At 43.0% G+C, this 144,179-nt stretch overlaps 1 non-coding gene and 1 pseudogene across 1 annotated transcript; both read right to left on the bottom strand.

Moving 5' to 3' along the window:
- Positions 1–6,875: 6,875 nt before the first annotated feature.
- LOC118989041 (U1 spliceosomal RNA) lies at positions 6,876–7,035 on the bottom strand. Its single transcript, XR_005066935.1, has one exon. It is a non-coding gene; the product is annotated as a U1 spliceosomal RNA (small nuclear RNA).
- Positions 7,036–24,613: 17,578 nt separating this feature from the next.
- LOC118988353 (peroxisomal coenzyme A diphosphatase NUDT7-like) lies at positions 24,614–129,795 on the bottom strand (annotated as a pseudogene).
- Positions 129,796–144,179: the final 14,384 nt, after the last annotated feature.

The raw sequence follows: 144,179 nt of genomic DNA, 5'->3' as shown, positions 1-144,179 counted from the left end.
GGGATTTTTCTGTTTCTAACGTGAGCATTGTTTAGGATGTCCATTTTGGAACTCAGTAAGGTTCTCTCATGCTAGTAACCAGGCTACTAGCATTTATATAGCTGTCTGTGGTTCCGTGGGAACAAGTGTGAAGGATACATGTGAAGGATACATGTGAAGGGTGTTGTGGAAGGCTACATTTCCATCTTTCTCATAGTAAGGAGTGGCCAAAGAGTTGGAAATGGACCCGTAAAGTGGGAATTCTGGGTCATTTTCTTATAGGGAATAGATTCAGCTAGAATGTAGATTCTTTTGTCCATCCCTTTCTCTGCTTATTTGGGACACAGATGTAATTGCTGGAGCTCCAGCAGCTGTATTGCATCATGAGACAACTTGGAGGAAGAAAACCTGCTAAGAATGATGGGGAACAGAAAGATAGAGGAAGCTAGGTCTCAGATGACCTTGGAGCCACCAGGTCAACCTCTTGACTCCTTTTACGTAGGAGAAATGAAACCTTAATTTTGTTTAAGCCCATAATTGGGTTTTCTGTTACCTGCAGCTGAACCAAATGCTAACTGATACACTGACATTTTGCTGTTTTTTTTTTTCAGGGACTTGACAGTCAACAATTTCTTTCCTCCAGTCTCCTTTCACAGCTTTCCCCGCCACAACCCTATCCTTAAATCCAGGGGTCTGGAAACTTTTCCTTTAAGGGTCACAGTAAATATCTTAGGCTTTGCAAGTCATACAGTCTCTGTTGCACACTCAGAGCAAACTCAGCCTTGCCTTCATGGTGCGAAACCAGCCACACACATTATGGAAACCAGTGTGTGTGGCTGTGTTCTATTAAAACTTTATAAGAATGCGCAACTGACCTGCAAGCCCTAGTTTGCTGACCCCTTCTTTAGTCCATGAACTTAGGGAAAATGAAAAATAGTGTTCGTTTCCATAGTGTTGGGGATCAGACTGTTGTCCAAGGGCCCCTCTTCTTGGACTGTGACTTTTCCAAAGCAAGGACTGTGTCTCGTTCGTGTGCATATTCTTGTCACCATTTGGCACATAATACAGATTGAACATATATTTCCAAATAAATTATTATTATTATTTTGTTTCAAACAACAATAATCATTTTATTATCTCTTCTCATTTCTTTTCAAAAAATTTTATTGCATTTATTGGGGTGATGTTAGTTAATAAAACACATGGGTTTCGAGTATTCACTTCTACAATACATCACGTGTAGTTGTGTTGTGAGTACACCCCCTCCCCTGAAGTATTTTCTAATAATAAATGGGAGTAAAGAAACAAGTCAAGGAGGCAATGAGTCCTTTGAAGGCAGAGAAATTGAACTTGGTGACAATGAGATATCAAGTTCTGGTTTAAACGAAAATCCTTTTAAGTAAAAACTGATTGAGCGGTTGTGAAACTTGAACTTACCAGAAATCTCTTCTTATTTTCTGAGAGCTTCTGTGTCTCCTATAAACTCTTGTGCACATTGAACAACAGGATAAGCGCCTCCCTCCATGCATCCCCCCGACTCATACTAAGAGGAGAGCCTGACGCAAGGACGCAGATATTTACCTCTGTCTGAGGTTGCTGGGCTGAACAGGCGTGAAGAAAGTGTGAGAACAGAGCAGGCGAACTTGGTGAGCTGAACTTGATCCCTGCTGGTGGAGTGGGATTGTCTTTGGTCTTTGGACAAAGGCTACTTAGGCTGACCACGTGACAAAATTCACATGCCCTACCTGCAAACTCACACACCCCTCTTTCCCCATCGATCTCATTATAAGCTTAGAGTTTGCCTGGCATAGTGCTAGGTGCAAATGAGAATGAAGAACTACCACTATGTGAAAATGTGAGCACCTGTGTTGCTCATTCCCCTGATAATTTGTATATACTTGTCCACAGTCCCTTTGCAAAACCTTTGGGGCCATGTGCAATTTGGCCTTTAGATTGTTTGCCTTCTAGAAAGTAGGAAAGTATACATGTTATATACAATTTAATACCCTGAGTACAGCTGGGAAAGCACCCCTTGACTAAATACAGTAGTATCATGCAGAAAAAGACAAATATTCACACTCAGTAGACCAACAAAGACTGAGTAGCCTCATTCACATCAGGTTTTGCCACCAAAGAGATTTTGATGACCAATTGTTTAAAAAAAAACAAAAAGAAGAAAAAGTTTTCAGGATTTCAGAAATGTGCATACGGCTGTGGGCCTGAATCCAGTCTTCCCTAAAGTTCTACCTTCCGAAGGTTCCTCATTCATTTTACCGCAGAAGCACACCGGATTTGCACATCACTCTCGTCGCAGGAGTTTCACGTTCTGACTTGTTTGTTCTGCAAGCGGCCCTCACCACATATGACAGGTGCTAAGTGAGTTTTTGTGGACTGAACAAACAGAGCAGTCTAGCAAGATGAAAGTTATGACAACCGTATCTTACATCTGATGAAACCAAGCCCCAGGAGGTCAGGGGCTTGGCCCAGGGGGACTCCAGAGTCTCCAGGAGTTTGGTCCACCACCCCTGCTTATTTGCACACAGTGTGACTGAAGGTTTGAAAATGCAGCCAGGTTTGAGAAGGACAAGCAGCTGTGTCTAACGCAGTGTTTTTCAGCAGGAGGTGATTTTTGTCCCCTCTCCTGGGGCGGGGAGGATGCTTAGTAATGCCTAGAGATATCGTGAGTTGTCACAACGTGCGGGAAAGTGGTCTGGCAGTTAGTGAGTGGAGGTGAGGGATGCTGCTAGGTAAACATCCTACAAGGAAGGCCAGGGCAGTCTGTGCAGAGATCAGCCAGTCCTGAAAGTGCATAGTGATGTGGTGAGAAACTCATCTAAGAGTTTCAAGCCAGCCTCATTCAGAAAACACCCCAACCGAGCCTCTTAAGTTAGGGGACCAGTTGACACCTCTCAGTGTGCCTCTTCATGTCACCTTGTGCAAACCTCTCACTGCTCCCCCCACACAGGGAGGTATCATGCCCCCACCCCCAAACCAAACCTGCCCTTTCTCTACCAACTGAATGAGTTCCTCTGACTTAGGGACAGTTGCAGTGCGACTGGGGATGGGCTGTGATACTGGCCCCAAAGGGAAAGTGAACAAATGGGGATTTCTCTCCAATGGGGGGGGCACTTATAGACATCGGGAAACTGGTTGAAGTATCAATACACATGCCTTTAAGATCAGAATGATGATTTCACATTTCTTTTCATCATGTTGTTTTATGAAGATGGGAACGAACTCTTGCCTTTGGTAGCTTCTGAATCACCAGCAGAGGGCAGGCATTGCTTACCTTAAGGAAACATTGCAGCCTTGCTCCCATTCCAGCCCCAAGTGCCAGGCCAGTACCAACAGCCCCACAGGAGCCCGCCCTTCAGCTGCCTGTCCTGGTCCCGGGTCTCCCTCCGGGTCATAATTGGCATGATCAAAGTCGTCTCACTCTCTTAGAATTCTGTACCTGGAAAGGTATGATTTCTCTCTCTCTCTCTTTTTTTGGGTGTGGCAATTTGAAACTCTTTCTTGAAAAATAGAAAAAATATTTTTCCTAATTATAAATAACACACGAGCATTGAAGAAAATCTGCAAGAAAATAAGAGCGCAAAGGAAAACTGCACTTCCCAGAGGCGGTCACAGTCGGCTACCTTTGTGGTGCTTTTCCTTCCTTCCTTCCTTTTCCTCTTTCCTATTAAATCTTCTGAAATGCATTTGTAGCAGTGACATGGGAGGGGGCTGGAGACACTGAGAGACTCACAGACACGCGGTGCTTCCTTGCCACATGCCTGTGCTCACCCAGCTCCACGGAGAACTCCTCTCCTAATCTCTGACCTAAGGTATTTGTCAAGATGAAGCTCAGATGCCTTGTGCGACTCTTTCCAGCAGGAATTGATCTCTGTTGTCTGTATTTTGTGTCACTGTGTCTGTGACTCTCCTGGAAATTACCACCTTGTGCTGTATAGTATGATCTTTATGGACAGTTGAATCTTCCTCCAAGTTTTAAATCTTATGAATGTGGGAATCTCACTTCATCTTTCTATTCTTCACAGCACTGACACTGGTCCTCCTAGAAAATACAGGGATTCTGAAAGGCTAGGAAGGAGGGAAGGAAAGAAGGGGGGAGAGAAAGGAGGACATTTTTCATTGTAACTTGCAACAAGCTTTTGAGGAAAACGCCAGTTATTCCAGTTTCACAGAGGAGGCCCAGGGATCCCGAGGTCTAGCTAGCTCATGTGGATGATGTGGAATTTTCCAACGTTAGAAGACCCAAGAGTTTGGGCATTTTTGTGCGTGGAACTATGCATTCCAGAAGGTTAGGCTGGAGTCCTAACCCCCTGGTACTTGCAAATGTAACCTTTTCCGGAATTAGGTCTTTGCAGATGTGACCAGGGTAAGATGAGGTGTCACTGGCTTAGAATGGGCCCTAAATCTAATCTCCAAATCCTTATGAGGAGACACAGATTTGGACACAGAGACACACGGAGAGGAGGAGAACCATGCGAAGGACAGGCAGAAACCTGAGTGGTGCAGCCGCAAGCCAAGGATTGCTACAGAGTGTCAGCAGTCGCAGAAGCTGGAAGAGGCAGGGGAGGATTCTTGCCCAGAGCCTCAGAGAAAGCGTGGGCCTCCCAACATTTTCATTTCACTCCTCGAATCTTTAGGGCTGTAAGAAAAGTCATGTCAGTTGTTTTAGGCCATCCAGTCCGTGGTGATTAGTTATAGCTGCCCAAGGAAACCAGGGCATCAGGTTAAGAACCCTTAGGGACTCCAGGCCCACCTGGGGAATGAAGGGAAGTCCTACGGATGTCGGAAAGGGAGTTGAGAGGCCAAGGAGATAGAGGGAGTTCTTGGTGGGGTTAAGACAGAAGGGGTTGTTCGGTGGGGTCAGAGATAGCTTTCCATTGTTTCTTTGCCAGAATTATAGCGCGGGCACACCCTTCTCTTCCCCTCATTTATATTTCAAGGTACTAGGCCTTATTGAAGATCTTTAAAAAATGTTGCAGAAGTTTAACCATCTGATTTCTCCTGTGTCATCAACGGACCCATTGTAAACGCACACAACCATGGTGGTATCTCGTCAGCTCCTAAGTGGTTTCTGCTATATCATGGTTTGCTTTTACAGATGATGTGAAAAGCTAGAGACTGATGACCAGCCAGATCGAGCTCTTAGAATGAAAATAAGGATTTAATGTACTGCAGCTGTTCATTTATCCACTATCATCCTAAGGTTCTTATAAGATTCTGAGGATTAAATTATAACTTGGAAAATATTGCCAGAATAGGGGAATGGAGTTTTGTCTCTAAAATAAGCCCAAATGGTCACCCTCACCCCCGCACATCGGTAACTTATATCTAGGGCTCTAGACAGCTCACTTTTTAGAATAAAATGACTCGCAGGAGGGGCAGGTGAGACTGCTGAGTAAATGTTGTCATCACTCCTCATGGCAGGAAAAATGAGTCAGCAGGCATGTCGGTGACTTTCCTTAGGTTCCCACGGTGGCCTTCATGTGCCTCCAACTTTACATGAATAACGATGAAGTCGATGGTGACAAGAATAAAAGAATGACTGCCATCACTGGAACAAAACCAACACTATTTGTTCCAGAAAAGATTTTAGCCTAGCGGTGCCTGGCACCTAGTATTCACTCAGTGAAAGTTTCCTGAATGATGAGTATGTGAATAAACAGATGAACGGATTGGTGGAACTGGACCCTCCTGGCAGTGCCCTTTCTTGCTTGTGACCGAATTTATTTCCGTAATTTCCTGGCAGGATGGCTAAGACTAAGGAAGGCTCAGCAAATGATGACAATACATGGCCAACGCCATTAATTTTGAGTGGTAACAAGTTTTAGTTCCCTGTACTACCTCCTGTCACTGCCCCCGAGCATACTATTGGGTTGGGATTTATCCTAGACAAAGATTTCGGGGATGCTGGGATGCATGCACTGTCTTCAAAACCAAACGCAACGACTTCAAATATTGCAGTTGTCACGACATTTCTGATTTTAGTTTCCGGTAAGTCACTGGAGTTTTTTCTTATTTGGCTAAAAATAACATTGCCATTTGAGTATTTCCTACCCTTAGGATTCAATCCCACTGGATTTATTTGGCTAATATTTTTTGAGCACCTATTATGTGCCAGGCACTTGTAAGGTGTTGGGGATTTTTTAGTGAACAAAATGCCTTGTAACTACCTTTCTACCCTATAACTGCACCCCCAATTATCCTCACCTTCTAAAACTTGCATTTTTTATGGTCCTTCTGACAATGTATCATGATAGGTCTATGTGACTAAAGAATATGTAGAAGTGACTTAAAGTCAGGTCATAGGAGAAAGTGCTGCCTCACCTTATTTTTTCTAGGTCACTTGCTCTGGGGGCCAGCTGCCGTATCATGAAGACACTCAAGCAACCCTCTGGGGGGATCCACGCGAGAAGGAGCTGAATGCCCTTGTCAACAGTAAGCATCAGCCCTGTGAGCGAACCATCTTGGGAGTGGATCCTGTGGCCCAGGTGGCTATGAATGTGGCCCAACACAAAATCGGAAATCTACTTAAAACCTTTTTTTTGTTCATCAGTTTTCGTTAGTATTTATGTACTTAATGTGTGGCCCAGGACAACTCCTCTTCTTCCAGTGTGGCCCAGAGAGGCCACAGGTTGGACACCCCTGCGTCCCAATCAAACCTTCAGGTGCAGCGGCCATGGCCGACATCTCAACTGCAACCTCATAAGAGATCCTGAGCCGTAACCACTGGCTAGGCCGTCTCAAACTTCCTGACCCACAGAAAACTGTGAGAGAATACATATTTATATTGTTTTAAGCGGATATGTTTTGGAGTAATTTGTTATGTAAGGATAGATAAGTAACACATTTGTAAACCATATACATGTACATGTATTTTTAAAAGGGGGAGAGCATGAACGCAGTCCACCCCTACCACAGATTATGCAGTCAAATTTCCGACATTTGGGGAGATCACAGGGGTCAGCACACCTGGAGTACAACGGATAAGCCTTACCCTGGGAAAACCACCTTCGTGATCATGGTGTCNGTATTAAAAAGCTTTGTCAGTAGAGATTTCGTTTTCTTCTGTTTTAAAAATTATTGCAATAAATAAACTTTATAAACTTAAATTTTGTTATTTTATGACTATAATATTGATTCTTAAGAACTGGACTCTTTTTTGACAAGAAAATGTCTCAGACATCGTAGGTATACAAATATTCAGTGTATAAGTTATAGTTTCTTATAGAATTGTTAAAGTGTGCTAAACACTATAGTTTTAAAAATTATTTTAGTTATCATTTTTATATCTTCTAAGTACTCACATGCCTTATTTTGTGTTAAAAAAGCAAGTCATGGATGGACATCACACTCATCTTTACCTCTGTACTAATTATATGGGACTCTATGCTTTCCAGCAATGACCCGTTTACTATTCTTCTCAAGAGAGATGCTACACTGAATAGAAGAATCAGGAAGAAGATATGAAATTTTTTTGAGACTTATTTTTCTAGCTGTAGTAAATTGGATGCCAGTCCTCTGAAAGGCATTTCTACCTGGAACCCATCATTGGGATCTCCTTTAGAAAAAGAGGTTTTTGCAGATGTAAGTAAGGTGAGGATTCTGAGATGAGAAGATCTTCGATTAATTAGGGTGGGCTCTCCATCCAAGAACTGGTTAAAAGAGAAGGGAAGGCAGACACAGAGGGGACCCTCCCCTAGAGACTCCAAAGGGAGCGAGGGCCCGTCGACACTGATTTCGGGTTTCTGGTCGCCAGAACTGCCGAGGAAATGAATACACTATCATTGCCATTCTTCTTTTTTTCTTGAAAGCCAACACTATTACATAGAACGGTGAATCAATTAAAAATGGTGTGGCTTACTCTAATTGGGTATTCAAGGCTCTGTAACAAAGTGAGTACAGTTGTGCATAACGTAACATTTCCATCAGTGTTGGGTCCCAGTGTGAAGGTGGCCCCACAAGATTACAGTGAAATTCCTATTGCCTAGTGAAGTCAGAGCTGTTGTAAGGTCAAGTGCAAGACACAGGTCATGGGCAGGGGAAGGAATCAACTGATGTTTCTCTCTCTCTCTTTCTCTCTCCTCTGTTCTTTCTTGAAAATCAATGAACCTCAGGGGAAGACTGAAAAACCTTACTTCTTATGGAATTATGTTTCACATTTTTTATTTATGTGTATGTCTACCTGTGTTTATAAATATTATACATTTTTTATTTTTTTATTTTTTTATTTTATTTTTTTAAGACAACAAAGGTTTATTTCTTACCTCGGCTACACGTCTACGGTCATTCAACAGAAGTGTTATGCTCATTGTAATCACTCAGGAATCAGGGATGAAAAGCCGTGTTTTAAGATTGCTGGTCACTGAGTAGAGGAAAAGGAGAATGGGCCAAAGCATATGTTTCAGAAGTGACCCATGTTACTCCTCTTCACATTTCATTGGCCAAAGCAAGTCATGGGATCACTTCTGGCTTCATGTGGGACAGGAAATTTTACCCTATCACGTATCTGCTTAACACTTAGACTTGCTACATATCGCTTTTAGGCTAAAGTCCAAATCCTTTGGCAGAACATGCAAGGTCCTTTGTGATTTGGGCTCAGTCTACATTTTCAGTATCATCTGTCCCTCTCTACTTTTTACCCAATGTGCTGCTCCAATTACACCGGATTTTTCTGATTTTAGAATGGTCCCTGTACTTTCTCACCTCTGTGCTTTTGTATGTCTTGTTAAATATGCTGGACAGACCACTACTCATCCTTCAGGCCTTATTTTCTCTTCTTCTGTGAAGCCACTCAGAACCGCGCACATGCTCACTCCTTCCCCTCTGACCCCATTCTACTTTGTAAATATCTCCATCACAGCACACGATCACATCAGAGGGCAGGCCGTTTCTTATTTCTTTGTCAGTCTCCTGTCTGGTTTAGAGCTCTCTTAGAGCAGGAAAAATTTCTTACTCATGTTTGCATGGCTGTGTCAAGCACAGAGCCAGCATAACATTGGAGCTTAAAAATATTTGTTGAATGAATGTGTAAATATCTTATCCCCACAATCCCTGAAGATTAATCATACACACTTTGCTCTCTGATCCATGGACTTTAAGGGATTTCTGCCATGTATTTCTTTCCCATTATGTCATTTTGTTTTCCCTACTTTCCAATGAAAGACTGACTCTTTCACTTAGAAACCCAACAAGTCTCTTAGCCATGCCCCATGAATTTCTTTTTCCCTTTAAGTAACCTTAAGTAGCTCAGTTTCAGTCACATTTAATGTCAATATTTATTGTGCTTTCTACACATCAGACACAGAGCTTTGTACTGGGGATATAAAGACAAATGGTAGTGTCTGCATTCTGAAGTCTTGCGCTGAAATACTCTGTTTCACCGTTGTCTTCAGGTGTACCATGGGACCTCATTAGGTGCCTTTGTAGAACAATAACTAAAATTATTGTTCATATTTAAAAAACATAAAGAGCATATACTGATCATTTGGTGGGAAGAGAGAGCCTTCCTTCCCAACATCTATTAACATTCAGATGATTACTTGGGAGTGTTAACCACTTAAACTGGTTAGTATCCAATAACACCAGATTAAATGAAACTGTAGGGCATGAATCTGGATTATGGAATGTATGTATTCTGTAAGCTGGGGTGATATGAGGGTAATGGAGGTGTTGGGGTAGGGGGAGCTGAGCACCTTGAAGTAGGTGGGGCCCCTAGAGTAGAAGGCAGGGCTTTTGAAATGGGAAGGCGCTGAGAGAAGGTTTGTAGAGGGTAGAGCTGTGCTGTTCAGTGTGGTAGCCTCCAGCCGCATGTGTCTACTGAACACTTTGAAATTTGTCGAGTCTGAATTGAGATACTCAGCAAATGTAAAATACACGATAGATTTTGAAGACATTACAAAAACACAAAGAGCCCATAATCATTTTTCGTATTGATTATATGTTGATATAATAATATTTGGGGTATATTGTGATAAATAAAATATATTATTAAAATTAATCTCACGGGTTTCTTTTTGCAGTATGGCTACTGGAAAACATAAAATTACATATGTAGCTTGTATTTATGTTTTGCACTACATTTATACCAGACAGCCCTGGTCTCGAAGCTAAACATTACCCATTTGGACGTTTGCTGCCTCTACTTTCCTTCTTCCCTTTCTTCCCCCCTCCCTCCCTCCCTCCCTCTCTCCCTCCCTTACTGAGCATCTTCTATGCTCACGTTCTGTGTTAGACTCTGGGTTGTAGAAGGGTGTTTCCTTTCGCAACTTCCAATCTAGTACTAAATAAAGTCATAGAAACAAATTATTACACTCTAGAGTGATGCTTTCTTAGGCCATAACAATGCAAGTGTTTTGAGGAAGCACTTGACTTTGAGGAGCTGATGATGTCTGAGCTGACTTTCTCTCTTTCCCACAACCATCTAATGAGAGATGGCTACCCCAAATCAATTCAGTCTTATAAATACGGCGCTAATTGGTCAGCAGAAGACAGAATTCACATTTCCTCCAAGGGAACAATGACCCTTGTGGTCTTCTCAGGAGGGGAAGGAGAAAGGAAAAGGACCTTAAAAATTGGGACTGTACAGTGTATGAAAATACTACTAGCTCAGTACTTGACAAATACTATCTTATCTCAGCCACATACAGACCTTTGAATTATGTATTGTCTCTAATTACAGGAAAGGGAACTGAGGCTTACAGATACTTGTAACTTGTACGTCTCACCTTGGCCAACTGTTTTCAGAGAGGCAGTAGGTAGTTGGGAGTGGCTGGTTCGGGGCAAATCCTCCACCATATTGAGGAGTAGCTCAAAGAATTGTCTTGTTGCTCATGAGTTAATAATACGCTCTCCTACACAACGGACATCTCGTAGCTTTTAATATTCATGATCAATGAACATTTACAATAGTTTTTGTTGAACTTCCTTATTTCTACACTTCTACCATTTGGTCATGTGTTACTGATTTTTGGATCCCAGCCAGTTCTAGGCTGTTTGCCATACGCATTTCTTGTATATTATCTTCTGTTTTCAGCTCAGAAGGTTTCCAGTTGTAGTGTATGTCTCAAATGGCAGAATTCTTCTATTAATGGGAGAGAATAGCTCTCTCTTCACATGTTGTACTTTTGTTTTTAAGTTCCTATTTTTTGTCTTTATTAATGGTATTACTACTTCCTTTCACATTTTCACTTTGAATATCCTATTTCTATGATTAATGAATATTGCCTAAGAATATCAGAGTCAATCATCATTTTAGCTACTGTGAATTGATGAAAATGATTTTTTAACAGTACTGAATTGGCTGAGTAGAATTAGTTTCAAGAAATAAGTCTAGGATCTTTATGTCTTACTTCCAACATTTAAAAAAATCATCCTTGAAGAAAAGGTAGAGGAGCAGTGTATTTTAGGATAAGGCTACTACTGACTAGTAGCTCATGGTCTGGTATCTGGTTATTTTTGTCTCTATTCTGACATCCTCAGTGTTGGCTACATCTTCAGGCTGCAATAAAATGGTTGCAACAATTTCAAGCAGTCATCTAAAAAGGACAACTCACAGAATCTTCCAATGGCTTTTTATTAAGAACAAGAGGTTGCCCCTATAGACTTCTTGCATCTCATTGGCCATCACTGGGTTATTAGTTTGTGCCTGAGCCGATCACCCCAAAGGAGTGGCATGACCTTTCATGAGATTGTTATTAGCAGGAGTCACCTTGCCTTGAGGCACCCGGCTGTGTTATGCCTAATGGGTATGTTACGAAAGAAGAAAGAAGAATGGGTACTTGGTAGACAACCAACAATGCCTACTACACAAAGACAGCACAGTTCAATGTGGTGCAGATGTAGGTATTTATTTTGGTGGACTGTGGCAACACAAAGAAGCACTAGTTTTAGTTACCTGATTATCAGAGCAGTTCAGAAAACCATACTGAGCAGGGGAACACTATACATGTGTTGAAGTTTCATAGTCAAGAGTATGATTATATGTATAAGATTGTTATGTTCTGCTGCTGATGAATTCAGGCTTCCACATGGGAAAACAGATGTTTAAAGCAAAGAGTTAGAAGAGAGGAGAAATGAGTCCAAGTTCTGCTGCATAATATTCAGGTGTTTCATCAAGTTAGCTGCAGGAGTCCCTGGAGAGAAGGCGAGATGCTCTGACTCAGATGTTTACACGTAAGTGGTAGATCAAAAATAAATTAGCCTTTTGCTACATCATGCAGCCTGTGGTGGTGTTTAGTCACATCACATTTCTTACTTATTCACGGTACCAGTAGGAATTAACAGGATGAGAATAATAGGTTGGACTGATCCAGACCATACTCTCCCTTGGGAATGGTGGAAAATTCTGCAAATTCTAGATTGAATTTTTCAGCAATAGATGGGAGCAAGAACATAGCTATTCTAAACTGGCAGTCAAAAAATTTTTTTTTCAGCAACTATGACTTGCATATGAATGTGAGCATTATCTGCGATTTTGTTACTGAAAAATCGCTCTCCAGAATTATAAATCTGTTTCCAGAATGAGAGCTCTCTCCATTTCCACCCTCTGCCCTCCTACTGCTCAGAGGACCTCTGTTTTATTTAGACAGAGTAAACGCCATGCCTTTGTATATGCTGTTTCTGCTGAGAATGCCTTTGTTTCCCCAGGGCAAATTTATGTTCCTTCTTCTATATTCAGATTAGGGCTTTGGAAATTCTCCTCACTAATGAATCCCTGCCCCTGAAGTGACTGAAGTGTTCCATTGTCTTTCGAATGTCCCCAGCCTGAAAAGAAGCTTTTCACCAGAAGGTTGATGGACCGTCCCAAATTGCCTTCCACAGGGTTTCTGGGGGAGGGCGTCCAGGGATGTGGGATTTTTGATGCTAAAACCACGAAAGTCTAGGGAAGAATGGGTTGAGTTGGTAATCCTAGCCCCTTAAGGATAAGAAGGAAAGAGCTCACTGGGGCTGGGAGGCAAGAGGCAGTAGCTGAGGGAAACCAGGTGGCAAGCCGCCATGAATCTTTCTCCTTAAACTTCAAAATTCATCACACGTTCCAGGGTTTGAGAAATGATGAATGAGAACAGTTTTGAGATCGAGACAATGAACAGGGTGTTGATCTTTTCCCGTTCAATATGTGCATATTAAAAGTATCACTCTGAAATGCCAGGAATGACCGTGGGATTGTCATGATCCTACAGTCAAGCACTTACGAGGTACTTTTGGAAAGCATCTCAAAAACTGTCCTTGTAATTTATTCTTCATTCATTTGTTTGTTTGTTCATTCATTCCTTCATACATCTAACAGATATTCACCGAGTGCCAGGTACCATGTGGGTGCCACCAGCCTGGAGAAACCCTGGCATGGACCCAGTCTTCAAAATGATGGGACTATCAACAGCTCCATGTGCATCTTCTTGTTTGTAGTTAATGTTTACTGTGCAGGTGGATCTTGGGAGGCTAACAGAGCAGCCTTGGGAGTAAAACAGCAGAATCTTGGCAAGTTTGAATATCTTCTGGGGCCACAAGAACTGTGAGATACCCAGGAAGGAAGATGGCCAGCTACAATTCATCCTTAGCTTCAATGCCATTGTGTGATGTGAAAAGCAAATCATTCTTTGGCTTAACTATTCACTTCTTATCACTTCCCTTTATCCATACCCCAATGAGATATTTGTAGTGCCCCGAACTTACCTGCTTCCCTTTGGCTTTTACGCCCTTCCACAGGCTGTTTAGCCTGTTGTATCACCCTCCCCAGGGAACACATCTGTCCCCACTCCCATTAGCCTGACTTATGTCAACTTGTCCCTGACGTTTCATCTTCACCATCGCCTCCTCCTGTGAACCTGCCTAAGCTCTTTCCTCTGAGCTCTCACAGCCTTCTCTAGCTGCCACATTAGCTTTATTACATGGTAGCGAAATGATTTATTTAGTTATGTGTCTTTGTCACTAGATTGTAAGGTGCTCGAGGCAGGACTGGGCCCTGATCACCACTGAGCACGTGTCTAATAAGTGTCTGGTGGAAAACTGAAGGTGAGAATAAAATATTTCACTAAAACTATAGTAAACATATGTCTCATGATTTTTGAGATCCACTGACACATTAGTCTGGTTTGAGAATGATATTCAAAGTAGTTATTAATAGGCCCTGGCCCAGTGTTGCTGGAGGCATCCGCTGTTAACTCTTTAGTTGCTGGATCCAAGAGAGGTGGTGAGTTCCTAGGGCGGAGCCTGATATCAGGTGGGGTGTGATGGAACCATGTGTTTTTGCCAATTGATACTGAAGTATTTTGACATTTCACCAACTGCCATGGTCATCCAGGTGCATTTGGGCCCCAGTCAGTTTCTCTTTTTTTCATTTTTAAATTTTTCTTACTGTTCAATTACAGTTGGTCCCCTTTCCCCCTCGTTTTCTTATTAAAATGGATCCTGCAGGGTTTGTAGCAGGAGGAAAACAACTGCACTTTAAGTTGACCAAGTTTTTGCCAGTAGGGTCATTTGTGTAATGTTATTAGATGCATTTATCGTATTTTTAGGACGATAAAATGCACCTAAATTTTAGAGGAGGAAAATAGGGGGAAGTTTTTGAAGCATATTTTTAAATAAGCAAATTTTAAAAATATTTAATAACCTGTGACACCGCTCCACTGCCATCCCCTGTGTCCCCACAGGAAGCCAGGTAAGCTGCATTTGGATTATAAGACGCACCCCCCCTTTTCTGCCCAAATTTGGGGGAGTGTGCATCTTATAGTCCAAATAATACGGTATGTGTAGGGAAGACTCTATGCAGTTTCCACAGCAGAGCAGAAAAACATTGATTTTGGTCTAGAACTCTCTTCACTGACTGCCACACTGAAGGGGTTCATTGGGGTTCATGGTGAACCACTCTCCCTGACCTTGCACTTAGTAAGCCCTGTGCTTTGACAGACAGAGGTGGGAGAATAGCTGGGGAAGCTGTGGTGGGAACAGTGGCAGACTCACAGTGTTGGGGGCTGCTGGGACCACCCCCAGCCCTGCAGCTTTCCAAATGATGCCAACACGTAAAACAGAGTTTTGATGAAAAGAGACAAACAACCCCTAAACTTATTTTTTTAGAGCCTGAAATGGACAAAGTCTGAAATTATGAAGAAATGAAGACGCTTGCATATATTTGAAAATTGTGTTTCCAAGAACTTTAAAATTTGGCTTCATTTACTTTAGCCATAGGGAGATTGCTGGTTTAGATCTGAGGGCCTATTTTGCCTGAACCCTAAATATAAAGAGGTTTTTAACCACAGCTTCAATGCCAGTAAGTGCAAATTTCAGCAGCCCTCCCATGTCCCTGTGAAACTCTGATCTCAAAGAATTATACAAAGCAACTTTCTAAGCATAAAGGATTTCCCAAGGAAAGAAAGTTCAGAAAGGGCAGGTTTGTGTTATAAAGCCTATTTTCTACCCATTTTAATATATGCCTTTAAAATGCAGGGGTATTAGAAGAGGAGGAGAACCTAAGATCCACGTTACGTACTGAAGGATCCTGGGAGTAGCCTGTAACATGTGATAGGATGTAAGAGGGTGAGAGTTCGTATCAGCACCAAGGGCGCTGTTCCTGATTAAGAGCTCAAATCGAGTGGCCAGGACACCTGACACCACAGAATGAAAACAGAATCCCAGTAGAATCTTTGAAAATAAAATGGGACAGAAGCTCAGTGGCATATTTAGAAAGGCACCAAGTGGAGAAAGGTCACAAACAATAAAAGAACATGAAATGGCTAACGGAAGAGGGAGGCCAGGCAGGGCCATATCATTAAATATGGTGTGGAAAATCATACAATGCTACTTGTTGTTACTTATCCCGAGGAAATCATCTGCTGCACAGGCCCTGCTTTACGGTCGGAGATGTTCACCACGATGTTGTTTATCATGACTCAGAATTGGACATGATCCTTCAGGCTCATCAGTGAGAGAATGACTAAACAAAGTGCGCGGTGCCTGTGTGATACATTATGGTGTGTAGCCTTAGAAATAATGTTCTTCTGACGTTTTTTACTGCAGCGAAGTTATTTGTGACCTACCGCTTAATGTCATCCTTGTAACCAAAATTTTGTTTTTATCAATTCAGGTTAATTCATTGACATGACAATTTATGTTTTTCTCCCCATGATGTGTCCTTCTCCATATTTTTAATAAGATGACAGCGATCTGAGCAGCAAGCAGAAGCACTCTGAGGTCAGTTACACTTCCAAATATCACTTTTATAATTAGAAAATGACGTGTTATTTAAAAGCACTCTTAAAGCTCCCACTCTGAACATCATGGAAAAAATCATGCAGTGCCATTTGGCAAAATGGTGCTGTTTACTCTGAAGTGGCAATACCTGCGGCTGCTGCTGAGAACCCCCGGTCATAGGCAGCTCGGTCTGCAGAGGACGGGAGGCCTGGGCGAGGAGAGTCCCGTTGAAATATCGGGCCTTCCTCGTCCTAGACTGGTCTCTGAGCAGCGCCTGAGCTTCGGAGAGCAATAGGGAGGGTTTTTCGTGTGAACATATAGTGCCCTTGGAGAACTGCTGCCATCGTTCCGCTAACCAGCGCACTGTACGCACCATCACTCCCCCAGTAAGATCCTGCGGTATTTCCTGAATCATCCAGATTGGCTCAGTACAGCGCTAGGATAAAGTACATTTTGTTTTGATCCAATTCTTTAAATCTCGGCCATCAGTAGGTTCTGAAATACAACTTACGAGCTAGAACAGTAAGTTGTTTTCAACCTTTGTTTTCAAGGGAGTTAACAGCCCGTCCTCTAAACCCAAGCTTTTGTGACTTTTAATAGGCCAGGGATTTGAAATTGGTTTTCTTGGTGAAGTGGTGAGGGAGGGTCCCCAGTTCCCTGAGCTCACCTTACTTTCTTCCTTCAAGTTACCGCCGCCCCCCCCGCCCCCGCCCCCCGCCTGGAGGACCCTGAAGGTCCACAGGGCTCAGAGAGCACAGTTAGACAACCCCAGAACTTCAATATTTTCATGGGGACAAACAATCACAGAGCAAAGAAATTCTGCAGCTTGCGGATGGTCTAAGCTCATTACACATTGCGTACTGCCATAGCCTGTGGGGAGCTGGGGGAGAGTGGAAGAAAGGAAAAAAATCGGAGATCCTCACTGCTTTCCTGCCCCTAAATATCATTACTGATACTTTTCTTTGTACTATGAAATCTGAGAGCGAGATAATGCTGCTTTATGGAATACAATATAAAATAAAATTAAGCCTCAAATTTTAATATATCCCAGGGTCAACTATACATTTGAAACATGAGGGGAAAATGCTCTAACAATGCTACATCAGAAAGCTTTTGAGTTTTAAGATTCATTTGGCAGGACACATTTCTTTACCATTTCTCTTTTTCCCATTAAGACCGGATTTTTCAGTGTTCCTCCAAGCTCATTTGCCAGTTATGTGGCGTCAGTGGAGGGCAGTATAGGGTCCTGGTGGAGAGCCTAGCCCGGGTCCTGGAGTCAGAGCAGAGGCAGAATCCTGCCCGAATCACGGAGCCCGGGAAGCTCTCTGAACGCCAGCTTCTCCCTGCACAGGAGGACAGTAAAAGTGCTTATATCACAAAGTAGCTGGAGGATCAAACAAGATGATGTATTTGAATACCTATTACAGTGCCTGGCACAATGTGAGTGCCCAATAAATACTTATTATTATTGTGATTTCAGTTTGTGAACCTCTAAAACAGCAATTAAAAAAATACCATGGCTGCCTGTTAGAATCACTAGGCGTGTTTTAAAAACTGTGAATCACTGAGAGCCCAGACCAATTGAATGAACGCTTTTGGGCTGGGGCCCAGGCACCAGTAATTCTAATATGCAGCCAGGTTCACCACCAGGCTGAACTCTGCAGCTGTGGGGGGAAATGCTTGACAGTGGACGAGCAGGGTGCGGGAGCAGGGAGAAGCCCGTGGGGCCCCACAGGAACACTCGGCCTCCCCTGCCCCTGCCTGTGTGTGTCTGCAGGGCAACTGAAGGTGCCAAGGCTGATGGTGACAGTGAGGAGGGAGGAGCTGATTTCAGAGAGCTGCTTAGAGATAAGAGGAATCAGACTAACTGGACCTTAAATGTGTGTGGCCCTGTACCATTTCACAGCACTTTCCCAGAGGAGCTATTCAGTCCTCGCAATAACCCTGTGACATTCACAGGGCACATGTTATACCCAGTTAAAGAAAGGTGAGTTGAGTCACAAGCAGTTCAGGTCATTTGCTCAGAGTCAAGCAGTACCTGGTTGGTAGGGTCACGATGGAGCCTCCCTCTCCTGATTGCAGATGTTCTTCCAGGCACCACCTCTGCTTCTTACTTATCTCTTCTGCCTGGTGTTATTACCTGCGCCTTAACCAGTGAGGAAAAAAGTTCTATAGGACCTCCTGATTTAGAATGCAAGGACCTGGGGTGTCTTTTTTGCCTCTTCCACAAATGATGTGAACAGGATAAGAGAAGATTTTAGGGGAAATAAACACACTGTATTTGTGACTCTTGGTGCGCGACCTAGTCTCACTCTCAGAGCCTTGAAGTACGACTGAGCTGACGCAGCCTGGAGGCATGGTGGACAGTTCCGCACTTCCTGTCAACAACAAGCCTTACTATGACTTTTGTGCCCAAGCTCCTGGACTTAGAATAAAGTTTGTGAATGGGAGAAAAATATATCCCGTGATGGATTTCAAACTACTTCTGTTGATATTCCAGGAAAAGCTGACCTGAGAATACATGATGTTTTTAGTGTTCCATCTAACTTCTTAGAAGAACTTGCTCCAAAATCAACTGTGGTCTGGATAACAGCAAAATGCTTACACACGTATGCACCCACCCACATTCCCCAGGGACAGTAGCCAAGAATTGAATCCAACTCTTAGGTACTCTGTGGTCCACTGTTGTTTTTGACACTCTAACACTGTTCATTAGGCCAGCATAAACCATCTAATTTCCCAATCGTTGGGGATCTGTTGCAACTTTAAATGCTGTAAGCAGATGGGGGTTTACGGGAATTGCCTAACCAGGCATTGCGTCTTGATTTGTGGTCTTACAATTGGTTTTGGAGCTGATCAGGATTCAAAGAAGCAAATGACCACAGCATCAGGATGTGGGTTGGTCTTAAAAACAAGGGTAGACGTTCATTCACATACAGCCTTCTGGGAACTAGTTTGTTTTGTACCATGAAAGAGGCCATCAAGGTGTTTTTCTCTATTATGTTTTTAGAGTTTATTTTTAGTTTTCATTATTTAAAAGGACTTTATTTCTAAGTATTCTATATACATTTACATGTGCACATGTGATGTGTTTTATGTACAAGGATTAATTAGGTAGTTTAGTAACAAGTGCCTACTGAAAAATTATTTTCTACAAGAATAAAGTGTGGAAAATAAAAGATCAATTAGGAGATTAAAACTGTAATGGATACCAAGAATGGGTATGAGTTTTCCTAATCAGGGACAGTAATTCTTACCCTCTTTTTCTTCCCGGTGGTTGGCTGCAGGGCAGAACACTTGAATCAAGAACAGAGCTTCAAGGTGCTGTTTCCAGATGCTCCGCCAGCTTGACTGGCACAGTCTTTGTCTTGTTTTTAACAAGGCTTGGTTTAGTAATTTATCCTGAGACTTCAGACTCCATGTGAAATCCCCCAGGACCTTAGATGAGTGAGGGGAAAACTATTTTTAATCGTAGTTCAGTCAATGCTGCTGAGAAAAGGATTATTCAGAAGACCTCTGTGTTCCATGCTTAGGGATTCTTCTTCCCCATGAGGATCTCAGAAACACAGTCAGAAAAACATCAGGTCCAGATCCTGCTCTCTTGATCTGACTGTCATCCCCATTTTGATAGCTGCTCTGAGAAAAGATCATCCTGCAAGACTAAGCTGAGAAGAGGCATGACCATGGGATGATTAGTTACCTGCTGTTGACATCCATTCTCTAAGTATTTGTTGAAGAAAGCAATGCATAATGAGTCAAGTGTATTTTAAAATTTTATTTTGAGCTTTTCAAAATCATCTGGAGGCTAATACTTTATGAACAAAGATTTTTTTTCATTAAAACTTGCTTTATCTGAGAGAAGAGATTGGGGTTTTTTTTTTTGAGCTTGAAATCCAGCCTTTCCATACTTAGTCATAATATTTTTCTTCAAAGTACTGAAAAGTATTTAGGCTTTCTTTTATTATATAAATAGTTTTCAAGAGGGAAACAGTGTATAAAAAGCCTTTTTAAGTAGTTTGAAGTCTTTCTCCCTTCCCTCCTCCATCAAATACAATTTAGAATATGTTTTGAATATCATTTTCTTGATGGATTTATCACTTAAGGGACCATTTATTGAATATGAAATGAGTCAACAAATTGTTGAAAGTCTTTTCCTTGCATTTTCCTCAATGCCTTTCACTTTTCTTTGAAGCTGCCGGTCTAGACTGTACAGTATCTTTCTAAGGCTTCATGTTCCCTTTTGCCCACATAGAAGAGTTACAGTGAATACTTAGAAGAATGAAAATATTAAGCTCAACTATAAAGCTATACATTGAAATAAGTGTCTCTACCTTTTGATATTTAATCCAAAATTGTTAAAAATATAGTTCTTTTAATTTGTAAGAGTTTCTAGAGCATGTAAGAAAACCAGTCTTATTACTATGTTGTTATGTCTGGTTTTGGAAGAAAAATAGATATCCTCTTTATTTCCTTATGTGATCTCCATATAATTTTTGACCATTTAAGAAGATGGGGATTTGTTCCTGAAAAAAATCTGGAGGGCAGGTGCTGAGAGTGGAGGACCAGAGAGCTCTGCAGTGTCCAGGTGTGGTGCTGGAGGAGGCACTGTGGTGTGGGGCTAACACAGATGAATTTGAGCTCCCATAGATGAATGTTGAATTAATCCTGAATGTTCTGGAGTCTCAGATTTTTCACCTATACAATGAAAACAACATTTTATAATGTTGCTTAGAAGATGACTTTTGACAATATGTGTGAAAATGCTTGACTATATGTTAAATACTCTGGAGATATGAACAAAGACTGAAGTTAACTAGATATAACTGTACTGTGCACTGTAATGAATTACCACTTACTAAATACTTTTGGACACATTCTAATATTTGATAAAGTAGCATTGGTTATAGGTCCTTGCTTTTCATCACCTTGAATATTTCATGCCACTCCCTCTGGCCTGATGTGTTTCCATTGGGAAATCAGATGGAAGTCTAATTGGTGCTCCCTTGTATGTAGCTACCTGCTTTTCTCTTATGGCTTTTAGGATTCTCTCCTTCTCTTTATTTATTTATTTTTTAAAGGATATTCAATCTCCTTTTTTAATTTTTTAAAAGATTTTATTTATTTATCTTTAGAGGGGAAGGGAAGGAGAGAGGGAGAGAACATCAGTGTATGGTTGCCTCTTGTGGGTAATCAGACATTGATGGTTACCCACCGGGTTCCCTGCTGGGAATCAGCCTGCAACCCAGGTATGTGCCCTGACTGGGAATAGAACCACAATCATCTGGTTTGCAGGCCTGCACTCAATCCACTGAGCTACACCAGCCAGGGCTCCTTCTCTTTAACCCTTGCCATTTTAATTGTGATATATCTTGCTGTAGGCCTTTTTGGGTCCAACTTGTTTGGGACCTTCTGAACTTCCTGGACTTGTGTGTCTTTTTCCTTCATCAGATTAGAGAAGTTTTTGGTTATTATTTCTCCAAATAGGTTCTCTATCCCTTGCTCATGTTTTTCTCCTTCTGGTATTTCCATGATGTGAATGTTGTTATGTTTCATGTTGTCCAAAATATTTCTCGAGTACTCCTCATTTTTAAAAATTCTTTTTTCTTTTTGCTGCTCTGCTTGGATGTTTTTTCTACCTTGCCTTCCAAATCACTGATTTGATAAATTTTCTGCTTCATCTAACCTACTGTTTATTCATTCCAGTGTATTATTTGATTCCAATATACATTCTTTTTTATGGTTTATATGTCTTTTTTCATGCTCTTGAGTATCCTTATAATCATTACTCTAAACTCTCTATCTGATAAATTGCTTGCCTCCATCTCATCTAGTTCTTCTTTGGAGAATTCTCTTGTTCTTCTTTTGGGGTCTGTTTCTTTGTCTTCCCATTTTGGTTGCCTCTTGGTATTTTTTTGCTATGTATTAGGTAGATCTGCAAGACTCTGGTGCAGACCTTCGTCAGATGTTGTTTGCAACGGGCCCTGTGCAAACCTGTTTGTAGCTATTGGCGATCCACAGTGTGTACTCCCTCTGCTGAGCCTGTTTGTGTGTAGAAAGAACCAGGCTGCCTACCAAGGGTAGCTTATGCCAGCACAGGGTCTGGGGGAGGGTTAGCTAACATCTCAGAGCTCTCAGAGATCTGCCTGAGTTGTTAAACTTAATCAGTATATAGTCTCAAGCTGGATTCAGCAGCCAGTCTTAAGCTCCACAGGGTGGGGCAGAGTAATACCTGTGGGCAGGGCTATTGTTTCTCGTCAGGCTGATGCCACTTGGAGGAGTGCTCCACCTGAGAAAGATGGTCTCTGTAGTGTGGGGATTGATCTGCACAGGTATCCTGGTGGCTGTTCCTTCAGTTTTCTCCCCAGAGCCAGTAACCCTAGGCTCTCCTCAAGCATCTCTAGTCCTCTCTGCCTCCCCTCTGCCAGAGCCCAGGGTAAGTGGCTGAAAACTGAATTTTGTGTGTTGACCCTTTAAGAGGCTCTCTATGTCTCTAGCTGTCTCTCCTCAGCAGACAGAAGCCCTGCTGCTTTACACAGTTGGATGGTATCTGTGTATCTTTTGCTGCCCTGGTGCTGTAGGCTGGGGATCTCACTTTGGGGTTTAGATCCCACACTTTTCAGGGGTCTACACTTCTACTCTGCCATCTTGGGTCATTCTCTATTATTTGAGATTTAAAATAGTCTACTAAGCAAACTGAGCTAGGCACTAAGCTAGATAGATAACAAAATACAGATCCTCGTGTCAGGAGTTTATGGTCTAATGGGAGAAATAGACAAAAAATGGATAATTTCAACAGTAAATGCAGTTAAGGCATGAGATAAAGGCATGGATGAGGAATAATCAAAGCTGACAGACATTTAGTGAGTGTTACTATGTGTCACATACTTTATTTGTACTTTATATGTGTTATCTCATTAAATCCATATAAGCAACCCATAAAGCAGTGATAATTATGTAGGGGACTTGCCCAGTTACCAGCTGGTAATGGATGGAACTAGGACTGAAATTTAAGCATATCCTCAGAGTCTAAGGCTTGATTACTGCACTTGACAGTGACTTCATAGGTGTTTCAGTTTTATTGCTGTGTAACATGCCACCTCAATTTTAGTGATACAAAACAACAACCATTTTATTATGCTCATGGATTTCCGTGTGTTATAAAGCCACAAAAGGGCACATCAGCGATAGTTTACCATTGTTCCATGGTGCCTGGGCCTCAGCTGGGCAGACTGAAAGGCTGGGAAACTCAAGAGCAGGGGCCTGGGAGTCTGTCCTCCCCACATGGCTGAATCTGACTATTGGCTAGGACATCAGCTGGGGCCATTCTCCAAAACACCCACATGTGGCCTCCTCATGTGGCTGCTTGAATTTCTTCTCAACTTGGTGTGTGGCTTTCAAGAGCAAACATCCTTCAAAGAACTTCAGCGGCACAGTTTTTTATAACCTATCTTTGAAGGTCCCATGGTGTCATTTACGAGCTCCAATCTCACACCAAGGGAAGGGATGACAACCACCACTCTCCATGGAAGGAGTGTCAAAGTCGTATTGTAAGAACATGTGGAACTATAAAATACAGTCTGTCACATTCCACTGTCAGACCACAATAATTCACGTTACTCCCACATGCAAAATGCACTCATCCTCTTCTTCGAGATCCCCAAGCTGCATCACCACCACCACCACACCACCACCACCACCACCATCATCTTCATCTTGAAGTCCAGAATCTCATCCTTTAAATCAGGTCTAGTGTGGATGCAGCTCTTCTTTGTGCAGCTCCTTTGGTTTAGTTTTTCTGAAGACCACTGAGCTAGAGAGACAAGTTATCCACCTCCTTCCTTCTTCATCCAGCATACATTTGTGGGACAGACATTAGGTACATGTGGTAGCACTTCCATTTGAAAAATGAGCAACACCGCAGTTACTGGTCCATAGCAATTTTGAAGTTAAAATGTTCCTTGATGAGGCGCTTGTTGTCAGTTCCCTGTTAGGGATCCATCTTACTGCTTGATAATTAGGCTCTTGGCACTTGGTTTCACCCTCTGAGTTATTCTTCCTTTTCTACAAGAAACTGCTGGTGTTTGCCACTGAGTAGTTTTTTTCAGCTGATTCCTTGCCCATAGTAGTTCAAAGGTCAAATGCCTTCTGTCTCTGTTCTTTCAACCCAAATACAGTATAATTCTTTAAAAGACTTTGCAGATCTCCTGTATATCTATTTACTCCATTAGAGAAGAATCACATTTTTAATATTTAACCTATGTATTAAGTGCCTACTATGTGCCAGATGTACAAGAAAACCAATGTAAATATATTATGAATGAAATTATGTAATACTTTAAACACATTTTTCACTTTTGAAAGACTTTTTCTCTTTCAGATGGTAGAGGGAAACTAGAAATAAGGCTAGGTTTACTTTCATATTGAAGACAAAATATTCACACCTGTCAAATTCCACCAGCTGGCATTATTGTTGTTCTGTGGATAAGTGCACACAAAAGGTGCTTAGATAGTTATTTGGATGTTGGTCTCATAAATCATAACTTGCTTGTTGCATGTTTATGAAGTCTCAGAAAGGACTCTTCAGAGGATGCTAGTACATTGTTGATATTAAATTCAACCTCTAAAGTATTTTTTTTAGTGATTAAGGTGACACAACAAATTTTGCAGTTAGTCCTTTGGCATGGTAAGTTACACCATCTTCAGAGTTCATGTACTCAAAGCAACGAATAGTAAAATGATGACCAGGTTGTGTCAGGTGATTCTGGTGGTAGATGAGTAGATGCAGGAAATATTCCAGAGGCACCAGGAATACATTCTTAGCTTCTTCAAGATTAGGCTGGGAGCTGGAAGTTTTGGTCTATAAACCCTACAACTGTTAGCAATGTTAGCAATGTATCTCTATCGAACAGATATGGCGACGGGCTGCAGATGACCTCCATCTGATGAGAACACAACCCCACTTTACCCAGGTCTTCCTGGAGAGGTGTGGTCACATCATCCACACCTGCAGGCTCATGCTCTTCCTTCGGGAAACATACTTTTCCAGGTGACCATCTTGACTGACTCTGGAGGACAGGGTCTTGATATTGTTTGGGAAAAGTTTTTTTTTTTCCCCAGTGGGAGACTCCACAGAGGGGCTTGGCCGGATGCTGACAAAAGACATATTGGTGAAACTGTTTGAGATAAATCCTCTCTCTCTCGGGGACTACTGTGGGACAATGTCCTTGTGGTTCTTAGGAGTCATATTGTTTAAAGAGAGAATCTATGAAGTATATCTTTAAATCCTTAGAAGTGCTGTTGCTTATTTGAAATATTTTATGAGGTTTTTAACAAAGGATCTTAGAATCTCACCCTGGGTTTGATCTGCAAATGGTAAAAAGTCACTTATTCAAGTGATATAATCCAAACGAATTTATAAAAAGCTGTAAGTAGGAGAAACTGATACACAACAAAAGTTCAATAAAGAAACTTTAAGCAGGGACATCCAGCAAAAAAAAAATCCATAGGAGGAAGAAAGAGAACAGAGAGTCTACCACAGCAGGATGCAAAGGGATTCAAGGCGGCAAATCAGATGGCTATATAATTTGGAGCTAAATATAGCCAAGACTTGTCAACATCTGCTAGTAGAGGGATGACACTGATTCTCCCAGTAACAGCTTCAGGTCAATGTTCCCATAGCATCGTACTCAATGGGTGGCCTATGCAATACCTGTCCTTGTTCAAATAACAATCTTTTAGTGAGTGGAAGGCCATTTGGATTTCTCAATGCCCCTCTAATCCTCTGCCCTTTTACTCTTCTGAGCTTTGTAGATGCTTACACAATGCTCAGGCCTCATCTCTTCTTTCTGTTGCATCAACCAGTCGAGTCTGGCCCAGTATTTATTTCTCTCTTTAAGCTTAATTTTATACATTACTCTAATGTTTACATAATTCAACATATCGGAAAGTATCAATAGATTTGCCAAGAAATTCTCCCTCCCCTCCTTGTCACTGTTCCACTTCTTCATAAGGAATCACTGTTCTTATGTATCACTGTTTCTTGTGTCTTGTTCTAGAGTTTCTTCATGTTAAACAAATATGCAGGTTTTTATGTTCTTCTCACCTACCTTCACCTCCTGCCTTTTTTTAACCACAAAGATAGCATATTTGTTCTGCATCTTGCTTTTTTAATTTAATTATGTCCCTTGGATCTCTTGGAGATTTTTCCTCTCACATCATTACATGATGAATTTGTCTGTCTGTGCATAACACGGGTTGTAAAGAAATTCTTAAAGCTCACTTAATGGGAAGTGTGGGATAGAACGTAGATATTGTGATTAGGACCAATACGAGTTTGAAAGTCATCTTTTCTATTTAAAAATTATTGGGAAAATTCACTGATCTTTTAGAACCAATGTCCACCTTTAAAGTGGTGATAATAATATTTGATCTGATTCTGGAAGGGCTTAAGACGTCCCCCCTAAACAGGCTCCAACTGATGTTTGGTGGTACTTAACAGGAACAGTGACAATACCAGATCTTAGATGGAAATTTTTGTGATGGCTCAGGTGCATTGGCCACTGTGGTAGAGGGTATGTAGCCCCGATTCTCCACCATGTCCCGTATCCATATAATTTGCCCTGTGAGTTTGTGGTCCCCCTACTAGATGGGTGGGGCCACATGACTTACTTTGATCAGTAGAAAGAGGGGGCATGGCAATGGTAATTGAAAAATCAATCAACCAATCAATCAATAAAATGGATAGCGGTGAAAGTGATAGGCCTCATTTGTACAAGGCCTGAGTGCTCCCACACTTTTTTTTGTAACCTGCTGTGCTATGAGGAGAACTGTCTGGGTGAACCCTCTGATCCTATGACGAGGACAAAACCCATGTAGGGCAGAGCCGGTCAAGCTGGACCATCCCAGTCAAACCACCCTCCCTGGGCCCAGCCTAGATCAGCTGACTCCCAGACAACCCACAGGTGTGGGAGCCGAAGAAGTAGTTAAAGTTAAACGCTATGATATTGTGGTTATTTATTACACAGCAACAGCAAGCCAGCACAAGTATACTTCATCAAATTCTGGAAAACTGTTGAAAAGTAACAAGAAATTCAGAAAAAGCCACACCTGGTTGAGTACTGATTTATCATATAGATACAAAGGCAGGGTAGGGGTTAGGGAGATCAAGAAATAAAATGGTTAGGTATGTTTATAATGCAGCCCAACAGGGATGAGAGGGGAGATATAAACTGTCTGCAAATATTTGCAGTACAACTCTCAGGGGTGGGGTAAACAGTTTACTGAGCTCCAAGAGGAAACATCCAGGAAGAGTGCATCAAAGCTGAGCCAACAAAAACTTTGTAAGTTGGAGCAGGAAAAATTCTTCATAAGATTTGCATCACGTGTGCTCCTGGGGAAGCATCGGAGGCCCCTTTGCTCTGATAATTTTAAGTTTAACTGAGCAAAGGATGAGAAACGTACAGTGCAAGTAACCTCTGGCCAACTGGATGGGGGCGAGAAGCAGAGGCCAGTAAACGGAGCATTTAAATCTCACTAGACAGCCTGTTCTCTATTTCAGTGTCTTTGGTTATATTTTGCTTGTTTGTTTGTTTTGTTGTTCAGGTTCCTGTTAATGGTAAGATCATGTGGCATTTGTCTTTCATCGCCTGGCTTATTTCACTCTGCATAATGCTTTCCAGTTCCATCCATGACAGTGACCAGAGGGGAGAGGGGAGGGAGTTTCAGGGGAAAAGGGGAAGGGTTTACAGGAACAAGTATAAAGGACACATGGACAAAAACTAGAGGGGATGGAAATGAGAGGGAGGTGGGGAGGGTTGGGGGGGTGGGCTGGGATGGGAGTAAAAGAGAGAAAACTGTACGTTTTCTTTAACAAGAATTAATTTAATTCTTTTAACAAGAATTAAAATAAAATTTAAAAAATCTCACTGGACAGATGGGCATCTATTTTGCCCCCAGTGATCTTCCTGCTGTTTAATTGGACCAGTCTGTGAATTTTAGACAACTTAGAAGAGGAAATATATTGGGAATAATCTCATGACCCAGAACACTTTCCTTTAAAATCAGACATAAGACACAAGAATACCTGACAAGGAGTTGAGGTTAATGAAGTCAAGTCAGGTCAGTCTTTCAGTTGTTGTTTTTAATCCTCACCCGAGGGTATGTTCTTTTAATTGATTTTTTTAAGAGAGAGTGGAAAAAAGAGAAAAACACCCATCCATTGCTTGCCCTATGTGCCCTGATAGCCTAAGTGGGGATCAAACCCACCACTTAGGCTGTGTCCTGACTGGGAATTGAACCTGGACCCTTTTTGGTGTCCAGGATGATGCTTCAGCCAACTGAGCCACCGGGCCAGGGCTCAGATTCGTCTCTCCCCCCCCCCCTTAAATTATTCTATTGTTCAGTTACAGACATCTGCATTGCCCCCCACAACTAGATTTGTCTTTTTAAAGATGGCACAGAGCCTGGATCTCTCATCCTATCACTGACCCAGGCAGAGACCTTATTGTCATTGCAGATGTTTGGGCAGGCCAGTAAATACCGGGCTCCGGGGGGTGGGGCGGTGGGGGGTGGTGGCTTTCTCTCTCTCTCTCTCTTTCCTTTCCTTTCCTTTCTACAGCAAGATTGAACATTTCAGGGAAAAGTAATTCCAAAAGAACTTCATGTTCCCTGGATAAATACAGGCTTTCAATACTCCAAACAGCCATTCTAATTTCTTCTTCAGGAAACACATTTTATTCTAAAAGACCCATTTAGAAGCCTTTCTTGCAATTTGGAGCGTCGCATAGTCTATTGGTTATACAGGAACGGATTTTATGGGAGTGTTGTTGGGCTTCCTTTGGTGGGGAGGAATTCACGAGGGGACAGGGCAACGCGATGTACCTTCCTGCCGTTAGCTAGGAAGGGAATGTTCTGTCTTTAGTTCTAACAGGGGTTGGGGCTGCGTGGATAGCTTCTCCTGCTATTAGTAATAATGCACCTCATAAAGCTTTAGCAATAATTTGAAGGTTTATGCTGAATGAATCCCTTCCAGAGTCTGTCTTTCTTTCTTCTCTTTCTTTTTCTTTCTTTCCCTTCCTTCCTTCCTTCCTTCCTTCCTTCCTTCCTTCCTTCCTTCCTTCCTCCCTCTCTGCCTCCCTCCCTTCTTCCCATCTTCTTTCTCTCTACTTTCCTTCCTTTCTTCTCTCTCCCTATCTCTATGAAATCAATAAAAATTTTTAAAAAATGACTGATTCAAAGTCACACACTAGGTGAGAGAACTGGGGAGTTCTAGGATTAGAAAAATGTTCTTATCACAAATGGAATCTTCCTTTATGATCGGATCAGATGAACATAGAGGACATTTAAATCATCTATAATGTCACCGCCCCCTGAGTGATGAAGTCCTCTCCCTGCCTGGAGACTGGCAGAATGAATCATCCCGGAGTTAGTTATTTCAGTCTCCCTTGTCATTCCTTATTCCCCAAGACTCTCTGACTTAATCTCTTTGCCTTCAAAGTCCAAATTCTTAAATCTGTTATACTCTGCCCTCCAGAACTCAAGGTTAGTCATCGACCTTGTATCCCCAGCTTCTCTGAAATTTCCCTTCACTTTCTCGCTCTGACAATTGAGCCCTAGCCCCGCTCTGCCTTCCTCTCACTGAGTAGCTGCTTTTTTTTCTATACCCTTCATACCAAAGAGCCTCGACTTGGGTTTGATGTCCTCCTTCTCCTCAATGCCACCTCCAGACCATTTTCTTTGTCTTCTCCCTGCAAACCCTGACTTTGAATCTCAATCAGATTGCAACCCCTGTTTCTTCCATTGCATATATATCTACCAGCTCTACTTTCCCCTATTCCTTGGGGCATGTTCAATGTCATGCTTTCTATTAGAAATATAATCATTCTTGCTGTAAATCTCGGAGGTTTTCGGTATCCAGATAAGCAACTATTCTAGTACCTTCACCTCAGTTTCTCGACTTCTTCTCTTCCAATGATCTTGTCCTCTACCCTGTCTCAGGCTTCACTTCAAGGTCATGTCCTAGACCTTGCCATTACCAGTAACCATGCACAATACCAGGTTTTTTTCCCCGCACTTTATGGCCTTTAGTATCCCAGTGACAAAAGTTCTTCAGCACCACTGCCATGTACAATCCAATGGGCCTACCACTTTGAATGGTCTTTAGAACCTTTCATATCCTAACCTCCCTCCTTACCTTACTTAGATCCCATGGTCCAGTTGGCATATGGTCCCTTATACAAATTCTTAAAATCCTTTCTTTTCCTTTCTCATCATATTCTCTTGGGGAAAAACTGTTTAAACCCAGCTCTCTGCTGATTCTCTGTCTGTTCAGCTGAGCATATCTGGAGAGAAGCTGGTGTTCACGCTGACTGGAGTGCCTTTCAATTCATGGCCACTAACCTCATGTGGGCCTTTATCGCTGCCTGGCAATCTCATTACATCTTCTTACTTCATTTACGCTCCCGCTCCCTGAGCGAGCTATTTTACATCTTCTTCTCCCTTCTCAAGTCTCTTCCACAGTCCTTACTCTCAGCTTGCTGCCTGTGTCATGAAAAGAAGAGAAGCAACTAGAAGAGGGTCTCCACATTTCTAGCACCGTATCTACCCACTGAATCGCACGCGTGTTCATACACTCAGCCTGTCTGCCTCTGGGATGAGTCGTCTATCCTCCCTCCATGCACAAGTGAGCACCTCCGCTTTAGCACGAGTTCCCAGCCCTCTCTTCTACTCAGGGGCGTTGCGGTTTTTGGTGTGTGTGAGCACTGGGGAGAGGCCTCTGTCTATGTAAAGTTTCTGATTAAACTGTATTATACATTAATGGAGGTAGGGTGATTTGTTGATGAAGAGTTAGGATAACAGAGAAGTTCTCCTATTTTATTTATTGTTCTATCAGTGGAAATGAAGGTCTTCATGGTAACCATGCACCATTTTTCTTCCTGTTCAGATCCAGGGGCCATTTCTTTGTGTCCTTTATCATCAAAGGTGATGCTTCTGGCTTATTTTACATCTCCTACTACAAGCAAAAGAAGCAAGGCTGTAATTACTTTGCCAGGGCTCTTCATAACCTGCCTGAATTAAAATAGTATCAGTCTTGCCCCTGCATTTCCCTAATGCCATTTATTTAATGCTGGTTATCTTATTACTCATGAAGCTGTATCATTACGTTGCCCATGAATGTTGGTGTCCAGTGATTCTCTCCAAGGTTATTACTGTGCTTCAGCGCTGACCCCCACAACGGAGTCTCACCCAGAGCATGCTGGAGAATGTGAACAATCCTTCCTTTCCCATTATGCTACATTCCTATTCAGAAGTGTATTGAATGAGCAGAGCAACTTGGTCTTCTTTTGAGCACTTCAGGATGTAGTCATTGCATTCCTGGGATGTGATTTCTTTCAATGTCAACCCCACCTCTGCCCTACGTGCACTGCCACCCAAGGAAGAAGGATGGAAGTAGAATGGAGAAGAGCGATTTCATTCACCTCAGGGACATCCTCTCCCCACCCCTCACCATCCAGCATAACTTAAGATCAACTTGGGAGAGCGTGCCATCAGTATGTTGATTGGAGACTAGAGAGGATATTAGTTAGAAATGTCCATGGGTGCTGTAGAGCAACGGTCTGAAAAAAAAACCCTTATATGAGATCGGCATGTCCCCTCTGAGGACTGTGTGACACGTGGAGTGGAGCCTCAGAGGCAGTAGAAGACTGCCCTGGGAACCATTTTCAGGGGTATACCAGCTGAAAGATGCCTGTCACCACATCTTGCTGTGAACCTGAGGTGGCATTGCAGCACACAGTTGGGAGAGAGTTGTCTCATGCACACCCAAAAGTTGGTGGTAGACCACTGGTAACCCAGACTCCTGAGTTCATTCTGTATCCTACTCAGGTCATCCAAAATTATCACATCAACACCATTCCTAGTAGCCTAATCTTCACAATCTTACAAAAGAACTACTGCTCTGGTGTGTGGGAAATCATTCATTAGGCTGCTCTCCTGGAACTGAGATCCAATCATGGGTCCCCAGAATTCTGCCACAGGCACAGCTCCAAAACTTTTTGGGGTACCTGATTGACTGCCTGTACGGGCTAGAGTGATGGAGAGAGCATGCCCTGGAGGGGAGAGACAGAGACATAAGTCTATGTGCGTCCCTGTGCAGACTTGGAGTTTCCTGTCCAGATCCCACTGCTGGTCTAAGCCAATGTCAAGGAGGGTGTTATCACAGTCAGTTGGAGTGCAGGCAGCCAGTGTCAGGGTGAGCATGGGGTGGCTGGCCACTTCTGAGGGGTGGGCCACAGGGTTGCACAGAGGGGGCTGATGGGGTGGGATCCTGGGATACCCCTCTCCAACTGGCTCCCCTGGATGTACAGCATGGTGTCCAGCACTGGGAGGTGGGCTGAGGCCTGGGGCATTTCCAGGCTTCCTGGTGGGGGTCTTACAGTCCTCCTTCCCCACTGACCATATACTTTAGACAGAGAGCACGAGGGAGTGTCCCCCATTGGTTAAGATGGCACAGGGGAGGTTCTCACACTGAGTGCGCCACAGGCTGGGAAGAGGAATGAATAGGGCATGCTGACAACTAGCATATAATGGGATAGAAGGAAAAAGAGCCCTCCCTTCCCTATCCCTATAAGAACTGCAGGCTTGAACAGGAAGGGGAGATGGTCTTTGAGATGAGAATCCACCTTTCTCCCAGATCGGGGAGTGAGAATAACCTCCTTTTGTGCTAGTACCAGGTTTTCCTTGTGGCAGGCAGCTGAACCTGAGCTTTTGGTTTCAAGGGCACGTCCGGTGATTACTAGCATATGAGGGTTAGACTTGGGGGCACCTTGCCTAGATGGCTGGACACAAGTACAGAAAGCAGACTTAGAAAAATTTGAGGAAAACACTTTATAACTTGGGGATTCCTCAGGTGTGGGGCCTGGGGTAGAGTCTACTTACCTAGGTCTGACGGTGGGACTGCAGCGATCAGTTCTCAGCCCTCATCTTCTTTGACTTTTTAGGAGAATTTGTCACAGTTGATTATTCCCTTTTTCTTAAAGCATATTCTTTTTTGGGGTAAGATTTTATTTATTTATCCTTAGAGGGGAAGGGAAGGAGAGAAGGAGAAATATCAATGTATGGTTGCCTCTTGTGAGTGCCCGCTGGGAACTGGCCTGCAACCCAGGAATGTGCCCTGACTGGGAATCAAACCGTGATTGTGTAGTTCGGAGGCCCACACTCAATCCACTGAGCTACACCAGCCAGGGCTTGTTAAAGCATATTCTTCACTTGACTTCTTGGACACCACAGTCTCCTGGCTGGTTCCCCTAGTCACTTATTTTACTGGTCTCTTTTTCTGAGCCTTCTTTGCTTATTCCAATCCTTCTCTCTGCTTTGTAAATATTGGAGACCCCCAGAGCCTAGTTTTCTGATCTTCCTTTTTCAATCTTCACTGTCTAGGTGACTATATGTAGGGCCACCATGCATAGCTGTATTCAAGTGCACCATGTGTGTGCATTGCAGGTGCTGGAAGGGAGGAGCCAGTCCTGGAAGCAGGGGTTAAGAGATTCTGGGAACTTACTCAAAAAGGATGCCCCTGGCTCCAAAAGAAGCCTCAGTGGGAACAGTCAAAGTGTGTGTTTTTCCGTCCTCTAACTTCCATGTGTGTTTAGAATTGATTCCTGTCAGTCTCGAAAGCCTTAGAGAGCCCACTTTCACAACATTTTCCAGAGGCCTCTGGATGTGGATGTGCCCCAGTGTGTTCATCCACTCACTAGCTGAAGGGCATTCTGTTTGTTTTCACTTTGGGGCAATTGTAAATAAAACCATTATAAACATCTGCACATAAATTCTTGTGTAAACATAATTTCTAATTTGTCTTTGGTGAATACCTAGGAGTGGGGTTCCTGGGCCATTCAGTCACTTTATAAGAAACTTTATGACTTTATAAGAAACTGCCACTGTTTTTCAAAGTGACGACTTTTGTATTCCCACCAGCAATGTACGACAGATCCAGTTTCCCTACATCCTCACCAGCACTTGGTATTGTTACTCTTTTGCTTTTTAGCTATTCAAATAAGCAATTAGATTCTAATGTGTATCTCATTGTGGTTTTAATTTGCATTTCCTTAATAATTAATGATTTTGAATATCTTTATATTTATGACTGTTTAGCCATATTTTTCATTGGATTCTTTTCTTAAACAAACGTTTTTTATTTTGAATAAATTTTAGAGTTACAGAAAGTTTGCAAATATAGTATATAGGGTTTTCATTTATCCCTTGCTTTAATGTTAACTTAATAGTAACAGCTTATAACCGTAGCACAATGATCAAAACCAGGGAATTAACATTGGTGTATTATTAACTAAATGCAGAGCTGATTAGAATTTCACTACTCTTTCTGTTAATGTCTTTTATTTTCTGTTATCAGACCCTAATTAGAATTCCACTTTGCATTTTGTTATTTTTCCTCCCTCTCCTCTAAGCTGTGACAGTCCCTGTCTGTCTTTGTATTCCCAACCTTGACTATTGGTCAGCTCTTTTGCAGGACCTCCCTCCCTCCCTTTGGGTTGCCTGACGATTTCTCACAATTAGAATGAGTTTGTGCATTATTGCCAAGAATACCACAAAAATGAAACTGTGACCTCAACACGTCACGAAAGGGGTTCATGATGTTAATTAACTGGTGATGCTGACCTTGACCACTTGTTTAAGGTGATGTCTGATGAATTTTTTCATTGAAAAATTATCTTTTCCTTTGAAGCCTTGGGTAGATATTTTCAGACGATGAAAATATTCCTTTTTTCTTTAAAATTTCATCTGTAATACTAGCATTATAAGTTAATCATGTAGTCAATGTTTTTTTTTTTTAACTGTGCTCTTTTACTGAAGAGTGATTTTTCAGTTCTCTTTTCTCTTGACGTTTATTCCTCTGAATTCTTCTATAGGGAAGAGGTTTCATACCTTTCCATTTGTTTATGTATTTATTTCTTTGCATCAGTATGGATTCATGAATATTTATTTTGTTCTGCTGATTAAAATCCAATACTGTCATTATTTATTTTGTTGCTGAAATTGTTCCACCTTTAACTACCAGGAGCTCTTTCTGGCTAGCTGTTATATTCTTTGGACAAGTGTCCTTTTTTGAGTAACTCCCATTATTCTGCCAACAAAAGATGTTGATCACGTAGTTTACCTGACCCAGTCCCAGAACCATTTACTTCTCCAGAGAACCATAACTCCTTTTGTTGGAGAATGGTAATTAGAAATAAAAGTCTGGAGACTCAGTGTGCTCATTGCTACTGAGTGTCATTGCTTCTCGGCCCTCCCAGCAGACAGAACTAGCAATGCATGTCTGCATTCTTACCCACACATTCCTGTTTCTGTAACTGTATAGACATGAAAAATAGTGAGCTTATCCTGATGCTTCTGATTCCAATCTGCTACCAGAGGGTTAATTTGAGCCTTTCTTTATCTGTAACTTCTTTCTCTAACAGTAAGAAATGTATCTCTCTTTATTTGCATTATATTAATTAATTAATTATTTATTCTTTCACTTCTGGTACACACATTCAGTAATTGGGAATAGCTAGCTCACACCTTTGTGAGAAATACATTTGATAACCAGATTGCAACACTTGGTACCATTATTTTCCTCTTTAGCCTTGTGGCATTCAGTCAAAATATTGTTTTCCAAAATTTCTTAGGCTAGTTCTTTTCTTCCCCACCCTCTCAGTGTGGTTATGTTATTTACTTGTAATAGAGTGAGGTCAATTTCTCCCTTCTTGTATTCTATTTTAGACTTTCCCCACATCCTAATTAGTTTTGATTATTAACTTAATTTTGGTGTGAATATGTAAAGTGTATGTGAAAACTTATTTGAGTTATAAGAGAGCTATCTGTAATAGTGTCAGCAATGAAAAAATCAGATAGGTTTAGAGAATTGTCACTCTAATTTCATTTCTGCTGCTCTTTTCCCATCTCCCTCTCTTTGTGTGTGTGTGTGTGTGTGTGTGTGTGTGTGTGTGCTTGTTGCTTTGGAGAAACATTTCATTTAGGCCCCCTCCGCTGACAGAGCAAGGAGGGATGTGTGTGTNTTATTTACTTGTAATAGAGTGAGGTCAATTTCTCCCTTCTTGTATTCTATTTTAGACTTTCCCCACATCCTAATTAGTTTTGATTATTAACTTAATTTTGGTGTGAATATGTAAAGTGTATGTGAAAACTTATTTGAGTTATAAGAGAGCTATCTGTAATAGTGTCAGCAACGAAAAAATCAGATAGGTTTAGAGAATTGTCACTCTAATTTCATTTCTGCTGCTCTTTTCCCATTTCCTTCTCTTTATGTGTGTGTGTGTGTGTGTGTGTGTGTGTGTGTGTGTGCTTGTTGCTTTGGAGAAACATTTCATTTAGGCCCCCTCAGCTGACAGAGCAAGGAGGGATGTGTGTGTATACTAACCAGTGGCACACACACCCCTGTATGTAACCATCTGTATCTATATTAAGCTAAACATGAGCGCATACTGATGTACCTGATACCTCACTCTAATTCATGATTGTACCTCACTCCCTTGGTTATCTATAACCTCCCATTTCATCAGTGAGAAAACTGGCTGCCATTACTCACCATCTAGTTACTTAATTCTGCATTGCATTCTGGGATTTCCTAACCTCCTGAATGACTTTTCAAAATTTTGTGTGCACTAGGGTTCATTTTTTCTGCTGTGAGGTTCTACGTTTTTTGACAAATGCATAGTGACATGTACCCACCGTTTGAGTATCAAAAAGAATAGTCTCACCCCCCTAAACATTCCCTGTGCCCCACCTCTCTATCCCTTCTCCCACCCACTCCTGTCTCCTGGAAACCACTGATTTTTTAAACTCTCTCTATAGTTTTGCCTTTTCCAGGATATCAGATTTCTAGATTGGCTTCTTTCAATTAACGATACACGTTATAGCAATTTGTGTTTAGGGTTTGGTCTGGTTTGCTGCAGGGCCTTCCTTCTTTCCTTCCTTCCTTCCTTTCTTCCTTCCTTCCTTCCTTCCAGCCTAAAAAGAAGTTGCTCCATATATTTTTAAATTGTTTTTTAATAGAAAGAGGAGAGGGGAGGGAGAACGAGAAGGAGAGAAACAGCAATTGGTTGCCTCTCGTCGGCACCGGACCAGGGACTGAGCCCGCAGCCCAGGAGTGCGCCCTGACCAGGATGGAGCAGCAGCCATTCGTTTTGTGGAACAAAGCCTAAGCCACCGAGCCACACCAGGCAGGGCTGCTGAAGGACTTCTTCAGTGTTCCTATCCTACCCTCTTCTTTGGCCTTGCCCGTGTGTCTGTACTGGGAAGTGTGCCCCACATGTCACTCTGACGTGTCCACTGCTGATGGGGACGGTGGGAGCATTCTCTGTGGTCTTGGTTCTCACTTTCTTGGTAGGGATCTTGCCCTTCGTCAGTGGCAGCTGAAGTTTCTCTTGCATTTAGTGGGTGTTCTGCAGAAGAACGCGTGCCACTCTCCTAGAGGCAAGAGACTTAGGAGGGGGGACCCCCAAACCCCTGAATTATCTTCTGGAAAGTGGGGCCCTCATAGCACAGGCTTTCCCCACTAGGTGAGTGCTCTAGGAACCCATCTGCATCAGTGCACCAGCTAGCGTTGTAAAAGGCTGAGTTTGGCTTCAGTGAATGTTTTTTTGAAGACTCAACGCATTTGCCCATTTCATGGTGGGTGATTTACCAGCACACCTGCCCACACTGTGCTCAGCAGTTTCAGCAATTTTTGATCAAAAGTGGCCTGACCCCTCCATGCCCCACCCTCCCTATTCACTGGACCTCCCCTTGAGTGACTTTTTTTTGTTGTTTGTTTGTTCTTTCGGATGTAAAAGCCCTCAAAGGGAAACATTTCGCCAATGTGGGAGAGGTGAAACAAACAAACAAACAAACAAACAAAACAGCAGAAGCACTAAAAGGCACCAAAACTGACGAGTTCAAAAACTGTTGAGCAGTGGAAAAAATGTCTCAGTAGATGTATTGCATCAAATGGAGAGTGCTTTGAAGGTGACTGAAGTTTAAACCTGTAAGACTAAGTACACAATTCTTTATAAATAAATTCCATTTTTGGGCCCTCCTCATACACTATCTTGAGCCCAGGGTATCCTCCCGCTCCTTCCCTGGGAGTAGCGTTTTGTCTTTTTCCTTCCCCAGCTACAGTGGGTCTTCATCTGTGTCTTGGGGCACAGGTTTACTGCCCTTCCTCCCCTGGCTCGTAGGTTTTGTTATACCTGGGCCAGGGGTTCAGGTGGAACCTCGTACCTTTCTCATAGTGGTCCTGCTCTCCTCCTCCTCGCTGCAGAGGGAGGCTCTCTCAGGTCTCTTGCCCCGTACTTGCCTTTCTTTTGGCTGCTTAGGGGAGATCTGTGGAGAAGACGCTCTAGTAGTCATGAACTCCCTTGTGTCAGCAATTTAAAAAATGAGGTAGGTTTAGAGAATTGTCGCTCTAATTTAATTTCTGCTACTCTTTTCCCATCTACTTGTGGCCGCAGCTCCCAGAGGGCCTGTATGTTCGTGGTGGCCCACATTTGGCCTCTAGGAACTTATTACAGACTTAGCAGAATTCTTACCCATCGATGTAGAGCCTGCCATCTCTGTCTCTCATGCTCTGCCCCAGGTGAGCCAGGGCTCTCATGCTGTCTCCTTGGAGGGGCTGTTCTTTCCTTACACGTCATGCTCTTTGCTGGCTCTGAGGTCTCTGCTCTCTGACTGGCACAAAAATGATTTTTAATGATTTTTCAGTTTAAGTAGATTTTTTATGTTGTTGGAGTTAAAGTTAGGCTCTGTCCAGATTTTTACATTCTAGCCATAGGCTAAACACAGGAGGGCTACTCATGTGTACACTTCTGTTGAAGGCGTTTTATGTAAAGGTCTGGCTATTAGATTTCTTCCCCTTAACTCATCAACATGTGCACCTCCACCATGTGGATCATAGGCCCCCTGAGGGCCACAAAAGGAGAATTTGACTTCTCTTATTTCTCCCAAAGTGCTCCATGCAGTGGGTTCACTATGCCATTGACTGAAGTACTCAGTCTTTCACAATCTCATTTAAACAATTTCTTCTTGTTCTACTTTTAATTAGCCAGAGAAAGTGTACTGAGTAGAATAGTGCCCCTCAAGAATTTGTGTCCATCCAGAACCTATGGATGTGATCCCATTTAGAAATAGGGGGTCTTTGACTAACGTAATCAAGTTAAGATGAGGACATACTGAATTAGGGTGGGTCCTAAATCCAACCTGACAGTTACATATAAGAAAAGGGAAATTTGAACAGAGACACGTAGGCAGGGCCATGGAAGATGGAGGCAGAGGCTGGAGTTGCATTGCCATAAGACCAAGAATGATGAGGATTGTCAGCAAGCAGCAGAAGCTGGAAGAGGCAGGAAGGACCCTACTCGGAGTCTCCAAGGGAGCATGGCTCTGTCAACACCTTGATTTCAGACTTCCAACCCCCAGAACTGGGAGAAAATAAATTTCTGTTGTTTTAGCCACTCATTTTGTGGTAACTGGTGACGGCAGTCACAGGAAAGTAATGCACACCCAACTTTCCCCATCATCCAATTCCTTCTGTCTCTGTGAGACAGAAGCACAAAAAATTTTCAGATTTTCTGCCTTACTTCCTTTATTCTTTCTTTATAGTCTTTGTTTGGTAATTGTTCAGTGTATGTATGAACATAAATTTTCTCTAGTGAGAAAGGCTCTTTAAGGGAAGCTTTAAAGAAAAGAAGTTCATGTACAATATCGCAGAGCTATGGCTCCCCATGAAGAAATGTCTTAGGATTTCAGAAGATAGATTCATTCAGCATCAGCGGTCGATGAAGCTTTTAAAAGAGCTAATGTGATGTCAAGCTCTGTTTGCTGTTTACCCAATGGAGAGGTTCCTAAGATCCAAGACAACAGTTTTGGTCTCTACAAAGACTCCCTTTGAAGAGCCATTTCCATTTAGACCATTGGTCTTTAGAATACGTTCTTGTAGGGATAGAATAGGAACTGGTCCCTTTTGAAGAGAGATGGAAATGGCTCCCCAGAAATCTCCTAATACTGTCCATTCACTCAGTTGATCAGACAGCCTTAGACTTTTCAGTCTCTACCTGCTGGGACTGGAATTAGGAGTGCCTTGTAAAGCAGTCTTCCAAATAGGCAATAGCTTTTGCAATGTCAAGAATAGACAGGAAATGCATCAGAGATTTGTCCCACTTCTTTTTCTGCTTCATAGCTCAACATGCTTTTTTCCCCCTCTTGCAAAAATAAATGCTGCCACTAGATAATTTCTCTTTCTTTTTCTGAACTTTCCTTTTGATTTAGCACTCCACTGTTCCTACCACTCTTTGGGCTCTTTGATTTCCTTTCTTTCCTCTTGCATTGCTCTCTGAGTAGTTTTGGGCTCACATCCACAGGGGGCTGCTGGATGAACTCACATCACATATCTGCCTTGGTTCTTACAGGTGTGCTCTGGATAAGGAGGAGCCATGATTCTCCTGCCACAAACTGCAGAGACCACAGCTCCTGTTTTTTTTTCCTCTTTGAGCTGCATTAGGTCAGAGGAGCCTCATAACAGTGGAGTGAAGTGTTGGCTTTACTACGAACTTTCAGGTCTGATCGAACCCAAATTCTTTGGACTTTCTGACAGGAAACAGCCTGGACTACATTCTCTAGCTCCTCAACTGAGAAATCCAAAAGTTTCTAGGGAATGAAAAAAGGAGTCTAAGCAAATAAGATGAAATTTAACAGGGATATATGTGAAAGAGATCAGAATATGACACCTCCAAACATGCCACTTTATCATAAGGACTATTTTGAGCATAAATTTTCCTTTTGTGAAGGTGTCTTCTTTTTACATATCAAGAAGAGTAGAAGGACTCTTAATTATTCTAGACAACTCTTATCACTGAAGAGAGTACCAACTCCATTCTGCATAACAAACCTTACTAGAAAATCCTTATCTACCATTGTTTTCCCCATATATTGGTTTTCCCACAATTTACAGCCCCTAAGAAACCAAACCTTTTTCCTTTGTCTAGTTACTTCCCTGCGTCTTATCAATCTTTGATAAAATTGTATATAAGCTTCCAAGTCTAACTGCTTCATTGGGGTTTTCCTTTCTTTTCCACGGCCCTCCCAATGCATGTAAAGTTAAAAAATAACAATAAAATATGTATGCCTTTTGTTCTGTTGATCTGCCTTTTATCAGTTTAGTTTGCAGGCTGTAGCTAATGAACATAAGAGGGTAGAGGAAAAGTTTCTCTCTCCCCTACATGTGTAATAATCTGAACTAGCAGTAAAAATGTCTACTGAATTCAGCACTAGGAGCAAGGAAAAAAAACCCCTTCCCTTACAAGTTAATATTCATGTTAGGTTGGACCAATAGAAGTAGCACTAAGTGGGATCCATACGAGCTAAAGCTTACTGTGAAGACCAGGACAGAAAATTTCCCATGTGGTAGGCTAATTGCAAAAATGTCCTGAATTTTTCAGTCTTCTCCTTGTTTCCATACATTCTGCAATTTGAACATGCAGCTCCTCTCGTCAAGGGGTGAAGTCTCTTCCCCCGCCCCTCCAGTCAAGCCTTGGGATTTTCTTTGACCTGCATAGAATGTGGCAGGAATGACAGTGAAACAGTTCTGAGTCTAGACTTCACGAGCCCTTGCACATTTCTATACTTTACCTTGGAATCATATGAAAAGTTAGCCTGACAAATGATGAGAAACATATGGCCTTGCCACGCCTGCCATTCTGTTTAGGAGTCAGACAACTGCTACGTGTGAGAGGGGAACATCGTAGACCAGCTAGCCGCCAGCTGACTGACAACTGGCTGAAAAACACATGTGAGACCATCAGAGATTAGCTAAACTTCTTCTAGATAAGAAGAGCCACCCAGTTGACTTACTGACTTGTGAGCCATAGTAAATTAAACCACTAAGTTCTAGGTTGTTACACAGTAAGAGGTAACTGATATGGCTTTGGAAGAATACCCCACAAAGACCTGTTAAAGTGACTAATGACATTGCTATTTTAGAAGGACAAGACTCACGGGGAGGAGCATGATAGCTCTGGAGGCTGTGGTGCCAGACCCACCTATAAAAACCCAAATGCCAGAATATTACAGAATGGACTGGGGGGATAAACTACTATTACCGAATGGACCCCCCCACCTACCCCCAGGGTCCCCCTGTATGAGGTTTGCCTTGCCTGCCTCCAGGGAATTACAGCTCTCAATTACAGAGGTTGGTAAAAAGGAAAGGAATTACTGATCCAAAAGTTACACAGACTTAAGAGTAATGACTTAATGTCTTCATCAAAATCCCAAAGTCCCTTAGAATACCCCAAAGCGCTCAGTCCTTCCTTCCCCCTCTGCCCAGTCCTGGGTACCATAGCTCAAGAAAAGATATAGAAGTCTGTGGCTCAGGTAGCCCCTCAGTTCTTCCCAGCAATCTGAGCTAGGCTGGTCGGCCTTCCTCTGTTCCCAGCATCATCAACTGTGTCGCCACCACGATCCTCAGTTAATCCAAAACCACCTGGCACCTTCTCATGGCCCACCAGCAAGAGTTCTTTCACCCCTTTTCTTCTCAGCAAGGTCTCTCCTGCTTCCTAAGCCACGTGGCAAAATGGAGCACCCCAAAACCACGTGGTCCCCCCTCTCATGGCTGCTGCACCTGGGTTTAAATCCCAGCGCCAATCTTTCTCTGTAGCCCTATTTCCAACTCCTCCCACAATCGACTGCACCTGCCAGCTTTCCCGAATTTCTCCAGGTTTTCTGTGTTGCCATAGTAAGTCTGGGCAGGCGTAGCCCCATGGTGTGGAGCCAATCATCTGCCAGTTCTCACGGAGGCACTGTAACCAGGGGGAATTGTCTCCCAGTTGCATCATGAGTCAAAGTCACTCCCAACCCTCTGGCTCAAAGCATGGCCACAGCTATTTAGCATATCCATGAAACCAGTTAAAGGTTATTGGTATGTTAAGTAACCATGCCAGAGGTTAGCTACAAAGCTGTTGGCTATGCAAAACAGTTGTCAACAGCCTTGCTCCATGTCTCCCATACCCCAGTTCAGACTTGTGGGGGTGAGGACATCCTATATATTTTTAAAAATATTTCCTGGATATTCTGAGTTCTGAACCCCACTATAAATCTCTATTTGGGCCCCACCCTCTGGCTGCACACTGTATCAAGAAGACCACAGTAGCTAGCTAATCTGATGACGGAGCAAAAAAAGTGGCCGCCTAGGAAGTGGCCTGCACTCTCAGTTTGCAGGGGCAAAGGTTGAACAGTTCCAGCAGATCCAGTGTGAACCATAGCCTGAAGCAGATTCAGACCTGCTTGAGAGGATAATCTGGAGGGATGTCAAGGTCTTAAACCTGTGGATCCCTGCAGTGGCCTGACAGAGAAGGGGGCTGAAGGTGATAGGGGACTGAAGAGTCAGAACATTTTAGTTAAGGGAAATAATTAAGAAACCTAGTAGGTAATGCGTATGTCAAAGTTATTGTTTCAGAAACTGCAGATAAGGCCCATCCTGGCTCCCAGGAGAGACAGCCAACCTCCTGGGGCACAGCTAAAGATTATTGCCTGTAGAAACATCCAGGCCATTGTGTCCCAGGGAGAGACAGAAGACTGCCCACCCCTGGGAACAGCTAATTGCCCAGGGTGCGGATGCTGCAGTTTTTTTTTTAAAATCTAATTTTCCCTGAATTTCAAACCCCCTCGCTGCACTTTGTCCTCCATTATAAAAATTCTGGCTTGGAAGGAAATGTAAGACGGTCCATTAGAGTATGAACCCACTGTCTTCTCAGATCCCCAGCCATCTGAATAAAGTGCCCATAAAGATTCAATCCCTGTCTCTGCTCATTGGGTCCAGTATGTGACAGGCAGCATGAATGGTGGTCTTTTCCAGTTTCAAAGGATGGTAAGAAGTGTGGTCTTGTGGGAGTAACCAACATCTCACAGGGATTATGAGAGATGACCAGGGAGGTCTCTGGTGAACCCACCACAAACCAGAGTCCAGAGAGCACCAAGGCTGAAGAACAACTACACCTCTCAGGTAACACCCGTTCTCGCCCTTAACTGTCTTTCCTGTGCTCTTCAGCTCTGGAGGGAGAGTCCACATAGTGGACGAGGGGTGACTGTACTAGACTGATAGGTGTAGAATAGATGACTATGTCTTCTTCTCCCTCACTGTTTCCTTACAGCCTGGGCTGGCAGAGGGAAGGTGTTTGAAATTCAAATGAGGTTGGGGGCATCGTCTGCTACACAGGAATAGGTATCTACCTAAATGAGGTTATGTTGTGACTAGAAGTTAGTGGAAAACGTTTTTTTAAAATTATCTATGAATTTGCAGATAGGTTACAGGCCTTTTCAAGATCTCATCTACAGAGAGAGAAAGAATCAGCTGTAACCCTGGAGTCTTACTTATTCGGGTACTCAATATACGTAGATGTGTGTATGTGTGTACAAATATATATATTATATATACACACATATGTTCCCTGTGTGTTTTTATGATTAATTATTAATAGATTTTTTAGAGCAGTTTTAGATTCACAGCAAAATTGAGGAGCTTCCCCACACACACCCCGCCTTCCCACAAACATAGTCTCCCCCTTTATAAATACGCCCCACAAGAGTGATACAGTTGTTATAGCTGATGAATCCACATTGACATAGCTTAATCACCCAAAGTTCCTAGGTTACATTAGGGCTGACCCTTCATGTTGTACATTCTATGGGTTTAGACAAATGTATAATGACAGGTGCTCACCGTTATAGTACTACACAGAGCAATTGTACCGCCCTAAAATTCCCCCATGCATTGTCTATTCACCCCTCCCCCAACCCCCTGGCATCCATTGATCTTTTCACTGTCTCCATAGTTTTGCTTTTTCCAGATGTTATTGGGTGGAAATCATACCATATAACATACCATAAAAAAGGTAGCCTTTTTAGACTGGCTTATTTCGCTTGGTGATAGGCATTTAACTTTTCTCCATGTGTTTTCATGACTTGATAGCTCATTTATTTTTAGCATTGAGCAATATTTCATTGTCTAGATGCACCACAGTTTATTTACCCATGCACCTACTGCAGAACATCTTGGTTGCTTCCAAATTTGACAATTATAAATAAAGTTGCTATAAACATCTGTGTGCAGGTATTTGTGTGAATATAAATTTTTAACTTCTTTGGGTAAATACCAAGGAGTGTGGCTGCAAGCAACATAATAATAATATGTTTAGGTTTCTAAGAAACTGCCAAAATGTCTTCCAAAGTGGCTGTACCACTTTACATTCCCAGCAGCACTGAGTGAGAGTTCCTGATGCTCCACATTCTCGTCAGCATTTGGTGTTGTCAGTGTTCCGGATTTTGGCCATTCTAATAGGTGTGTAGTGGTGTCTCACTGTTATTTTACTTTGCATTTCCCTGATTCCATGTGATGTGATGTAGAACATGTTTTCAAATGGTAATTTGTCATCTGCTAAGGTCTTTGGACCATATTTTAAAATGAGGCTTTTGTTGTCTTACTACTGAGTTTTAAGAGCTCTTTGTCTATTTTGGACAATAGCACTTTATCAAATGTATCTTTTGCAAAGATTTTCTGCCAGTCTGCGGATTGTTTTCTCATTCTCTTCACATTGTATTTAGCAGAGCAGAGGTTTTTAATTTTAATGAAGTGCAGCTTACCAATGATTCCTTTCATGCATTTTGCACTTAGGGCTATGATCCATTTTGCAATCTTTGAAAACACAGATAAGAGCATAGCAAACTCACTGTGCTGCACTGTGTTTTACTCACTTTGGTGTTCATGCCTCAGTGCATACATGCGAGCTGCGTGCTCCTGAAAAGGTCATCCTGATTATGAGATTCTATCTCCTTTCCTCTCGTGTTTCATCATTGAAACCTGCTGCTGTTTGTCCCCCAGGTGCCAGGAGAAGAAGAAAAGTTCATGCCCATCCTCTGTTATATTTCAATATTTGAACATTTTCATTCAAAAAGCATGAGGTTCATTTCAATTTTGAACTCCATGTTGGTATAACTTATGGTTTACTATCTAAGTTATTTCACTAGTTTCCAAAAAAAAAAAAAGGGCAGAGAACACCCAAAACTAGTACATGGTAACCAAGAAAACTAATTAGCAACATGCCATTTTGATGTTTCCACCACTCAGGAGAATTCTAAAGAGAGGAAGAAATCCACACAATATAAAAGCAGATAAACTGATTTGTTTCTGATTTAGAAAAACATTCGTGGGCTAATGTATCATTTTCATGCGGCTGTTTTCTGCCTGAGGTGATGTATGGAATCCAGAAAGGTTTATTTTCCTCTCCCTCCCCGATCTAATATTCCCAAGTTGCATGGTAACAGCAGGGTTGTAATATATCAGTGAGACAATTATGGCAGGGAGTGAAAAGGACTTAAGCTTTGGAATCAAACAGACTTGATTCACTAGCTGTGATTCCACAAGACAGTACTTAATCCCTTGGAGCTTCAGTTTCCTCATCCCCAAAAAAAAGGTCAAGACTTAAATGAGACCACATGTGAAAAATAACCAGGTGTGTCCCTGGCACATAGCAAGTGCTCAATTACAGATAGTTTAAAATCAGAGCCACTGAAGTTCTCGGAGTTTTGTCAGTTTTTGACTTCAGCCTGACCTCCAGCACACGACCAGTCTCAGAAAATATTTGATCACAGAAAGAAAAGATCTGGGTTCCGTGGCTGAAGTGTCTGTGCTTTATTATCAGTTGATAACCTAGGTACAGTTTTGTGCGTGATGGTTCCCCATCTTTTCACTCGTCATTGACCCACGAAGAGTGTGGGCACAGGAGAAACGTGGCGTATGGGAAAGTAAGGGAGGGCAGGGAAGACTGGGATGCAACCAGATGTGACTTGTAAAGCACCGTGCCTGAGGAGGCTGATGATGGAGTAGGAGAGGCAGGGGCTTGGAGTCTGGCAGATGTGCGTTCACATTCTGACCTTGATTGATAACCAGTTGTATGACCTTAGGCAAATTTTCTGAGTACTCTGAGTGGCAGTAAAACAGTAAGCATACACCCGCCTTGGAGGATGAAATGAAGTCTTCTGTGTTAAGTTCCTGGGGCATCAGAGTTATGCCCACAGTAAATGCCACCTCTTGAAAACAGGTTTCAATACTATTGCGTCAGTGGGTTTAGGCTACTGCCAACTCACCTAAGGCAGAGGAGAAAGAAAAAGAATAATATAAGAGGGAGAGAGATGAGGGAAAGGGAGGGAATGGAGAAAGGGAAAATAAATATAAAAGGAAAGATTTCAGCTGGGGTCAAAATTTAAACACTACAACTTTGGATGTAGCCAAAAAAATTCATTGCTTTGACCCACAGTTTCAACTGGTGTCAGAGCGAATGTGTGGCTTCTCCCAAAGGCTCCCGCCACGCCCTCCACCTTCGGTCTCACCCAAAGGCAGGATGTTCCTTAAAGCCTTCCAACTCGAGTTGGGCTCAGGTCCAAAGTGGGGTGGAGGGGAGGTTCTGAGTCCTTCCCTTCTCAGGGAGGTGAGCAATGTATGTATCTTGTTTCATCTCTTCTGAACAATTTTCAAAATATTTGGCCTTAAGATATTATATATATTCTGAAAACTTGAGGCCCCTAAAGATCTTTTTCTTAAGTGGGTTATATCTATTGATATTTAGTGTATTAGAAATTAGAGCAAAAATGAAAGATATTTATCAATACATTTAAAAGTAACAGTAATAAACTCATTATATATCAATATAAATAACATTAAAAATGAGTAACTGTATTTTCCAAAACAAAAAATTAGTAACAAAAGTACTTTTACATATTTTTTCGAATCTCTTTAGTACCTGGCTCCAGAGAAGACAGCTTCTATTTAAGCATGTGTCTAATAGCAGATAGATGCTTAGGAATTCACACTCTGTGGTATCTCATCCTGCGTAGCCCACTGTAACCTCACTGTAACTTCCTGAAAGAGAGTTCAGAAGGCAGATAATGTATTACTGGGCTCATGAGTATAGTTTTGATCACGGATCCCCTGAAAGGATCTTAAGGAGCCAAAGGAGGATCTGGACCACTTTGCAAACTGCTGCTCCAGAACTTTCTCCCTGCACTACCAGAAAGGCCTTTGCCATCCTGGTTCTACAGGATGGAAATTGCTCCTGCCGCCCCTCCTCCCTCTTCCCAGAGGCATTCTCTTTTACTTTGCCTGAGGCAAGAACAATGTCTGGGCTGCAAGGAAAGAGGTTGGATTTTTCAATTATATTGTTCCCATTGCAAAGTGGAAGATTAATTGAAAGGAGAAGAGGGTTGAAGGTGAAATGTACTTGAGGCAGGGAGTAGTGGAACGCTGCTCCTCATTGTCTGGTGCATGGGGGGAGTCTGAATGCTCTGCTAGGCTCAGCCTGCCCTGCAAGTATCCTGTTCTTTCAGCTGCACTGACCACGTGTCTCCAAAATTCACGAGACCAGCGACTGTCACTTCCCTGACAGTCAATTCACTAGGTTCTTTCTTTATCATTATGTTTCCTTTCACGTAAAGATAAACAAATATCACATACTATTAGTAGCTAATAATCCAGATCTATAAACTCAGCTCAAGGTGATAAAGCTGTATGATTTTTTTCACTGACTTTCACATCAATCCTCCTTCACCACAATATCATCAATCAATCAAATTGCTCTTGGAGTTCATTATGTTACCATGGCAATGCCTTTCTGCACAGTTAAAAATAAAGCTTCTGTGCTTCTGCTGAAATTTGGAGAGAGCAAGAACCTAATTGCCTGGTGGTCCTCACCCGGGAAAACCGATACCTCAGCCAAGGCGGCACAGCCACTTTGTACTGGAAAGAGAAGATGAAAAGCAACCCCTGAGTTTTGTCTCTGTTCCCCGGGACAGTACCGGCGGAAAAGTGAGGCTGCCCCTGTGCAGAGGCGCGCTGGCGTTTTTTCACCACAGACCCACTGCGGGCTTCCCAGTTCCTAGGCTCAGAGCCTTGATAGACATAGCCTCTGTAAGTCTGGCAAACGTCTGGGGAAGAAGGGGCAGAAAAATCAGTGTAGAAGACGGGTTGGGAGTTTTCACTGCTTCTCTTGGACACTTTAGATGGCTTAATAAGAAAAAGATTTCTGCAGAGATGGGGCCATCATTTGCCATCTCCAGAGACAGATTTTTCTCGAGACAAAGGTTCAAGGGCAAGAAGTTTATTTGAGAGGTGGTGAAAGGAGGAAAACTAATACTGAGAAACAAAGACGGTCAGTAAGGGTGTGTAATTAACTCAGCCACCGCTGTGGGTGACTGGGCCTTAACTCTGCACGGAAACTCCAAGAAGTGGGATAAACAGTGAGCTTTGAGTTATTCTATCCAAAGAGTCAGGGAGCTGGGGTACTTACACACTGACTCCCTGGGAGTTGGGTTGAAGGCTGCTCCCAAAGGGGTTCCTTTCCAGCTCTCCTGTCCTGCCCCATGAAGCAGGGCAGCCCTTGGGCTCCATAAAGAGCCTGCTGGCACAGAGATGCCAGTTCCTGCTGTCGGAAAGCCTGTGGCGAAGGAATAACTTTGGACACAGATAGGTCAGCTCCAGGTGATCAGACTGGGGACTTTATTTTGGGAACTTAAAGAAATTCTATTGAAGCAAGCTTATAAGAAGCCCCAATAATAGTGAGTGTGAAAATAATAAAAGGACAGAAGGTGATTTAAAATTTGTTTTGTTAGTTTTTATTTTTAAAATAGGTATTTTCCGATAAGATGCCAGGCTTTTGAGTCCTCACCGTCATAAAATAGCTTCTTCATTGACTCCACCATTCTTTTGGAACTTTAATTCTTCAAAATCATGCATTTAATCCCCAAATATCCTCATGTAACCATAGCAATATAACCACCTCCCCTTAAGTATGTTTTGCTTTCAATTCTGTTCCTTTGGAACTTTCCAAAAGGTAGCTTCTGAGTACAGTGTCTGAAAATCAAGTGACTGCAGTAACTGAAAGAAGGTCCCCAAAGGAAGGATAGTAAGAAGCACTGACATTTATTGAGTGCCTACTATGTGTCAGGCACTCTGCTCAGCGAGTGCCATAGAGCATTTCATTTCAAACTCGTAACTACCTCGCGAGGGAGGCACTGTGCCGACCCCACGTTCCCGATGAGGGAACCAAGCACAGGGACTCGTTCAGAGTTCCACATCTAGCAGATTCGGGGGCCAGGATTCAAACCCACACTGTTTCCAGAAAATACATCTTCCATCAACTTTATGATCTCTTTTCTTCCGTTAGTTCTAACAGGTGAAAATTGTTATTTGGGGTTGATATTTTTCAGTATTCCAAGACTACACTACAAAGTGTCTTGCCCTGGCTCGGAGTCAGTGCTGCTTAAAACTAGGTATTGGAGGGCAGTGTGCCAGCATCCCCCACCACTTGCCTCCCCTCAACACACACTCATGCACATGCACACACACACATGCACTCACATGACAATAGAACCCTGGTAATGTTTGCTCTTCAGTGTTTCTCCCAGGTCAAAGTGGTTTGTTTGTACTTCCTGGTAAAATCCAGGGCCTTCAGGTGATTTCAGTGGGTCCAGACCACTAAGAAGATGCTGCTTGAGGACAGTTTCCTCCGGCTCAGTGAATCCCCCTGCCCCCAACTAACGTGTCACAGAGGTGAAAGTTTCTTTCCACAGATAAGGCAACATATTTTAATCTACCCTATTTGAGTGCAGAAAGCGTGACTTAGAATGTAAGCTCGGGTAACTTACCATTTATTTTAAAAAGGGAACCAGGAAAAATGCAAGAACCAGGCAGGAAAGAGGAGGGCCCATAAACTAGACACGGGTGGGAGAACCTCAATTCGAGATCTTTGAAATGGATGGGCACTAGCCCCTCTCAGCAAACCTGTTCTTTGATCCTCTTTGCTCAGTTTTTTCATCTTATCCCCATAAATTTGTACTTCTCTGTCTCATATCTTCTGCTTCTTCCATTAAAAAATCTTTCTTTTATGTATACGGCAACACGAATCTTGGCTCAATTCATGAAAAACATAAAAGATGCAAATGATGGTCTTCCAACCATTGTTTCCACAGCTAACTGCCCTGATCTCAGTATTGCATGGCGTAAATGATGAAGGGAGAGAATGAAGGGGGACAATTTCATTTTTTTCAAGCCAGCCCAGGTCATACGTTTCTAACCAGCCTACAGCATATTGGTCCTCAAGCCAACGGAATGCCTCGTCCGGTTAGCTTTGGCCAGACACACGTGGTACACCTCCGTCAGCAAAGGGGATCTACAAAGTCTGCGGGCAGGTAGCTGCCCTGATTGAGGGCCACTGTGCTGCTCTTCGATTTGCATAACTGAGCGGTACCTTGCTGCCTCCACTTCTGTTCCCGAAAGCACGGGGTCTGATTTCCAGTGTCCACAGAACTATAGGTGTACTCGAGAGAGCTGTGTTGTGAGTTGTCCCTCAAAGGTGTGTTTCTAATCACCTAATGGTCTTGATTTTCAGGTTCTATCTCTGCATCAAATGACAGCAACAAAACCCCACACACCTGAGCTACATTAGTTTACTTCTCAGCAGAAATGCCTTCATGGAATTAAGTTTGCCATCCTACCCTTCAGGTTTAATATAAGAAGTATTCACATGAAGAACATATTTACATCTTTACGATTGTTTTATAAGTTACCTATTAGGTTGTTTAATGTTCTTTATATAAGGATTCATGCAGTAATGTTCTCTTAGCTTTTAGTGCCAAGGGGAAAAATGGATTCTATTGAAATGAGTGGGAATTATATAAGTCCTAAATTTTTAATTTCCCTCTAGGAAAATGTAAAGCAAAATTTAGGACTCAACAATAATAATTCTCTTTAGCCTGGATTTCTGGTGTAATAACCTACCTTCTGTCAGGTACACGCATTTGATATTTTATCCATATTTTAACAATTGGAAGTGTATGTGTCTGTCTTCTAAACCACTTCAAAAACGTTTTGAAGTAGATAGTATGCAAATAATAAATGATTCAATATATACTATTAATATTGCTGTTAGTAGAGTAAATGCTAACAATCTCAAAAAGACTTTAGCAGGTCTCTAGACGACCACTTCTTATTTTCAACATATAGTAAATGAGGTATTAGTTACCACTATACTTCTGCTACTAAGAAAATATCTGTATGGCCTCTGGAGCAATCTGATGATGTATTTATGCTGTAAAAAATTTGAATTTAAGAGAGTTCAGGAAAGAGTTTTTATTGAAAGTGGGGAAGGGCTGACGTTGGTAACCATTGGTGAAGAATCATTCACTTCCATAAAGGAATCAAAGGAAAACTTGATAGTAACTGGCTTTTTCTTTAAACTTGGTTGTGCGAGGAGGCACAGTGTTTCCACCTACCCCTCCATCTTGGACCAGTAACTGGCTTTTTTTTTTAAAGATTTTATTTATTTATCTTTAGAGGGGAAGGGAAGGAGAGAGGGAGAGAAATATCAATGTATGGTTGCCTCTCATGCATCTGCTACCAGAAACCAGGAACTGGCCTGCAACCCAGGCATGTGCCCTGACTGGGAATCGAACCGCAATCCTGTGGTTCGCANATAATTCTCTTTAGCCTGGATTTCTGGTGTAATAACCTACCTTCTGTCAGGTACACGCATTTGATATTTTATCCATATTTTAACAATTGGAAGTGTATGTGTCTGTCTTCTAAACCACTTCAAAAACGTTTTGAAGTAGATAGTATGCAAATAATAAATGATTCAATATATACTATTAATATTGCTGTTAGTAGAGTAAATGCTAACAATCTCAAAAAGACTTTAGCAGGTCTCTAGACGACCACTTCTTATTTTCAACATATAGTAAATGAGGTATTAGTTACCACTCTACTTCTGCTACTAAGAAAATATCTGTATGGCCTCTGGAGCAATCTGATGATGTATTTATGCTGTAAAAAATTTGAATTTAAGAGAGTTCAGGAAAGAGTTTTTATTGAAAGTGGGGAAGGGCTGAGGTTGGTAACCATTGGTGAAGAATCATTCACTTCCATAAAGGAATCAAAGGAAAACTTGATAGTAACTGGCTTTTTCTTTAAACTTGGTTGTGTGAGGAGGCACAGTGTTTCCACCTACCCCTCCATCTTGGCCCAGTAACTGGCTTTTTTTTTAAAAGATTTTATTTATTTATGTTTAGAGGGGAAGGGAAGGAGAGAGGGAGAGAAATATCAATGTATGGTTGCCTCTCATGCATCTGCTGCTGGGAACCGGGAACTGGCCTGCAACCCAGGCATGTGCCCTGACTGGGAATCGAACCTCGATCGTGTGGTTCACAGGCCCGCGCTCAATCCACTGAGCTACAGCAGCCAGGGCCAGTAACTGGCTTTTTATAATTGATAATTTAGGATGCTAGAAGCTTTTGTGAGTTACTTTTAAGTGTTTTCCTGTTTCACATTTCTTATGTATGTTCTGGAGTGGAGTCTTCATTTCAGGTGCTTTAGTGGCCAGTTGAAACTTGAGTAAATCAACAGTCTGTTCGCACAATATCAGAAATGGACTGGTGACTTTTTTTCCTAACTAACACGAATGAGCTCCTTGTCTTTGGCATTGCTAAGCACAACTTCAGGACACAATTTTAAATAAGTTCATGGAGACACTTTCCAGAGAGGACGGCTCTCTTCTAGAAGGCAGGAGCGCACGTGGTCTGCCAGGGTTACAAACCTGTTTCCACTAAGTGCTTTCTGAGCTTTGTATTTTAAAAAAATGAGGTTTAGTGGCAGCACAAACAACAGTTGTCAGGGTGACTTGCATCTTTGTGGAGTGGTATTTTCCAGGTTACTGGGCATTCTCTGTTACCGAATTTCATGGCACATCCCTGAATTCTTAGTCTACGAATTGCCAAGTCTTACAACCTGTGGACGTCTCAGGCCTCGTCCAGGCCTCCAGTGGGCTCGCTTGGTTCTCGGTCAAGCTCTGCTACAGAACGAGTTGGGTTCGTTGCCTCAGAACATTTCTTTATAGCCATTTGTTCCCGTGGCCTCACTTTGGAAGGGCCAGTGCAACTGCTTTTGGCACCTGAGCTTGTAACCTTTCCCGAATCTCTCCTTCACCACCTCTTGTCACAGAACCAAATCCCAAAGGCACGTGCTAATTCAGCCCAGGTGCCAAGAAGATCCATCCCCAGCTGGGCCATATGACCCTAATGAGTGGGCAGCCATATGCACAGTTAATTAAAACTGAAGTCAAAGTAATTAGATGAGTTTTCAGGGTGTATTTAACAATGACAGGGTTTCATTTTGTAAAATCTGAAAACCATGAGCAAAAAGGAGCAAGCTACTTCTATTAATTCCCTCGCCTTTGAAAACTCAGTTGAACAGCTGTAACATGTATGTACGTCATATACGGAAAAGTCCTCTGAAAGACATTATAAGAAAGGTACAGTAAAAAACACAGCCCAGCCTCTGTTCTTAGTGGGCTCAGGGTCAGACTAGAAGGGTACGGAAAAAAGTAGACTTTCTCCTTCAAGGACTGAAATTCATGATTTTTAGCTTCTGTTTCCCCGGACCTTCTGCAGGTAGAGTTTGTCTATTAACTTTTGTGGCACCATTACACCCTGTGCCTGCCTTTGCATTCCAGTATTCTTGTCCTTCTCTCTCACCTGTGTGGTTGTGCCGGGGCCCGCTAGTATCGCATTCCATAGTGTGGAGTGCCCGTTGTTAATCCGTGGATAGATTGATACTGGCCACAGTGGAGATGCTTACATCAGAATTTGGCAAATGCTGCCAACTGAGGGCTGTGACTTTTTGGAGACTGGACTTATCAGCACACGAGGTCGCTGTAGTCGGGGCTATGGCTCTGTTTTGGGATCACCAGAGCATTGCAGTGGTTGGCTTATGGTGGTTACTCAATACGTATTTGATAAATGAGTGAAGGAGTTCATTCATTTATTATTAGGCACCATGTCACACAGATAGAATAAAACCAACAACCCAGTCTGGTGTGCAATGCAACAAGGTGTTGCAACAACGCAGTGGTTTCAGTGGCCCGTTGAGAGGTCTCCATGGCTCCACCAAAATGCATCCCTGACTATCTCACTGCAGCACCTGGTTCCCATGTGGATGCCGCTTTTAAAGTGCACATTTGGAATGGTCTTAGGGGACAGTTTACTGGGTGGAGCCAGAGAAGGGGAAGCTGGGGGTGCCAGACAGTGGAAGGAAGCAGCCATATAACAGTGAGATGAGGATGGCTTTATCAGAGTGTTATTCCACTTACGACTCACCACTGCACAATGGGTGAGATGTATTCCTAACTGCTTCCCACTTTCCTTCTCTCTGGCCCTTTCTCTGTAACCCAGGGCCTTCATGCCATCCCTCGTTTGCCCAGTACTTTCTCTACTCTTGTCAGAGAACACGATCCCGTGTGTCCTAACCTATAAGGAAGACCCCCAAGCCCCAAACCAGAATTTATTTATAAAACATTGTGTATTTAGTCTTACGTGTGTAAACTTTAGTCACCTTCAAAATATTCTCCAGTTGATGCCATACACCTAATAGAGATGTTTTTTCCACAGTTCTAGTTTTTGAACTTGTCTATTTTAATGTCTTTTAGTGCTTCTGCCATTTTTTTTGTTTCACCTCTTCCACGTTGGCAAAATGTTTATCTTTGAGGAATTTTTTCATCTGGGGGAACAAAAAAGTCACTCAGGGAGAAACTGGGTGAATAGTGGGGGTGAGGCATGGGGGTCATGTTGGTTTTTGGTCAAAAACTGCTGAACACTCAGCGTGGTGTAGGCAGGTGTGCTCGTAAATCACCATAAAAGGAGCAAAGGCATTGAAAGAGTCCTCAAAATATTCACCAAGTCCAAACTCAGCCTCACGCAACAATGCCAGCTGGTGCACTGATGCAGATGGGTTCCTAGCACACTCCCCTAGTGGGGGAAGCCTGTACTACAAGGGGCCTGCCCTCCAGAAGATAATTCGTTTTGTTTTGTTTGGTCCTCCCTCATATTTCTCCTTCCTTACTTTTCTGTTACACCTACCCTAACTTTTGGTTTATTCTTAATGAACCCAGTATTCTTGTTAAGACTTTATATTCTAAGCCAGGGACCATTGTAATTCAACACAGGACTCATGAAAACGATAAAGGTTAAATACAAAGCAGCAAAAACGGGGACAGTTTAGCGTGGAGGGCAGAGAACATGCTAGGCAGCGCTTTAAATAGTGTCACGGATGCAGTTGCCTCTGCTGCCTTGGCGGAAGATGGGTTCTGATTCACGTTTGTTAGAAGGGAGCAGGGACCCGGTGAGGAAGGACTTGCATGGCTGAGTTTTGCGGAAGGGAGGGAAGAGGAAAAGGTCCAGACTCCCTACCATGGATCCTGGTATTAGGAATCTGGAGTATGAGTGTCTGCCTGCCAGGGTTGGACTGATGTGGGGGAGGAGGCCCCCCAGGGGGTTGGGGGAGAGGCAACAGGGAGCAGAGGGTCTCAGGGATGAGCACGGCCTAGAGCCAGCCTTGACTGCCAGCTCTGCGTTTAGAGTTTTTCAGCCCACAGTTTATTAAGTTTTTGTAATTGCTCAAAACTGGCAAGGGGACGAACTTCTCAGATGAGATTTGAGATCTGCGTGGAGGCTTGTGTCCACTGAATTCACCTTTTTGGAGGATTATCTAGATTTAGGGACCCCCTTAGTCCACCCACTCCCACCCCCGCCGTCTGCCCCCTCCGGGCTTCAGAGCAAAGGCAGGTCCAAACCGAAAGGGACTCTCAAAGAAGGCTATTCACGGTCTGTCAGAGGATTCTGGAAAATAATTGTGTATATACCAAATAGTTGTTTATACCAAAAAGCAAAGGAGGCAGATCTTTTTATTAAAATTATTTCATTTACCTAAGTGTATGTCTTCATTCCTTAGACAAGCTGCGAGGAGCTGGCAGGTGAGGAAGAGCCAGATAATCAAAAATGTTTGGCAGTGTTGATAAGGTTTAGATAAAGATTTCGTCAAGGCTTCAGAAAGCTACGCCCTCTCTCTGGTGACACTCTGTCTGGGGAAGAGCATGAGCTAAGTCACCTGGAGAAAGTGACTTGACTTCCTCCCTCCCCTGAGATTGGGACTAATTGGGAGTGTCTTTCAAAACCGTGTGAGTCGGGGTATGGTGCAGTGATGGAATGACTTGTACCTGGGTGCTTGTGCCAGTGTGTTGGTTTGTAACGTATTGTGTGAAGCTCAGAAAGAAGCTACTTTCTCTTTAAAGGTGTCAGGTGAGAGTAATAGTGGAGTAATAAAGGCTCTCATAAACTCAAATGTATGCACTGTGTGCTGGGTCCTGGGTGCTAAGTGATTTCCCACTGGGGATTATCCCACTTAGTCTTTTAACAACCCAGAAAAGTAGTCGCTGTTATGATGATCCCCACTTTAGAGGTGAGAAAACTGAGGCCCAGAGCAGTTAAACAACCTGCCAACGGGTAGCCGTGGAGAAGGGATCACACACACAGGCAGTCTCACACTTCGGCCCATGTGTCTAGCTACCGCACTACCCTGCTTCCTGTCAGTAAAAGGCAGGGCATTAACTGCAGTAGCAGCATATATTGAGCACTTGCTGTATGCCAGTCTCTGCCATGCATTGTGCGCTTATTTTTTTAAACAACATGGTGAGGTTGGCATAGTTGTAATCCCATTTCAGAGAGGAGGAAAGTGAGGAATAGGTCGCATAGTTAATAGAGCGGACCTGAGGTGGTGCTGGGGATGAAGCACCAGCTTGAGCTGGTACAACCGACCATCGGAGGGACTAAAACCCCTAGCAAGGGACATGGAGCACTTTTCATAAAGGCTCCTGTTGGGGTGTTACTATGAGTCTACTTAGATCATGCAAAAATGTGCACATCGTCTCACGCCCAGGGGCAGCTCCGAGGTTGCTCATCTGCCCCCACCCACTGCGACTGGGACCATTAATAAATCCTTCACAACCCCCATCTCTCCCTCCTCTGAGCTTCTCACCGCCCGAAGCCCAGCCCTAGGGGGCCGTGGAGTGGAAAGGCTTTTGGTGCTGCCTGTGCGGAAGGCGGGCGGACAGTGTTTTTGGTTGTTTGCTTATTGTAATCAATAAACAAGAAATAGAAGGAGGGGATGGAAGGTTCTTCCACATCACTTGGTTCCTGTTACCAAAGTTATTTTCTGTCTTTTTCCGGCAAGAAAAGAGGACCAGCAACCAATGGAATGTAAAAGTCACTAAAAGCAGTTTCAGGATGACAAAGATGCTCACAACTTGGACCTGTGTGGCCAGGTTCAGAGACAGAAGTTTCACTGAATGTGTCTTTGGTTTCTCAAGGTGGAGCCAGGGCTGATGTTTGTCAATTATCCCTTATTGCACTTGAACTTAAAGTGTTCCCCAGATTTGGTGCTATAGATATTAAAATGATGGTTCCAGTTCCTTTTCCCCAATTTCTTCTATCCTTACAAAATACTTAATTTTTATGATCTGGGGATTGGCCCTCTCAGGGCTTATGAAATAAGAGCTGTGTGTGGCTGTCAGGTTTACCCTTTGAAGACTTACCATTGGTAGTTGACTTGCTTTCCTGGTCATGGAGATAGACTTGTCAATATTCATACACACTTCATTGCCCTGAGCCCCCAGCAACTAGAAGCAAGTGTAATCCAAATTTCCTGAAGTGCCCCTGCTCATGCCACCAGTTGTGTAATAAATGACCGCCAGCGCCACTCACATGTCCACCAAGTTATTACAGGGAGCCTCTGGGCTGCCTCTCGGGACCTCATGAGCAGTGTTTCCACTCCCAACCCTCCGGCCAATGCCTGTGGTTGGAGGGCAGCCCCTCATCGCTGCCACTGCACAGTCTCCTGGTGTTTCCCAGATTGCAAATACTGAGGATGCCCAGCATACCTGGCTCCTGTGCAGATTTTTTTGCACCTGATCCACCTGTGCTCCCCACAGAGGTGAAGCTGCACTGGATGCAGTGGCGCAGGTCCCTTCTCCCCTGCGTGCATGTCTGTGTCTCCCAAAGTCCCTCTGCATACAGCATTTTTGGCTTTTGCCTGAAGACTTCTCCAAAGGCCTCAGACACGAGTCCAGTGTCTGTCTGGGGTCAGGGTCAGATGTGGACTCTCCCCAGCCTGTTGGCTAGGCCCAGAGGACAGTGAATCCTGGGACTGGGTGCAAATTAGTATGAAGTGGAGACTCTAGGCCCTTAGGGGGCTTTGAGATGGCTATTCAGACAGATCTCAGGGACCAGAGTGAACCCAGTGTTTCCATTCAGGCCTGGAACATAGCTCCACATCCTGGCTGATATGTTGTCCCTGACCTACAGCATCCACACCGCCTTGGAGTGAGTTAGAAATGCAGAGTCTCAGGCCCTAGCCTAGACTGAATGCAAATCTGCATTTTAACCAGATCCCAAGGTGATTTGCATGCACATCAGAGCCTGAGAAGCGGCTGCTTTATGGTGTAGCTGACAGATCAGGCTGGGATGGAAAAATAACGCTGTAACAGGCAGTTCTCCAGATTGGGGGAGCCAGGCCACATGGTGTGTTTCAAGTAAACCCAACAACTGGTTGCTGTTAAATACCTATAGAGGCTTTTTTTTTCTGTCTTTACTTCCCGCTTTCATTTAAGTTCAGATTTTATTTTGGGATTTCCAATATCCACGTTAGTCAATAATGGAGCTCGATATTCACTTGAATTCTCCCTTCCCTCCATTCTCCTTGGGTTAAGAACTCCGACAATAGAGGGAAACTATATAGCTGACAATCAAGGAAAATTCAGAAAATGAATTCCTTTTTCTCTTGAGGCAGAGCAGCCCCCGTGAATAGATGCTGCGACGAAACCCTTTTACATGCCTGTCATAGAAAGGCAAACCTTTTCCAAAGGAAATGAATTTGAGTATTTGCTAGATATGATAAACAGCCTGACAAAAAAGGGCCTGAATTTCCCTTTTAAATGTTCAGTAAGGGGAGGTTTTTACTTCTCCTGTCAGGTGAAAAAAAAAATTCATTATGGGCACTATTCCAGCTGAAACTCAGAAATGAAAACTAGACCAGATCAGAGTAGAAAGCAATGATTTAGAAATGTGTTAGAGGGAGTAGTTTAATGAATAAAGTGTCAACTTTCCATAGGAGCAGAAATAAATCACACACAGGCTTAACCAGCTTTGTCGCCGCGAATTAGCTGGGTGTAGCTGGCCCCTGCACTCAGTGTAAGGAAAAAGCAAAATTTAATCTGCACTAAGATTTGTATACTGGTGTTGTTGATAATGATGTTAATAATACTGGCATTGTATTGATTTTCCGACTTCTTTATTCCAGCCAATGCTAAAGGGAAAAAGATGATGAGGAGCATTTGAATGAGAGGGGCCCTAATTTTCAGAGTTTATTTTAGTCAGCAGACAGCCTTGTAGCCTAGAATCCATCCAACCATCCATCCACCCAGAAATAACCTGAAATCCTGCTGTAGAATTGTCTGGGCTCACTGTCGCTGTCCTAGAACTCGGTTTCCAGGTATACTTATTTCCTAGGGCTGCCCTCGCAAAGCCACACAAACTGGGTGCCTTCAACACTAGGAATTTGTTCTCCTACGGCTCTGGAGGCCAGCAGCCTGAGAGCCAAGTGTTGGCAGGGTTGGGTCCCTGGGGGCTGTGAGGGAGAGTCATGCCTCTCGCCCAGTTTCATGGCTTGTAGATGCAGCATCCTGGTCTCTGCCTTCCTCTGACGTGGCGTTCCCTCTGCCTGTCTGTGTCCAAACTTCTTTTTCTAATGACACTGCAAAGGGTAGGACACTTTGGGGTAGGGCCCACCCCAAAGACTCTGCACCTGCAAAGACTACATTCCTAAACAAGATTGCATTCTGAGATACTAGGGTTTATGACTTCAACGCATCTTTTGCGGGAGGCACAGTTCAACCTACAACACTGGGGAATGCTGCTGCTTAATCAGGTTGTCTGATTTCTTGGTAACCAAACTGCATGGTTGTCGCACCCTCTCACCATGGGGCCAGAATTCAGCAAATCATCCTTGAATAAATAAAGCGATTCCTCACCTAAGTATACACACTTAAGAATTACCCTCACACAGGAGGTGTGGACTATGTGATAATTATTTTATAAGTGAAGAAATGGGGGTACTAGCAGATCATCAGAATGTGCTTTTTACTCTCTATAGGTTTCTGGTTTGTCTCTAACTAAAAGTGAGGGAGGAGACCTATCATTGGATAATGCTTTATCTCCAGCACTGTCAGAGCTATTGCCACACAGTGGGTGCTCAGGACAGACTGGTGGTGTGAATGGGTGATGGAAGGGGCCTAGCAGCAGGGATGAGAATCTAGGCTTTCTGACCCCAAGTCCAGTTCTGCTCCATCACGAACAATGAGTCAATAAATTGACTCAATGAGTCAATAAATGGATGTATTTCCACCACTCTGTGGTGTCCAAGACAGAACTCCACTCTGTGGTGAATACTGAATGGGGTTGGTGTGTCACAATGAGACATATCTGAAAGCTGAAAACACCCTCATTTTCTTAGTTTTTAAACAACAAACTTAAGAAGAGAGTGAGACTAAGACAGCAGCTTTCAAACATTCATTTTACATTGTAACTTATTTCCACACAACTGACACACAAATTTCATCCAGCGGTACTAACCCTTACCACCTGCAGTAGTCTGGGTACTCTCTTCTCCCCACCCCTCCCCCGTTTCCCTTTGTCTCTCTCCTCTTTTCCTCTCTTCCATTCCACTTTAGAAACGCTCATCTGTGCTTTCTAATTTGACTTTATGATGCACTAATGAGTTGCAAACTGTCATAAAAATCACCATGGTAAAGACCATTAATTGTTCATCCAAATCCATTTGCCTCTTCTCTGGTCACAGAGCAAGACTGCATTTCCCAGCCTCCTGGGCCTTCAGGTGCACCGAGTCCTCTCCAGTGGGATATGAGTGGAAGTGACAGGTATGACTGCCATCCTGGACCCCAAGAACCGCCCGGTAGGTTCCTTCCGGCTCCTTTCCTCTCCTGGCTGACCAGATGCACCTGGGAGTGCCTGGTAGCTGCCTTCTGAAGCCTTTGTCAGCCTGGGTGCCTCGGCTGTTACAGGAGACAAAAATGAACTTCTTATTTTTCAGGCTCCTCTGTCTTTGTGGATATTTGTGAGGGTCACTTAGCTTATTCTTATTTGTCCAATGACTAAATAGAGGTTTGACTTCTGAGACCATGATGATCTCTTTAACACAGTCCTGGGCAGTTGAGGCTCATATTGGGTTGTACAGTGCTGAGTTCAACTCTGTCCAAGGACACAGGGGCTGCTTTCAGCACCTCGTCGATATAAATGTCCTAGAAGGTGACTTCCTTTCCAGGGCTACATTGACCAACTGAACCATTCAGCTGAACCATAATTGTGAGATAGCCAAATTCACGCAATTACTGCCATCTTTTTACACGCGACATGAAACAGCACAGATATTGTAGAACACAAGCACCCATTTGTAAGAACGAGGAGATTGGAGCTTGAATGGGAAATACACATCAGATCTGAGTCACCAGGGCAAACCACCCAACTAAATGCCCACACCCATGTCTGGGCCTCCTCGGCAGAAATAGGAGACCACAGGGAAAGGCGGTCTTTAGGAGCCAGTCCTTGCACGCCGAGGACAGAGAAGCAAATCGTGGGAGTGTAAAGCCATGCTTACATTTTCTTTCTCCTCCTTCTCCTCTTTGATGTGTTGAATCCCCACTGGTACCCATCAGCATGTTGTTGCTTGAGATTTGCTCTTTACTAAGTAAGGAAATGCAGTGATTGAATTTCAGCTCATTTTCTTTTTCCCCTGCTGTTCATCTAATGGCATCCTTAATGAGCAGCATAATGGCAAAGGGTAGCAGGGACAGAATGGGAGGGGAGACAGCAGAGCCCTGCATAATTTCTAAACTGAGTTCTTCTACATAGTCATTTAGAAGTGACTAGAGATTTATATGAAAGTTCTCTCTTATAAGACACCAAGCTGCTTTAGGTAAATTTATTTTTCCATAACCATCTTCACCACCGAATGGAAGTTTTATAGAGCTGGAAGGGGTCCCACAGTTTCTAGTCTGACTCTTTCACTTCACAGAAGGACCCTGAAGACCGGAGGTGCTAGGGGGCTTGTCCAAGATCACAAAAGTCAGTTTTCGCCTGAGCCTGTCCTGCCTCCTATATGTGCCAGAGCCTCTCTTGTTTTTAGCTGTATGTTACCTCCCAGCACTGAGAAGTGTTTCCCCTCCCCCTTCCCTTCTACCTTTCCTCTCTTTTTTCTTTTTTTTCCTTCTTCTTCTTATTTTTCTTTTCAGACGCTGTTTCCAGCAGTGTTTTTGTGGAGGAAACTGCTTGCCTGAATGCCTCTCTCTGGACCCTGGGACCTTGATTATGTGAGTTTAGTGGCGCATAGCCAACCTGGGAATCTATGTATATTGACACCGAGAGGGGTGTTATGTTACACTACACTATGTAAACGTAACAATGGGGTATGCTGGGAATGACTGAACTCCCACCATGGAACCAGAACATAGGTTGGTTACTCCAGGTGCCATCCAAGCTTGATCATTTGCAACAATCATAATACCACCCAGCGGTATTCCTTCCCATTCCCTAACCTCCTGGAGAAAGCCTCAGTAAAGTGAGGCCAAGGCACCGTCTCAGTCCTGGTGTGATGTGAGCCTCCTCCCTCACACACCCCCATCCTGCTGACTGTCTCGTGCAGCCAGTGCTGTTCTTGTCTCAAACCCCTCTGTGGGACTACTGATTGCTTGTGTTTAGGCCTTATTAGAGAATTCTCAACCTCCTCTGCCATTGCTCCAAGTTCATGTTCAGTCTGAGCCTACCCTAATGGTATTTAAAGGAGGCTGATGTCTCTCAACATGCTCAGCAACACCACGGGCTCCCTGCTGACCCCAGTTGTCACAGTCTATCTATCTAGAAGCTCAGAGACTTGGTCTGGGCTCTGCTCTGAGCAGCTGTGCTCTGCCCCGCCACCTCTGGCTTCTGCTCTTGTGTTTTCTGCTGCACTGCGACATGGGAAAGGGGCTCCCGCCTGGCTCAGTTTGGTAAAAGGAGTAAGTTCCAAACTGCAGCCAAGCAGAAGAGGACTCCTCTTTGGCTTTCAATACAGAGGACACTCCAATTCCTAAACAATGGGGCTCCACCAAGTACTCTTCTTGGCCCCTAAAGTTCTCCACTTTACACCTTTCCTATCTTCACTCTCAGTCTGGGACATGCAAGTGGAATTCAAGTACGTATTGTTCAAAACAATGCTGGTTACTGGGTCGGGAAAGGGAATGGGCATATATGGTCACATAATATGATCTTGGTTCTTCAGGGCCCCTCGAATGAGTTAGGGAGATGGGAGTACCTTCCAGTGTTTGTGCTTTCCATAGAGAACCAGTTTCACTAACTGCCATTGGGCCAGTGAGATTGCGCTTTTGGGAAACCAGAAAATAAAAGCCAAACCCCAAATGAAACTCTGGTCCGCAGGGGGAAGTAGAGTGTCCAGGATGGAGAGGATGACTTGGCAGAGGGAGGGCTGGAGCTTGTGTTCTCAGGTAAGCCATGCACGGAATGCTGTGAGAAGGCCCTGGCATGCCTGGCGTTTGAACTGCCATTGTTCTCGCCACTCCTGGCTTCTAATCTCCTTTTCCGCGTCTCCGTTTGCATATCCCCTCTCAGGTACTCACCACTCTATCCAAGTGGTTGGCTAACCCCCAAATGTGGCCTCTCCTTTCCAGCTGGTGGGACCGTGGCTGGGAGGAGCCAAGTCGGGCGGCAAATGCATATTCCAGAGCCCTGTGTACTCGTCTGCCCAACGGTGGGGTGCGGGCGGAGCCATGTCCGCGAGTTTAGGCTGGGACTTTGGGGACGGGTGTGCCTTCTCTGCTGCCCCTTTCCCTTTCCACCAGCTGGTCAAGCAGTGTCCGCATTTGACACTCTTTGGAACTACTTGGAACGCTTTAAAAACAATCCTGCTGCCCATTTAGTTGCTACTTAAATTGGCCTGGGGTGTGGTGGGTGTAGCAGGAATTTCAAAATCTCCCCAAGTGTTCTAGACGATAGGTGGTCAGAGAGGATATTTGCTGCTCTCGGGGGTGCTGGGGCCCTAAGACAGAAATTGTCACGGGAAGGAAGCTACCCACTGCCTAGAAACGCCCACGCTGGAATGTTACTTAGGAGAGAAAGAAATCTTTATTCTATTAAGTGTCTCGAAATTTGGGGTTTATGTGTTATAATAGCTTAGTTACCCCAATTAATAGTCCTTTTGATGAGCACAAAGAGAATGGCTTCTTAGCATGCCAAGATTTTCTCCCTGCACCTTCCAGCTGCTTTCTTCTGTTTGCATGAAACTGTCTCACACGTGGGTGGCTGGGGTGCCGCTGGGATGCAGAGCTGGCCCTCTGCTCCGGCATTCCCCGTGGCTACTCCTGCTGAGCGGAGAGCGCTCAGTCGGGAGCGTTGCTCCCTCAGTGAGAAGCTCACACATGGAGAAGATCATTATTCCATTTGAAAGATAGGGAGTCTCTCAGATTCGTGCTTGTTTGGTGATTCTGTCAGCTTTTGTAATTGTGTTTACTAATATCCAGGGCTCAGGGTGATGCCTCTGCTCTGTGGGTTGGTGATATCATGCCACATTTAATTTTTCCAAGTTTTCTGATACCACTCAGTGGGAGAAATAATTGTTAGTGTTCAATTGCAGAATGTTTCTCACCTAATTGTCTCAAAACTGTGGGGTTTGCATTTGATTTCTTTGATCTGTTTTGTGTATGTTTTTTCTAACATCTCGAATCATTTAGGAGCATCCTTTGTTTGTGCACATTCCTCGCAAGTGTCTGAAATCAGGAAAAAACTTCTCTGTAACAAGGCTTGTTGTCACACAAACTTGAACACTATGTGGCCATTCAGGTTCTTGGAAATGTGGTACTTACATTCTGGTCAAGTTATGTCTAAAAGGTGAGTGTTGGTCCTATCTCCTGACATCCTCACTGACGGGTGGTAAAGCTTTTCGTTTGTCTTAAGCTCTTCCTTTACACAAGATGAAAGCAATATTGAAGGGGAAAATAGTGCCTGCTGGAACTCCTGGACCAAACTGAAAGCTTAGTCCTAGGGAGAACGTAGGATCAGTTCTGGCGTGGAGGTGGGCTGTGGTAGGGGAGGGAGCAGCAGTAACCCACATCCTCTGGAGGTAATCTGGACCGGCTAGAGAGCTGTCCCAGGTGGGTGGTGGCTCACCCTTGAGCAGGCAAAATGCTCCATCAGTAGCAAACTGTTCACTTTCGCTTTCTTTCCTGACTCTTTGAAGCAGGACTTCCAGCCAGGAGGTCAGAATGTCACCTGCTAGATCTGGAAGCCATCAAGTTTTTCTTCCTGTCACTGGAGACTTCCCTCTCTGTCATGCTCTTCTCTTGGGAGTTTTCCAGAATTACCAGGGGGAAGGAGGGCAGGATGAGGGATAGGTCCTCCTTTCTCTTCCTCACCAGGGAACTTCACTGGCAGTCCTCATTGGAGTCCGCCCTGTCAGAAATGTCCTCCTCAAAGTGATCTCAAGGCTTTGGGGAGGACACAAATGGATCTTGTTCAGGACCACCAGCCAAAGTCCACCAAGAACACACCTGTGGGTTGAACAAGTTGGTATTTTAAAAAAGATTTTATTTATCTTTAGAGGGGAAGGTGAGGAGGGAGGGAGAGAAATATCAATGTATGGTTGCCTCTCCTGTGTCCCCTGCTGGGAACTCGCCTGCAATCCAGGCATGTGCCCTGACTGGGAATCAAACCTCGATCCTTTGGTTCGCAGGCACGCGCTCAAAGTTTGTGGGGTTTTTTTTTGTTGTAATGAGGGCAATGCACACCATGGGGAATCGTGGGGAAACTTCATTAAAGGGTGTCAGGAAGAAGCTACTGTAGAATTTGGGCTTTGTGTTTGATGATTTGAGTAGGGTGCAAGCAATCAGGATTGGATGCTTTCAGGAAGTGGGGGTAATTCTATGGTTGGGCGTCTTAACATGTCCTCTCTAGGTAGAGGTGAGATGAATGAATCAAGGCTGGGACTGTCATCGGGGAAGAAGAGGGGTGACTTTTTAGCAGGATAGGGGGCCATTTGATCATTTTTATGCTTTGGACAGTGTTCATATTTTTGTGTGTGCTCAGACATGATTAGGGAGTGGTCCTATTGTTGCTTTTATCCATCATAGTCATAGAGTGGCCTTGTTCGACACTGCTCTGCAAAGTAGTTTACGTCCGATAGGCCTGGCTGTGCGTGCCAGTGCCAGCTGCCAGCTGCCAACCACACCAAGACCTGGCCCCTAGACCAGGCCAGCTCCCGGATGTCAGAGGCTGTTTTTCTTGTTCTCAGTCTGGTACATTCTTGTACAGCCATAGTGATCATTAAACGGTGGTAACAGTTCTGAATTGTTAATGTGGCAGTAACTAGCCACTGCCATGAGCTTTCTGAGGATTCTCATGCCCTGGCCTCTGGCTCCTCTTCCACCTCCCACAACCCACGTGTTAGTGCAGAGTGGGGAATCTTCTGGATCATGCTCCAGCTCAACGGCCAGCGCCTGAACAGGCAGTTCAGATGAGTCAGTGCCTGTGTGGTACCTGTTGCTAACGCCTGGAATACCACTTGGGCTTGGGGACTGTAGCTCCTCTCAACATGAAGACCGAGGAGAGGCGAGAAGGCAGAAGAAAGGGAAAAGAGGAGAGGCACAAAAGGAAGAAATAAGAGGCAAAAGAGAGCGTAACTGTGAGGGTAACTGTCTGAGGGGGAAGGTGGCAGGAAACGGTGAAAAGTCATCCGGAAAATGAAGCAGAAATGAGGCCCCAAAGGTGAACTCACCAATGCTGGGAACCCAGAAAGGCAGAGCCGAGAAGGGAGGGACAGAAGGAAACAGAAGACAGGAAGACAAGTCAGGCTAAGGCGCCCACCTGAGGGTCTTACCTTGGACTACGTTCAGTTTGCTACCAGCTGGAGCCTGGGCAACAACCATTTTGCTAAAGAGAAGTTTGGGTTGGAGTTGGATCAAATTTGGGTTTAACAGGTAAATGGAGCTCTCTGGTCTAATGGCCACTTGAGCCCAGCGTTATGGAAGCTCCTTATAATTCGCAGCTTGGTGTCTTCCCTGCTTTTCTTCCTGTTTCATCCCATGATGCCTCTTTCAATCACAAGTCGCACAGGTTCGCGCACAGGTATGAAGAGCCTCGCCGTCTTTGAATTAGCATGAAATCCAGCGTGATTCCCTGCCAAGTCTCCGGGAGAAGGCGGTGCGAACAGATGGCGGAAGGAGCTGCACAGAGAGCCTTGATTAACCCCACCGCGATGTGAGCGGGATCACATGCGAAGGCCTTTTTTCCCTCCTGCTTGTGAAGAACTTCTACAAATAGTCCCCTGAACACAGAGCAGGGTTGGGGCATGCCGTCTCTTCGCTGTGGAGTGGTGCTTCTTTGAATTGGCAGCCGAACGGCTGTTCCTGCCAACACACAGGACCATTTGAAGGCATCGATGGAAAGGAAAGAGCAGGTAAGCACGGAGCACGACCAGTGTGCTGACAGATGGAATGGGCCCCAAGGTCACTCCGTCCTGAGCTCTTACTGCAGCTCTGCGTGTCTTGGTTCGCGGAGGCATCTCTGGCGGCCAGAGTTGTTCTGGGTGCTCTTTTGAGTAGCAGCAGGCATTGGAGAGACTTGGACCAGGCTAACGTAAATAAGGTAATCATGGGCTGACTTTTCCACTAAATCTCTTTGGAGATTGTTTTTCCTCGAGTAGCAATTTTCAACCTTATTCACCTTATGGAACACAAATTAATTACTAAAATTCTGTGGCACATCAAAGCAATATATTTTTTGCTGATCTGACAAAAAAATAGGTATAATTTTGATTTGTTCACACTGGGTGGCTATTATTGTGTTTCTTGTTGTCATTTGTTGTTGGTGGTGTTGTCTAATTTGACAGCCTAAGGAAAGAGAGGTCAGTGCCCCTGACCAAACTGTCAGGTACTGCATGCTTTAAAAAAAGTCTTGTGGCACATGTGTTGACAATCACTGCCCTAGAGGAATGAGGGTCATTTCATAAACACTTTCGGAAAAGCCACCACCAGCTCTGGGTCTTCTTTGTGTGTGTATGTTCCATCTCAGGGAAATAATTGCTGAAGTTGTTCTTGTGGTGGGAGAGTCCTTTGTCTGGACAGTAGAGCTTGTGATTTGTTTAAGTTTCTTTCTTTTACATTTTTGACTGGGTGGATATTCCTGGGAAGTTAGATTTCCTTCCTGGTCCTGTAGGGGCTGGTCATTTTTACTGAGAAGAGGTCCTTCGAGTCGCCCGTGTTTTGTATCTGCCTCCATCATTGCTGCGCCTCTGTGTATTGGACACAACAGTGTATATTGGATGAAGTTCCATTTTATTCAGCCAATGCGAACCTGATCATATCATCCTTCTTTATCTAATCCCTTAAACAGAGCAGGATAAAGCCCAAATTTCCTACTGTGGTTGGCCTTTTAGGATCTGGCCCCTCCCCACTTTTACTTCCTCATGTCTCACCCCCAACCCTTCACAGGCTGCATACATGCCCTCCAGTGAAAACCCTGCAAACCTAAGTTGTGCTCATTCTCGCTGTTCTGTCAAGGCATGGGCTGTTCCATGAGGAAGGACATGCCATCGAGCTGGGCAGAAAGGACATGTCCCTGCTACATTACACTCATTCAACTTCCAAAGGAAAGAGACTTGCCGAAACACAGGGTGTTTGGGGGCTTATTTTCAGGATGCTCATGGAATTAAGAAAAAGGAAAAGTTAGCATTAATCACTGTGCTGCTCAAACTCACACACAAGAGTGGTATTTGGGAATTAGATCATGGTTCAGGATATAACCTAACTTATCTCATGATTAGCTCCCCAGCTAGGGTTTCGTGTTGCAGCATCTCACTATTTCTAAGTTTTTACTGTCTGACATGACTGTCTCACTTGCTGTCTACCTCCTAGGTTTGGTTTAGTCGTGTCTTCTGCTTATTGCTTTTTTCCAAAGCAAGTTCTTCTGCTTCTATGTTGTTTTCCTCTCTGTAGGTTTCACATTCAGACTTCCTAGGTGAGTGACTGTCCGGGAGGTCAGTACCCAGGATGGAATGGCACCACCAAGCCAAGCTTTAGTTCTGGTCCCCTTCGTAGGGCACTGGTCAACCCAAAGGTAGTTGCCTTTGGGCCAGATGCTAATCTTTGTTCCAATCAGCTGCGGTCAAGTTAGCAGAGCTCCTTGGTGGAATACACACCAACCCAGGAAAGGAAGCATCAGAGAGGGGTCGTTGGTGGGTCAGCATAGTAAAGCATCTCAGAAACGCTTACATGGGCTGCTTGGTACTCAGAAATAATACAAGACAGAAAATAAGTACCAAATTAGTAAAACATTCAATGTTGGCCGTTATGGCCAGAGTGGCTGAGGTCATAATGGTCTAGGGTGGGCATTTCTCTGCTTCTATACTCAAGGACAACCTTCTCGGGATGGCATAAAGTCTTAGACCTTATGAAATCAGGCCTCTGCTTCCTTTCCCGAGCTTCATTTCCAGTTCCATGGGCATTGTGTTCCAGCCACCAGATCTCCTTGCAGCCCTGGGTGACCGTGCCATGTTCATTCAGATACCACGAGGAGGACGTCCTATGCTTCTTGAATTTTGACATGAGGAATCAATCTTTGCTGGAACCTTACCTTACCCCAGACACTTAACACCTTCCCCTCCGCTCTCTGTACCTGTCTTTGTTATGGCACTCGGAGCACTGGCCTGTGATTATTGGTTGGCATGCCCACCTTGCTCACCAGACTGTGAGGAAAGGGACTACCTGTGATGTATTCATTTATGCATCCCAGCAACTAGTCTAGTGCTTGGACCAGCTCCTGTTTATTGTGTTACTACTCCGTTCCATGCCCTGTTCCAAGTATTTCATATGTATTACTAATTTAATCTTTTCAACAATCCTCTAAACAGGAGTCATAATCCTCGCCATTCTGCGTTTTGGGAAACTGAAGCACGGGCTGAGAAACTTACCCAAGGTTGTGCACTAATAATGGCTGGAGTCAGGATTCAAACAGGGAACTTATTCCAGTCAGTGCTTTGCCGCCTGCCTCTTGGCAGTAAATCTTGTAGAAAAATTAATAGGCATTCAATTAGTGTTGAGACTATAAAAGAACTCATGTTAGTGGCGTTTTGAGGAGAAGAAAAGGCAGGAGGAAGACAATCCAGCAAGGAAAATTAGTCGAGCAAAAAAACGCTTGCAGAACAGCAAGTGCCAGCCTTGGGAGACGGGCTGGCCTTGGGAACGTGGTTGGCCCAGATGGTGGACACTTTCAAATGGCAAGATAAGGAGCTGCGCTTTTGAGGAAGGGAGTGCCGTGAGTACAAGCAAGTTTTAAGAAGATTAATCTGGCTTCGGAGTACAAGTGATGGTTTGAAATGAGGAGAGAATAGCACAGGTTTCCAAGTAGAAGCCACTGAAATAGCCTCAGGAGGCAGCGTAATGAGGAGGTTACAAACGCCATCCTGGTCTCAGATGAACGAGAGGTCTGAGTACCAACTTTGTCACTTGCCAGCTGTGTTACTTCCCTTAATCTCCAAGCCTTTATTCCTTCATATATAAGGCCGTGGCTGTTATTCACCAGTTTATCGTAAGGATTAAATGCACATTTGCCCAGGGCTTTGCACAACTTGACCTTCTTCTTCTTTTGTTGTGGCTTGTGCCTTTGTGGTAGTACTGGCAAGAAAAAAGAAAGGAAAATGAGACTCGGTAGAACTTGCTGATTGATTGATGGGTGCTGGGAAGTCAGGACAAGGGAGAGTCACGGAGTGGTCAGTGCAGGGGGTAATGCCAAGGAGCCTGGGTTCTGGGTCTGCTTTTGTCACTAACTGCTTTGGACACAGCGGTCATCCACATGTCTGGATCGCAGTTCCTCCTCTGGAATGTGAAAATGTTGGACCAACAATTGCTCCTTTTTCTTCCAGCTCTGAGTGCTCCAATACTGTATAGCCAGGAGGCTTGGAATCTGGACAACGGGGAGAATATAAAAAGTGCCCAAGCTCTGCCTTTCCCTTCAAAGAGAGTTCCCCACCCCATCCGCATCTTATTAATCGTGTTCTTGGTTTTTCCTTCGAGTTGGAAATACTCTAGTTTTCTTTTGTTTTGGGCAAATGACTCTAAAATCGCAGCCATTAATGGCAGGTTTTTGTGATCTGAGCAGAGGATGAGTCAGACATGAGTTTTTCCCAGCGTTCTCATGAGGCTCTATGCCAACATGAACTTCTCATTTCTCCAAGGGGCAGAAGGAGGTGGCTTCTCATGGAGTTTCTTCTTCTTTCCCCCTTTCCTGCAGGCGTGGCCCATGCTCCTCTCAGTCGGTCTTCACAGCGGGTTGGTGATGATACTCCCCTCTGTGGAGTATAATACTCCAGCTGAGCATCCTCCAAGAGAGAGACAGTGGGGCCTGTACCCGGAAAGATGCCCACACAGCCCCTGCTGACAAAGGTTCTCCTATTGTGAGCACTCCTTTGCTTGGATTACATTTTGTTGTGGGTGAACTGAAGCACGTGAGCAGTTGTTGAAGCCTCTAACGCGCACATTTCCATGGCAGCCCTCAGAGGGTCTAGTCCCTCTCCAAAAGAGAGTACTTTATTTTCAATTAACGAAGGGCAAAGAGGTCTTTACTGTGATTTCACTTATGGAAACTTCCGATAAATTTCCCCAGCCCTCCAGGTGCCATATGGAGCCGGGAGGAAGGTCAATGACTTCTGTGACAGAACGACTTCCCAGCCACGGGACGATGGTGATACAGAGCAATAAAAGTATGTTGGTTATTAATAAAAAAGGGAAACATTATCAAATTGCCCTACAAGACATTCATTAAGTGCCCACTGGTTATTCCACCTGCCAGCAATGGCAGGTTTCCGATCTTTCAGAATTCTGGCTTGAGTGTGGGGACTGGGTATCGAATTAATAGGCAAATGAGCTGTGGCATCCTTTGAGCTGTTGACCAAAGATATGGGTGTAATCAACCACCACATTAAGTATTTCAAGAATAATAGCTTCTATGAGGAGGCAGAGGTAATAATTTTTCACATATGCTCTATAAAAGCAGCTCAACATGTGAAATCTACCATAATGTAATTGAAAGTCTATGGAACAATTTTGCCCTAAAGCCCTAGAAAATGACATTCTACTTGACCAGAACAATGTCCAAATTTTTTCTAGTTCACCAGTTTTCTCTTCTGACGTGTCCAAAGTGTAGCCACATGCAACAATGACTTAACTATATTTGTTGTTTCTAGTATTTTTCCATTTTGGAAGTTCATTTTTTTCTCAAACTATATTACTTTGTATAGTTGTATATACAAAGAGATGAGATTTCAGTTGACACACCTCAGAACAAGTTCAAGGTTTGCAAGTCGCTGGCTCACAATCCAGACTTTATAGAATAAGGTGCAAATTTGTAAAAGGGCCACAATAACCCAAGAGTATAGGCTTTTCTTCTGGCTTTTCCTTTTTTCTCTCTCCTTTTGTTTATCACCCAAACAGTCCTTTTTTGGTTTCCAGAGGTGCTGGGGGGAGGGGCAGGATGAGACCTGGTTGCCCTTGACTTGAGAGGACAGCCTTTTGGGGCCCAGCACTTTGTGGGAAGGATCTCCTAAGGCTCCTCACCCTCAGGGGCCTTGAGCCTGACTCCTGTCTCTCCAGCTCTGCTGCTGGCGACCTGAGCATAGGCACTCGTGTTATTGGCAAGTGCCCTCAGATTGTAAGGGGCTTTGTGGGTCTCATTTTTGGCTTACTTTTCTGGATGCAGGGCTTCATTCAAAAATTTGCCTGCGAGTTCCTTATGTCTCTTCAGCTCTTCCATGTTTTTAAGTTGGTTGTTTTTTATAATTTTACTCATATTTTTTTCTTTCATTTCAGCTAGAAGTTTGATCTGAGTAAACTAGCTTACTTTTTTCTAAGTACTAAGTGAAGGCCACAGTGGTCTTTCAAAATGCATGTCTATGCAAGTTTCTCCTCAAAGCTTAGTACATCTTACTTGTTAAAAATTATCTGCTTACAGCTGGACCCTAGGCTACACTTTGATGAACCTCCAAGATAAGTTCAAGCTGCTCTGCATGGAACACAAAGCTACTTCCTACCTATTATCTTCTACATTGTGCTCCAACCATATGAGTAAGCTTAGATGGGCCTGAACATACTGTACCTTTTCATGCCACAGTACTCCCTGTGAAATTGAACACCCTGTTTTCCTTGTCCCTGAGGCAGATGCTTATATTGCTTTCAAAAGGCTCGGAGGTTGCCTCCTTAACGAAATTGTTTTCAATAGTGCTCTCTCCGCATGTTATGATTTATCCTCCCTTTGAAGTTATACTTTGCACAGGATCATCTCCTTTTGTACTGTATTTCAACCTTCTTGAGGGCAGAAACTGTAATTAACTTATCCATGTTTTACCCAACCCCCAATCCAGTGCCTCGCACATAGTTGACTCTCAATATATTTTGCTAATTGAATGAATTCAGCAGACAATCAGGTGCTTCAGATACCCAGCCCAAGCAGGAAGAATACTGTCAAGACTTCTGATACTAACTATCCAGAGTTAAACTAAAGTCTACAGGTTAAAGGCACAGTCCTCCATAAGACTGCCATCACTTGAGAGACCATTTTGGGGGTCCCCATACCTCGCTCACTTCTGATCAACTGGCAACAAATCTGTTATGTGTGTGTATATATATATACACACACATATATACATACATACAATATATATATATATATATATATACACACACACACACATACATACATACAATATATATTATATGATATATATTGTTATATAATGTAGTATATTACATTACTTCATATGTAATGTAATACATTACTTTCATTACTTCATATGCTAATGTAATACATTACATTACTTTCATTACTTCATATGCTAATCAGTAATAGTAATACTAATTACTATATAGTAATATAATATACTATATTATATAATATATTATATAATTATATATAATGTAGAAGTGCTCTCTCTACATTTATATATATAAATATAATGACTACAGTTTTATTATAGCAAAAGAGATACAAATTAGGGTATGCCAAAAGAAGAGACACGTAAAGTGAGATCTGAGAAGGTGCCGAATAGGAAGCTTCCATGTCCTCTCCCTGTGGAATCAGGACATATCACCCCCCCAGTACACTAACGTGTGACAATACACAGAGTATTGCCAACTGGCGAAGCTCACTCAGGCTTCGGTGCCCACAGTTTTTATGGGGGTTTCATTATGTGGGCATCATTGGACACATAATCGAATTCAATTTCCAGCCCCCTCCTTTCCACAGAGACTAGGCTAATGTCAGCTGGTCTCACAGCACCAAGTCTCTAATCACAGGATGGTTCTCTCTGACATGGGTAGCCCCAGTCCCAAGTCATCCTATTAGCACAAGGTGTCTAGGAGCCCACCATTAGTCACCTCCGTAGCATGAACTGTTAGGGTCCATCATGAATAACAGAGACACTCCTATCACTTGGGAAATTTTAAGGACTCATAGGCTACTTTCCAGAACTGGGACAAAGGTCAGTCAAATTCTTTATCACACAGGAAATGCTTTCAGCTCTAGTGTGACTATAGTCGGTGCCTAGGAATTCAGTCTGATGGGCAGGGCCCATAGCCAGAAGTCCAATGGAGACTTAACTCTGAGAGAGGTGAGTTGCATGTAACAGCTGACATTTAACAATAGCTGCCCTTTGATTATAGGCAGGGATTGCTCAGTGCTTGCCTGACACATTGTGGATGTTTAATAAGTATTTGTTAAATGAATGAAATGAGGTGAGTGCAAATTGGACCTTGATGAATGGGTAAGCCTGGACAGATGAAGAAGAGGTGAGGATAAAATTCCCAGTACAAACTTGCCAAAGGCACAGAGCAAAGATGTGTGTGGCAAGTTCAGGAGAGTGTAGGGTTCATGTAGGGCTAGCAGGGGGAACAGAATGACTATGAGCAGGATTCACAGATCCTTGTGTACCAATACTGGCCTATTGGTTCAGTCACTTTAATTTACCAGAAAATAAGATGAAAGATTTAATTCTAAATCATCTAATGTCTAAGTAGGTAGGTGGCTCAGAAGGGTGGTTCGCTCTGTTCCACAGAGTCGTCTAAGAATCCATATTCCTTCCACGTTGTGACACTGTCCCCTGAGAGATTGTCTGCTTGATTGCATCTGGTTCACTTTTGCCACATATCTGTTCTGGTGCATGAGCAGGAAGAAAGAAGCCATAGAGGGTGTCAACCAAAGATCATTGGTGCCAATTCAATGCCAACAGGAACCTTCAGTGTGGAGTGTGGTGTAGGCAACTTTATTCAGTGCAAACAGCTTAACTGTGATACAGCATGGCTGTAAAGCAGCTCTATAGCATTACAGCTCAGTTATAAAGAAGCATGGCTGTGGAACAGCAAGCACTGCGGTGAGGGGCACTGGGGCAAGACCTCTTCTGTGTTTTGCCTTTGGTGTTCCAGCTCCAGCCAGGGAAACACAGTCTTCTGTCTTTGGTAGAGTGGGAAGTGTGCTCCATGAGCAGAGGGGAGCTGGCATATAGAGAGGGACGTCCCCACCCTGGTCTCTGAACGATCTGTCTTCATACAAATGGAGACTCCAAATCCTCAGCTGGATTGGTCCAAAAGACACTGTCCTGATTGGTAAGAATGGAGCTGTCCTGATTGGTTGGTGAAGATGCTGATGGAGATACGGCTGCATAGCTCTGACTAAATGAGGGAAGCTTCAGTCCTACTGGTTGAACTACAATTTTAGGAACTCCTTTGTAAAAGTTGGCACAGGTGGCAGGAACACAGTGCAGGCGGGCAGTTAAGTGTGGGAGGTAGGCATTCGGTACAGGCTTCTCCTCGAAGTCTGGTTTTGAGAGACACCCTGGCTTAGAAACAGCTGCTAGGCTCTGCTTTAAATTTGAATTCAGTTAGCCACCAGGAGCCCTTCTTAGTAGGTTTCTTCTTTTTCAGAGCCCATCCTGTTGAGCGGTTTTCTTTTAAGGAGATGATCCAGATATTGCTTGCACTGCTTTTCCTGATATCCTATCTGCTAGAAAGTAGCCACAAGGGAAGCTGGGATATGCATTTTTTAGCTGGGTGGCTTCTTAGGTGAGGATTGTATTTTAAAAAGTAAGACAGAAAAGAAATGAATACTGGGGGAAAGTAAGCAGACTATATTATACCAGTCCAAGGTGTTTGGACTTCTCAGCACATTGAGACTTGGCGAAAGTTTGGAGAAGAAATGATCAAGCTTAGTTCTAAATGTTTCCTAGTGCCCCTCGAGTGGTGTTCTGAGATTAATGATACACATTCCTTCTTGATTTATGGCACTAGTGAGATGAGAGCAGAAGAGGACCATTCTTTTTTTAAAATATATTTCATTGATTATGTCATTACAATTGTCCCATTTAACCCCCTTCATTCCCCTCCACCCAGCACACCCCTTCCCTCACATTCCCCCCCTTAGCTCATGTCCATGTGTCATAAGTTTTTTAGCTTCTACATTTCCCACACTATTCTTGCCCTCCCCCTGTCCATTTTCTCCTCACCATCTATGCTACTTATTTTCTGTACCTTCTGCCCTCTCTCCTCCTCCCACTCCCCTGTTGCTAACCCTCCATGTGATCTCCATTTCTGTGGCTCCGCTTCTGTTTTAGCTGTCTGCTTAGTTTGCTTTTGTTTTAGGTGTGGTTGTTAATAACTGTGAGTTTGCTGTCCTTTCACTGTTTGTATTTTTAATCTTCTTTTTCTTAAGTCCCTTTAACATTTCATATAATAAGGGCTTGGTGATGATGAACTCCTCGAACTTGACCTTATCTGAGAAGCACTTGATCTGCCCTTCCATTCTGAATGAAAGCTTTGCTGGATGGAGCAATTTTGGATGTAGGTCCTTGCTCTTCATGACTTGGAATACTTCTTTCCAGTCCTTTCTTGCCTGTAAGGTCTCTTTTGAGAAATCAGCTGACAGTCTTATGGGAACTCCTCTATAGGTGGCTGTCCCCTTAACTCTTGCTGCTTCTAGAATTCTCTCCTTCATTTTAATCTTGGGTAATGTAATTGTGATGTGCCTTGGTGTGTTCCTCCTTGGGTCCTACTTCTTTGGGACTCTCTGAGCTTCCTGGACTTCTTGGAAGTCTATCTCCTTTGCCAGATTGGGGAAGTTCTCCTTTATTGTTTGTTCAAATAAGTTTTCCAGTTGTTCTTCCCTTTCCCCTTCTGGTACCCCTATAATTCAGATGTTGGAACATTTAAAGATGTCCTGGAGGTTTGTAAGCTTCTCCTCATTTTTTAAAATTCTTGTTTCTTGCCCTGGCTGGCATAGCTCAGTGGATTGAGTGCGGGCCTTCGAACCACACGATTGAGGTTCGATTCCCAGTCAGGGCACATGCCTGGGTTGCAGGCCAGTTCCCAGCAGGGGACTCACAAGAGGCAACCATACATTGATACTTCTCTCCTTCCCTTCCCCTCTAAAGATAAATAAATAAAATTAAAAATAATTCTTGTTTCTTCATTCTTTTCTGTTTGGTTGTTTCTTTCTTCCTTCTGGTCTACTCCGTTCATCAGAGTCCCAGTTTTGTTACCATCACTATTGGTTCTCTGTGCATTTTGCTTCATTTCACTCAGTGTAGCCTTCGTTTTTCATCTAATTTGTGACCAAAATCAACCAGTTCTGTGAGCATCCTGATCACCAGTGTTTTGAACTGTGCATTTGATAGGTTGGCTATCTCTTTGTCGCTTAGAAGTGTTGGCTCTGGGGCTTTGAGCCGTTCTTCTGCTTGAGCCATGATGTTTTGGTCTGTTTGCACCTGTTCTGAGGGGTGGAGGCTTATGTGTTCACCAGCGAGGGTCAACCCAGTTTCTGGGTTGTGACTGGGGGCAGGGTCAGAGAGGGAGCAATGGCATTTGTTCCACTCTCTCGAATTTTAGTCCCCTCTGCCACTTCCCACAAGCAAATTGGGCCCCTTTGGTGCTGGTTCCCGGGTGTGGGGGCTTGCGTACATTCCAGGACCCTGTGGGTCTCCCCAACGGGCTCTCCTGTGAAGCTGGGAGCCTCTCCTGGCACCTCAATCCCTGAAAGTTTTTGCAATCAATACTTTTAGGCTTTATTTCCCATTGCTGGGCCCTGGGTTGCACGGTCTGTCTCACTGACCATTTTTAAACCTGCCCGGTTTCTCTGTGCAAAAATGTGTGTCCGCGGTCAGCCAGCTGCCTTGTGAGCCTTACTGGGTTTTTGTCCCACACCTGCCCGGGTCGCCAACCACTGCCTTTTCCTGCTGGGACCCCTCTTAGCTGGCTGAAAACTCTGCCCTCTCACCAGTCTGGACAAATGGTTCGTTGTCGTCGGACTTCAGTACGGTTCAATTTTCTGTCTGGTTTTTTTTTGTTGTTGTTGTTTCTACATCTTGGTTGTCCTTATATTTGGTTGTGTGAGGAGGTACAGTATTTCCACCTACGCCTCCATCTTGGCTGGAAGTCAGGAGGACCATTCTTAACCACAAGAGGAGACAACAGTCCCCAAACTTCCCCAAACATCTCCACTGATGTTTGAAATTCTGCTTTTACTGCCATTCTTTTGTGTAGGGCTTTGAGAGTTAACCGCCCCAAGCCTCTTCCTACAGTGGATACGGTGAGGGAAGAACACATATTTCCCATTCTTGATGGTTCTTTCTGTGTACAGAGTCCTTCCTTAGAGGAACAGCCTATCTCTGACTCCCTTGCTTTTGTGTTACCTGGAGGAAAAGAAGGGTCTTATTTGATTGATGAGCCTTTAAATAGGATAGTGTCTCATAGGTTGTAAGGAAAGCTCTGCAGGGTTGTATCCAAGGAGAAGCCTGCCATTCTCTAGATGGACCAGTCACTAGTGGATGCCAGTGTCCTGCCAGTGACACCAGACCCAAGCCGTATCCTCCAATTGAGTTTTTCATCTGTATTGAAGGGGACATTTTGATCTTCATCTTCCAGATTCCTATGTCTACCTCTGAACTGTTTCAGGACTACAGAGGGGAACAGGGACACTATTTATTAGCCCCCCAAAAGCCGATAGGTGTGCCTGGAGGCTGCTCCTAGTAATCGAAGGAGCTCTGCTCATCAGGGTCTGACCCAACAGAAAAAAAATGTGGTTGGATCATCAGCAAACACTTCAACAACTCATCAAGTGCATAAACCAAGGCTTCACTGGAAAATTAAACCCATGCAAGCTAGAAGGAATGGAGGAAGAAGAAAGTAAGAGAGAAGAAAGGCTTAGAAAGAGAGGAGACAAGTTAGTGAATTAGGGTAGGTTTACTGGAATAGCTGAGGCCATGGTGCAGGTTTCACATTTTCCTTTAATGATTTTTTTTCCTTGCTTCCAGCCTGACAAAGCCCAGATGTATGTTATCCTGTGAGGCCAGAATTTCACACTACATACTGGTCAGTTCCATAAACTTCCTTTATCAGGGGTAACCTATGACTGTAATTTTCCATTCTTTTTTCCAGCATGCTTGGCTCCCTCAAGGAAGCTTGGTAGGCTGTGGAGGTGTCCAGCATGTATCTTTCATGGAGTCCAGCTGCAGAAGTTCCTCATCTCTGATGGCTACTGATGACTCACTTCCCTCTGCCTGCGTTGAGGAGCTTTTGAATCCACTCCTGGGTCAGGCTTCTCCTCTGTATCCTTTCCTTCTCAATTGCAAAAGCAAGACATTAGCAGCCACTAACTGGAAATCCAATCTCAGTTGTTAGGTGGAGAGCCCACGCTTTCAATTCTGCAGCAGCGGGACACTGTATGGGCAGTCATCCAACTCAGGTGATGTGAAGCAAGGATGAGAGTAAAGCTGAGTCAGAGAAGTAGGAATGTAAAGGCCAGATGAGGAACCCAGGGGGGTTTTATTTGTACTGGGAACATCAGGCCTTGAGATAATGACTGCTCAAAATTGAAGAATGATTAGATTCTGTGGTCCCCAGGTAGGACTGAGTATAATTTGATAGACACAATAAGATGATTCCTAATCTTGAACGCATGTAATAGAAACCTCCACTTGGATGTCTAATAGGTACCTCAAAATAAGAACATTGAAAATAGAATTCTTTCCCAACCCTACCCCCCAATTTAGTGACACCACCATTTGCCGCTTAAAACCTCAGTTCTCATCTTCTGAACACACTATTCATCAAGCCCCATGATTCTCTCTTGAAAATATATCCCAAATTCTATCACTCCTCATTATCTCTATGGCTTCCACCTGGACAAGTCATCTTCATCCATCACCTGAACTATTGTGACACCTCTTAACTCATATTCCTGCTTCCATTCCTGTACTTTTAAGGGTAACTTATGTCAAATATCTCCTCTAATTACTAGTCTCACTTACAATGGTATCATTGCAGTCAGGGGAAAGTCTAAACTTAGGTAGCCTGGAATACCCTAAGTGCATTGGCCCTTGTTTCCTACCTTAACACACCTCTCTGCTTCTCAAACTCTACACTCATTCCCATCTCAGGAATGATGTTCCCTCTGCTAGGAAGTCTCCCCTGGGTCTTTCTGTGGACAACTTCTTAACATCATTCTGGAGTCAGCAAAAATGTCACCTCTTTAGAGGACCTCCCTTGCCCAGCACTCTTTTAACATCCTCTTATTTTCTAGGTCTTTAACTTACTCTATTTTCCTCTTCGTGCTAGGTGAAATTGTATTTATTTGTTTGTGTGCTTTTTCTATGTCTCTTTTTGCTAGAAGGAAGGGCAAACCTTTTGTTTTTCTTCTTAACCCCGCAGTGTTTAGATACCACAGTATTCATGGGCCTGAATATAGTAGTTACTCATTAGATTGTTGTTGCATAGATGCCTGAACATCAGCTGCTAACAAGGACCTATTTTGTATCTGGCAATGAAGTAGGCATGCATCTGGTTTTGTAATTTGAGCTTTTGGTCAAGAATTTGGAGATTCAGACCCACCTAGTGGTCTCTTCAGCTAATAGGTTTCCTGTGTAGACAAGATTTTTGAATTCACCAGGAGGCCAGTGTCAATTTGAAGGCACTTTGGGAAAAATTTTTAATTTTGAAAATTATAACACAGTGTCTTCAATTGTTGATGACACCTATTGTTGACAGAATAAAAGGAAAACCCATGAGGCTGATATCACTCTTTCAAGATTGGCCATGGTCGCCTCCTCAATCACTTCCTCCATATCTCTGCTCCCATTTCTAGACATACTGACTCCTCTGAACATATTATGCCCTTGAACTTAGCTTTGCTCATGCTTTTCTGGCCTCAAGTATCCTTTCTCCATTTCTCCACTTCACAAAATTGTACCTATCCTTTAAGAGCTGGCTCATGTGCTACCTCCTTTATAAAGACTCTCTTGCTCTCTTCCCTCCCTAAAAAGAATTACTCACTTTTTTATTCTGGGCTACTCCAAAGCTTTCTTCATCCTGCTACTATGATGTGACAGTGTATTACAAGCAGTTGTATCTCTTATTTTTATCTTTTTTGTATTTCCCAGAATGCATAGCAAAGAATTTAGCATAGAGTATTGTATTAGTTTGCTAGAGCTTTGGCAAAAAAGTATCACAAACTGGGTAGCTTAACAATAGGAATTTATGTCTCAGAATTTTGGAGCTAGAAGTTCAAGTTCAAGGTGTGAGTAGGGTTAGTTCCTCAGAGGGCTGTGAGGGAGAATCTGTCTCATGCTTCTTGCCTAGTCCCTGATGACTTGCTGTCAATCTTTGATGTTATTTGGCTTTTAGAAACATCACCCCTATTTCTACTTTCATCTTCACATGGAGTTCCCTCTGTGCATTTCTCTTTCTGTGTCCTGAGGGCAAGAACTGTGTTGATCTATTTTTCTACCCACCGTTGTAGCTCTTGAGGTGACACGCTCAATAAGTGAATGATTGACTACAAATATTTATTCAGATACTACTTTTCTTCCCGAAGAAACTGGCATAACAGAAAACTCCAAAGGTTCTAACAGGATGGAATTCCTCAGACTTGTATTCATGTTCACGCAAACTAGCCTAACATTTACTATAGTGTTTTTCAGTGTAGCAACAATAAGACAAGATGTATTTTGTACCCAAATGAAACACCTACATAAGTCAGGTATTGGGGCCAGGCTAAGATAATAGTAGCTAACCTACATTCTCTCATTGAACCCTCACAATAGTCCTCTGAGGTAGGTACTGTGATTGGTCCCATTTTGTGGATAAAGAAGCAAAATGGATTCGACATAGTTAACTGGTGCCAGGTGGTCCAGGGTCAAACAGCTGGTGCAGGTAGAGCCAGTATCTGACCCCACTCTGAAGACCAAAGCTGGTGTTGTTAACCACCCTGAACATCATCTCCACCAACACCCGCCCCCTCTGGGCGGACTCCACATTCTAACTTCCAGAACCTACCACGTACTTGTAGTGAAATTTTATTTTCTGTAAAATTGAGAGGAAGTTGGGCTTTATAGTCTTTACCCACTGAAAAATTCTATGACAATCCGAATGCACCTAGGGAATGCTTTACTCAGAGAGACGCAGTCGCAAGCCCTAGTTAAAGGAGAAGTGTATCGTGAATCCACATCTGTCCCCCTGCAGCTTCTGCCGGGTTTTTTTTCTTGTTTGGCCCCCTTAGTAATCTACTTCTTTTTCCACATGACAGCTCTTCCTAGACAACCGTCTTTCTGCTTTGACACTGTCTTCAAGGACTTCTCCACATGGGTTATCCTTCTCTGGGCAAGTCAGAGAAATATTGTCAGAGAAACCTACCTTAAAATGCGTGAACTGGGAAGTCTGAGCTTGGTGGGTAGCTCAGTGGCTGCTACACGCAGAACCGTTGCTTCAAAACAGCGGCCTTGGCTCTTTCTCCTTTAGGACGCCACTGCTTATGCAGAGCACTCCGAAGGGGAAGAGGCAGCCACTTGCGCTGCAGCCTTGCCAGTGTGTGAGGCAACTACAGATGGGCTGGGTACTTTGGGAGAGTTAGAACTCCCATAGATCTTTTGGGGGGTCATACTCAACCTATAACAAGCGTTCACCCAAGAATACTTGTTAATACGTTGCTATGAAGCTCTGCGGCTTCTCAGGCGCTTGCTGAAAGTCAGCTCACCAGGACCCTTCAGACCCACCCACTTTCTCTCTTGTCTGTAATATAATTCAGTCCTGAGTGTTGTATTTTTTAAAGAATATCTCCCGGGGGAGTTGTGTACCTTCTCTTCCTCTTGCCACATCTCTTGGCCAGACAGACCCTGACATACTGGTGCCTGGATGACCCCTGGAGGCTCCATCCTTCCCTACTCCCACATGCCCCCTTTACTGCTGCCAGACTAACTCCGACAACACCAGCTCATTCTGAATCTCTTTGACCACCTGTCACATCTGTCATCTACCTGTCAGTCTGTGGCCAGAGCCCTCGGCCTAACAGACCCACATCCTCACTGAACTCCACCATGCAGGGCTCATCCCACTCTCCGTCACAGTGAGAGTGAGGCCTCTTTCTTAATTTATATCCAGGGAACAGAGCACAGACAATTTATCCAAAGCGTGCTTGCTAATAAACTGATACAAACGGGAGTCCGTTCGTGATAAGCAAGCACCCATCTGCTTCTGACAGCGAGGAAAAGACTCATTTAGATTCTTCTCAGGAAGTCAAAAGGACCAAGTCTGGCTGAACCACTCTGATTCTGAACACAATTCTTTTGCTCATTAAAAATTCTGAGCTGTTTGAATCTGTAATTAAAGAAAACCACATACCCCAATTAATTCCAATCCCAAAGAAATTCATCCAATTTTTACTAGCTCAGAGGAAGATATTACAGATCCGAACGTCTCTCAGGTGTCAATTCCAGATGGCGAGAATGAAAGATTATTAAAAGAAAAAAAGCCTGATAATTAAATGAACAAGCGAGTGACATGATGGCTTTGGGTCTGCGTGTGAGTTTTCTGTGGGAGTATAAGGAGCAACCCAGCTGTGTAGTGGTGTGAGGCGGCCCCAGGAAGGACTCTGAAGTTCCCACTTACCTGCAAGCCAGTTCCGGGAGAAAGAGATGATAGGTTCACATCTCTTTCACATCTCTTTCCCACGGCAGATGTATTTTTTAAGTGACTTCGGGGTCAATTCCTTATTTCGTTGGTGAGGGTCTATTCCCACAATGACATGTCAGGATCCTCAGGAGCATCAGAGACCAGGATGCCCGAAAGCAAATTCTCTGTGTTACTTTCTGCCATTGTAAGCTATTTGCCAGACAGGCTCTGGGCCCCTATCTCTGGACGTGGCTAGGAGGAGAGTGAGGGCTTACAGCTGGGGACCATGGGCACCTCAGTCCACAAAGTCACAGATTTGAGGGAAGTGAGAGTGTTGGTTTATTCGTCTCGGCACATCAGCCAGCACGGTATTCATTTTCTTTTGATCTGAGACACGCATTTCCATGTCTTGCAAACACTTTGGCAAGCTCTTGGGGTAAGGGGTGAAGATCAGCATGGATGGATGACATATGGAAGCTGCTATAAGAAGCACATGTTATCTAATCTGAATGGTATTTGGGGTTTGAACAAAGTAGAATTGTTTACTTTAAATTGCCAAAACAAATTCTTAAATATAGATGCTAAGTGAGATTACAACATTGTGCACAAACTATGTGCATATTTGTAATTCCTTGATTCATTTCATTAACATTTATTAAGGCTCTATGTGCCTGGCATGTAGCTTGGCGCTAGATATATTCCTAGTAAATGAGAAGCACTCAGTAATTATTGAACTGCACACACACAAACACACACACAGCATTCACATAACCTCCTTTTGACACCTGGGGACTATTGGCCTGAAGCAGCAGCTGCAGTTGTTTGCTTTTGCTTCTGTTACCTGATTTTCTTATTTACTTTTCCTCCAGATTTAATTCGATGTTGCCACTATGTAAGAAAGGCTTAGATGCTGGGAGAGAGGTGGAAAGAGAAATGTGTAGTTGGTGTAAGACATTTATGGGCACATCTGAGCGGTTGATTCAATGAGATGACATCCAGACCTGCAGACTGAATGAGGAGGAAGAGAGAAGGGATTTACAAGCTGTCTGGATAATTAAAGATTTGTTCAACTGTCTCTAGGATTCCATTTCATGCTTTTGTTTTTATAATTAAAATGATTTCACCATGGGGTTAAAGCCTTATATTTTAAGTGTCACCCAGAAGCATATTATTGTGATTGAGTTGTTCTGAAAAGCCCCTGAAACACCAGGTTTACCAAGGAAATAATAAAATACCAGCATAATAAATACAGAGGGGCAAACTCAAGGTGGCTGATAAATGTGAAAAGATTATTGAAGCGTGCTGTGAAATATGGGGAAATCTAGTGGACGTGGTTATTAGTGAAAATTTTAAAACACAGGGTGTTTTAAAATAAATAAAACCCAACTTTGATTAGTGTGTGTACTTGTCGTAACAAAATACATAATCTTGAAAAATATTGGAGTTCCCTTTGAGGTACAATGGTTTAGCATAGATTTTTCATTTGAAATTAGTGTTTATTCTCAGCCAGCAAAAACCCAGATGTTTTTTCCATTAGACCGTGTATTTAACTAGAAGCCATAATTATAGAGTACTTTGCAATGTGTGATGTGCTATTACTCATTTATAAAGCCTGTATTAATATTAATTACTACCATTTGTTAAGGGTTTGTCTTGTGCCCGGGCCTGGGTTAAGCACTTCGCAAACTCATTTAATCCTGAGGAAAACCCTGTGGGTATTTTTTTTTGTTTATTATATTAGGATATACCAAGTGAATAACTTTTTTTTTTTTAATCTTTAGAGGGAAAGGAAAGGGAAGGAGAGAGGAAGGAAACATCAATGTATGGTTGCTTCTGGTGCATCCCCTGCAGGGAACTGACCCCTGCCAGACACTGGCCTGCAACCCAAGCATGTGCCCTGACTGGGAATGGAACCGCGCTCATCTGGTTCACAGGCCCGCACTCAATCCACTGAGCTACACCAGCCAGGGCTCCAAGTGAAGTTATGTACCAGAAATAAGTACCTGCCCAAGGTTACGGGGCAGCGGCGCAGGGATCCTGGCCCCACCCCTCTGACTGAGGAGTCGAGTGCTCACACTCACGTTGCCTGGGGCCTGTGTGGGAGGCGTTTGTGGAGGGATCTGTCTGCCCAGTCTGGCCTTGGTGTGAATCCAGTGTGGTGTGGCTGGAAAGAACACGTGATGACTCCTCACCCACAACCAGTGCCTCAGTTTCATGCTCTGTAAATTGGGGATCATAATTCCTACTACACGGTGGTTGTGAGTCTTAAGTTAGACAACACGTTTTTGGTTTTTTTTGGTAAACTGTAAGGGGTCATAAACGAAAATATCAATATGCTAATTTTATTACGACAATAACATTAATCAGTCAATCCCCTAAAGTCAGTGGATAGCGTCATTATCTCTGTTTCCCAAGGAGGCAGAGTGCTGGGCTGGCTTTTTCAGGTTTAAGAAATGTGAAAGTGTTAAGGGGTAAAATCCTTTGCCTGTGCCAGCCCCCCCCAACCCCCATGGCTCAGTCAGAGGCCCAAGCCTCCCTGGAGAGGGGAGCTTTGTTTAACTGTGTAAGTACTAGGCATCTGGAAAGCATTCTTTCCTTTGCCATAACTATTTGAAAACTCTATTGTCATTGGAAAAATTTTCTTTGAGTGTTTGCCTTGAGCTTCACCCTCCCCCCAATTCTTTTTCTTTAATTTTCCCCCCAGTAACCCCAAGGTTTTTAAAGAGGGACTTTGGGATTTTTTTTTCTTTTCAAAAAGCCATAGGAGATATTTATTTTGTTCTGAAATGTCAAATGATTCACTGCAGCTGGAAGAGAGCCATTTAGAATGCTAGACTCCTTCACAGCTACATAAAAAGAAGGGGCCTGTCTGGAGTGATTTCTCTTATCACTTGAAGATCCAAGAACAACCTTCGTTTCAAGAGTCTGAGTGAGTTGCCAAGACTTCATGGCTTACAAGCAGGAGGTAACGTATGAGGTGACTCTTCTTGGGACCAACACAGTAAATGAAAGAACCATCTGGAGAAGCTTCTGGGAATTCATATCTATTCCGTAAATTTTTGCTGAGGGCCAATCACAGGGAAAGCAGCATGTTAGGCACTTGAGGGGTGCAAAGATGTGTAAGCCCCAGGGCTTGTTTGCAAGAAGCTTTTATACTATTGGGAGGAAGACTAAAATACAAGTGCAGTGGACCCTTGAACAACACAGGGGTTCGGAGCGCTAACCCCTGCTCCTGGTGAGGTCAAAAGTCCACGTGCAACGTTCTCATAACACTTGCATCCCCTGCAACGCTTGCATCCCCTGCAACGGCAGTAGGAGGTGGCTACGAAAAGTAATGCGGGATGCACTGCAGGGAGGGTTGTTCAGTTGCCATTTAATACGGCGTCTTTACTTTGTTTACGTTTCCCTCAACTGCTGACGGCACTGTGTGTGGTCTGTGTTTGTGTGTGCAAATTTTGATAAATTTTAACTTAAAATAGATTTATGTATGTTTTACAGTAGTACATGATAAAATAGACTAGTATCTACATATGTTTTATGCATTCATGACATACCTAACTTTTCCTGGGATTTTGTTTGCTGTTTCTAGGGTCCATGGTTTGTTTATGAATTTTTCAAGTTGTCACAAATCTCCAAAATTTTTTCAATATATTTATTGAAAGAATTCAAGTGTAAGTGTACCCATGGAGTTAAAATCCTTGTGTTTCAGGGGTCAACTGTCAGTATAAAATAAGGTACCATAATAAGGATACAACATGTTGGATTAAGAGGAAGCCTAGATCACATCCTGTTGGGGGAAATGAAAGAGACTCCATGAAGAAGCTGGGGCAGTGGGAGTAAAGAGTGGTCCAGCTTGGCTAGTGTTGGGTTCCTATAGGGAGGGAGTGAGAAGCAAGATGGAAAAGCAAGTAGTTCAGACGACATTGCAGGCAAGCTTCAATATTAGGCCCTCGAGGGAAACTCACAGAGGAACTGGTCCCCAGAATCATCTCATTTTCCACATCCATTTCAGGTCCTTTTGCTGGGTTATATTAAACCCATATCTTTTGTGGAGTGCCTCAAGTAGATTCCTTGTACCAAAAAAATGCAGGACCAAAGTTAATCTTTTTCCTTTATTTATTATATCTACCCTCTCCCAGGGCGTGTGATAACTGGCTACAACTATTGAAGTCGAAGGTGTCCTTGCTCAGTCCATTTGAAATCTCTTAATATTGGTTGCATAACCCTGTAATGGCCGGGTTGGGTCAGGGATCCAAAAAACAGGGAGAAGTTTTCTTAGATTATTGGTTCTCAATCCTGGCTGCACATTAGAATCACTCAAGAAGATTTTAAAAATCTGGTCTTTTGGTGCCACCTCAGGGTAACTGAGTTAGAATCCTTGGGGCTGAGGCTGGACTTTGCTATTTTAACATTTCCTCTGGTGAGCCCAGTGTATGGGAGAGTTAGGAACCACCCTGCTTTAATAATTTCTGCCAGGAAACAGAAAAATTCAGCAGTCCTGAATTTGGGATGAAATTCAGAAGTGCAATAGCTCAGTCTAAGTTTTTCTCTAAGTGTTATTTATAAGTAATAGCTAGCAGCCTTACTGTAGGGGATGACAGAGATAGCCTATTTGCCCAATGTAGGGACCTAGGCGGGCTAATGTCAGGATGGTGACATGTTATGTTATGTTATTTTGTCCCATCATCACTTATCCCCCCTATAATCTCTTCCACTTCCACCCACCCCACCCCTGCACCATCACCACCCTGTTGTCCTCATCCACGAACTCTTTCTTTTTTTTCTTTTATAATCAACCCCTCTACCCCTCCAGCCCTCTGCCATCCCCCCCCCCCCAAGCTGTCANCCCTCCACCCCCCCCCCCCCCCAAGCTGTCAGCCTGCTCTAGGAGCTGTCAGCCTGCTCTAGGATTGTGACTTTTGACAAAGTGGCTGCTGCCTTTTCTTCCTAAACATTGTGGTACCACACAATGACTCCAGAGTCCACAATGCAACCAGCACTTCCGCCTCCTTACACATAATGATCAGGCAATTAAGGGAGCTGTGCCCAGCTGCTCGACATGGATCTCTCTGCCCCAAGAGAGACTTCTACTTAATGCCACTCAGCATACCAGACTCTTCCCAAAGGGGGTCCTCTGGTTCAAGCCCTCCAAAATAAAAAAAGTCTGTTTTCTAAGCACTTGAGGGGTTTTTTTTTTGCCTTGAATTCTTTGGATAATTCCTTTGTGTACTTCATTCTGTATACAAACTTTTCTTCAGATAAGTAGTCCAGATTAAAATTTATGAAGCATCAGATATTATGCAGGGAGTTATAAAATGAAGGGAGAACTTTATACAAACTACTACTTCCTGGGAAATATGTGGTCCAAAGTCAAAATTATTTTGGCTTTACCATTACCATATGGGAAATTATCTTGAAGTAATAGTTGCCTTCAAGTATGGTAAATACCTTATCTGGCAAGCCATCCCAAACTAAAGACTACACTTCCCAGAAACCCTTGCAGCCAGGTGGAGCCAGGTCACCAAATCCTGGCCCTTGAGATATAAGTGAAATATAGGTAATACGTAACATTTCCAGGTCATAAACCTCAGGCAGAAGGAAAACCTCTTTCCTCTTCCTGTTTGCTAGAATGAGGGCTTCATGAAGACACTGGGGACATGTAATTGAGGTCAACTTTCATGTGAGAGTAAAAAATATGTCCATCTGGTTTAAACCAAGGTTATTCTGGGTCTTGGTCTCACACAGCTCAACTCATATCCCATTACATAGTCCCTCAGAATCCTTGGTACCATTACAAAAATCTTCCGTAGGTCCTTGGCTCCAGGAAGGGGTTTGGGAAGAAAACTTCACTTGTGTCATAATGACTTCCCTGCCAACTTTTTGTTAAAAGTAATAAGATTTAAGTGTATCAGTCACATAGCCAAGTAGGAATGTAACACAAAACGAGCAGTTCAGAGGGGTCACTGGAACATGGGTGCCCTAGGTTAGCTGCCCCTGGTCATGCTGGACCCCTCAACGGAGAGAGAGAAACACATCAGAAACAAAGGATTCGGCTGAAGACAAAAGCCACGTACTTTTCGCAATGCAGGATTCTGAAAGGAAGACATCCCTGTGCTTCACGCACAATTCACTGGGAATGATTTATTTAAAATAAGACATTATTTATGTCTATATGCTCAAAGTGTCTTCCAGAAAAAAAGTTGGCCCTCTAAATTATGCATCCATTGCTCTGCTGCAGTCATCATTTGAAGGAAAAAGAGGAATGTGAAAGGTGTGGCAGTCTTCCTGGGAGTTCTTGCAGCTGGGCCTGTGAGCCCTGCGCTGTCCCTCATTGAGCCGGGCCGCCTCTGGTCTCTGGATGAGCTCCCTGAGCGAAGCTTCTTCTGGAGACCCGCTGAGAGGACTGGCTCAGCTCTGTGTATCACAAAGGTCGCTTCGCTCTTCCTCAGCCCCAGAGAAGGCAGTCTAGCACAGGGCATGGTCAGGAAAGAAAGTAGTATTGAGCTCTCAGGAAGGACAGATTGGGAGCGATTGACTGCCTAGTCAGGAGCCTCAGCCACGTTCCGGTCAGGGAGGCCAGCTTTTCTGCATCTCAGTTTTTCTTATGAAATGTGTATTACCCCCAAGGCAACGCGTCCAGTCAGGTCAGGAGGGCTGAAGACACAGTTGACATGTGCACGTACTTCCTCTCCTGAGCCCCCTTTGTTGCATTGATTCCAGTTAAACTCAGATATTTCAAGAATACAAGGCTTAACAAAACGTATGATACTGAGTTACATGAAATGTGGTGTTTAATTCCACCCAGAACTATATTTGGTGATATAGTGTGAAGTTTTAAAATAATATTTTAGCACAAAAATGTAAATGTACTTGTAAATGTCACATCTTTCCCAAGTGCTTTGGTTGATTCATTGTTAAATGAAAAGCTTTAATTATATTTCTACTGCTCATTAACACTGCCATGCAGGGTATTCAGGCTCAGAGCTTCTGAGTGCAGACTTGATGAGACGGCTCGTAGGTATCAGAGGAGAAAGATATCTCATGAGGAGATGGGATGATGGACTTGCTGATTTATTTGGTGCTGTAACCCATCTTCAGGGAGGAGTGTGGAACTTTTTAGGAAAAGTATGCCAACCTCAAAGTGTCCTCACGGGACACTCAGATCTGCCAGGACTCCTGAGGCACCCTTGCTGGTTCCTCTCCCCCAAAACTGCTAGCCTCATGCAGGATGAAAAGTGACCATGCATTTTCCGAGAGAGAAAATGGGGACCAGCTGGCTGTGAAGGCAGAGAGGGCAAGGTCTGGGGTGGGGCACAGGAAGAATGAATCAAGAGAAAATGCAGTTTAATGAAAGGCTGGAGGGGGAGTGAGAGAGATTTGTAGCTCAACAATGAGGCAAAGCACTCAGGCAATTGCGGATTCCAGGGCCTCCCAGAAAGGATTGTAGCAAAAAGCAGAGCTTTGTCTGTTTCACTAATTGCGACCCCCTGGGAAGGCTTGGAGTGGATAGGAAAGAGTGTCCAAAAAGTGAATGTTGATTGACTTTATGCTAATTGACCAAAAGGCTACACAGTCAGTTCTTCGTATCAGTGAGTTCTGCATTAGCAGATTCAACCAACCACAGACTGAAAATATTTTTTACCACATGATCTCACCTAAGTGGAACCTAATCAACAAAACCAATGAGCAAAATAGAACCAGAAACATTGAAATAAAGAAGGGTCGTGGAGGAACATATATAAAGGATCCATGGACAAAGCCAATAGCCAATGCGGGGGTAGGATTGAGTGTGGGAGGTGGGGGTGGGGGAGCATGGAGGGGGCAAATGGGGACAACTGTTATTAAACAATAAAAAATAAAAAATATATATTTAAAAGGTGACATTGTTGCTAATGTGTACTGTGTAGTTAGGGTTATGATGTTTGCATCTGTATGGAACATGTACAGACAATTTTTCTTGTCATTATCCCCTAAATGATACAGTATAACTACCATTTACCTTGTATTAGATAATATAAGTAACTTAGAGATGATCTGAACATCTGCAGGAGGATGTCTGTCAGTTGTGTCCAAATACTATGCCATCTTATACATGGGACTTGCACATCCTCGGAGTCTGGTGTCAGCAGGGGTCCTCGACCAATCCCCCATGGGCACCTAGGATGGCTGACTGTGTATGAGCACACCTGGCCTCATTTCATCCTCACAAAGTAGTGTTTCAAGGCAGTGAACCATATCTTCACTTTTCCAAGGGAAACTGGGCTGTTAAATATCTTGACTGTAGTTTCTCAATCAGAAAATGATGAGATGTAGACTCTTTGTCCATTCATTTCATTCATTCATCTTGTACCTGGGTTCTACATTTCCATAAGCAAATACTTACATGCAGGTCTGTTATTTTCCGGGGCTTCTCCCCAATGTTCTGTGGCACGGGTGGGCTGCAGAGGTGGCCAGATATTGATACTGTACACTCACTCGGGCAGCTGGGCAGGGACAAATGGGCAAGGTGACCATCGGTCTGCTTGTCCGCTTGGCACCTTGTCTGCTTCCTCCCGTGTCCAGGCACAGAAATGTTTCTTTACCCAGTTTACATTTGGGCCGTTTCAGAACTTCCCTTAACAGGAGGCGACGGTGAATTGGGTAGAGATTTTAAGTGAATGGACAAAAAAGTTGATACTTTCGTCACTGTTTTCCTGCAAAGGTGTTTTGATAGTTTAAAAAACATTTTTTCTTTCCAGCAGAATTGCTAACTTTGGTGTTGCTCTTTGCATTAAAGGTGATTAGACTGAGTGGGAATTAATCGAGGTCACTTGCGGCGTACCAATTAAATGCAGTCGGTTATGTGGTGGCTTATGATAATGTATCTTTTTTTTCAGATATCTCCAAGCACAGGTTTGGGAGATGACCCAAACTTTTCTTTCTCTGCTACAAACGTGGAAACAGGCACAGAGGGGCTACCAGGCTGCTGATGGGCCATCAGTCATCTGTCAGACGCAGGATTAGGCCTCAGCTCATTTCTTGTTTTTCTGGCCCTTATGTGTGCTCTTGGGGATTAGTGCACACAGGCTTTGCCTGTGTCTCTGAGGCAAGTGACCTATTTCTAAGTAGGCTCATCCCAGGGAGGCGCTTAATGAATTTACCTCACTTTTAAAGGCAGGAACTGTTTCTTCTCCTCCCAAGATACACATCTGATGGATGAAATTATTATCTCATCATCTTAATTCTCCCTCTTGTTATTTTGGAGTGTAGGCCTCTAGATTCCTCTCAGTGGCCAAGACCTTGCACTATGCCCTGGCCTCGGGGGGTGCACTGGAGCCTGTGAGAGGCCTTCGGGGGGTTGCTAGTTCCCATTTCCTGTAGCTCCGGGACTGCAGGCTGCACGTCTGCAGAAACACCGCGCAGATTCGGGCAGCTATGTGGGTTCAGGGAGCCGGGTTGTCTTCATCACTGCCCTCCTTACAAACGGTATGAAGCACCAGGAAGCCCATTCTGGATTTCAGATGGAATGACAGTCAGGACAAAGCAATTGGATATTAATTGGAATTTGTTTGAAGAGAGAGAGAAAATGGAAGCAGGAACTTTCCCTCACTAACAGAAGGGAAAGATGAGAAATCAGTAACAGCCCTCTTGGTGGATGAACAGACTTTGGCCTCAGGGCAGAGCCAGATTCAGGGAGCCATTGACTTGGAAGCTGCCCAGTACCCAGCTGTAAATGAAAACAACCTGGAAATAGGGTTCAGAGTAACTCAAGTTTGCCTCTGATGCCTTCCACATCTGGCCAAATGTAAACTGACTCTGCTCTCACTAAAGCCGTCAAGTCTAAGGCAGAAGTTAAAGACCTACTCTGCACCACCATCTTGGAGGATGTGCAGCGTGTGTGTGTGAATTGCACGTTCTAGCTAAGATTAGCTCCTTTGGACAGTTGTTGGAAGCTGACATTTGTAGTGATTGGCAGTCTTGAAACTCAGTAACATGTGAGGTGGTACTGTTTATTGGCAATAAGTAATACATTTTAGAGTAACTTATTTTATTATCTACATCTTTACATGGTTCAGTTTGCTTTGGAGGTGTTTTCTGGTTCTGAAGACCATAGTAATTGAGGTCTCATTTTCGAACATAGAAAGTATGCAATTTTTAGAAAATAGAAAGTGAGTTTCTCTTTACTATCATTCAATAAATTAACAAATATTTAAAATGTATGTGTTTGAAGGATTATCACATTATTGACTGCTTAGATCTCTCACATGTCTGAGTAGGTAGGGGTGCACCCACCTTCCAAACTGAAGGTGTAGAATTGACTGTGGAAGCAATGACAGATTGGACCATGTCACAGAAAGAAATGACAAAAGTCAGTGATAAATCAAACAAGGGAATACAATGTAAAGTCCTACTGCATTGATTTACATTTGGCCAAACTAGATGGCCTGAGAGGTGTGGCCTTGTGGGGTACATGAGGGAGCTTTACTTTGGGGACTCGTCACTCTCAGGGCCCTAAAGGGGTCAGAATCCGATTTAACCATGGAATTTGCAGTCTTTGCAGTTTCAAAGTGAGTGTATAAACTCAATTATACGGAAATTTTCTCTTACAGTGATGAGAGCCAGTGTGTTTGTTACATGAAAGGAAGAATGAATTGAGAGCAAGGTAAGAAAGGAATGTCAATTTTGCCATATCCAGCTGAAACCGGGATCTAACAGGAGATGTCAGGAAGATAGGGAAGGGGAAGAATAGCTCAGAGTCAGGAGGAGAGACCTGTGAACACACAGAGTCTCCCCCTCCCTCATCCTTTGTTCAATAGCTAACTTAGGGAGTGACTGTTTATTCAAAGGCGATTCTCTACATTGCTATAGAATCACGCAACCTCCTTGGAGAAAGAGCCCACATAAACACAAAGCCTAATGATTACCAATATGTTATTATTTCTCCATGCTGAACATGGAAATTCTTATTCATCATGGATTTTGGCATTTTTTCTTTTGCCCTTTACAGATCATTAAATGCATTTTTAAATCAAGAAAATTCTCGAAGGCCTTCACAAGCTAGGATTGTTTATAGAGCAAGAACTCGCTCCCAACAAATATTTGCAACTTAATGATACGTTTATATAAAGCCTAGAATTTTTGTATAAATCGGGTGTCAGCTCAGCATATGTTTCACTGCTCCGTTAAGCATCTACCTTTCCCTGGAAATTGCTCCCCATCTAACGTGGCACAGATACACTGAAGTGGTCATTTATTTTAAATTATCTCAGTGCCGGGCTAGAAAACATGACTCCCAGATGCTGGCAAAATTATTCCAATGAGGTCGCCTTTGGGACTGTTAACCATAAAGTGATCTTTATAGGTCGGTGTTTTGCATCCCAAGCTGCTGCGACCACATGAAAGGTAACTGTCTGGCACCGGGCAAAGGGGGTGTTTGACAAATAGGCCTGAATGGCCTGCGCTGCCCCAAATTCCCCCCTTTTTAAAATTTTTCCCTCTACTCACTGGTGGGACATGTGGAAAACAGGTGCTTTACTCAGAGTTGACATTCAAAGGTCTCCCTGTTTCAGGGACAAAACACAAACAAACGCGCTGGTTCATCCGTTTCCAGAATTCCCCATTTATTGCTTTCATCACAGCTTTCTGCTCTCACTAGGGGAATCAGCTCTGTCTCCCACTCGGGGCTCCTTTTTAGCAAAGTGAGTGAGTAGATGAGCAGAGTTCTCTCCCCCATTAAGGATTTCTGAGCTTGTCAGGTCCAAATACTGCTTCTCTTGGGGCTTAATCCCCAAGTACTGTAACCCAGCACCTTGGCTTCCTGCCTGAACATCCCCACAAAAGGTGCATGCAACGCTGCTTCTGTGGTTTGGCCCATTATAGCTGGGTTGGTTTGGCATTCTTTCTCCCAGAATTCCCTCCCTCCTGGTTCTTAACTCTTACTTCAGCCAAACGGCAGGGGCACTGAGAGCCAAAGACAGGGGTAGAAAGAGCACGTCCTTGTTCATGTCACCCTCCCTCCTGTTAAGGAGGGGGATGTTTCCCTGAGGCTCTGGTGTTTGACCTGGGGTGCACTTCGAGTCACTGGTGGAAACTTTAAAACTCTTGGTGGCCAGGCTCCACTCAAGCCCAATTACATATGAATCTCTAGAGTAGGACCTAAAGCATATAATTTTTTCAATAGTTTCTCAGCTAATTCTTAAATGCAGCCCAAGTTGAGAACCACTGTCTCAAGTGTATTTGACACTTCCTTGGTGTACCCTAACAGGAAGGTATTGACTGGTTCTGTTTTTATCTCCTTGAAATAAAACCAGAAAAAGACTAGTTCTGAAGTTGTCATCGGAGGTGTCTCTGAAACTTGGACATTGAGGATCTCTGCTCTTGAAACTTCTGCCTTTCGAAGAGCTGCAGGTTTTTAAAACGAGAAAGCCAAGAGTTTTCATCACCCAATGAACAGCTTAAAGTTATGGTCATGAGTTATGGGGTGTTACTGGGTATTGCTTAGAAGTAGCTCCAGGAAGTACCATTTATTAATTATATGCAATTAGTCAATTGTATGCAATTATATGCAACTAATTAATTGCATATACACAATTATATTGCTTTTTATAATTTGTTGTTTGGGTACATTTTTTTTTGTATTTATACCCTGGGAACTCAGAGAGACAGAGTGTGATTGTACAGCTGAAGGTGAAACTTTTTCTTTATTCATGTGCTCAACAGTAAATTCATTCACAGCCTGTACCCCTCTCTTCTAAAAATAAAGTAAATACAGCAAAAAATTTTCAATCAATGGCATTTCAAGCTTAGAAAGTTATTTTACATTTGCTTTTAAATATGCTTAATGCAGCTATGTGGTTAATGATCATTTTTTCCTGTTGTGATTAGATTAGTTTTTCTGACATTCAAATAGCCAATTTTTGTATTATTGCCTATAAGAGGCTTATAATGGGTTTGGTTTATCAAGATGATCACAGTGAATATTTGAGCTCTCAATTCCAGATGATAGAATACATTTTATTGGCCAGCTGTCTGGATGAGCATGGATTGGTTAACTTAATGCAGGATAACTCATCAGTATTATCACTATAGCACATGTGAGCACCAGGAAGAACAAGAAGAAATAGCTCTGAAGTCACATAAAATAGTCCATGAGTTAGTTTGTGAACTCCATTATCATTTTCCACTTCTTAGTACTAGAAGAAATCTCAGAATCAAAGAATTTAAGAAAAGGAGCTTAAGACTTATCTAATACCGAAGACTGTCTCTCTCTTTTTTTATCATTAGTCTATTTCTTTTATTTTTTTTATTTAATTCTTATTCAAGTACAGTTTTGTTTTATATTCCCTGCCCTGCCCCCCCCAGTGCTCCCCACCTCCCTCTCATTTCCGCCCCCCACCTTAATTATTGTCCATGTGTCCTTTATACTTATTCATGTGAGTCCCTCCCCTTTTCCCCTGTGATTCTCTCCCCTCTCCTCTCTGGACCCTGTCAGCCTGTTCCGTATTTGAGTGTCATTGGTCATATTTTGCTTGCTTGTTTGTTTTGTTGTTTAGATTCCTGTTCAAGGTGAGATCATATGCTAATACCGAAGACTGTCTCATGTGCTGACATTGAACTGTTGGTGGTGGTTATGTGAAACGTTGTGTTGATGAAGAGAGAGAGACAACATCCGGCTGAGCAGAAGGGGCGGCCCTGTCAATTGTAATGTCTGCGGTGGGTGTGTGAGAGAAGGGCAGTGACCCAAGATGGGTCAGTCTTTGCTCTACCTTATCTAGTCCAACACCTTCCCTGGTAGCAGTTGGTTCTCCCCATGGCAGCATATTGCTCTCGTTTCGAGAGAATAAAAATATCTCAAAGTCCAGGCCATACCCAGGGTAATTAAGTCAGAATATCTGGTCCTAAGGCCATGGTGATGCTCACAGGCATCAAATGTGGAGAATCACTCTCTTATGGAAAAGGAAACAAAGGCCCTGAGAAATAAAGTGACCCACCCAACCCCACTGCCGTACAGCTGTAGGCAGTACCAGGTCTTCTACTACCCACTCTTGTTCACTGCACCGTGTTGCCTCCCTCATGAGTCTGTATGGAAATACATGAATAAGTGGCACACTGAATTCTTAGTCTGCTGACTTTTAGAACAACGGTTCCCAACCTGTAAGCAGCAAACATTGAGTCTCTAGACTAAATGAATTATAAGTAGTCATACTTGGAAATTGCTGTTTTGGAAATATATTCAGAACTCATTTTGATGAGTAAAACACAAATTTATTTAGAAGCATGGCTGAATTTAGAGCAGCTTTTGTCCTTTTGTGTTTTCTCAGTGGATGACACCCTCTCAGTTACCATCATGTTGGGTTTGGGCACCACCACTGATTTAGACCTACTGGGTGCAGGAAGCAGTGCCTCTGCGAAGAGCTCAGGTTTTCCACCAGGACTAATGAAAAGGTGCAGTGATTGCCTGCAGCCACGCTTTGACACCAGCATCGTTGGTCCGTCTGCTGTTGTTGACATGCAGAGAAGAGTCTTTCAGAACACATGTGGCTGGATACAACCTGACACCTCGGGTACTAGAAAATGGCATCCTTGAATCTGATTCAGTGAGGATGCCAGTGATACCTCTGCCTGGAGGTATTTTGAGACTCTTTCAAGTCAGCAGTAAGCCGCCCACTAGGAGAATGTGGCAGAGTCCATGATTATGTGGTTTGCCATCATGGCTCATGTGTTTGTATAAATATTCATTTAGACAACCGTACTCCATTTGCTTTGGTAAATCTTGTGTAAATAACTTTTTCTCCCTAAGATCCAACTTCCTATTCTTTTTAAAGGAGGGATTAATGTCCCTCTCAATTCTAAGAAACTGTTTCTTAAGAACCAGTCATTGGGTGGTTATTATTCCACAAATGAGGACTTTGTGGCCAAGAAGTGTGTGAAGCAACTTTCCTAAGACCATACTTAGTCATTAGAAAATACTGGATTATGGTTATTATGGGGACTAAATGGGATAATGTGACCTTAGATGTTCCCTGGCCCCAAATTAGTGCTCAGTAATGGCCAGCTAGTTTTCAATATAACATTTTCATCTTTCATGGGTTCATGTAATATTTGTCAAACTTCTTAATGAGATGGGTTTCAAGGGTACATGTCTCTGACACATCATCTGTATATTGCTCTGTGTGCCCACCACCCAAAGTCAGATCCTCTTCTATTACCTTCCATCCTTTGCTGCCCTTCAACTCCCCTTCCTTCCGGTAACCACCAAAATGTTGTTTGCGTCTATGAGTTTCTGTTTGTTTTTCTTGTTTGTTTATTTATTGCTTTTAACATCACCCCCAATAAATTTCATTTAAAAATTAAAAGAAAAACATAAAGCATGATGCCTTTACACAATAAATATGTTTATTTAAAATCAATTAGAGTTCTAAATTAAATACACTGTTTTATTGAAGTAAAATTGATTTATAATTTCTCATGTTTAAAATATAAAACTAAATTTGCTTAAAAAGCAAAAGGACATTTGGAAAGTAAAATACTGGACTATAATTGGGTTTCTTGACTTAGTGATCTATGTTCTATCTACTTACAAGGCTAAATAAAAGCATTTGGGCTGCACTGAGATTTGTAAGACTCCCTATAATTCCCCCATCCTTCCTGAGACCTCTGCTCCTGGACTTCTGGAGAGTGCTCGGAAGACTGGTACAAGTCCAGAGGCCTGCACACACAGGCCATTCCAGATGCATATTTTCCCCGTAACTACTGGAGCTGTGCACTGGGTAAACACCCCATGACCTCTTCTCTAGGGGTCAGCCTGGAACAGGAGCTGGGGAATAGGACATTTAATTCTGCAAAACGTATATTTATTGAACTCTTACTTACTATGCACAGGAACTCTGGAACACAAACATGAGTGAGAAGGGTGTTCTGACTTTGCCTGATTTGTGAGGGAGACAGACACAAGCTCAAACAATGACTTTAAGGCAGATCAACAATTAAGGTGGCTGTGGCAGATGAGACTGGTTGGCCAATTTAGCTTCCATCTCCAAACCCCTTGGCTGGCTCCCAATAGAGGCTCAATAACCTATAAGCTAAATATTTGCTTTTCTGGTCTCCTGTGCAGAAAGGTGGTCATATAAATTGTCTTATCGATGAAATGTGAGAGAAAAAGTATTCGAGTGGTTCTGGGAAAGTTTTATCTTTCTTGTAAAAAGAGAAGAATAAAAATATCTTCACTAATACTACTTTTTCCCATTCTTCATGACTTGAAGATGAATGTGGAATCGAGAGGTTCAGCCAGCATTCTGCAACCACCAAGACAATTCCCGAGATGGCCTAACATAATCCGCCCACTGAACCAACTCCAGTGGTAGGCCACCTCCACGTAGTTTGCAGTATGAGAAAATTAAGTCTTGATTTGTGTGAACAACTATACATTGGAATTTGTTTTACTTGTAGCTGCACGCATTCCCAGTGGATATATAAGTATATGTAAAGTGTTCTGGGAATCATTTTTTACATTTAGGGAGGCAATGTAAGGTAGGGTTGAGGGCATGGACTTGAAAGTCAGAGAAAATCCTGCCGCTTATAAGCTGTGTGTGTTTGGGTGAGTCACATAACCTCTCTGAGCTTTGTTTTCTGCATTTATAAAATGAGAATAGTAATATCAATCTCACAGAGTTGATGCAAAATTAAATGAATCTGAAAACACTTTTATAGTGCCTAGCACATAAAGTGCCCAACTGGGAGCTCTTTTTACTAGTATACTTTTAGAAACCTGTTAGTGAAACTCTTGTGGAGGACCTAGAGATTTCTTGTACATATATACAAAGCTCAGTGCCAGCTATATGGCAGGTGCTCAAGAAATTTTGTTGGATAAATGAGCTAGCAGCCAATGAACAGTCCTCTAAACAGAAGGCAAGGCAAGCCCAACTGATCTGGAAAACAGGTCATGAAAGGTCTTTGTCATGGGTAAGTGTATGCTCCACCCAGAATCCCTTCCTCATCCAGGACTGAGGGTCTCATCCCCCAGCTTCTGGGATTGTTGGCAGCTGCTACCTCTCAGCTGAGTACTTTTCTGAGAATTGTCCTCAAATGAAGAGGACAATGATATGCTCATCCCTTGCCAAGGGCAGCCAATGACACAGGCACAAAGGCCAGGCCCCTGCCTTGGTTCTAGCTGTCTCTGAAGGGCCATTTCAGCTCCAGCCCTGAGGCCTTGTTGGGACTATTGGAGTTCAGCTCCTCCCTCTGCCCAGTCCTGCTTCTTCCACTCCCTCAGGGTGTTGATCCCAAGCACTTCTCAGTCATCGCCCTACAGGAAAGTCTGCATCTCAGAGGCTGTTTCCCGGGGGAAGACTGCAGCTGTGTGGTGACACGGGCACACAGAGACATGGCCGGTGGCAGCGCATCCCTGGGGTGAAGGACAACCTGGACTCCAGCAGTTCTTTGTGGGGTCTGTGTTGTGTGTTGGGGGTGTGGGGGTGTGCAAGAACTTCTCACCAAAATGTATTTGTTCATTTATTCCATTCCATGAGTATTTATCAAATGCCTACTATGTGTCAATCACTGTGCTGGGCTGTGCCTGCGTGAAATTCATGGACCGGTAGTGAAGATAGATATTAATCAAGCAATGACACTGAATTACAACTGCAACAAATCCCATGAAGGACAGAGACATGAGAGACTCACCCCGGCTGGGGGTGGGGGTGGGGGTGGGGAGGCAGGAAAGCCCTTCCTGAGGACACGATGTTCTAGCTGAAAGCTGAGAGATCAGCAGGAGTTACGGGCCTTGAGCGGAGAGCAGAACATTCCAGCAGAGGAATACTATGTTCAGCGGTCCTGCAGTGGGTAGGGCATGAGGGTGAGGAACTGAAAAGAGGCCATGTGGCCAGAACGAAGAAGTGAGTGAGGCTCTGCAAGGCAGGCCCTCTTCCCTCCTCCTGCTGTTTTCTCCCATGTCGGGGGCACACCCTGGCCTCTTTCTACCCCTCACACTCTCACTCATTTTGGGCTGGAGTGGGAATGACCTCTGTAGTGGGCAGGTGAGGTTCAGAGTCTTCCTTTCCTCTTCAGGAGGGAGCTGCTTGCAGGAGGCTTGAGCTTTCTCTAGTCCTCTAGGGACATGCTCTGCCTGCGGGGTAGGTGAGCCCCCATCTGCACACCTTGGGGCTCAGAGCGTGGAGACAGAGCAGTGCATAGAGTCAAGCTACATCCTCCAAGCTGCCTTTATTACAGACGAAGATGCTATTATGGTCCCATCTGCTGACCCGTTTGTCTTTTCTTTCCATTGTCCAACATTTGGGTGGGAAGAATGGATGCTATTTATGGGGTCCACAAAGACCACAGGTAGTATAGGTTGTGACTGTAGAGATGACTAGGGTTCAAACCATTCGGGGTCTCATAGTATTTGTTAAGAGTTTTGGATTTCATCCTAAAGCAAAAGCAGGAAAAAGACCTGATCAGATCTGCATTTTGAAAAATCCTTTCTGGCTGTTCCGAAGAGAACAGGATGGGGGATTCTTACTCCTGGCTGCATTCCTCCTCTGTCCAATGACCCCAAACAAACCATCTTAGGCCCGGGCTTCAGAAGATCTCAGAGCGGGCAGAGCTGCAGTGGGTGGTCTGGGCCCCAACATAGGAGAGTCAGAAGCAGTGCTTTCTCCTCCAGCCTGGGCTCCGGCCGAGGGGGCCGCTGTGGCTCCCTCTGGTCCCTCCTCCCAACCTTTGTGGAGGGTAGGAACACACTCAGAAATGTAACTTACTTTGCACAGTGACTGATGGCCTGATTTTTTTATTGTTAATACTGAAAAAAGAGAAGTTGAAATGCTGTTTCAGGTTAAAAAATGCAGTTTGGGTGACAGGAGATAGATTGACAATGATTCTTTTTCATTTCTAGATGGTATCTATCTCTGGATTTATTGGTGAGTTACGAGAAGTGTTTGCAGAAGACAGAGCAGAAAGGGAAAGAAGGCAGCAGCTTGGCTGTTGTGTGTCTGGGAGAGAGAGCAGGCAATAATGATGAGTGATCAGGGCTTGTAGGAAACAAACAGGAGGCTGAGAAAGAATAATAGGGGGGATCTACTCTAAATAAGGGGCCAGGGAAGCCTCTTTGAAGGATGGATTTGTGAGCAGAAATCTGAAGGATAAGATGATGCGAGCCAGTGAGTGAAGTGTGGTGAGGAGTAGGGAGGAGGAGATGAAGGATGGGAGGATGAGCCGGAGGAAGGGGCCGGATTGGTGCAAGATGAGCTGGAGATACAAAGGGCCTGATTATAACAAACTGCAAAGCAATGTGGGAATGTGTGGAAGGAACGGTGACTTAGCTCGTGGAGGGAGGCTGATCTAGGGGGCTTTGAAAGGAAGATGGCATTTTAATTGGGTTCTAAAGCCTGAGTAGGAATTCTTCAGGCAGGGAAGGCAAAGAAGTACATTTCAGGGGCAAAATAGCTCACTTAAAGGCAGAAAAGACATGATCTGGGATGCCCGGATTTTTTTCTGGGATCCTTCAAAAAGAAACATGAATGCCGTGGTGTCTGGCTCTGGTTCTATTTCCCCATTTAGAGTTTGTCTACCGTAGACAGGCATCTGAGTGTTCACACTGAAAATAGAGTGCAGGTCATTTTGTTTACTCCTCATGTCATGAAAAGCCCTTAGTGTTGGGCCAGGTCAGATTGCAACCAGAACTATCCCCCAAATATTTATTTCCACAGCCTGTTTATTCGAGGCAGACTGAAAGAGGTGTATTTTGCTCTTGCCGAGATGAGCTCAAATTTGAAAGTCAGTCCAAGTAGCCGAATGCACCGAGGCTCATGCTGGCTTAACTAGGCCCGAAAGTCAGGACTCTGTTGGCAAAGAGGAACCAAGGACAGGGAGACAGCCCAAATCATTCAGATCACAAATGAAACACTTTGACTTCAGCTTGTGTTCTGCAGGGATCCTTAATGCCCTTCCCTTGACGGTCCCTGACTCGATGTTCATAGCTCAGTCTCTGGAAAGGGAGCAATTACAAACAACCGTCCATTAGGACTCATTTGCCATGAGTCCTTTCCACAGCATGCCCGGTTACTTTGGAAGCTCTGAGAAACCCAACATCCTGGACCATCCCACATCACCCCTGTGCTGTCGCTGCTGCAGACCCCTCCTTCTCTGACCCGAGCTGGGACGCTCGTCAGCCCTCCAGACCCTCTCACTGGGCCTTCTGGACGCATGATCTGTCATCAGCATAGAGGCTCAAATTATTTTCTGAACATTTTCTTCATCTTCTTATAGCTCCAACCAAAATCCCCTGTAGTTCTCTCAAGAGATCTTTCCTCCCTCCCTCCCTCCCCTCCCCCCCTTCTCTTTTCCTCTCCCCTACCTTCTGCAAATCCTGGGCTTGAGGCAGGTAGGGCTTGGAAGTGGGTGAGCACTGCAGCCAGTCCTTTGTTCCTCCTTCTCTGAAGTATTCCAGTGCATTTGAAACGCACGCGGTATCGCACTACTCCTTCTGTGCCTTCTACCCTCCTCCTCCTCATGCCCCCTCATTTGCTGATCATTTTACCACCCGGATTGCAGTGTTTCCACAACCACTTTTGTCATTGCTTTCAATGTTCTGAGTATCCAGAGAGAGGATTCATCCGACACATGGCTTCTCCATGGCAAGGATCTCACGCTCTGTCGGAGGTTAACATTTTATTCCCATGGCCGTACCCTCGGCTGTGAGTTACCCTTTCCTCACCATCTCAAGGTCTCGACTTCCTTCACGTGCTTTCTGCCCATCACTCCTTTCTGTTCTAGCCAGTTCCCTCCAGCAACCAACACCGACAATCTTTGGCCCCTCTCAGACCTCCAATCCATCTTATTCTTTTCTTTACCTTCTGGTTCCTCTGTATCCAGCCGAGATTTTAGGAACTGTTTTGCATATATTTTTTTACATGCTACCTCATTCGTTTGCTCATCTTCCATTTTTTTGTTCTTTGGCAAAACTTCAACCTTGGTTCAATCCAACTCTCCGACTAGTTTACATCTGCACCAACCAGCTGACGTGGCTGACGTGGTTTGCAAAGAGCACACAGCTGGGGACTAGCCTTACTTTTAAACCCAAGACTGTGGACTGTAAGTAGGCGCTCAGCCCTGCCTGGCAGAACTGCTTCATTCACCTCTTCAGTTTGTTCCCCACCCTCTGAGGGAGCCGTTTCATTCATCTCCTTTCTTTTCTCAGATGACCAGTGCTGTCTCACTGCTACTCATAGCCTTGCTTCTTCCTCCACTGAGAAAAGGAATGTAATTTAAAGAGAACTCTGGTGGGCTTCATCCACCACATCAGTTATTCCACCTGCATCTGTGCCATGTGCCCTCCTTCCTTCTGTAACCTGAGCAAGAGGTCCTGGCTCCTACCTTAGGCCCGTCCTCCCCTGTGTGCTGGGTCCCATTTCCTCCGGCCTGCCCCAGGACCCTGCTCCTGCCGCTGTCTGGTCGCTTCTGCCTCACCCATCTCCGCTTCGCTCCCAAGTAATTTCAGTGAGCACTTGAACACTCTGAGGTACCTCCTATCTTAACCCCTACATCCGGGCTACAGCCCCACTTTGTTTCCCTTTTTTTATAACAAAACTCCTCAAATAGCTGTCTCGATTTGCTACCTCCATTTCCTCACTTTACATTCTCTCTTTAATCCACTCTCATCCGGCCTTAGTCCTCACTACTTCACAAAAACTCTGTTTCTATACTGAGCAACCCAATGGAAGATTTTCACTCCTTTCCCCAGCTTATGGACGTGCTATGACGTGTCCCTTCTTCCATCTTGAGGCACCCTTTACCTGCCTTGTAGAACACAGCACTCTCCTGGTTTCTTCCCCACTTCCCATTCCTTCCCAGTCTCGCTTGCTTGATCCTTCCATTCTGGACCTCTAGATATTGGACCGTGCCTGAGCTCTGTCTTGAACTTCTTTAGCTTATACACACATATCCTAGGTCCTCTCATCCAGGTCTACAGCTTTCAAGCCCATCCGCAGGCTGATGACTCATAAATTGAGATCTTTGATCTGAACCACTCCCCAGTCTCATTTCCTGCCCAGGGCCGTGCTTAGATTTGTGCAGGTTATGCTTTGCACAAGCCCAGGGGGTAGGTACCACTGGTATCGGTAGTAATCATGAATTTGTATATTTATAAACATAATTTTCTCGCAGTTGACAATGAAGTATTTTCTAGTTTGCACCGAGTCATTTGTGGGCCTGTGGGCAGGGCTGTTACGACTATTTCCCCCCTCTCTTGGGTGCATGGCACCATCCTCCCTCATGGCTGTTTTTAAAGCCGGCCAAGTACACACCTGCTTGTGTCTGTGCACTGCTCTCCCCCCGCCTCAGCCCTCTCGTCCAGCTATGCATTTGGCTTCCCTGACTGTGTAGGGCATTCCCAGCTTTATGCCCGACATGAAGTAACAGCCCTCACCTCCTCCTACTTTATGATTTTTAATAGTACTTATGCCTGCCTTCCATTGTGTTATAAATACATTTTCTTACCTGTTTTTTCTGCCTTCTTCACTAGTCTTAAAAAACACTGATGGACACAGATAGTAGTATGTGATTGACAGAGGGAAGGAGGGTAGAGGATGTACATGAGGGCGAGGAGGTAGATGAAGGGAAAGAGAAGATAAATGGGGACAGAAGGAGATTTGATCTGGGGTGGGGAACACACAATATAATAGAGAGATGATGTATTATAGAATTGTACACCTGAAACCTATATAATTATATTAGCCAATGTCACTCCAATAAATTTGACAGAAATGAAAAAAAAACCCAACAACTCCACGAGGACAGGGATTTTGTCTTATTCATTGTTGAGTTCCCAGCATCTAAAACAGTGTCTGACATGAGACAGATGCTCACTAAACAAGTGTTTTTGAGTGAATGAGTGAATGAATGAGGAGCATAGCTATACTTCATATCACTAGCTTGTGTCCTAGCATTGTGCACATAGTAGGTGTTATTGACGGAATGCACCCCCTCCCGAAATTGGCATGTTGAAGCCCTAAGCTCCAATGTGATGGTATTTGGAGGTGGCATTTAGTGGTTTGGGGGAGGTAATTAGGTTTAGATGAGGTCGAGAAGGTGGAGACCCTATGATGGGATTAGTGCCCTTATGAAAAGGGACACCAGAGAGCTTGATTCCTCTGTGCTCTGACACCAGAGGACACAAAAAGAAGCAGGAAGTCTACAAGCCAAGAAGAGGGCCCTTAACAGGAACTGAATCTGCCAGCACATTGGTCTGGGACTTCTTGGTCTCTAGAATTGGGAGAAATCAGTTTATGTTGTGTGAGCCACCCATTGTACAGTATTTAGTTGTTAACAGCCCAAGCTCAGCCCAAAGACAGTGGGCACTCCTTAAGGGGCATGATAGTAACTCTGAACTGGGGCTGTGGGGAGTCTTGAATCAGGTAATGGGTGTGCATGTGAGCTGTATACAAAGACTGTTACTGCTGGTCTTACTGTTGAAGAAATAACTTAGAGATAGGAATTTGAAATTCATTTATCCATTTATTTCACAATGAATTCTCAGCCCCAGTATGTGCTGCATTCAGGGTTCACGGTTCTGCAGATACAGACAGCAGTGAGTAAGCCAAGTCCCTGTCTTTCTGGAGCTTGAGAGTTCGCAGAAGATCAGATTTCTTTCTGTTTTTTCACGCTTTGTTCCAATTCCACTAAGGAGTGGTTTGAGTGGAAAGTGCAATCTTATACACAGCAGAGGGGTGGCATAGAGTGTTATGATGCAGGGGTGAGCATGGCTGTCAGTGAGGGCGAGGACATTTTCAAATCCCAGCCACCCCACTTAGCGCTGCATGAATGAGAAAATTACTTTGTCTCTCAACCTAATTTGTCTCTCCAGTAAAATGCAGGAACTAATGGAATCTACCTTGCTGGGCTATTGTGAGGATAATCTATATAAAGCTCTTGGCATCAGTGAGAGGTAAGTGCTCAGTAAGTATAACTTGTAGAGCGATTTTGGGGAGCGGTCGAGGAGAAAACAGCTCCCCAGGGAGACAGCTTTGGATCTCCGCGGAAGAGGGAAATTTCTGAGAGTGGTCCACATTTGTTCGTAAGAGTTTGATGGTCACAGAGGGGCATTGTAGCAGGGCCTGGTAAGAAAGAGGGCAGAGAAAAGGGCTGGAGTGAGAAGGACAAATAGGAAGTCAAGCAGCAGGAGACCGCTTCAAGAAGATTTGTGTTTCAGGAAATGGTTTCTGAACCCCAGGAATGGGGTTGGTAGGTGGGTGTGGGCCTGAAACTGTAAAGGAGGAGAGATTTGCTAGAGGGAAGTGGTCCTGTGTTTATTGAGCTGAGACTCTGAGTGGCTTTGGATGTGCTCGGGTGGGTGTGGGGTTGCTGAGGAGAGTTGAAAGACTGAGCTTAACAGTGTGAAATGCACTTGGAGTTTCAGGGGTCACTTGGAGAAGTGGGTCTGAGAGGATGGTGAGCAGAATGAATAGAAAAGGGGTGAGAAGAGACAGCACATGGCGGGAGACTGGTGTCCAAAAGGAATTCAGCATGGCTGAAACTTAAAAACAAGGACAATTAAATTGTTATGTCATGCTGACAGCTCTGTGTCGTGGCCATATAATCCCTCGCTATGCTATGCAGACACCTGCTTGTTTTGATGCTGGCAACATCCCCGTTTTCATGAATTGTTTAGGGGGGTGCTGAGAGGACTAAAGTAATAAAGACTAAAGAATAAAGTAATCTTTATGGAATGCATTTTAATTCATCCCAGTACTGCATGCATGCATGCACGCCCCCTCCCCCCACACACATATATATATGATATCATGAAACAATACTTTTCCTTCCTTTGTGTGATAAAGCAAAAACAAAGTTAAATATCAAATCAGTATCATTAAGTAAGGGCAATGCAGAAACAGTTTAGAATAAATAAACATTTTGTAATTCCAAATGAATAAAGATGCTCTGATGAGATAGTTGGACTTACCTGTTTGTAAATTCACCCTAACGTTGGCAGCATAGTGGCACCAGGTGTTAGACTGGTGGAGTTAGACCAAGACTCCACCAGTGGCTAAGCAACCTTGGTCCTTGAGTTCTGCCCAGGAAAGGATTCAGAGCCAAGACTCAAACTATAAGAGAAAGCTTATTTAGAAAGTCACAGAGGTAGAAGAAGTGATTTGTAGAAGAAATGGGCTCAGGAAACAAGTTACAGAGGCAAAAGAAGAGCCCTTGAAGCCTAGGAGAAAGGAAGGGAAGTACACTTGAAAAAAAGCTTCAAGTCGGCAGGGGACGAGAGTGCACTGGGTCCTTCATCAGAGGGCTTTTCAGGGTGGGGATTTTATGGGTGGTCCCAGGAGAGGATCTCAGGAGATTATTCATCAGCTTTGTAGCACGTCTTTTCAGGGTCCTGGTCTCCACTGAATTGGTCGGCGCCAGGGCAGGGGTTTTTTAGTGAATGCAGCTGGGCCTGATGTCCGCCGTGCCATCTCTTACCTGGTTTTGAGGCTTTTCTGGGCCCAAGCTGAAACTCGAGTGAGGCTTACATGTTTTCCTTTTGGGTTAATGCGTAAGGGGCGTGGTCACGCAAGGGCCCACGTGAGAGTTGCGTGAGGCCATTCTTCTGCCCTTGTTCCTCCTCCAAGGGAGTCTGCCACTCGATGGGCAGCCTGCCGGGACAGGAAAGATCAGCGGAGGGCCCAAGCTGTACGACCAGAAACACGAGGGGTCAGGGGGCCTGAGCTGTATGACTGTCAATACGCTGGGGGAGGAAGGGCTACAGGGGGCAAGGTCCTTGTTTCCCAGTTTTGCTCATTGCTAGGCACCCAGGGCTTTCTGCCCTGTGACCTGCTGTACCTGGGCCATCATCCTGGCTCTGCTCAGGCCTGACGGCCTTGCACACTAAGACACAAGAAGAAGACTTCAAGCTCACTCGGTGAACTGCTGATCACAGTTTTTCTTTGTTTTTAATGCAGTCAAAGTTGAAAGTGGTTCACCCAGATGACTTACTGTCAATGATACTTTTTCTATTTAATTTAAGAAACTCTTATTCAAACCTAATCCGAAAGAGTGAACATAAATATAAGTCTTGCAGTCAGTTTTCAGTGCAAATGCGTAATAATTTATTCTTTTCTTTGGACAACACCAAGTTAAGCCCAGTTACTAAATCAGGGTTTGGAAAAGAAAATGAATTTGTTATCCAAGTGTTTTTCTTTAATGTTTGAATTTCTCTTTTGGAAAGTTAAAAGTGAAAAGTTTGGGGAGTTGTAACAAATCTCTAATTCTATTTCGTTTGGGCTGTGTTCATTAGTAATGTTCTTTTTGATATGTTGTAACAATTTTGGGAACATTTAGTAGGTTGGGCAATTACTTAAGCCTTACTAGGCAAATGCAATCTTTTGAAACCCCTGGGTATGCTGACTATCTTGTTGATTTTTCTCTATGGTTTCAAATTTAGTTCATTAAAAATACTGAAAATATCAGGGAAATATGCCAATTTTATTAACAAACATCATCTCTGAAAAAATTGCCAAATGATGTGGCTTTTTTTAAAAAAAAATTTTCTCCTTCCTCCACATTGATACGTCTTCTCTGTTAGAAAAATATACATTCCATTTTGGAGTTCATATACCGTGTTAATACTTTCCCTTGTAACAACAGTAAACTTGGGATGATTCAGTCAGTGGGTATAATCAGCTCTAATCTCTGACTGTTTTAAAAGTCAGCTATTCAGTGTAGATCCTTTATACAGTTAACAACCTAGCCTGTGTTTTTCAACTTGTTCATGAGATTTGGTAGATCATCTTTCGGTGCCCAAACCCCAAGATGTATAAATATGATTCTAAATGACTAACTTTGTACATTACTCATGAACAGAAAAATGAGCAGGTGACTTCATGTTATTCTTTTCCTCGGTACCAACCCCCTTCAAGGGCCCTCCTTTGTGATCTTCCCTGCAGGCGGACCCCAAGTGATCTCTAAATTCAGTCATTAGAAACTGTTGGACTGTGTGTAGTGGAAGGTTGGTCCCCTCACTGATGTACCACCCAGCCCAGGAGCTGGAGCTTTCGCCACACCCCCATGGCTCCTCCAGGGCTGAGGCTCCATGTTCGGTTGGAGGGACACTGAAGCATTCAGCATAGTTGATAAGAGAGGGGGCCATGTGGGGTAAGTGCGATGGGACTTAGCAAAGTCTTGTAGCAGAGGTTTCCGGGTGAGCCAGGGATGTGCAGGCTGCTGTTGATGGAAGATCCGGCTGCCCAGGGATTGGTGGACACAGCCCCTGCACCAGAGCCGCTCCCTTGAAGGGCTGGGATGATCTGCATGTGCTCCGTTGGTCCATCGGGGGCTCAGACACCTCTCAACACAGCCTTGCCTCTCTGAGCGGCATTCTTGTACCCCACACCAGCTCTAGTCTCCTTATCTCTGGCCACAGAGCCCCCCAGGGTCACGGACCCACCATGCTCATCCCCTCTCTCAGTCCTGGTGACCTTCACCTTGTCTCTCGGGGAGAGGGGATGTGGCTTGGTTGCTCTTTCCCCTTCATTACTTTCTGATCTTTATTACAGTATGAACTTGATGTTCTCTTCCACTCAGGGCTTTGTCTTTTGCCTTCTGATTTCCAAGAGTCTAACTCGGAAGTAAGAGTCTGAATATTACCTGTTTTCTTTTCTGCATGTCCTTTGAGCTCAAAATTCTGTAGATGCCTGTGTCCCATCAGGGAAACAGGTTCTCTCTAATCACTGTGATGGCACAGACTTGAAGTTGCACTCCACTCAGTCCCTCCAGCTCTTTTCAAGTTCTGAGGCAAGTGAGGGCAGAAAGAAAAAGCTCGAAGATAAATATTTCAGGATCTTATCTCAATAAGCGTACTATTGTTCAGGAACCGACTTCAAAGGGCTGTGTTGGAACAGGTGCTCCAGTCGCAGACCCAGTGGAGAGACCTGACTGGCCAGCCGCTCTCGTAATCAGGATTCTTTCAGTTACTGGTGATGAAGCTGCCAGGGGAATATTCTGTAACAGGATATGGGGCAGGAGAGCAGCCGGCCTCAGACAGCGCCTGGCACACAGCACGGGAAGATTCTTCCTGTCGCGCTTCCTTGTTTGTTCCTGCAGACAGATTTCTTTGTTCCTCTGGCTTCTGGGTAGAACATGGCTGCCCTAAAGCTCACAAGCTCACAAGACACAGGGTTGGCCAGTAGGATGTTTTCTATTACTGTCCATTTCTAAGCCTGGGGTACCAGGATAGGGCATCTGATGGCTTTGTTTAGGTCAGGCATCTGCCCTATTCCAGTCATCTGTGGTTGGAGCAGGGATGAGGACGGAGAGAGGGCTCAGAAAACACAGAGTGGTTATAGACAGGTCGTCTCTGAGAGTAGAGAGGTCGGGGTTGATCATCTCGAAGCTGGGGGAATCGCTGTGCACAGGGCGCACTACTGTACCTTGTCCAGCTGTGCTTCCGCGGCTTAGGGTCCCCAGGACTACATTTGCCATGTAGTGGTCAAACCTGTGAGACCCTCTCTCCTGAAGTGCAAGTCCTGTCCCTCCTTCTCTCACTAGCTCTGATGGACTGCTGGGCTGAAGGTTGTCTCTGTGTGACTGTCATCCTCCATATGACTGTTAGATCCAGCCATGAAGGCCATCAAAAATAAGTCCGGTTCCTTTCCACAAACAAGCCCTTCTGGTATTTGAAGAATATGAAGAAGCATCTTCTTCAGGGAACGATGGCAACTCCTTCAGCTGTTCCTCATGGAATGTAGCCCAGGCTCCTTTGCCATGCTGGCTGCTTTCTTCTGAGTGAGCTCCTGACCTGATTGTCGTTGCTTTAAAGCGTGCCTGCTGGCCTCGGTGCAGTAATCGTGTGTGGCCAGGTGTGGCACGCGGCAGCCTGGGACACACTTCCCTCATTCTAGAAACTGCAATTGTCCCAGGTTATCTCATGAGCCTCTGTAAAGCTCAGAGGGTGCCACAGAAGAATTTAAATCAGGTTGCCTGGTTCTAATCTTGGCTCTGCCACTTAGTAGTAAGGGATTCATGGGAAATTACTTTACAAACTTTCAGAGCTTCAATTTCCTCTTCTGTGAAACAGGAATACTAATGGCCCTAACCTCACAAGGTTGTGTGTTTATTTTAAAAGGGGATTAAATTAGTTAATACAGGGACATTACTTAGCACATTGCTGGTATCTAGTACATATGCAATAAGTTAGCTATTAGCACTGGAATTATTAGTTTTGCTTCAAGCACCAGCAATGACTTAGGTGTTTACCACATGATGTCCTTATAGATGTTTGTTTTTACCCATAAGGTGTTTTGAAGTCTGGTTTATCATTCTCTCCTTATAAATCTCCACCTTGTTAGATTCTTCTGTCCATTGTTCTAACCCTTCCCTTATAATTTTGATCTCTGGCTCAATGAGGCAGTCTACTCCATGTCTCTCCCAAATTTGCACTTTGCCCAAAGTTTAAGGAATCTGAACAGCAAGAGGAGGATCAGCAGCCATGAGGCTAGAGAGAGCCTCTGCTTGCTAGCCGTGCAGCACTGTGCAAGTCCATGGAACACACTAACCTTGGCTTCCTCATGCATTTAAATAGTATGAGATCTACCTTCTAGGTTTGTGGTGAGGATCCCATGAGCAAACGCATGTCTGGCACACACCTAGTAGGTGTTCGGTAAATATGAGCTGCTCTGTTTACATTGCTTTGGTGGTGTTTTTCTGTGGTCCTGGGTATGACCACGTGGCCTTGATACCAAGAACAGGAGTATGGAACAGGCACTGGTGTCTGGGGTAACACTCAAGCTGTCCTTGGGAGAAAAGAGAGGGGATGGAGAGAGAGCTGGAGGATCTGATGGCTGGCAGAGCCAGCTAACAGTAACAGCAGCGAATATGGGCCAGCTCGTACAAGCAACCCTTTGTTCAGCCCTCTGACGGCATGTTGCTCTCCAACACTGAGGCTATTATAACACAGGCCTCCTGAACAGCACACACCATCCCAGCTGCCAAGGTCCGGCTTATGCAGCCAACCGTCCCCAGCTGTGGTCTGGCCACTTCCCAGCTCATCTGTGGGTGGAGCGCTCAATGGAGAAGGCCAGAGGGCCAGGGTGTGGGGGAATGATGGAGGCCAGATCTTGGTGTGGCACCCATAGAAATGTAAAAAAAAAAAGGGCATTTATTTTTAAAAGCTGCCACCTTAAAACTTGACGTTGGTGTCCTTGAAGATAGTGGTAATAGAATGATGGTAGTAAGTTGCAAAGGTAGTGGCTGTTTGGGCTTCCAAAAGTAGTTTTGTTTGATAGAAATAAACAGCTAATGCATACTGAACATTAATCAAGAGATTCAGATCTTTGTGTAATGAAAATCCTTTATAGGGATGAAAGAAGTCTCTACTGGGGAGGATTTAAAGACAGGGAGGGAGGCTCTTGGCATGGACATTCTGGAGATCTCGGAGGTACCTAAATGAGGCTTGTTTTGTCCAGACTTCACAATAAAACTGAAGCAAAATCAGGGAGCCTGAGACCAGGTTGTTTGTGTCTGCCTGGTACTGGATTGTCCGGGTGGCCAGATGCCACCAAGGATCGCACACCCCGGCTAGGAGAAGGGCGCTCAGCCCACCCACTTGCTCTGATGTGGCTCAGGAGGGAGGGGCACTGCCCCTCTCCACCCAACCGAGCCCCAGGCTCATTCCTCAAGCCCCAGGACCTGTCCAGGAAGTGGGGGGCAGTCAGACCAGCTGAGGCTTCCAGGATAAATGGGACACCCTGTGGCACCAGAGGCCCTCTGTTTAATAGGGAAAAAGTTAAAAGTGAAGCATTGGGTTCGCTCCTGACTCTAGGGCCACTCTGCAACGTTCCTGAGTTTTCACCTTGCTCTGTGGTGACATCTCTTTTGCAGCCTGTTCCAGACACCAGGTTGCCTGATGGCTGCTGGGTTCCTGGCACTGCCTCTTGTTCTTGGGTGGCTGGCTTGCATCTGGAGAGGACCCTCTCCTTCTCCTTCAAGCTGCTTCTTGAGCCTGACCCAGTTCTCTTTCCCCACATGTAGCATGTTGCCCTTAGTTCTGCCTTCATCTTCACTTTCCTTTACATTTAACTGTGAGAAGGCTGCACTCAGAACTCTGTGTCTCTTATGTGGAACATTATTACAGTAAAGTCCTAACTGGATGCCTTCTCTTCTTTCTTTAATCCAGCCTCATACAGATCTGATCATATCCCACAACATACAAAAATCCACATGGTTCCTACAGCACAATAAATTACTGAGCCCTGCCTTCATCCCTTCCCCTTTTCAGACTACAGCCCCCTTTTCCTCCTTCCCTTCTCTTTGCATTTCTGTTTTGTTCCCACTGTGTGTCATACAGCTCACATCTCCACAAACCCACAATTCATTTTCCTGTGTCCACTTGCTGACAGTGCACTTTTGCCTCCACTGTTCTCTCTGCTTTTCTCCGTCACAGTTTTCGTCCTTCCAATGATCTCAAATGTCTTCTCTTCTCTGAAGTCTGCTCAGGTTCCCTCAAAGTGGGACAAATAGACCAGCCTCTTTGCTCCCACAGAATTTGGATTCTACCTCTATTTGAGCTTTTGTTTTCTTTCTGCTTTGCATTAGAATTTGTTTGCTGCATGCCTTCTCCTCCCTTGCTGTAATGTTCTTTCAGGTCAGACCCTGTGCTACTCATCCAAGTATCCAACAGAAGTAGTGCTTTGCTTGCTTATAGTAGGTGCTTATATCTGGATGTTGAGCTGACCCAAACTGAAGGCAATCAGCTTCTTTTTCATTGCACATAACTTTGGTTTCCCATGTTTTGAAATCGTGCTGTAAGTATGGACTCTTCAAGTTGGTACCTAAGTATATTCTCAGTCTTAGAGTTTTGAAGTGACCGATTATTCTTATTAATCTATTGCTCAATTGGTGAACCTATTGAGAAAAAGCCATGGAAGTCAGATTGGGATCAAAATGCAAAATGTGAAATTTATTTCTGACAAAACAGGACTAGAAAGTGCTATTTGGACCAAGGTCAACATAGGCAACATGCTTCTTCCCATCTTGAGTGGAACTTGTCCATCGAGGTAGGGATGGAGCTTCCGGCCATGGGTGGGCCCATGACCCTGCGCCTAGTGCAAGGCAGAGTCTGGCCTGGTGCTTGTTGCCTGGAGGAGGGAAGAACCCACGTGTCCTGCGGATGAGTGCCCGAGACTCTAGAGCAAAAAGAGCCCAGGCTGAGCACTCACGTTCCTTTGTCTTTTCCTTATCTCAGTAATCAGATAAAGCACTCTTCTTCGGAGGTATTCACTATTTAATGGGTGTTGCAAGATTTTCCCTTTATTTATGTAATACAGGTATATATACATAGTTTGCATTTGCACACATTGAAATGTACTATGAGTACTGTATTCTCTGTAAAATGCTTTTCCCTGTGATCATAGATGCCTTAGAAATTTTTTCTTTTCTTCACATATAGATCTACCACATTCTTTTAAAATGCCACACGTAATCCATAGTATAGATATTTTATAAACACCTTTTCTGGGTATTAAATTCTTGATTGACAATGATTTTCTCTCACTGTGTTGAAGATTAACTTCTGGCTTTCATTGCGGTTGTTGGCATTTCAGCCGTCAGTCTTTGTGTTAAGAAAGTAATCTACCTTCGCTCTCTTTGTAACGCAGAGGCCCTGTTTGTGTTCCACAGTTTGCCCTGAATTTATTTTTATTTATCCTGTTTCAGAATCTTTGTGTATATTGAATCTACAGATCGCTATCTTTCATTATATTGGAGAATTATCTTTTAAATATTTCCTCTGAAATATCCTTCTCAAATTCTGGTTAGATATATGTTGAATCTGTCCTCTGTGTCTCTTACTAACTTATTCATCTTTTCCATGTATTTTCTCTATTTACTTCTTCATTCTGGACAAATTTTTTAATCTATCGTCTAACTTATTGTCTCTTTTGTTCAATCTATTTTGCTGTTAAATCTGCCTGTTGAGCTTGAAATACTAATTATATCTTTTATGCCTAGATATATTTGGTTTTGTAAAAATCTTCTTAGTTTTTTAAAAATAGTTTCTTATTTATTGCCCATATTTTCAAGCTTCTATTTTCTTTATTTAGTCATACTAAGCATACCTGTTTTTTATTTTCTGACTGATAATTTCTGTAACTAAATTCCTTTGGGGTCTTTCTGTTGTTTATTGTTTAAGCTGCTTTTTAATCTGGGTGTCAGGACTTCCTGTATGATTAGTAAATTTTTATTGAGAAAAGATTTTATATTTTTATTTGTGTGTGTGTAAAAATTCTTGAGGCCGGAATTAAGGTGAATTTTTCCAGTATTTGCCTTTGTAATGCATCTGAGAGCATTATAAGCTCAGAACCATTTAAAATACATTTCTTTTGAGAATTTTTTTATTTTATGAAACTGGACAATAAATTGGTGTGAGAAATGGATTGTGGGTATAAATTATAGATGTTCCCCCTCTTTTTCAGGCTCTAGCCCTATAGAATGATAATTTGCTCTCAGTCTCTCCATTTTTAGTGGGTCTTGGCTTCCCTCACACTGGAAAAATGAAATGTAAATACACTAGGTTTGACAAGTGTCCCCAGCTTAAAGCCAGCTTCTGTGCTCTGCTTACCTCTCCAGGTTCCCACCTTTACTCACAACCTGTCTTTAATATTTCTTAATTATTTTTCAGGTCTCTTTGCCTTTAAATCATTTTTAGTATTTTCCCCTAGCATCTTAGTTGTTCTTAGTAAAAGAGTTGGTCTAGAAACCAAGCTATTCATATTACCCTTTCACAAATTATTCATTTATTTTCCTTTTGCTGGAAATTTAGGTTTTTCACCTATTTTTTCTATTATGTATCATGCTGCAGTGAACATGTGTATTTCTGCACACACGGCATGTCTCTCAGGTAGGTATTTATAATTGGAAATGCTGGGTGGAAGAGTGGGTGTATTTTAATTTTGATATAAAAAGTGTTACTAATTTATCAGTCCATGAAAAGTGCAGGAGAGTGCACTTTTGCATAGCCTCTCACCAGCACTGGGTTTTCATGTCGTGCCAATATGATGAATAAAAATATATTTCATAGTTGTTTTAATTTGGGATTTCCTGTTCATTAGTGAGTTTTATCATCTTTTAATCTCTTAATTGGCCATTTGTGTTTTTTCTTCTGTGAAAGGCCTGTTTTTATATCCTTTGTCCCAGATTTTTAAAAACTAGATTGCTATCTTACTGATTTGTAGACTCTCTTTGCACAGTCTGGATATTAGTCCTTTGTCTCCATATTTATTGCAAATATGTTTTCAGAAAATTTCCATTAGCTTTTAACCTTTTAATGATCTGTTACCCCATAGCAGTTCTAAAATTTTATATACTTAATACTTCAATTTCTACCTTTATGGCTTTTGAGCTTTGCACTATTTTCCTCTAATAATTATGTGGTTTTATTTCTTATGTTTAATTGTTGAATATATCTAGATTTAATTTTTATAAATGGTATAATATAGCTATATTAAGTATTTTTAGTGAATAGTTAGTTTTTACTTCAACGAGATTTAGAAAAATAACAACAGCCCTTAATTATTTATATTCTAGAGTTGCATGTGTACATTAGATTGTATCTGTATTCTCTTTTTTCTTTGATATGTTTATCTATTCTTGTTCCAATACCTCATTTTAAATTATTTTATGTTTTAGCATGTTTTGAAAGCTGGTAGAGCATGTCCTTCTTCATTTTTTCCTCAAAATTTACTTGGATATTCTAATGAGTTTTTTTATTCCAGATTAAATTTTAGAACAAACTTGTTAAATAGCATGATTTTTTTTGGAATTTTGATTGTAATTACATTGATTTATATTTGGAGGGAATTGGAGTCTTTATAATGATAAATATTTCTGCTTAGAAACATAGATATGTATTTAGTCTGCTTTTAAAAATATTCTTTAATAACTTTAGTAAAAAAGCTTTCTCCATATTATTTTCTCAATATTTCTTGTTACTTTTTCCTCAATATTTTATATGCTGCTACAGCAAATGAAATTGCTTTTGTGAAATTTTCTAATGGATTAACTCTAGAAAAAGTTGGATTTTATTATCAGTATCTGTTTCCTTTGATGAATCTGTTATTAGTTTTTGTTAACAAAATTATTTTGGGATTTCTTAGAAAATATCAATCCACTGCAAATAATGACATTTTTTGTGAATAGGTATGTTTATGTGTGTGATAAATTTTCTCTTAAACCCCTCAGTTGGATCCTATAGAGAGACAAAAAAAAGAAGGAAGGGTAAAACTCTGACATGCTAATTTAGCTGACCTAGGAAGTACTGATGTGACCTCGTGGCCCAAAACTCTATGACTTGACCTGATTTTAGCTCTTTACCTCATCTCCCTGTTTCTTTGTAAGCTTTCCACAGATTAGATGTGAATACAGCTCCTTGGGCAGTTTCCTCTGGCGCAAACAATACTTGTTTCCTGTTTTTGTCTTGTTGCATTGACTAGGGTCTTTAACACAGAGAAAACAATAGGCTTCTTTGTCTTTTACCTGACTTTTATGGGAATGCTTTTAATATAAGTTTTATTAGAAATTTCTGATAGCTTTATCATATTAAGTAAATTTGCTTCTAGTTCCAGGTTGCTCAGATTTTTTTCCTTTCAAAAGCAGAATAAGGGTTATTTTATCCAATATATTTTTTAGAATGTTGGTTTTAGGACTTTTCTTTTTTAACTTGATAATATGTTAAATTAAATTAATATATTTTTAAAATTTATATATTTATTGATTATGCCATTGCAGTTGTCCCATTTTTCCTCCTCTTTCTCCCCCTCTGCCCTCACCACCCCTCCCATCAGCATTTCCCCTCCTTAGTTCATGTCCGTGGGTCATACACATAAGTTCTTTGGCTTCTCCATTTTCTGTTCTTAATGTCCCCCTGTCTATTTTGTACCTACCATTTATGCTTCTTATTCCCTATGTCTTTTCCCCCATTCTTCCCTGCTCCTCACTGATGACCCTCCATTTCTGTGATTTGTATTTTTGTTCTTCTTTTTCTTAGATAAGTCCCGTCAACATTTCATATACTAAGGGCTTGGTGATGATGAACTCCTTTAATTTGACCTGATCTGGGAAGCATGTTATCTCCTCTTCTATTCTAAATGATAGCTTTGCTGGACAGAGTAATCTCAGATGTACTTCCTTGCCTTTCGTGACTTGGAATACTTCTTTCCAGCCCTTTTCTTGTCTGTAAGATTTCTTTTGAGAAATCAGCTGACAGTCTTATGGGTACTCCTTTGTAGGTAACTGTCTCCTTTTTCCTTGCTGCTTTTAAGATTTTCTCCTTATCTTTAATCTTGGGTAACTGAACGATGATGTGCCTTGGTGTGTTCCTCTCTGGGTCCAACTTCTTTGGGACTCTCTGGGCTTCCTGGACTTCCTTGAAATCTATTTCCTTTGCTAGATTGGGGAAGTTTTCCTTCATTATTTGTTCCAAGTAACTTTTCAATTTCTTGCTCTTCCTCTTTTCCTTCTGGCACCTCTATGATGTGAATGTTGGAATGTTTAAAGTTGTCCCAGAGGTTCCTAAGCCTCTCCTCATTTTTTTGAATTCTTATTTTTCCATTTTGTTCTGGTTGAATGTCTATTTCTACCTTCTGACCCAAATCGTTGATTTGAGTCCTGGTGTCCTTCCCTTCACTGTTGGTTCCCTGTATATTTTCCTTTATTTCACTTTGTGTAGCCTCCACTTTTTCTGTATTTTGTGACCATACTCAACCAATTCTGTGAGCATCCTGATTACTAGTGTTTTGAACTCTGCATCTGATAGGTTGGCAATCTCTTCATTGAGCTTAGTTCTATTTTTGAGCTTTGATCTGTTCTTTCATTTGGGCCATATCATTTTTGTCTTGGTGTGCCTGTTATGTGGTAAGGGGCAGAGCCTTAGGTATTCATCAGGGTGGGACAATCCTGGTCGCTGCCTTGTGGTGCTGTATATGGGGGAGGGGTCAGAGGGGGAACAGTGACACTTGCTGGGCTTTTGCCTTGCTTTCAGTAACTTCCCCGTGGTACCCACAAGCAAATTGGGCCCTTCTGGTGCTGATTTCTGGGTGGGTGGGTTTGTGTATGTTCTAGGGCTCTGTGGGTCTCCTCAATGAACTCTGTTATGAGGCTGATAGTTTCTCTTACCACTGCAACCCCCACAGGTTTTTATAGTTGGAGGTTTTGAGGGTTTAGTTCCCCATGCTGAGTTGAACCCTGGGTTGTGTGGTCTGTCTCACTCCCTAGTTGTTCCTCTCAGTTCATCTGCATGTAAATATGGAACTGCCTGGATCTATCTGCCAGTTGCCACCGTGTCATGAATCTTCTCCACTCTGGCTACCTGTCTCCACCCCTCCTACCAATCTGGATGAATGTTTCTTCTTTAACTCCTTGGTTGTCAGACTTCCATACAATTCAATTTTCTAGCAGTTCTGGTTATTTTTGTTTTTAAATTTGTTGTTGTCCTTCTTTTGGTTGTATGAAGAGGCAAAGTACATCTACCTATGTCTCCATTTTGACTGGAAGTACTTAATATAAATTAACAGATATGTTAATACTGTGACATCGTTGCATAATTACAACATACTGCACTTGACCATTGTGTATATTTTTTAAAAATGTACTACTGGACTACATTTGCTACTATGTATTTGTAACTTTTACATTTATTTTCCTGTTGGCCAAGCAAGGTTGGCCAATAGCTTCCTTTATTATTTTATGTTTTTCCATCTTGTTATCTATCAGGTTATGCTAGTCGCATATGCCCTCAATGTTATCATTTGTTTTACATAATACAGGGTTTACATGTTTGGCAGAACTTGTGATTGAAATCATCTGAGCCTACCAAAATTTTCAAATCAATGACAACTTAAGAAAATTATTAAGTCTTCATGGGTCCACTAAGTTATTCCTAACTCTTCTTAAGTTATAGACATTTATAGAAAAACATTCAATTCATGTAAACTTTCTGATTTATTGTTATCAAGTTGTATAGAATATTTTTCATGTTTTAAAATAGTCTTTTATATATCTACAGTTATATCCTCTAATTTGTAATGGTTTTATTTGCCTTCTCTCATTTTTTTCTTAACCAGATTTGCCAAAGTGTATTTTATTGATCTTTCTAAAGAACCAACTTTCCAGCTTTTAATTTAGAGTTTTACCCTACTGTTTTTTATTTTGTATTTCAATGCATTAAGTTTTGCCTTTGGATTCCTAGTTACTTTTTTCTTTTGGGTTTATTTTTTTATTTGCATTCTAGAATTGAACACTAAAGTTATTTTTAATTATGTTTTTCCTTTTACCACTACTGTGGCCAAGTCCATTAGCCTCCAATATGTAGTACATTCATTCCTTTCTAAATAGTGTGTAATTACTCTATTAATTAAAGTTATTTTGAATGATTTTAAATTTCCAGGTAACTGTTTTTGTTGTTGTTGAGAGATCAGATTGGTTTCCTGCTGATACTGTAATAAAGTATCACAAATGCAGGGACTTAAAACAGCACAATTATTTCCTCCTACCATTCTGGAGTCAGAGAACAGAATCAATTACACTGGACTAAAGATATCAAGGGGTTGGCACAGCTGGTTTCTTCCGAAGCCTCTGAAGTTAGAATTTGTTTGCTTATTGTTTTTACTTTCGGTGGCCACCTGTGTTCCTTAGCTGTGGCTCCTCCTTCACCTTCAAAGCACATCATGCCAATCTCTGTTTTTGTTATCAGGTTGTCTTCTTTTCAGCAGTGGTATCTCCCTTTGCTTAATGCAGACCCCATTTCAAGGTCATTAACTAAGTACACTTGCAAAGTCGTTTTTGCCATATAAGGTAATATAGTCAAAGGCCCTGGGATTAAGATATAGATTATATAGGGGGCTGTTACTCACCCTAATTCAGAGATACTTTTCTGTAATTATAAATTTTTGATGTATATTATATCTGTCTTAGTGAATTTATTAATTGTCTTGTGAAAAATTAAGACTTTTAAGGTTTTGAAGAATATTCTACTTAACACATCTTGTGGGAGTATATAGTAAGAATATATTAAAATTGGTAAGAATATGTTGTATAAAGAAGACAGAAGAAAAGCTGGCATCTTAGAAAAAAGAATCAGGAAATGCTTATATAAATTCACAGGAGAAAAGACTTAACGGTATGGAAACATCAGCATGAATGTCTAGCTTTGAAAAGGCTTCCACTGTGTTGCTAAGGTAGACCAGGCAGCCCTTAGTGTAACTGTGCCTACAGCCAATCATAAAACAAAACCCTGGAACACACGGTGGATGCTAATTGCGACCATCATTATTCAGCAGTATGCTTTCTGCCCTATATTTCAATATCTGCAAAAAGGAAGAAAAAATATTTGCAAGACCTTACTTGAAATCTTTTGTTTGGGCATCCTTGCTTGCTCTTTGCCTTTTATCAGAAGGAAGTTGTAAGGAACTTTTGTCATGGCTAGAGTTCATAATTTATTGCCCCATAGGTGGTAGTTATAAGTAAACTTCATCATAGCTCTATAATGTGATTGCTGGAATTATAACCTGGAAATTTCCTACAGGGCTTAACATTAGGCTCCTGGTACTTTTTGCACATTCCACCCTTAAGCACTATGCAAGTACTCCCAGATTTTGGGTTTGGGACTGTTTACACAGTGGGTGTTCCCATTGTTTGGGCAGAGGGCTGAAGTCTGTGTGGGCAGTATCCAAATACCACTGAAGCATTACATGTGAGTGTGACCAGCTTGTTGTCTCTTGGTGTTCTGAAAATTTTCTCATGATTCAAAGAATCAAAATATAATTTATTCTAGAGATAGCAAAATTCTAAATTTTGGTCAACTGTACATGTGCCAACTTATTTAGATTGAACTATAGTTCTCCTGATTTCTTTGCTTACTAGGTGAATAGAATGAATCTTCATATTTTGCTTGGGTCGGATAGGTCAGAGGTGTCTGACTTTCTAGAGCTGAGGAGGCCAGCTGAACTACTGGGTCAGTTTCATCATAGGCCATTTAGTTAGAGATGCGGAAACTTTTATTTACGTGTATCTGAAAAATATCTTCATTTTGTCTTCAAGTCAGCTCAGCTAAGAATGATTCTAGATTTAAACTAATTTTCCATTAGAAATGCTGATATATTTCTCCTTTGTCTTTAGGCATTTAAAGTCACCAGGGAGAAATGTTATTAGGATAAGTGGGGATGGGTAATATTCATTAATACTCTTGGGCACTTGGAGATTCCTTTCTAGAACCTTAAGATATTTTCTTCTATCAAAAAACTTCTCGTTCTGGCCAAGATGGAGGCATAGGTGGAAACACTGTGCCTCCTTACACACACATGCACAACCAAAATTAAGGACAACAAAAATTTAGAAACAAAAAAGCACCCAGAACTGACAGAAAATTGAACTGTATGGAAGTCCAACAACCATTTATCCAGACCAGTAAGAGGGGTGGAGTCGGCAATCAGTGGAGGGGTCCTGGCAGGAAAAAGCGGTGGTTAGCAGACCCTGGGGGGTTGGGTGACAACAAGCAAATCCAGTGAGGTGCTCAAGGCAGCTGGCTGACCATGGTCACCCATTCATGTGCAGATAAACCAGGTGAAAACAGGCAGTGAGACAGGCTGTGCAACCCAGGGCCCCAGTGCCGGGAAATAAAGCCTAAAAGCACCAATTGAAAACACTTGTGGGGGTTGAGGTGCTAGGAGAGACTCCAAGCCTCACAGGAGAGTTCATTGGAGAGACCCACAGGATCCTAGAATGTAGACAAGCCCACCCACCTGGGAACCAGCACCAGAAGGGTCCAATTTGCTTGTGAGAAGTGGCAGAAGGGACTGAAATTCAAGTAATTTGATTCACAGGCCCATGTTCAATCCACTGAGCTACACCAGCCAGGGCTTATTTTTATTTTTAAAACTGTGTTGAAGTATGATTGTTATACAAAAATTGCAGGCATTTATTTATTTATTTATTTATTTATTCATTTGTTCATTCATTCATTCATTCCTTAACCAGGGATATGTTTAACCTAGGATTGATGAAAGAGAGAGAGAGAGAGAGAGACAGAGACATTGATTGGTTGCCTCCCGTACCTGCCCCAACTGGGAATTAAACTGGCAACCTAGGTATGTGTCCTGACCAGGGATCAAACTTGCAACATTTTGGTGTGTGGGACAAAGCTCCAATTAACTGAGCCACCCAGTGAAAGCCAGAAATTGCAGGTTTTTAATGTATATATTTTGATGAATTTGAACACATGATATCATCACCACAACCAAGGTACTAAGCATATTCATCACCTCCAAAATTTCCTTGTGTTCTTTTGCATTTCTTGAAATGGTAAGAACATTTAACATGAGATCTATCATCTTAATGTATTTTAAAGTTTACAATACTGTACTTGTAACTGTTGACACTATGTTGTACAGCAGATTTGTAGAATTTGTTCATCTTGTATAATAGAAACTTTGCACCCATTGAGAAACAACTTCCCATTTCCCCCTTCCTCTAGCCCCTAGAATCCACTATTGTACTTCCTGCTTGTATGGGTTTGGCTATTTAAGATACTACATAAATGAACTTACGCAGTATTTGTCCTTCTGTGACTGGCTTATTTCACGTACTATGATGTCCTCTAGGTTCATCCACATTGTCTCACATGGTAAGACTTCCTTTCTTTTAAGGACAAATAATATTCCATTGTATGTATATATTATATTTTCCTTATCCATTCATCTATTGATGAAGAGTGCCTCCTTTTTAAAAGTCATGGGTGAGATTGGAACTCATGAAATGGTCCTCCGTGTCTTCTACTTTTTCCCTTGTATTTTCCTATGTCTAAGTTTTTCCTCTAGTAATGGATGCTTTCCTTGGCCTTCTCCATTAATGCTAATCTGGTCTCTAGTCATATCCATTTTACTGTATCTTCCCCACAGATATAGAACATGTCTCAGGAGTGGTCCTTTGATTGCAGCTAGGAAAATGGATTGCAGGGTATCCCTGGTGAGAAGGGGACTGGTAAGGAAATGACTGCTGCAGTAGCGTGGATGAGATCATGGTTACTGGGATAATTGTACTGGGATATTGGGGAGAAGTAGATAGATTATAGAAAATCACAAGTTAGAATACATAGGACTTGGCTTTAGCAATAAAGAAAAGGGAGAAAATGTGGCTAAGAATGAGGTTTAGACTTTGACATATGGCATGATACCATTCCTAGCAGATCAGACATCTCAGAATTAGGAACAGCTTTAGTGGAAGAAAATGAGTTCATATGTGGACATGCTGAGTTTCAGATACCTCTGAGACATATGAATGGAGACAGCTAGCAGCCAGCTGTTTCTATGGGTTTGGAACCCAGCAAAAATATCTAATGTAGAGTTATGGCTTAGGGACTTAGTAAAATATAGATGGAAATTGAAGTTATAGGGCTAATAATTTACTCAGGGGGAATGAGTAGAATGGGAACCAGTGTTAGACTGGGACAGGGAGAAAGGCAAGTGCCCTGGCTGGTGGGAATTGAACGGGCAGTCCTTTGGTTCACAGGCCAGTGCTCAGGTCACTCGGCCACACCAGGCAGTGCGTCACTGACCTTCTTTATCTTGGGTACTGAATGTGTTTTTCTAAGTCACCTCAAATACTTCTGGAATTAAGAAAATTGAGAAGGGTGCAGTGGTTAAAATTGGGAGCTCTCGTGTCAATGACCCGAGGCCAAATTCCTGCCCTGGCGCTTGAGACTTGTGTGACCTTGGGTAAATTTATCTGATCTTCAATCTCAGTATCTCATCTGTAAAACAGGACAAAAGCCTTACCAATTTTCTAAGGCTTTTATGGGTAGTAAATGGGAAACTTTAACTATAGTGCCTGACCTAGAGTAAGCACTAAATGAATGCCACAAAATCATGACTATTGTTAATATTAAAACTAGTGAAAGACTAAATAAATACACTAGTAAATTAATCTATGTCTTGGAGGAGAAAACGTCAGCCTCATCCTGCTGGGCTGTGTCCCCTGCTCCCATGGGCTGTGGCAGCCTTGAGAACTAACTGTACACACTCTAATTATATGGCTTAAAACCCTATAGATGCTCACAGACCCCTAAGCCTCAGAGGAGAAGTTTTATTTTTTTATGTTTTAATTAGGGAATAAAGAAAGGGTCCTAAAATGCTTAAGTCTATTACTGACTATGTTCCTGGCCCCTATTACTGTTTTAACAGTAACTCCTAAAATTATCACCATCTCATAAACAATTCAAAACAATATTGTAGCGGATGTGTACACTGTCATCAGTGCTGAGGGGGTATTGTACCTGCTGACCACATACCTGAAACTTAAACAGTGAAACAAAATGGAACAGTACATGATAATGATAGTCTGGATAGGCTGTTAATGTTTCAGTGACTGAAGAACACATGTATTTGAGAAAGAATACTAATACCAAGGTAGTGTTTTTATTAAGGTACTTTATAAACATGAGCCTATTATTCCCCTGAGGAACTCTCTAAAATAGCATAAGCTCCAGACACCAGAATGAGAACTCACTTCGGTCAGGACTTTTACATGCTCAGTTCCTCTTTTTACTAGAACATGCCTGGCACCAATGTGTGTTGACAGTATGAATGAATGAATAGGTTGCCTCGAGTTGTGGGAGATCTCTACTTCCACTGGACAATTTCCCAGGAGGCATAAATATCAAAGAAAGCTCAGTGACCTTTGGGTTGGTGAGTAAGCAACCGGAAGCCTTGAGCCAGGAACACAATAGATTCATTCACTCATTCATTCAGCACACTTTTGCTGAGTCATTACTATGGTCCTGATGCTATGCTGACCACGGTGGATATAAAAGACAAGGCAAATCCAGGCTCTGTCCTCCTGGTGCTGACAACACGTGACAGGCACAAGACATGCCATGGATGACGAAGGAGGGATGCCAAATCCAGGCCTGGAAGCAGCTGGGAAAGCTCTCATAAAGAATGGGTATATGGGGGATGGTTGGAAGTCTTGACCAGTTAAAGGGCGAAAGGGGTTGAGGGCAGGAAGAGTCAAAACATGACAGAGAGCGTGATATTCGAGAGACACTGGCCACGCCAGGGCAGTGTGGCTGGAGCAGAAATAATGACAGAACAATGGTTAGAGCTGAGACTGGCAAGGAAAAGAGAGGGGCCAGATCAATAGGCCTTGCCTTCTGTGACAAGGAATATCTTTTTGTGTTAAGAACCATGGGAGTGCATTGAAAGTTTTCAAGGAGAGTTTCAAGGTCAGATCTGAGTCTAGAAAGCTCACTCTGGATGCCATGGAGAATGGATGTAGGGAGCAGAGACTAGAGGCAGGGGAACTACTCAGTAAAAAGCTGTTGTGTTGACTGGGAAACAGAGGATGGAATTAGAAACTATTTGGGCATTCTTAATGATTGCTTGTGATTGGGGACTCAAGACGAACGAGAGTCCAAGCTGTCCACAAAGGAATCAAAGTAAGATCAGCACTACCTTTGAGTACTGAAGGAATATTTTTCATTTTCTACTCTTTGCAAAAGCCATTTTGTGACCCATGGGCAAGCCAGTGAGATGTGTGTCCAACATAGAGGCCCATCCCCAAATTTTTGGTGCTCCTCCTCTTGCTTTATCCCCAATCTTACCGTCATGGTGGCCTTGGAGCTGCGACCACCCCACGGAGCTGTAGGAGCAAGGACCCCTGTGTGGAATTCAGGAGACTTTGAGATCTCTGACGCTGCCCCACTGATGAAGGGGGATTGGGTACTGCGTGTGAGGGCTTCGTAGAAATAGAAAGAAATTGGGGATCAGCGACTTGTATAATCGAGGCATTGATCCTCTTGAGATTTGGAGGCAGAAAACATGCATCCAGTCTCCATTGGGGTGAGCTTGGGAAAATCATTTACACTCCAACACTAAAATGTCATTAAACATCAACATTAAAGTTGTAATGAGTTACACAAATCCACGAGTCATTATGCCCTATGAATTTCAGTTTTCTCCTTTGTAAAATGAGAATTAACATATCTACCTATATCTATCTTGAAGGGAACAAATCACACATGTACCAGTGCTTTGGAAACTGCAATGTGATGAACGTGTACATGTTGGAAACCTGTGCAGCTGGGCCGGGTGTTGGATTGAGCGTGGATGTTCCAAGTCAGACAGACATGGATTTGAGTCCTGGTTATACTGCTAATTAGCTGTTGGCCAGTGTGGCTATTAAAACAGCTTCCAGTGATCCCCACCTCCTGATATTTATGTCTTTGTGTGTGTGTGTTGGGGGGGGTTGGACCTACTGACTCTAATGCATAGAATCTGGCGAAAGTGATGGGCTATAGAAGACTGTTCTGTCTTGCTTACCTGCTCTCCCTCTGTGATGTTCATTCTTCTCAGGGGAACAATCACTCAATTAGGCATGTTTTGACATATTTAGAAAACGTCTTTGGATTGTAAACAAAATTTATGGACTATTTCATATAAAAAGCAATATTCTGATTGATTTTAGTTTTTTTATTATCTGAAACATGTATTCTTTTTTCAAAGGAGTATTATTATGCTTTGTTTCTCCTTTGAACTATTTTTATTTACCTTTGTGATTGGCATGTTTGGATTTGCAAATGGAAAACATGTCTTTTATGGATGAATTCTTTAGCAGTAGGGATGAGGTAGTTTTGCTTTTGCAATATGCTGTTAGTGAATTTCAGCCCCAAACATTTGTTTTGTGCCTATTGACATGTGGGTAAGCACTCTGACTGGCTAGAGACAACAAAGACTTTTGAGAGGGGCTCTCCGTCTGTGTTCAGGCTGAGCTAAACCCAAGGCACCATGCGTTCCACCTCATGGGAAACACACCACACAACCATTTCCGCCTCAGGGAAGCCCAGGCACAAAGGAGAACACTGGGTTAGTTGCCCCGGAGCTGGTAATTTCCAGGCCCCTTCCCATCACATCACAGCTTCCCTTTCCAAATACACTTTCCTCTTCACGATAGGTGTCTTCACCCAGCACTTTACAAAGTGAGCTCAGGGAGAGGTTCCCCAGCCTCCTATAGATGGAGGCAGTGTGTAACATAAACATCACGTGGGGAAACACAGCACACTGCAACGCCCTCTTGGAAAATCCAGTGCCCCTGTTAGGCAACTAACTGTATCATGACTCAGGTCAAAATAAACACCATCGAGTCAGAGTTCATTGCTTCCTACATTCTTTCTTGTCTCTGTAATAACAATGATAACCTTCTTTTTTCTCGTCTGACACCCTACATAGTTATTAGAATATTATTGACTATATTCCCCATGCTGTGGTTTATATTCCATGACTACTTTAATTATTTTATTTTTAGAGAGGGGGAGGGAAGGAGAAAGAGTGGGAGAGAAACATCAATGTATGATTGCCTCTCATGTGTCCCCTACTGGGGACCTGGCCTGCAACTCAGGCATGTGCCCTGACTGGGAATTGAACCAGCGACCCTTTGCTTCACAGGCCCGTGCTCACGCCACTGAGCTACACCAGCCAGGGCTCCCATGAGTCTTTAGTAACTGCCAATTTGTACTTCTTGATCCCTTCACCCTTTTCACCTGTCCCCTCAACTCCCTCCCATCTGGAAACCATCAAAATGTTCTCTGTATCTAAAAGTCTGTTCCTGTTCTGCTTGTTCATTTATTTTGTTTGTTTGTTTTAGATTCAATTATTGATAGATATGTATTTATTGCCATCTTATTGTTAACTTAAAATCTTTTTTCTTTCTTCTTCTTCCCGAAGAAGATCCCCCAGTACAGTACTGGCCTGGTGGTGATGAATAGCTCTAGCTCCTTCCTGGCCTGTCCCCCAGTTCCAAACAATAGCCCCACCTGGCAGAGCAATCCTGGCAGTAGATCTCCGCCCTTCACCACCCTGAACACTTTCTGACAATCCATTCTGGCCTGCAAAGTCCCATGGGAGCTCCCCTGTGGGTGACTAACTGCCCCTTTCCTGCTGTGGTCAAGATTCCCTCCCCATCCCAGCCTTCTGCACGTCAACCATGGTGTGTCTTGGTGCCGGCCTCCTTGGGTCCATCTTGCTTGGGACCCTCTGTGCTTCCTGGATTTGTATGTCTATTTCCTTCACCAAATTAGGGATGTTTTCTGTCATGATTTTTCAAAAATGTGTTCAATATCTGGCTCTCTTTTGTCTCCTTCTGGCATCCCCATGATTTGAATGTTGGTGGGCCTGAAGTTGTCTCAGAGGTGCCTTACGCCATCCTCATTTTGAAAGATTCCTTTTTCTTTTTGTTATTATGATTGGGTGTTTTTTGCTTCCTTATCTTCCAAGCCTACTCTTCTGCCTTTTGGTTATTTGTGCACTTGTGTGTCTAATACCTTAGAGTACACATTCGCTTTTACACTCCTGCATTTCTGCGGGACCCACCACAGTGCTGTGGATGAAACAGGTGCTCAATAAATGTTTTTGGAATAAACCGATAGGATATGAATGTTGAATCATCTAAACTGAGCCAAATAAGGAGAACTTAAGAGAAGAGGGTACAGAGAAGCAAAACACATTGCGTTTCTAATGGGCCAGAATCACTCAGTGATGGGGGTGAAAAATCCCACTTCGTTCAGTGGCTTCAGATGGAGTCTGACATCAGTGGGTTCTTATTTAGTCATCGCTCCAAATAGATTTGGCCCTTTCCAACCATTTATTTATTCAGTGTTATTTAAGCACAGTCTGTTTATACTTTTCTGCCCAGGGACATTTCTCTGTGCACACAAATCCCTTTTAATTCCACCCCCCTCAAGACATGAGCTTGTTTACTGGGGGAAAGCAATTTAGAAACTGCTCATCTTGATTTGCAGTTAATGAAGCCAATACACCACCAATCTTAAATTACCAATAAGATGATTGTCTCACAATAACATTGATTGTCTTTGCCAGATACCAATTTAGGACATGCTTTCACCATCTGTGTCGCCACCCCCCTTCTGTCATGCTGGGGGTAGAAGGCAGTCCTCGGAGGCTTCGAATGTATTCGCAGGCTCCCCATTACTCAGGACGTTTCCCTTTGCTGTATAGACAGACACAAACAAGTGGAAGACAGGACTGTGGTCCAGACCGGCCCAAGAGCCAGAATAAAGTGTGTTAGTGTCAGGTGCTAACTCTCCTCCATGAATTTTACCAGTCCAGTGTCTCTGCTTTTCAGTTAGCTCAGCTGGGGCTCTGAGTGCAGGAAAAAGAGAGAGTTTTTCAGACAGTAATGCTGACTCTCAAAACATGCCGATTGCCAAAGGAGGGAGACGCAGGACTCCACTGGGCTGTTTCCTGGTTACAGAGACAAAATGTGGGCGTGAGCTCAAGCGAAAGGTCTGCATTCTGAGTGCTAGCCCCAGTGGGAGGTGGAAACCAAAGGGAATCCTTCGGTTTGGCCGTGGCATGAGAAGCCTCAGAACACACCTGGGTCTGTTTTCTGAGACCGAAGTGCCCTTCGCTGCTGAGAAAGGTAAACAAGTGCAGCAGATGTGATGAGACACCAAGGGCCATTCAGAGGACCCATCTGGGGGAAGCAGAATAGGTAACGATGATCTTCACTAAAAGTGACACCTGTTAAATTGCTAGTTATTGACAGGGATTCGTGGAGCATGCCAAAGACTGAAGAATTAGACTTTCTTTTTTGACTCCAGGAGGTGGGGGTGGCATATGGAGCAGGAACATGAGCAGTGCTGGAGTTCAGACAAGAAGGCTCAGAAACCCTAAATGTCAGAGAAGAAGTGAGGGAAACAAGGTAAGGACAAAGGGAGGTCTCAGGGAGCCACAGCGATACACCAGGCAGAGAATTCTGTTGGCAAACAAGTGAAGCACTGAATCATTTAACGTGCAAGTAGGGTTGGAGTTACTGAAAGGAGTCTAGGGGGCAAGGCAGAAAATCATTAGCAGAGATTAATCATCCAGCGCTTTCAACACTAAAAATTACACTGACCTACACAAACTAAAAAGACCACGAAGAAGCCAGAAGGATGGTTCTGGGGCCAAGGGTTCCTGAAGTGGGTCTGTGGTCCTGGCAAGCAGCTGAGAGCTGCAGCCAGGGTGGGGGATGGATTCTGATGCTCAGGAGGAAATAATATCAGAGATCTTTGTGTTGTTGAGAGAGGGGAGGTTCCTGCACACAGATGGGAAGAGAAGATCAGCGCTAATAGGGGCCCAGCACCCCTTTGTGTAGCACGCAACTGTGATGAGCTCAGTTCCTGGCAAAAAGAGCTGTTTGGTTTGGCCCCAGGAGTCCCTCTGCAGAATCCTGTGGGCGGAGAAAAGGCACACGCTGTGCAGTGTGTGGGACAGGTTGACAGGGCCAGAGGGTACTGTGTCCCCTGGAGCTGGGCAGGATAGGACAGCGCTGGCTGCAAGCGGGATGGAGCCCGAGCTGACCTGTGCCCACCGGTGCATAGACCCTCAGGTTTCTGGACTGGAGCTATTCTGTTGGGTGTCTCAGCAGTACTACCACTGCAAGGAACTGTCTGATAGTGCTTTTCTCTTCCAGGGTTTGGGGAGGGCTGTGTGGGGAGCTTCTTGGAGATCTGACTGTCTTCCTGGACATGGTGATGTTGGGATCGCGACCGGCATCAGGGTGGGGTGAGTGAAGTGTGGAGGGTGCAAAGTGTAGGGAGGCACTCTGCACGTGGGCATCTCCTCACTCACCCCACCCTAGTGGAAGTCAGGTACTCCCACTAGCTCTGGGGGGAGTCAAGTACCCTTGCTCCTCATTTGGTAGTAAACAAGGCAGTCTGGGGCCCATGTTTCTGTCTGGTGTCTAGAGAAACTGGCCAACTCTGGCATGCATCAAAGTGTTTTTTCCTTTGCCACTTCCGGACTCCTATGGAGCTGTGGATACCACTGAGGAAAGGCTGTTAGGGACCCACCTCTGTGGGTGCTTACATCCTGTACAGCTGCTCCTTCTCTGGGCAGAAAGGGGTGAGAAATAGGAAGACAGTTTTAACTAATGTAAGCTAAAGGGAGTCCCAAAAGGACATTTATTAACTTTCAAAAATAACTCCTCTATTCTTTTCTTATTAGAAAAATAAATGCATGTTGATTTTAGATAGAGTAAGAAAATAAAAAGCATATGTAATTCGAACTTTCAAAGTGATCTGTCATTTCCATGGTAGTCAGTTCCTCTAGGTTTTCATCTTTTGTTACAGGATCCTGGTAACAACAGTGATGAAGATGGGACTGATGACCATAATGGCATATATGTGTTGAGTCCTTATTTCTCCACGTCAGACCCTATGCTAGTTGCTTTACCTGCATTTTCCAACATGATCTAATTTACTCCTCATAATGATCCCATGAGGCCAGCAATATTACCCCCATTTTGCAGGTGGAGACACAAAGACTCAGGGGGATGTCAAGTAACGTGCCAAGTTGACACAACAGGGAAGGGACAGAGTTGGGATTCAAACCCAGGTTCACCTGACCTCATAGTTTGATTGCAAGAAGGTGGATTAGAAAGGGCTTCCCTGCTCTTCCTGTCTCTGCTTCCCCCTCTGATTCCTTCCGGTCCACTTACAAAGGACACAGTGAGGGTAAAGCAGCAGATCCTGTCTAGGGAGGGCTTTCACTTTCCTAGAGAGGGGAGATGAGATGAGGAGTGAGATGAGACTTCCAAACGAGAACTGAAGGCTGGTCCCTCCCATTCACCCTGCTCCAGGTTCTGCAGAGTGTTGCTTGAGCTTATTCACATCACACAATTTACAGGTTTGAAATAAGAATTTCTTGTTTCCTTTCTGTGTTTGCATTTTGACTTCCTAGATTGCTTCGACACCTCCTTGGTGCTGCATGAAGTTCCAAGTGGAAGAAAAGACAGGTCCATCGGAGGGGACTGTGTCCCACTCAGATCCAACACCTGCTCATATCAGTCTTTGCCCATGGGTGTTTGAAGTCAGACCCAGTGGGTAACACTTTCCATTGTCATAAGAAACTGCCACGTGTCCATACATGATCCAGAATGATATAAAACAGCAAATGTAAAAATGGCTACAAATTCTTTGACATTCCTCCCTTTGAGGGAGTGGGTCTGTTTCTCCTCTTGAATCTGAGGAGTGTCCTGTGACTACTTTGACTAGCAAAATACGGCAGGAGTTCTGGGCCTACCTTTCATGAGAACCAGCGGCTTCCATCTCAGTCTCTCAGAATACTCTTTGAGTCGCGAGCCGTATAAGGTTATTCTAAATAACCTGAAACCACCATGCTATGAGGAAGTCCGAGCTAGTAACAGTGGAGAAAGTCCCTGAGAAAGGAGGGGAGGGAGAGAGAAGATAGGAAGGAAGGAAAGGGGGAAGAGAGAGGAGAGAGAGAGACATTAGATGGCCTCTCAGACGTTCCTGTTCCCAACCATTCAGGTCATTCCAAGTGAGACCACAGACATTGTAGAGCAGAATGAGCTGCCCCTCTGTGTCCTTTCTGAATTCTGATCAATAGAATTTTGAGAGAAAATAATAAATTGTTGTTTTAAGCTACTAAGATTTTGTTTGTTTGTTACTTACCAATAGATAGCTGTTACTAAACTATTTGTAAAATTTTACAAAACCATTGAAGACATTTTGACTGATGAGCTCAGGAAAGCAAAGGAGCACAAACTGTATAGCTTAAGAGAAAATAATTTATTTTCTCAAAGTTCTGGAGACCAGAAATCCAAAATCAAGGTGTCAGTAGGTCTCTGGTGGAATCCTTCTTTGTTTTTTTTCTAGATTCTGGGGTGGCCACCAAAACCTAACATTTCTTGGCCTGTAGTTGTTTACTCCAATACTTTCTTCTGTTATCACATGACAATCACCCCTTGAGTCTCTGCCTCTTGTCCTCTTCATATAACACTGCGGGTTTCATAAGATGAAGGGCTTACCCTACTCCAGTATGACCTCATCTCAGCCTAACTAATTACATCTTCATTGACTCTATTTCCCAATAGGGTCACATCTGAGGTACGAGGGGTCAGGGCTTCAACATGTTTTGGAAGGCGCACAGTCAAACCCAAGTGCACTGTGGACAAGTGAGAGGTCAGCTGGCAGTCAAAGGGCTGTTCTCTGTGGGAACACCTTTGCCTCCAGCAGAGCCAAATAATTTGTTGTTTTCTATTCCAGTTTCAGCTTTTACTTTGGTTTGAAATTCAAGAAGTAAAAGCATTCAGCACTCTAGTGAGACCTTTATTTACAACTTTAATTGGAAATGTTTTGTGGGTAGCCTTCAGGCATGTTAATGTTGGTAAGGGGAAAACCAGTCTGTGTTGTTGCCTGCGACAGCATCTGATCTTATAAAAAACTGAGCAACCCGATGAGAATGTGGACACTCCTCCAATTCTCTCTGTCTGTCTGTCTCCCACACACACCGTCACAAAGCTCAGAGAATTCTTTAAGAAATAAGGCCTAATCACAAAACTTTCACCCTGATGGGGCTGCGTGGCAGTCTAGGCATGAGGACAGGGAGGTACTGGAGAAGTCTGGGAGTGAGCGCCAGACGGACACCATTCATTCAGTCACGCACATGCTCATTTGACACCTTTGCATTGTGCCGTGGCAGCAGCGTCAGCAGCACCGTGACTGTGCATTGAGTGCTGCTCTGTGAACCGGGAACTGTCAGACGGTAATTGCAGTCGTTATCAGCAAGGGCTTTCAGCAGCCGGGAATGTTCAAGGAGGTGGAAGGTGAAGGAGAGGGTGATCTAGATTAGAGAATCAACCAGGACAGTTAAGTGTGAGCCTGGAAGGAGATGGTGGTGGGTAGAGAGTGGGGATGGTGGAAAGAGATTTACCATCACAATTGACAGTTCATTTTAGGTGTTGAAATGAATCTGTGCTGACTTCACATTTTAGGAGTCTTACCCGGTGGTTAATTACTGCTTAACCTTTGGTGCCCAACCAACTTGAGTTTGAACCCCAGCTTGGCCCTGTTAGTTTTCTAGGGCTGTCATAACAAAATACCACCGACTGGGTGGCTTAAACAACAGAAATCTATTTCTCACAGTTCTGGAGGCTAGAAGTCCTAGGTCAAGGTGTCAGTTGGTTTAGTCTCTCCCGAGGCCTCTCTCCTTGGCTTGCAGATGGCCGCCTTCATGCTGGGTCCTCACACGGTCTTTTTCCTGTGTACATAAATCCTTAGTGCCTCTTTTTATGTCCAAATTTCCTCTTATAAAGGCGGCTCAGCTTGCACTAGGCCCTACCCTAATTGTTTCATTTTAACATAATCACCTTGCTATAGGTCCTGTTTCCAAATAGTCATATTCAGAGGTACTGGGAGTTAGGGCTTCAACTTATAAATTTGGGGTGGAGCACCATAACACTTGCTGTTCATTGTGGCAAATGATTTTGTCTTTCCAAGATTTAGTTTCTGTACAACTGGAAAGATGTTAATAAGTAATATTTCTCAAATGCTTTCTATGTTTTAAATACTTTACATTTCATGATGTTAATTCTTGCAATAGCCATATAAAGTTGGTGTCATTATAACATCAAATAAAAATACAGGAAGCAAGTTAAATTTGAATAGCATATAAAGAATGAATATTTTTAGTGTTGTCCCATGTAATATTTGAGACATACCTACACTAAAAATTATTCATTAGTTATGTGAAATTCAGATTTGGTCACGTGTCCTGTACTTTATCTGACAACCTTATCCCTTGAACCCAGAATAGTAAGAAGGGCCAGGGCTGTGCCCCCGGTAGAGTGCCTGATTGCCCTTTCTCCTCTCCTGGGTGCGATCCCTCTTCTCTAGGCACCAAGCTGGGGCTCCTGGAAAGGCAGCCTGGACCAGAGTGCTTCCTGAGAAGCACATTTGGGGAGGAATCTGCTTTCTCCCATTCTTTTTAATTTTTCCTCCTCTGTCACAGGATGGTGATTGCTTGAATAGGCTTTTTGTTTGCATGTCAAAGACCAGAGAATCAAATACGAGCTTGGGAAAAAAATGGCCAAAGGCCTGCTTCAGTGCTACTGAGAACTGTCTAGCATTGAAAACAAACAAAGGACTCCTCCATATGACCCATCTGTATCTGTCTAAGTCCTTCGTTCAGTTTTGAACTCAGTTTTCAGCCAAGAGCAAAGTGCTACTTGCCTTACTGTGCTTTTCTTCATCTGGAGACTGAGCTCTGCCTTGAGGACTTTGAGTGAAGATTTAAGAAAAATTATTCAAAACTTGGAAATAAGCAATCGGTTACTGAATGACCTTCCAATGTCATCTAAGGCCAAGTTACTTAGGGTGTGGTTTGCTTACTATCAGTGTCACCTGGGAACTTCTTAAAATGCAAATTTTCAGGACTAGCCCAAGACCTGTTGAATTGGAATTTCTGGGGGCAGGGCTGGAAATCTGTATTTTTATAAATCTGAGAAGCATTGATCTGGAGAAGCTTACCTAAGGGCCCTCTCACTCCCTAGGGGAATGCACCAAGTTCGTACCATTGGGCTCAGACCTTTTACAGTACCGGTGAGACGGGGGTGATTTTATTTCCTGTTTAGAAGAGAAGACAACCTTAAATATTATGGTTTCACTGCTCTCTTGGGTATGAACCAATTTTGGGTTTGAGTTTGCAGTCTTACCCCAGCACTCTGTCTTCCTTCCCTGGCGATGAAGTCCTCTTTTTCTAATGTTTTTTGACCCAGGATTGTCATTCTCCTGGTCCCCTCACTAATGAATTGAATAAAACTTTGACGTGTGCTTACTTACCTATCTATATGAACATTAGGTTTTTTAAGTCAGTAAATCTTGACTTTGACCCAAGGATAATGGAGGGAAGACAGGACTCATCCCTTCTTCAGACTCCTGGCTAAATACTGTCAGAACACTCTCCGTCTCAATCAGGGTCTTTTTGTTACAAACGACAGAAGTCAATTTAAATTAGCACAAATAAGAAGGGATTTATTGGGACCCTATAGGCACCTTGTGGGACTCATTTGTGGGAAGGATAACAAGCCTTCCACGGGAGTGGAGTGCTGTCAGGTGGAATCTCCAAATGCTCTCTGGCCCTGATTTTCTCCAGATATGCAGACTACTCTTGGGCTTCTTTATAGACCAGTTTTCCTGTTTATTTCTCAGCCCAAGTGTGGCTTAAAATAGATCGAAACTATCTCCCAGCCCAAGGACATAATTTGGGTTACATACCCACCTAGCTAGGGGAGGGGACAGGATCACAGGGTCAGCTTGCCCATTCACTAGAACCCGAGGTTAAAATAGATATTTTAAGAAGCACTCTGGCGCAGGAGAAAATTTATCACTGATACTCCACCACTCAGTAGGACCGTACTGGAGATTAAGGACAGAAAGACGATGAAAGGGGTTTTCTTCCCAGGGCTTCCTGCCTTAGACATGAGAATTGTCTTGGGACCGATTTGGCTCAACCCACCCTTGAGGCCTAACAAATAGGAAAGCCTCTTGGCTTCTGAAGTGGGCAGGGTGAAAGCTAAAGAAAGAGAGGCTAATTTTCAATTAAAGCACTCTGAAATGAATAATAAAAATCTTATTTTTAGGGGTTATACTCAGTTCATTGATCTTTGAGAAAATTACATCATACTGGCGTGCATTTTCAGCCAAGCATTTCAATTAGAATAACGCTAGATACTGTAACAAGTAAATTCCTAAATTTCATTGGTGTAGCACAATAGAAGTTTATTTTCCACCCACAGCTATATAAATATAAAGCAGGTTTCTTTGTCAGTGGATAGGAATCTTTCAGTTAGTTTAGGTCTTTAACTTTTTTTGTCAGTAATACTGTGTACATTCTTTGTTACATTTATAGATACTGGATGGCTTGGATACTATTTTTGAGAGTTATCTTTTTCAAAAATTCCATTTTCTAATTTTTTTGCCAGAATTTGGAAATATAATTTTTAAAATATTGACTTTGATACGTTTATCTAGCCACGTGGCTGAAACCACTTAATCATCTTAATGATTTATAGACACATCCTTTTGTATTTTCTATATGTACAATCATATTGTCCAAATACTTTTATTACTTCTTTTCTAATTCTTATGCTTTTTACTTCTTTTCTGCACCCACTGCACCGGCTAGGTCACCTAGTATAATGTTTTATAGATGGGATATCAGCAGGTGTCCTTGCTAATGTCCAGTTTCAGGGAGACGATTTCACTATTTTACCATTAAGTATAGTTTCAGTCAGGGTCAGTTAGAATACAGAAACCATAGCAGTTATTTTAGAGGAGAAAATTTAGTTTAAAGAATATGTATTCACATTTTGGAGAAGAGAAAAGTCAAAGAGGAGACAACGGGTATCATGGAGATTTGTAATCACAGGAAGCAACTATTACCCTGGTACTGAGAAAGGAGGTGAAAGTGGTCGGTATTAGTAAAACTTAAAAGCTTGGGTGTGCTCTCCTGGGTTTGCGTTGCAGACCCCTGGGGGCAGGGCATGCTTGAGAATCTTGAATAGGAAGGACCCTTGGAGCTGGTATTCAGACCTGTGGCGAGTGAGTGACTCCTGAGCTGGTAGTGTTAGCTCTGAGGAGGCTTGGTGAGCTGGATTCTGAAGTATGGAAACACTGCAAACTTCAAACAAGCGTTGCTATTGGAAACAAGTGTCTGCCAGGGTGAGGAACTTCAGAGGCATTAACATACACAAATAGGAAAGAATGAAATAGGGAGTCTCCTCCTCCAGCCTGGCAGCCTCTCTCTCTGTCCCCTGCTGGTAGACCCTAACAGGGAGATCGCTGGCAAAGCAAGAAGTGTGATTTGCAGGGCTCAGTTCCAGAAACACAAAGCAAGGTAAAGAAGGGCGGTTTAAAGTTTCATAATGCTCAAATAAGCTTAATAATCTAAAAGTGATGATGGAGCTCACTGTAAGTATTTTGTATACGTCTTTATGAGATAAATTTGCTTTATAGGAAATTCACATCTATGCCTAGTTTATTGAGTTTCTGTAATGGATGAATGTTGATTTTTATTCAGTGTTTTCTCTGAGATGAACATATAATTTTTCTCTTTTATTCTGTTTCCCTTTTATTCTCTTTTATTTCTCTTTTATTCTGTGAATTATAGGATTGATTTGAAATGTTCAGTCAATCTTCCCAATCTTGAAATGAATCTCACTTGATTACGTCATATTATACTTTTTACCTATTACCGTATTGAATTTGCTAATATTGTGTTTACATCATGAGAATGATTTTGTCTCTAATTGTTCTCTGTCACCTTTAGTATTAAGGTTCTCCTAGCCTCATAACACAGGTTGTGATGTGTACACAACTTTTATTATTTGAGAGACTGAATCAAATTAATTTTGTTTTTTAAATGTCTGGAACTATTTATTAGTGAAGCCATGGGGGCCGTGTGTGTGTGTGTGTGTGTGTGTGTGTGTGTGTGTTTTAGTTGAAGGTTTTTATGATGGACCCCATTTCTTTAATAAAAGTAAGGCCATTCATATTTCTATTCCTATATAGACTATGTCTTTTGTAAGTTAGTAAGTTAACATTTTTAAGGACTTTGTCCATTTCATTCAAATTTTCACTTGTATTGGCAGGAAGTTCTTCATAGTATGCTCTCATTACCTTTTAAATATCTATAAGATCTATAGTGATGTCTCTCTTTTCATTTTTTATGTTGGCAATTTCTGTTTTTTTCTTTTTTCAATATTGCTAGGGGTTTATAGAGTTTATACAGTTATATTTAAAGAATCAACTTTCGCCTCTGTAAGCTTTCTCTATTGTATGTTTGTTTTGGGTTTCATTAATTTCTGCTCTCTATGAATTAAAAAATTCTTGAGATTGATATTTACATCATTAAACTTCAGCCTGTCTTCTTTTCTAATACATGCATTTAAGACTACGTATTTCTTTGGAAACACAGCTTTAGCTGCATCTTACAAGTTTTGATACGTTGTGTTTTTATTATTAGTCAAAAAGTTATTTTCCAATTTCCAATTTTGTTTCTGCCTGATCCTCTGGGCTATTTGGAAAGTATTTTTAGAATTTCTAAAATATAGTGATATTTATTATTGATTTTTATTATTCATTTATATTTTTGTTATTGATTATAGCTTGCTTCTGCTGCAGTCAGAAAATATACTCTGCAGAATTCTCCAAATTTATTGAGATTTGCTTTTTAACCCAACTTACATGAATTTGGATAAATGTTCCACATGCACTTGAAAAATAAGTATACTCTGCAGTTTGGGGGTAGAGTGTTCTATATGTGACTTTTAGGCTAGACTAGTTAATTGTGTTGTTTAAATCTTGTATCTTTCCTGGTTTATTCTTTGTTCTATCAATTACTGGAAGGTGTGTATCAAAATATCCCACTGTGGTTGTGAAATTTTCTATTTATCATATAGTTTTTTAACTTTTACTTTCTATATTTTGAGGTTATGTTATTACATGTATACAAATTTAGAATTGTATCTTTTTAGTGGATTGACATTTTTATTATTATAAAATGCCCCTATTTATCTGTGATATTCTTCGTCTTAAAAATTTAATATTTTTGATATTCATAAACCTACATCTGCTTCATTTATTTATTTGTGGTTTGGTGTTTGCCTAAGTATCTTTTTCTGTGCTTTACTCTCCAGTTTATTTCCTTCACTTAATGTGTATCTCTCCTCATCAGCATGTAATTATTTTTGCAATGCAGCCTGACAAGTTTTTTAAAAATAAAGTGTTTCATAATTAATATATTTGTATTATTTGTCCTCCATATCTTACTATTTGTTTTCTATTTGTCTCATGTGTTCCTTGTTCACTTTTGATCTTCTTTCTTATTACCTGTGGCCTAACCAGGTTTATTTAAAAATTATTTTATTCCTTCCCCATTAGCTTATTAGTTATATCTATATTTCACTCTTCTATTAACAATTATCCTCGAGACTACAACACATTATATTGATTAGACAATATTTAAAAATGTGTACTTTTGTCACTTTTCAGAGAATGTAGGAAATGTAGTAGTACACTTTATTTTTAACCCTTCCCACTTTTTCTGTTTTTGTCAAGCATTTTAATTATGCATATATTTAAAGTTGAACAAATCACCATTATTATTGTCATTTTGCAGTCAATTTTTATTT

The sequence above is a fragment of the Sturnira hondurensis genome, unplaced genomic scaffold (genome assembly GCF_014824575.4).
Source record: "Sturnira hondurensis isolate 20B ecotype Veracruz unplaced genomic scaffold, ASM1482457v3 Scaffold0006413, whole genome shotgun sequence".
NCBI classification, from domain to species: domain Eukaryota; kingdom Metazoa; phylum Chordata; class Mammalia; order Chiroptera; family Phyllostomidae; genus Sturnira; species Sturnira hondurensis.
Note: the sequence above shows the minus strand (reverse complement) of the source record. Positions and strands in the feature narration are given on the sequence as shown.